We start from the raw sequence: 144,179 nt of genomic DNA, 5'->3' as shown, positions 1-144,179 counted from the left end.
TCCACTCCTACCAAGACAGTCCACCGTCATACAACCATCAAAACCCAGCAACACTCTCAATCTTTCAGCCCCCTCACTCCGTAGTCTTGTCTCCGACAGAAAGATAAAATCGGGACTATGATCACGAACGTGGGCGAGGAGGGCTGACCTCGTCCCGGGGTTGCCTAACCCCTGGACGTTCCAGATAACGCCTATCATCGCGTTCGGCGGCCCTCGCTCTCGAGGGGCGCCGCTCTCTCATCAGTAACAACTAAGGTCGAATCTAACGGACTAGAAACTTCCAAAGTGCGAGTAACAGAAAATAAGTCTCTCCTCCCTAGGTCATGTGTGGCAGAAAGTAAGTCTCTATGTCCTATATCAAACTGAAGCGCAAGAGAATGAGGGGAGATAGATGGACTTACCTGAGTGTCGAGCGTGGATCTCAACACTCTCCCTTGCCCACTCTCACCATCGGACCCGGGGCCCGTGTCAGCTACCATCTCCCACTGGATCACCCGACGAGTGGAAGAAGGGCTCGCCTTGTTCCCGTCGGTGTAGCCTCCCTCATTGGTCTCACCTCCGCCGGCTTCAAACATGCGTGCCATCTTCTTGACGTTCCCAATTCTGACCCTCTCGCTCGATTTCCTCTTCCCCGACCCACCTTCATTGTCACCGGCAGCCCCCGCTTTTGTCTCGGCTCCCACATCCCGTCCTAGACCCGGTTTGCACCCACGGGGCCTTTTCCTGGTGTCGCAGGGCGTTCTCTTGGCAGTGAAACTCCCAGGGGGGTCCTGGCCCTTTTGCTGAAGAGCCCCAAAGGGGTCCAGGCCCGGTTGAAAAAGGGGCCCAGACTGGCCTTTGGAGCGTTGCCGAAGAGGCCCAGCAAGTTTCCCAGCCAAGTCATGGGCAAGGCCTTCCAAGCCGTTGGGCTTAAAAATTCTGGTAGGCCCAACAAGGTCTTCCCCTCCATCTTTGACCAAATCCTCCTCTGCCCCAAGGACAGTGGGTCCCTGCTCACTCGAAATACCCACTAGGTCCTCAGCGGGATTGATAAATCCTTCACCAACTGCCCCAGAATTCATGCTCTCTGTAGCTTTCTCTTTACCAGAACTAGTAACCTGCTCCAAAGAGCCGTTGTCACTTCCTCTCCCCGAAACGGCCCCAAAACCCTCCTCCTTTTTTTTAGGGTAAGTTTTGCCTACCCCAGACTGGCAATGAGACCCGGTGGCCGAGGGATTGACTTCGCTCCTCGTTTGAGATCCACGCGCGTCAGCCCTAACCGTCGTCGGACCAGGGTTGTCGTGGTGGTTCTCCTCAGTCGGCATCTCGGTATCCATGGCTTCACTCGGCGGCCCTCCCGGATTGATCTCTTTATCCTTCGTCGGCTCATCTTCCCTTGTCGGTGGCTTGGTCAGAGTCGCGGTCGGGCCGGTCTCTGTCTCCATCGGCGGCGATTGTTTTTCCTTCCCACGCCTCTGTTTCTCGCCTCTCTCCCCCGACTCCTCTTGCAAAGCTTTTGATGAGTCCCGGTGAGTTTTCGCAAAACAGGACTCCGGCCCAGCCCAACCAGGTTCCCGGTTAGGTCCCACACCGTTAAACCTCCAAGTACCACCGTTAGATTTGTGAGGGGGCTGTCCTCTCAGCCCAGCTCCATACTTGGGGTTCCCCCCACACCCAGCTCCTCCTTCTCATGACAGTCAGAGCCACAGTGCCCGAGCCTTCCACACACGAAACAAAAGTCTCCGAGTTTTTCGTATCGGAAAGTCACCCAGGCCTTCCCCTCCTCCGTCCCAAGCTTTAGAAATGTTCCCTTCATCAGAGGTTTGCCTATGTCCACCGCGACACGGACCCGAATGAAATCCCCACTGATTCTACCCTCCTTATCCTTGTCAACTTTGGTAACCCGTCCTATTCGTCCTCCGACAAGCTCACCCATTCTTGCCGACCGAAACTTAAGAGGGATTCCGTGAATCTGAACCCAAAAATCCACATGTCGGAATTCATCATCTTTGTCCTTTTCAATCTCAGGGTCATTCAAAACTAGGAGGGATTTGTCAAACGTCCATGGCCCCAATTCCCAGACCCGCCTCTTATCGGCCCTGTTCCCGAACCGGAAGCAGAGGATTCCGTCCCGGTGATCGCTGATTTCGAGCTTTCCACTCGTCCTCCAAATCGTGGCCATGACCGACTTAAGCGCACCTCGGTTGAAGGCTTTTTGCCGGAGCAGCCTCCCGAGAAGGCAGTCAGAGAGATCGACCGCCGTGCTCGCAAGTTCCTCCTCTTCAATGACTAACACATCCCCGTCCTCTTCCTCTCCGATGCCCATCTCAGACCATTTGTCGCACAAATCCTCCATACTTCGAGAAGAAGGAGGAGGCTTGACGAAATCAACATCTGTAAATGTAACTTCAACACCAGACTGCTCAGTGATAGCTCCAACTTGTTGTCAATGGTGCCCACAAGAAGAGTTGTAGTCTTTATTTTGAACATTTGATGTAATGAAGTCTCATGAAGACTCTTGCTTGTAATTGCCTATTCATTCATTAATAAAGTTGAAACGTTCATTCAATCTCCCTTGTTTGAAGCTTTATGATAAAACCATAGTCTTTTAGTCCATAAACAAACTTAACAACTTACGAAGAGACAAATGTAGATTTGCATGAACAAACTCTTCGTAGTTTGCTTAAAACGATACATTCGCAATCTTAGGGTCAAAGGACTATTGACCTCAGTATGATTGTTAGAAGAATCTATGATGTCTGGTTATGAGGCATTGAGAGTTAGGAACTCTATAGTTCTTCTAGGTATCTTCCGAAGGTACTGAATTGACCAGTGCACTTCTAGAGACAAGATAAGAACAAACCATTTAACCTCTTATGTCTCGAAGTCACTATGTATGAATTGCATCATGCTTACCTTAATCCTGAAATGAGACATGCCATTTCACACCTTAGTATTCTCATTTGAGAAAGTCAAAGTTCGGACTCACTATGTGATTCCGAACAAGGCCTATTGGTGAAGTACTAAGTTGTGAGTCTGTCATGAGTAACTTTGTGAAGTTCTCATAGATATGGAATTCATGTACAAGATTGCTGAAATGCAATGTATGTCACCTCATGCTTTGTTCCTTGGAGTGTGAATAAATGAACTGGCCAGTGTCCAAATTGAGTCCTGACTCTTTTGGATGAAACAATGTGACTTGTTAGCTCCTCGTCAATACATTGTTTCTAACTTATTCACAAGCGACAAAGGAGTTGAGGAAATAACAGCTAGAAGGGTAAAATGGTAATTTAGTAAATCCCGACTAGCTGATGACATTCATGAAGGGTAAACATAGATAATATTCAGTGGATCCGCTCATGATAATTAGGTCGAATTCTTGAGTAGAAAATAAATTCATTTGAACCGAGAGATTTTCAGTGTCAGCTCTTTAGTGGAGTCAGTTGGCATTAAGCTAAACTTGGAAAAGGTTTGTGAACTTTTGAGTCCAAGTGTTTAGCTAAAGCTTTGTTCATTTGGGTCCATGAGGTCACTGTCACGAATCACATCGATAGGAATAGTTAAACTGGAAGCTAAGCCAAAACAAGAACGAAAATAGTTAAAAGGGGATTTTTTTTGTTTTGAGACAAAGGATGAAATGAATGTCAATAAATTTTTTTGACAAGGTCATTTTATGACATGTTTCACTCGGCCATGACTTGATCATTGGGCCTTGTGAATTAATTTCATTTCATAAGAATTTCATTGAAAATTCTTAATGGGCCTTTTTCATGTTCTCATGAATAAATGAAGAAGCTTCTAGAAGCTCCTTCTAGAGACATGTTGGGCGCCCAACATACATAAGGAAAGAGAGTTTATTTTGTGCATAAATGTATTTAGATACTTGCCAAAAGAAAAAGAGGAAACAAATTTCCCACACAAGCATGGGGAATTTCGGCCAAGAGAGCAATAGGCAAGCCAAGGAACAAAAAAGGAAACAAATCCTAGCCTTCTAGAAGGCTGCCTTGGGCGCCTAAGAGGAATGGGAAATAAGGGTTATTTTGCTCATGAATATGTGATATTCTATAGAAGAGGAAACTACCTTATTGAAGGTGAGACCTCTCCTATAAATAGGAGCCTCATTCTTCTCACAATTCATTCATCCAAGTTTAAGAGATTTGAGAGACTCTCTCTCTAGAACTTGGCCGAAGTCCTCTTCTCTCTCTCTCTAGTTTATTTTGGTTTTCTCTTGTCTTGGCACCTAGGTCCTCACTCGACCTAGTCTTTAGCTCTGCGACTTCGAGACTCGTTCTCAAGTCGTAGTGTTTAAAAGTGCCCACTCACTGATTCCTTCTTTTCGAGTGATTTAGTGATAGAAACTATCGTGGTTGCTCGAGTTCCCGAGGAAAGAAAAGAGAGACGTGCTGCGAGGGGAGACGAACGTTGCCAACCTTCCAAAGGCTCATCAACGTTCAAGCATCAAAAAGGTTAGTAACTTTTATAGCTCATATTAGTTTTTATTTACATGCATATGGTCTTGTCTAGGTTAGTAAAAACTAGTTTTACTTAAAAAGAAAATTTTTAAAATTCCGCCGCTTAACGAAGCGTTAAACTTTTTCTCAAACCCTAGATCGATTCCAACACAACTGACAGTAAGTTGAACTTGAATCCAGGAACATACAACACACTTCTCAAAACCAGATTATTGTTGAGTCTGACATCTCCAAACAAATGAACTGGTATGACAGTATGGTTGGGTAGTGTAACAGTAGCACCACTGATGGGCTTGAGGCTTATGAACTGAGAGCTATGAGCACATATGTGCTTGGAAGCTCCAGAATCTGAAAGCCATACTGTATGTGTGTTTGACAAGTAATCACAAGAGTTGGCATAGTAACAGGCACCTGTGACATAGGTAGTCTGATTGACATCTGAATTGGATGAGCTAGGCTTGGAGGTGTTCATGTGACTGGAGAGCATCGCCATCAACTGGTTGCACTGCTCATACAACTGAGTTGTTGTCAGCTGGTCTTGATCCTCATGCTTGACTGCCTGATCTTTGGCCTCAGCACAGTTGACCTGACTCTTCGGCTTCCTGCTCCCCGGGGGATAGCCATGGAGTTTGTAGCACTTGTCAGCAGTGTGGCCTGGGATCTTGCAATGAGCACACGTCGGTTTCTCCTTGTCCTTTTTGTATGGCTTCTTCTGCAAGTCATCTTTCACTGCCATCGCCACAGTACTGGTTTGTTCCATGTTGCAATGCTCGTTTCCAACACTTCGTTGTTTCTCCTCTTGTGTAATTAATGCAAACACCTTGTTGATTGCAGGAATAGGATCCATGAGTAGCACTTGACTCCTCACTGCTGAGAACGAGTCATTGAGTCCCATAAGGAAGCTCATCACATACTCATTTTGGAAGAACTCATTAAGTTTCTTCACACCTCCACATTTACACGTTCCACAAGTACAATTTGGTCAAAAATTGTTCAACTCCTCCCAAATTTCTTTCAACCTTGTGAAGTACATCCCAACCGATCGCTGATCTTGAGTTAGGTTTGTGAGTTCTCGTTTCAACTGGAAAATGCGCGGTCCATTGGATTGCTGAAACCTCTCGTTCAGATCATTCCAGATCTCCGCAGCTGATTCTCCGAACAAAATGTTCGATGAAATTTCCTTCGAAACAGAGTTCAACAACCAAGAGATCACGATATGGTTGTTGCGTCTCCATGAATTCAATAGGTGTGGATCAGATCCATCAGGTTTCACGATAGATCCATCAACAAACCCTAACTTGTTCTTCACGGACAGTGCAATCAACATCGATCGATTCCACGACGCATAATTATCTCCATTCAGCAATTGAGATACGAGAACTGTACCTGGATTGTCTGAATGATGCAGATAATATGCACTCAGTGGATCATCGATTACTGACCTTCGTGAAGCTCCGAACGCTAAATTCTCCATCGAAGTGTTGCTATGTTCCTCCATTCACTTGGTGCCAGAAACAGAGTATCGCCGATGACTCGAGTTCAGGTAAAGACGAAGCTCCAAAATGCTCTAACAATGGCGGAATTTAGAGTTCTGATACCATATTGAGATCAGACTGAGAGAGTGTTTGGGAGAGAATGGTCTCGACTCAATGTGAGATCGAGTATGCAAATTCTCATTAACCAGAAAATGTACAATGTGTGTGTTTATATACACGGAGCAACTAACATAACTAATTTAGCCTATCCGTGCTATACACGTGTCTATACACAAGATAAAATAAAAACAAAAGCAGAGACTGAAACGACTGCGTTTCATCTCTAATATAAATCACTTCACTTGATTTGTAAATGAGATTTGTAGATCTAGCTAGAAGACGAGATCACCGAGTTTAAAGATGTTAAAACTTGGAAAATTAAAATGCTATAGGAATAGTTAGTTCTTTTGAGTGTCCAATATTGTTAGTCACTTTAAGGATGAAAGGGCCATCGCGCGTCGGGAACTGTACTAAGGTATGCTTATGATCGACATTTGATAGAAACAACCCTGAAGAGGTCCACACCTGATCACAGCCAGCTCACCTGCCGTGCCAGCTGAGCGCCCATTGGTCAAGGCGCTGGTCAAGACGGTTAGGCGGTTAGGAAGATAGTTAGATAAATACAATGTATCTAGACAGTTATGGTTTATATAAATACGTGTAACTCAATTAATTCAGTTAAGCAATACAAATACACAAAAAGGCTCATAGAGAAGATTCTCTCTCTAGAGCATTGGATTCTCCTAGATCTGAGATTATCCAAAGCTTCACTTGGTATCAGAGATATATCAATGGCGTTCGACGGAATTTCCTCGTCGTCATCAGAGATCCCGAGATCATCAGTCTCTCCACACTTCGCTCCTACTCTCTCATCTGCAATCTCTGTCAAGCTCGACAAAGAAAACTACTCTGTTTGGAGAAGCCAAGTCTTACCAGCAGTAATTGGACACAACCTTGAAGGATTTGTCTTCGGAACGAAGATCTACCCCAAGGAATTCGTCAAACACACAGATCCGCAAGGAAATGTCACGAAATCAACAAATCCAGAGTATATCCAGTGGTTGAGAGAGGATCAGCTTCTCTTGAGTTGGCTCCTTTCGTCTCTATCAACCACGATTCTCAGGTCAGTCACAAGAATCCGTTCTTCTCATGGAATGTGGATTGCTCTGGAACAGAGGTTTGCTGTCAGATCGAAGGCTAGGTTAATTCCTCTGAAGACTCAGCTCCAAGCAACAAAGAAAGGAAGTCTTTCGATCTGTGACTACTTCGCCAAAATAGAAGCCATCGTAGACTCAATTTTCTTGGCTGGTGGTGACATCTCCGACGATGATCTGATCCTGGCACTACTCATGGGATTACCTGTTGAGTATGATGTTGTTGTTGCATTGGTAAACAACCGTCTGCAACAATGTGATGGTGAATCGTCTGGAATAACCGTCCAAGAGGTCTTAGCTATGGCTCTCTCACAAGAAACGCGCATTGACCAGCTCACCTCACAATCAACGATTGATGTTCAGTCAGTCTCAATAAACTACAATGGAGCAATGGCGAACTACACAGATACTCATGGTAGAGGTCGCTCTAGGGGCAGAGGTGGTCGAGGACGTTTCACTGGTGGTCGAGGTTCAAACTCAAGACCTACTTGTCAGATCTGTGGTAAACAAGGACACGTGGCTATTGCGTGTTGGCACAGACTCGATGAGTCCTTCCAAGGACCTATCTCAGCACCAGCAACAAGCAACAACAACAATCCACTCAACAAGGCAGCGTTCTATGCTGGTCCTGAAACTGTAGCTGATCCAGCGTGGTATGCTGATTCTGGTGCAACGAATCACGTGACTGCTGAGCTGGACAAGCTTCACATGAACACTGAGTACAATGGTAGTGACAAACTCATGGTCGGGAATGGTAAATGTCTCTCCATCACTCACACTGGACTATCTCATTTACATTCCAAATCAACAAAAAATAAATTAAGAAATGTCTTGCGCAAGAGCTTCCGGATATAGAGAGTAAGTCAATATGAAATCCAAATCTCTTTCACGCTTTTGCTGTTCTGATTTTGATTTCACACTTGTTTGATATAGCTGTCGCCACCACCCTTTTCCCCTCTTCCTCTCTCTCACCCGCTCCCTCTCCTTCGTCCTCTCTTCCTCTCTCCCGCGCGAGCGCCGACCCCGACTGCGAGCGCGCCTCTGCCGACTGCGCGACCAGCGACCGGGCGCCGCCATCTCTCCCTCTCGCCTGTTGTCTCTCTGTCCTCGCGCTCACTCGACGCGCGCTTCCGAGTCCTCTGCGCGAATTGACAGGACTCTTTCTCCTCCGCCGAGTCCGCCTCTGCCAAGCCGCTTCCGCCCCGTCGCTGACCTCTGCTCTGTCCTCGCTGGCAACGACGCTTCCGAAGAATCTCGGCCGCCCGATTCCTCTGTCTTCGTCATCAGCTTCCAGACGTTTAGGTTTGTAAATTAAGGGTTTTTTAATTGTTTTCTAAGGTTTGAAATTGTCATCTGATTTGGGGATTCCGAAATCGTGGTTGTTTGGATTGATTTAGTTGGTGATTCATGGTTTTTGGTTGATTGAGATTTTAGGCTGACTTATTGATTGAGTTTCAATTAGATTGATTGATCTCATTATAATTTCAAGAGTGTGGATTGTTAATGGTGAAGTCCTACATCTTGGCATTGTGTAGAGTTCTTGTTTTGCTTAATTTCGGCTCGGCAGATCAAGTGGCGATCCAGCTGATGCGAAGACTTTTAGTTCAAGTTTCCGGAGCAGCTCCCTTGGAGAAGGATCTTGTAAAGAAGTTTAAGCGCATGCCTGATCATCTCAAGGTATCTCTCCTATATTTTTTTTATACACATGTACCGTTGCAAGTCTTTTGTTTCACTGCTGAAATACAAGCTAATGATACGAAAGCAGGGAAACCCATCCATCCCAGAGAACAAGTTATTCAAATAAGTGCACTAAGAAACCAACGTAAAGAGATGGGGATATATGTGAATTTATAGGAGATACAAGATAACTTACGTATGCATAAATATGAATTAGCTTACAGTCACTAATATCCTCGGCAACTCGAGCAACCACGAAAGTTTCTATCACTAAATCACTCGAAAAGAAGGAATTAGTGAGTGGGCACTTTTAAACACTACGACTTAAGAACGAGTCTCAAAGTCGCAGAGCTAAAGACTAGGTCGAGTGAGGAACTAGGTGCCAAGACAAGAAAAATCGAAAATAGAAACTAGAAAGAGAGAGAAGAGGAGCGGCCAACAATGTCTAGAGAGAGAGTCTCTCAATCTCTAACTTATGTTGAATGAATAGAATGAGAGGAATGAGGGTCCTATTTATAGGAGAAGGGTTGGCCTTGGTTCGTATGTTACCATATTTCAGCTACTGCATCTTTTTTTCATGTTCAAGTTATCTTTCAACGTGAGATGTTAGCTTACAGTCATTTATATATATATCTCATTAAGCTCTATATCGGATTTACAAAGCTAATATGGGCTTTGTAGGATCATAACATACGTTTGATATTTTCCTCTGAATATTCCGAAAATAAAGAAAGATGAATTTGTATAATGATACGGAAAGAGTACACGAAGTGAAACCATACAATTTGAATAAGAAAGTGGTTTCACGTCAGCAGGAAGCGAAAGACAGCTGGCATGTTTTAGAAGTTATCTTGTAAAGGGTGTAAATAATGACTTTTGTAGAGTTCTTCTCTGGTATCCAGTTGTGTTTCAGCTTGTAGTTAAGTTGCAATGGAACAAACATATTTGTTCAAATCTGTAGCCTTTACTGGTTATATATGTTTGGGTTGTTGCTATTATCGGTGTAAATGTCAATATTTCTCTACCGATGTTCGCCAGGTTCATTACAGAAATGCAAAAAGCTTTACGTTGTTCACTTGTCGGAGAGAGAGTACTCGCAGTTCCGTTGTTTGAGCTCTACGACAACGTCCAGGTACAGAGGTTATGGGATTAGGTTGTGAAAGTTTAGTTCATACTTCATATTATGATTTTGTTTTCTGTATGTTTAATGCTTCATAGAGAAGAAAAGGGACTCACCCTTTATATTATAAGGGAAACATAGCATGTCACAAACAAGAGGCTCCTACTGAGATGGGAAATTCCGGGCATATATATATATTTCCTACTTATCATTTTGTTTATGGTGTTGTAGTTTCCTGAAATCATTGACCAAGGGTCCACAAACAGGAAGAAGTGAGGCTGTCACAGCATGACTGATGTAGAGCGTAATATAGGAAAGAGAGATAATCGCAAATTGCAATATTGACTTCTTTTTACTATTTCATAAAATCTACCAAATTACATCAATGGAGAATAATACTTATAGAGTTGAAAAGGGCGTAAAAAAGGAAATAAACCATAATCAATGCACCAAATTCTAAAATTGAAATGAAATAAAACTGATCACAATTGATGCTCATAATTCGTCCGGAGTGGAGAAAATTTGTCCTCGAATTTGTAAGGGTGTGTTTTTTTTCTTATGGACATTGAGAGGTTCACAAAGACTGATCTTCTCGGCCTTCACACGGGCGGTTTGTCGGGAGGCTTCTTGTTAGGAATCAACATGGAATCCACCTCGATTTTCTTTGTGTCCTCATCGATCCACGCTGAAATTTTAAGCCTGTTTCTAAGTTCTTATTTTCTTCATTAATTATCATTTTATTTCTTAATTATCTTTTACATTTTTCATTAATTTTTATTTGGTGAAAAAATTCTTCTATTTTTCTATTTTATTCTGTTCAAAATCAGCTCAGTTCTTATTTTCTTCTTTTCTTTTTAAATATTAACTATTTCGAAATAAACTATCGTTATTTTGAACAAAAGAAAGTGAAATAATTGTGAATGATGTTTTTCATTTTTCAAATATTATGTGAATGATTTTGAGGGCATTTTTGTTATTTCGAAAAACAGAGTTATGGAGTCTTCAATTTTAAAAGAGATAATTAAACAATAAACTTAGAATATTTATTATTTGATAGAAACCTCAGATACATGGATTAAAATTGCTCAGATAGATATGCTATTTTCCGGCAAAGAATGATTACGATTGTTTTTTTAATTTATTCCGAAAAAATGTGTTGAATTTGGAGCTTTTAATAAACACTTAAAAATCTCTGTTGTGTCAGTTTTAATCCGGTGATTAAAAGCTGATTAGTTGTTAGTCAATCGCTCCTAATTACACAGGAATGCATTAAATAGAAACCAATAATTTAGCTATTCCTCAAAAATTTGCATAGCAATAGCAAGTCTATATAATACATTCAAACCAAGCCATTAAAACTAGTGATCAAACAAGCTCAACCTTACAAAGACGTCAATGACATTCTCTGCTTCCGTTCCTCTTTTGTACTCGCATTATATTATTATTATTTATAACTAGTTTCAGTTGAGCCAATTTGATCACCCATTAAAGCCTCTCTTTTTTAACACACAGCTTATTTATGGCGTGACTCAGTAAAGCTAAAGATCGGGACACCATTTCCGGAAAGGAGATCTTGGTGGATCGATCGTCAATCCTTAAAAACGACCTCTTTCGAGATGGAATAGTGGAAAGTGAAGTTGTGGGGAATCCACTCGATGCCCTTGGAACCTTTCTTGTGGACGAATTTGCTTCGAGAATCGAGCATCAAATTATCGACCATATCGGCCAGATAAGCAGTTGTCAACCCGAGTCCTTTGCGAAAGACTCCACGATCTTCGGGAGAAGAATCTTTTGCTCTTTCTGCGCGAACAAGCTCGACCGGATGAACACATCTCTTGCTTTTTCCATCTCCTCGAACACCCTTTTCCGAGTAAATACACGAACCTGAAATAAAAGTCAATACTTACTAGACGTGGTGCCCAAAAAAAAAAATTGTCCAAACTCCACATCAGATTGGATCACCAGCTTTTATTTGAAAAGGCACGTCCGGTTTGGTTTCAAGTAATGGAAACCGCAGTCCAAACGAAATCGTATCAGAAATTTTTTATTATTTTCAATTTGCAAGGATTTAAAACTTGTTAATTAAAGATGAATCCATGCTTATTTTAAGACTTGGTAGCATGGATGAAATTTATACGCCGCTTCATTTACTTGGAGTTTCGAAATTTGAAAAAAAGAAAAATTTAAACGTATCCAAAACGATAGTCTGGTTAAGATATCTTAACAAGTAAAAATTTATTTTTATTTTTTCTCAGGCACAATTCAGTCTCAATTTCAAACGATCTGGTCTAGTCCGGTTAAGATAATTAGCAATTAAAGACCCCTACTATGAAGATTACTAGGCCAACAAGTAAAGAAGAAAAATCAGGTGTACCGCGGGATCGGATTTGCTTCCCAAGCAAATCGAGAAGTGTAGAAGAGGCTCGATTCTTTGGATGGCAAAAGGTCTCCGAGCATCTCCAATTTTGAACCTGCTCTTTAACGAAAAAAGCATCCTCAACCACTGCTGATAAACAACAACAAAAAAAGGTAAGGCAAAAAAGCAATGATCAAACAGTTTCAATGATATTAATAAAATGAGAATCGGTTTTAATTGTCCCGGTCGAGGTAATCGACACCCTAGGATGGAATTCTGAATCGTATCGACGCTTATGGTATGACTCCCAAAGTTAAACGCGACCTAATTTACACACATTCGAAAGATCATACCGAGGATAATTCAGAGGCTTAAATTAGATTAAAAAACACCAGGTTATACCAGAGGAACTTAGGTGATAATGTTGTATATCAAAGTGACGGCGACAGAAGAAAGAAAGTACGAATGAGTGAAATGCTATAGCTTCCATGCATTTCAAATCATCTGTGCTTTCTCTCTTCTGTCATCGTCTATAAACATATAGACCACCATGTTTCCTCTAATTAACAAAAACATAAATATAATAAATATGTATGTATATAAAAACATGCTGGCAGCTTCACTTTCTCAATTGTAAACATTAACAATCGGAACATATATGATATATACATATATTTATATATTACAAGTGCGGGACTCTTATGTGCGTGTGGGCATGAAATAATCGATTAGGTGGGCTTTATATTTATAGACGAAGATGACGCTGAGAAAGAGAAAGGAGAGAGAGGGGGATAAGAAATATTAATACAATATTTATGGCTATTAAAAATGCTTCGCACGTCGGTTAGTCGGTACAACGACAACTGTCCAAACATTGACGACAAGAGAGAGAGAGAGAGAGAGAGAGAGAGAGAGAGAGAGAGAGAGAGAGAGAGAGAGATGGGTTAGGAGTCTTGGGACTTGGAACTCTTTGCTTTGGGGTGGTGGTGTATTTATAGTGGAGGAAAAAAAAGAGGGTATATTAATTGAGCCGTTGATTAATTCAAAAAGCACATACTTTACGATGTATTTATATTATTATTGGAGAAGAAATATTAATACAATATTTATGGCTATTAAAAATGCTTTGCACGTCGGTACAACGACAACTGTCCAAACATTGACGACAAGAGAGAGAGAGAGAGAGAGAGAGAGAGAGAGAGAGCTGTACTATTCATAAATTAATAACACAATAAAAAAATAAAAATAGCAGCAGGGCTTCGTAGCACAAACAATAAATTTGTGCATTGTTTGAGTTGTTTACTCGAATTTCGAGGAAGAAGACGCTGAGAAAGAGAAAGGAGAGAGAGGAGGAGAGAGCAATAAATTTGGCCCACCTAACTTTCTTACCGATTAAATTGTATGAGTAAAAAAAAATGACTGATCGCTTTACATCTAATTAGAAAGGAATGGTACCAAAATAAAGGTAAAAGTCACCACGCACGTTTTAAACTTGTTGGGGGGTTCTAGTATGCTTTACGCCTTTACCTCTCTTTTGTCTCTTCTCATGTGGCTTGTCTGTCATTTATCTGATTTAATTAGATTTAATTATGATAGTAATAACCAACCAGATGCATTCCCCCTTTTAAAGAAAAAAGAAAAAACAAAAAATAGAGTTGCATAATGATAATGTTAATAATAAAAACCAATCTGAGCCGACAGTATAGACATCTGTAATATATATAATAGTTCTTTTTTTTCTTCGTTAAAACTGTAATATATTATTATTGGAGAAGAAATATTAATACAATATTTATGGCTATTAAAAATGCTTTGCACGTCGGTACAACGATAACTGTCCAAACATTGACGACGATCTAATGAACTTGAGCATATTTTTTATTTTATTTTGCTTATTAATAAACTAGGTGGACATTTTGCTTGCTTAGCTTTTCATTAACACCGCTTTGTTGTTGTTTTTTTTGTTTTTGTTTTTTTTTTTTTTATTTGTAGGGAATTACATTAAATTATATTAATGAGAAATGTTGATATAAAAAAGCTTGAAGTTCATACGAACTTGATAAATGGTAAATAAATAAAAAAACATATCATGAGGTAAAATCATCGTAACAAAATAACTCTTCGAATAGTTAATAAAAAAATTTCGATTGAAAAACATAGTTAGCTAAATTTATATAAAAATAAATCTCAATATGTCCGAATTTCTAAAAATAGATTTGATGATGGATAAAACTTTGGATTAGAATCCCAGAGAAGAGCATAATCAGAATATTAAATATTAACTATAAAGTAAACAAATATAATAAAATAAATAAAACTATCTGAACATAACTTTACGAGTAATAAATCATTTTTCAATGGAATAACAAAGCTAATAGGTATTTAGTTGCAATTAAATCTCAGTAACTATTGATCTAAAAATAATATTGATGATGAATAAAAAATCCATGTAATCATCCAAGAGTACGAATTCACAATTTAGAAGACAAAAATGAAATTTACAGAATTGGTATACAAAGTGATGAAAATGATTATTTAGGATGTCAATAATTAAAAATATTTAATTTAAATTTTGTAAATAATTTGACTAAAAGTTAAATACACATATTTTAAATATTTTTCTCTTTAAATAATTTAGTATTCATTTATAATAAAATAAATTTGATAAATTATAAAGATAAAATTAATAATTTTACATTATTAGTGAGATTGTATATAAGTCACGCTATCAGGCAAGGAAGGAAGGGTGCAATATGCACCCCTTTTAAGCACGCAATTGATGATAATTCTCATTAAGTTAACAATTAATTAAATAACTGTTAAGCCGTTTTTTGGTTTTAACATTTGAGTACACGTGGTGGGCCTGGAATAGTCACGTGCCTAGTATTGGATCGGCCCAAATTACTTTCCGAGAGTCCAAAGGGCTCAAGGAAGTTCGGGACAAAGCCCAAAGCGTCCAAGAGCTTCAGAGGATCTTAGAATCGCAAAGAGGGAAATAATGCTTTGCTTTCTTCTTCGTCGGGAATGCGTTCTTCGTCTTTGATTCCTGGCCTGGAGGTTGAGCCTACCTGGAGGTCGAACCTGCCTGGAGGTCGAGCTCTCCTGGAAGTCGAGCCTGGCCTGGAGGTCGACCCTGGCTGGAGGTCGAGCCTGCCTGGAGGTTGAGCTCGTCTGGGGGGTCGAGCTCGCCTGGAGTCAAGCCTGGCCTGGAGGTCGACCCTGGCTGGAGGTCGAGCTCGCCTGGAGGTCGAGCTCGCCTGGAGGTCGAGCTCGCCTGGAGGTCGAGACTGGCCTGGAGGTCGACCCTGGCTGGAGGTCGAGTCTGGCCTGGAGGTCGACCCTGGCTGGAGGTCGAGCTCGCCTGGAGGTCGAGCCTGGCCTGGGGGGTTGAGCTCGCCTGGGGCGTCGAGCTCGCCTGGAGGCCGAGCCTGGCCTGGAGGTCGACCCTGGCTGGAGGTCGAGCCTGCCTGGAGGTTGAGCTCGCCTGGGGGGTCGAGCTCGCCTGGAGGTCGAGCTCGCCTGGAGGTCGACCCTGGCTGGAGGTCGGGCCTGCCTGGAGGTTGAGCTCGCCTGGGGGGTCGAGCTCGCCTGCAGGTCGACCCTGGCTGGAGGTCGAGCCTGCCTGGGGGTTGAGCTCGCCTGGGGGGTCGAGCTCGCCTGGAGGTCGACCCTGGCTGGAGGTCGAGCCTGCCTGGGGGTTGAGCTCGCCTGGGGGGTCGAGCTCGCCTGGAGGTCGACCCTGGCTGGAGGTCGGGCCTGCCTGGAGGTTGAGCTCGCCTGGGGGGTCGAGCTCGCCTGGAGGTCGAACCTGGCTGGAGGTCGATCCTGGGGGGTGTGACCGTGCTCTTCGTGAGCTGCCTACGCACCCGCTTTGCGGGATCAGGTCATGACGTAGTTCAGGGCGAGTGTGTTTGCTATGTGAATGGATTCTTGGATTTTTGTTTTTTTTCCTCCCGCCGAGAGGTGGCTGTCGGTTTTTGTTTATGATCCGGGATAATTTTGAAGTTGGGAGAGTATTCGGCTGAGAGAATTCTGGGGTTGAGAGAATTTTGGGGTTGAGAGAATTTTGAGTTCAAAGGATTCTCTGTCCCTTTTGATTTGTGTGAGTGAGCTATTTATAGGGAAAACATGCCGCTTGTTGAAAATTTGCTTGTCACTTGTCGCTTGTTGAAAATTCGCTTGTCGCTTGTCGCTTGTTGAAAATTTGCTTGTCGCTTGTTGAAAATTCGCTTGTCGCTTGTTTTAGTCATGCGTATTTTTAGCATTTGACTAAATTGTCCTTCTATATTGTAACGTCGTTTTTGCTATTGAGGCGTCGTTTTTACCATAAGAAAAAGACGGCATAACATTAACCCCCCAGTTTCGCGTGCGACTTGTCGTGTGGGAAACTTTGCTTCTCATCCTCTTCTTTATTGATTTATTATTTATAATATTGTATGTGTATAATATCTTTATTATCTTTTTAGGAAAGGTGACTAATCCGGTTATAACTTTTGAAAAATACATGCACAAGTACCCACACATTTGCAAGTTGCGTAGGTTTCTTTTTAGGCATAGACTTATATATGTATTTTGATGTACTATAGGTAGCCAGTTTTTATATCATCATTACTCCGTGTATTGGTATATGCCCATTATCCTATTTATCATTTATTATTATTATTATTATTATTATTTCCTATACTCTGTGCATAGATTGGTTTACTCATTTGTTTTTTTTTTTTACTTTAACACCTACCCCATGCTCTCTTTCTTTAAAAATTGAGATGTATCCGGGGATTGAGCTGCCATCACAGGAGCGTAGCAGAGTTGAGATCAGCAAATCTCCTTGGATTTTCTGGCTTCCTTCTTGAGGTTGGTTTCTTCTTTGGTGATTATATATATTCTTTACTTCTCACTTTGCCATTTCTTTCTTTTTCACTCCGTCTCTCGACCCTCTTGTCCCCTTCCTTGAATCTTTCTGGCTTTTCTTCCAAAATACTGTGATGACTCTTAATAATCTGATCAATGGTGGGCCTAATTCGCCCCGTGGTCCCAACGACCTAGTGGTCCCACCCGATTGTTCTAGAGCTTTTGACACTTTCGATTTTGGTGAGTCGTGGGTGTTTGATGACTTTCCATGCGCTTTTGGCGAAGGTATGGGTTCCACAAATTCGCCTAATGGTTTCGGTGATGGCGACCTCGATGCCTTTCTTGATGTGGTCCTCGGACGGAGGCCGGTTCCGCGTGTGTCGGGTCTGTGTTTCGATGGTGTCACACCGGGTGTTCTCCGGAGTTTGGAAAGTGATACTCCCTTGACTTCGACGCCGCTTTTCTTCACAAACGGGTCCCCGTCGCTGCCGGCGGACTTCGGAGCATCAAGGGGTGGGTTTCTTCCGGCGTCGATGGGCGGCGAGGTCGGTCTGGACCGAGGCTCTGTCATCGGCGGGCCTTCGTTGACATCAGGGGAGGGCAACGTAGACGTTCTTCCGAATGCCTGCTCGTCGTTTGCCGCAGAGGGCGTAGAGGCTCCAGCAAGCGAGCATCGTTGTAGCTCCCCAAAAAACGGGAAGAAGATGTCGTTGTTGCTCGAGGCGTTTGGTCATTTGGTCGGAGGTGAGACTTCGGCACGTCACATCCCAGGACGCGACGACGAAGGCCTCGGTGCCAACTCCTCGGCGAGCGGCGAGGTGAGTTTTCCGTCTCTTGGGGTTGATATTGATGATGATGGTGATAAGGTTGTTATGGCAGAATGCTCTGAGGGAGAGGTCGAGTCTTATCGGTGCAACTCGTTTATAGTTGAGCCCCCAAAACGGCCGCGGTCTTGGTCGAGGCGGTCGAGATGCGGGGATTTTGCTGGCCTCGATGCCGTGAGCTTGACAACGGAAGATAGAGTTAGGTTCCTCCGTGAGAAGTACGAGATCCCGCCGGAAATCTCCATCATTGTTCCCTCCGTCGATGATTATTCCGACCAGCCACCCGAAGGATATACAACCGTCTACGTGGAGAGTCTTAAGCATGGGTTGAAGCTCCCTCCACACCCCTTCATATGCAATTTGCTCGAGAGGATCAAGCTGCCACCCGGTCAACTAAATCCAAGGAGCTATTGGGTCATCGTGGCTTGTTATATCATGTGGTTCCGGGAAAAGCACCGTGAAATGACGGTGTGTGAATTTCTAAGTTTGTGTGCTGTGATTCTGAATTACAGAACGAAAGGGTCGTTCTTTCTTCGTAACAATACGTCAACAAAAATACTCGACAAACTACCAGGCACGGGGCGTGAGTGGGTCGATGAGTTCTTTTACACGCACGTCGACTATTTTGGAAACATTCCCCTTGGTTTTCGTACATCGGCTGATTGCCCAAAACCCCCTGATCAGCGATCCGAGGTTGCTTCTTTTCTTGAAGGGATACCTCTTAGTGATCGCGAGGCTAACTTGTTTCTTGACGACAAGCTGTGGGAAGAGGTTGGGTGGTTCCCTTACCGTTCGGCCGACGAGGTTCCATTGCTGTTTTCGCGCTCTTTTCCGTCCTCGGCAGAGTCTGGTGGTATAGTAATAGGGTTTTTATTTTTATTTTTTATTATTGCTATCACAATTTGGTTCCCATATGTATACATATCTCCATATTTGACAAGAGAAAAAACTCTAATTCTCTCGACGATCCCTCGCAGGTATGGCGGCTTATGGGGCCCGAGGTGTTACAGGGCCGGGACTCTCTGCGGGGCGGTCGTTGCCGGTTCCTCTTCTTGGTTCGGAGGCGTCGCTCCCTTCGCAGCCCTCAAGGGTAGGCTTATCTCCTCGCGCTACTACAGCATCTATGTCAACCATAAAAGTAGCGATTACTAGTTCAAAAAGAGCGCGAGATGAGGCTCCGTTAGTGGCTTCCTCGCGTGCCAATTTTGGGAAGAAGTTTAAAGCTCCTCTTCGCTCGTCGTCCGACATAGTTGTCAGGTTCTCGGTCGCTGACTCCTTTGGCCCGTAAAGGCATTAGTGGTATCGAGTCCACTCATGCATCGGAGGTGACTAAGTTGGATCGGATGACCGCGATTGCCCTTGCTGAGTTGCTGACTCGCGAGGCCCGACAGGTTTTCCTCCACGTGCATGGCCCAATATTTTCTTTGTTCACCATCTTTTCACCTCTTTTATATACCTATTTTTTTTTTGTAGTGCTATCTGGCTTCTGTTGCAACTAAGCGAAATGTTCGCGAGTTGGTGAGGAAATTAGGACACGAGACCGAGGCCCGTCGTCTGGCACAGGTGGATGCCGATGGTCGCGCGGAGGCCCTCGAGGCTGAGATTGCAGGGCTCAGGAAAGGTGCTGTGGATGATGCTATGAAGATATGTGAGCAAAGAGCCGAGCTTCAGCGTTTGCGTATCGAACTGGGGACCATTCAGGCGGAGCGGGCTAGTTCGGCTATCGACTGGGCACACCGCGACTTGGTTGCATACTGGAGTGGATCGGGAAAGGAAAATCCTCCGGAGGGAGCGGAGAGACTCTCCGCCTTAGATGATAGTGACTCGTCTCTTTCCCCCTTTTTTGTGATGGACTAACGGCCTTATCGCCCCTTTTTGTATGTGAATTCGGGCAAACTTCCATTCGTCAGGATTTTTCTTTTTGATGGCGCGGTCGGTTGTGCGTCTCTCAAGACCCGTTGTGTTTTTTGCGGGCCCCGATTTCGGGTATGACTCTGACGAATGGGCATTTTCCCTTTTTTGCGTAGTTTCTGTGTTTGTATGCTTTTGGGAAAACTGTCATTTGTTGGTTTTTTCCTTTTGGTGGCGCAGCTTGTTTGAGCGTCCTTCTAGTCCGCTCGTCTAGTCGAGCTCGTCACCAGCTAGTCGAGCTCGTCACCTCGTCTAGTCGAGCTCGTCACGTTGTCCAGTCGAGCTCGTCTCTCGTCTAGTCGAGCTTGTCTCCTCGTCTAGTCGAGCTCGGCACCAGCTAGTCGAGCTCGTCACCTCGCCTAGTCGAGTTCGTCACGTTGTCTAGTCGAGCTTGTCTCCTCGTCTAGTCGAGCTCGTCACGTTGTCCAGTCGAGCTCGTCTCTCGTCTAGTCGAGCTTGTCTCCTCGTCTAGTCGAGCTTGTCTCCTCGTCTAGTCGAGCTCGTCACCAACTAGTCGAGCTCGTCACCTCGCCTAGTCGAGCTCGTCACGTTGTCTAGTCGAGCTCGTCTCTCGTCTAGTCGAGCTTGTCTCCTCGTCTAGTCGAGCTCGTCACGTTGTCTAGTCGAGCTCGTCTCTTGTCTAGTCGAGCTTGTCTCCTCGTCTAGTCGAGCTCGTCACGTTTTCTAGTCGAGCTTGTCTCCTCGTCTAGTCGAGCTCGTCACACAGTCCGTGACGAGCCGGAATGACTTCGACACTTCGTCCAAACGTCTTTTTCGTGTTTGTCGTATGGAAATGCTTTGAGCTTGTGCGGGGCTCCTGCTGCCTTTTCCCTTCTTGCGCCTTGAGCAGGCTTCGAGGTGGGTCGGGTTCTCGATGGCGTGAGTTCCCTTATCTTGGGCTTCACAAGATTCTTTGAGGTGTGTTCGGAGTTTCAATGTTGCGAAATCTCATTTCTCGGATCCCGTGGACACTTTGAGGTCGGTCGGGGACTTGATGGCGCAAGTCCCCTCATCTCGGGTCGTACGGGATTTTTTTTAGATGTGTTCGGAGTTTCAACGTTGTGAAACCCCATTTCTCGGATCCGTAGACGCTTTGAGGTTGGTCGGGGACTTGATGGCGCAAGTCCCCTCATCTTGGGTCGCACGGAGTTCTTTGCGATACGTTCGGGGTTTCAACGTTGCGAAACCCCATTTCTCGGACTCCGTGGACGCTTTGAGGTCGGTCGGGGACTTGATGGCGCAAGTCCCCTCATCTCGGGTCGCACGGAGTTCTTTGCGATACGTTCGGGGTTTTAACGTTGCGAAACCCCATTTCTCGGACTCCGTGGACGCTTTGAGGTCGGTCGGGGACTTGGTGGCGCAAGCCCCCTCATCTCGGGTCGTACGGGATTTTTTTTAGATGAGTTCGGAGTTTCGACGTTGCGAAACCCCATTTCTCGAATCCGTAGACGCTTTGAGGTTGGTCGGGGACTTGATGGCGTAAGTCCCTTCATCTCAGGTCGCACGGAGTTCTTTGCGATACGTTCGGGGTTTCAACGTTGCGAAACCCCATTTCTCGGACTCCGTGGACGCTTTGAGGTTGGTCGGGGACTTGATGGCGCAAGTCCCCTCATCTCGGGTCGCACGGAGTTCTTTGCGATACGTTCGGGGTTTCAACGTTGCGAAACCCCATTTCTCGGACTCCGTGGACGCTTTGAGGTCGGTCGGGGACTTGATGGTGCAAGTCCCCTCATCTCGGGTCACACGGAGTTCTTTGCGATATGCTCGGGGTTTCAACGTTGCGAAACCCCATATCTCGGACTCCGTGGACGCTTTGAGGTGCGTTTAGGGCTCGATGTCGCGGTTGCTATGTCTGTATTCCTGCATTTTCACATGTATGCATATATTTTTTTTTTGTTGCGTTTTCCGTGGTGCTTGGTGTTTGTCTTACTCTATTAACCCCCCAGTTTTTATGCAATTTTGTTTAAATTGTATGAAAAGTTAGGAGCTTAAGATTGCAAACTGAACGCGAATTTCGACTTCATTCATTAATTGGGCGAATGGCCTGCTTTTGAAAAATTCAAAGTTCATTGGGGCCGGTGGTTGCTTTTGGAAAACTAAAAATTTGAAAGGACTTGATTTGTTGTTCAGGTTTCGTCGCTTGCTAACCTTCAGGTGCCTTGGCGCCACGGCCTATTGGTAGTATTGGCGGAGATGCTCCGCGTTCCACGGGTGTCTAATTTCCTTGCCGTCCATCTCGTCGAGATGGTAAGTTCCGTCGTGTATCACCTTTCGAATTCGGTAAGGCCCTTCCCAGTTCGGCCCGAGTACCCCTGCTCCGTGAACCTGGGTGTTTTGGAACACCCTCCTCAGGACGAGGCTTCCTTCGGCGCAACGGCGGATTTTGACCCTTGTGTTGTAATGCTTCTCAACGATCCTCTTCTGCGCGGCCATGCGGGCGAACGCTTCAGCTCTCCTTTCTTCGATCATGTCGAGCTCCATTCGGAGGGCTTCGTTGTTGCTGTCTTCGTCGAAGGTCTCTGTTCGGAATGACGGCGCTCCGATCTCAACGGGGATGACGGCTTCAACCCCGTAAGTGAGGGAGAAAGGCGTTTCGCCTGTGGCGGTCCGCGTGGTTGTCCGGTAAGCCCAAAAGACAAGGGGGAGCTCGTCGGCCCATGCGCCTTTCTTTTCTTCCAGCTTCTTCTTCAAAGTCTCCTTGATCGTCTTGTTCACGGCCTCAACTTGGCCGTTTGCCTGTGGGTGGCGTGGTGAGGAGAAGGTCTTGCTGATCTTCAATTGCTCGCATATCCTTCGGACCATCGCGTTGTCGAACTGGCTGCCGTTGTCGGTGACGATCGAGGCGGGGATGCCGTGGCGGCATATGATCGATTTCCACATAAAGCTTGGTTTCCTCCAGGTACGCCGCCATGTTCTCCTCCTTCGCCTGGTATTCTCCCTTGACTTGGTTGACGATGAGGAGCGAGTCGTAGTGGATCTTAAGGTTTTCGGCCCCGAGCTTCCTGGCTATGTCGAGTCCGGCTAGGAGGGCTTTGTATTCGGCCTCGTTGTTCGAGGCTTTGAATTGGAAGTGGATGGAGTACTTGAGCTTTTCTCCGTCCGGGTTGACGAAGACGATTCATGCCCCTGACCCGCGGACATTGGATGCTCCGTCCACGTGCAGGTTCCAGACCGGCCCATCGGGAGCGGCCTTCCTTTTCTTTTTCGGATCCTTGTCCCCCGCGGTTTCTTCTTCTCGCTTGTCTTCCTCGTCTTTGCATAGATTCACATCGTAAGTGAATTCGGCGATGAAGTCGGCGACGGCCTGTCCCTTAATCGCGATCCTTGGCTGGAACTCCACCCCGTATTCTCCTAGCTCCTGGGACCAGACGGCCATTCTCGTTGAGGTGCCCTTCTGCAGAGCTTTCTTGACTGGGTACCCGGTCCTCACTATGACTTGGTGTGCTTGGAAATATGGTCGAAGCTTTCTTGCGGACATCGTCAGAGCAAGGGAGAGCTTCTTTATCTCCGGGTATCGTGTCTCAGCGTCCAGGAGCGCCTTGCTTACATAATACACGGGCCATTGTATCTTCTCTTCTTCTCGGACGAGGACAACGCTGACCGCCCTCGTCGACACAGAGAGGTACAGGTAGAGGGCATCGCCGTCCTTGGGCTTCGCTAGGAGCGGTGGCGTGGCGAAGTATGTCTTCAAGTCCTGGAATGCGGTTTCGCACTCGTTGGTCCACTTAAAGTCGGCTCCTCCTTTGATGGCTTGGAAGAAAGGCTGACATCGGTCGGTGGCCTTGGAGACGAACCGACTTAGCGTAGCCACGCGTCCAGTGAGGCTTTGGACTTCCTTCGCCTTGGTTGGGGACCTCATGTCCAGGAGTGCCTGTATTTTTTCGGGGTTGGCTTCGATGCCTCGCTGGTTGACGATAAATCCCAGGAATTTCCCTGACTCTACACCGAACGCGCACTTGTTCGGGTTCAACTTCATCTTGTACTTTCGGAGAAGGGCGAAGGTCTCCTCCAGGTCTTTGACGTGGTCAGGCGCCTCGAGGCTTTTGACGAGCATGTCGTCGACATAGACCTCCATCGTCTTCCAGATTTGCTTGGCGAACATTTGGTTTACCAAGCGCTGATAAGTGGCTCCGGCGTTCTTCAACCCGAACGGCATCACCTGGTAACAGAATAGGCCTCGATCGGTGGTGAAAGTGGTCTTCAACTCGTCCGGTCCGTACATTCTGATCTGATTGTATCCTGAGTAGGCGTCCATGAAACTCAAGAGTTCGTGCCCTGCGGTGGAATCGACCAGCTGATCGATCCTCGGCAGGGGGAAGCAATCCTGCGGGCAATCCTTGTTGAGGTCGGTGTAGTCGATACAGATTCGCCACTTCCCGTTCGACTTTTTCACCATGACCACATTAGAGACCCAACTAGGGAACTTGGCCTCGCGGACGAATCCAGCGGTGATTAGCTTCTCGACCTCCTTGTTGATCGCGAGATACCTTTCGAGGTTGAACGATCTTCTTTTTTGGATTTTTCCCTTCTCTCCAGGGAGTACGTTGAGCCTGTGGGTGATAATCTCCGGGTCGATCCCCGGCATGTCTGCGTGTGTCCACGCAAAGACGTCTTTGTGTTCTTGGAGGAACGCTCCGAGCCGATCTTTTAGTTCGGCTGGCAGGTGTGCTCCGATCATGACGACATGTTCGGGGTTGGCGCTGTCGAGTATCACAGGTACGAGGTCGCTCGACGCCTCTACTTTCTTGGAGTTGGCTTCTTCTCGCGGGTCCAGGTCCTCGAGTGTTTGCGCCTTGCCGATCTCGCCTGAGAGGTTGTCTCCGACCTCACATATGACACTCACCATGGCGTCGCCTTTCCTGATGCGGGATCCCTGGACGTGGCATGCCCTGGAGTCGGCTTGGCTTCATCGCATCACCCCTACTCCCTTCGGTGTCGGGAATTTCATGAGGAGGTGGTATGTTGAGGTGACCGCGCGCAGCCTGTTGAGCGTCGGTCGCCCTATAATGACATTGTGAGTGGAAGGTCGGTCCACAATTAGGAAGTCCACCAGGCGCGTGACCTGGGCTCCCCCCTCCTGTCCAAATGTGACTGGGAGGCTTATGGAACCTTCTGTGTAAACGCACTCTCCTGCAAACCCGAAGAGCGGGGTCTTGACTGGGGTTGGACGAACTTCTCCAAGGTCCATCCGGTCGAGGGCAGTTTTGAATAGGATGTCGGCTGAGCTCCCGTTGTCAATGAGAATCTTCTTCACCATATTGTTTGCTACTTGCGTCTTGACAACGATGGCGTCGTTGTGCGGGTGCATCACCTGGCGGGCCTCTGCCTCGGTGAAGTGGATTGTTTCGTATGGCGTAATCGGGCATGTGCTCTGGGTGAGGTTGATATGGTGGGAGGGACCCTCTCCGTTCGCCGCTCGCGCATATTTCCTTCGTTCGTGCGCGGTATCTCCCATTTATGGCCCCCCAAAGATAGTGGTTACCAAGTTGAGTGGGGCGTTGGCCACGTTACCTCGGGTGTTGTTGTTGTTGCTTCCACCCGCGACAACTTCTTTCCCACGTTTCTGCCGCCTGTCGTTTTGGGGAACCTGTCTCCTCGGTGCGGGGTTCGGATTGGCGACCATGGCCATCACGAACTCCTTCAGCTCGCCATTTTGGATGTGACTTTCGATCTGCCTCCTGAGCTCGAAGCATTCGACGGTGAGGTGACCGTGGTCTTTGTGGAAACGGCAGTACTTGTTCTTGTTGCGTTCTGATGGGTCCTTCGCCATGGGTCGGGGCTCGGTGAACATGTCCCCGTGCAACGCCAGAATTCGATCCGGCGTAGCTTTGAGTGGCGTGAAGTCGGCGTTCCTCTGGAACTTCTCGACTAGTAGGGGTCTCTGTCTTGACGAGGGTCGGACGTTCGAAGCCGCGGCGCTGGTGCCCCGGCTCTTCTTTCTTCGTTGTTCGTCGTCGACCTCGTCCTCGTCCCTGCGCCGGTTTCCCCTCTCGCGGATCCTCCGACTCTCGTAGTACTCCTCGACGGAGATGTGCTGGGTAGCTTGGGAGATGAGCTCCATCATCGTGGCGGGTCGCTGCTTCACCAGCGACGTCAGGAGGTCGCCAGCCCGTAGGCCGTCGATGAAGGCGTAGACAGCGTCGCCGTCCTCGTAATTGTCCACCTTGTTGGACTCCTCGATGAACCGGTTGAGGTAGTGTTGGAGCGTCTCGGAGCCGCCCTGTTTGATCGTCAGGAGGTATGATTTTTCCTTTCTCCGGACCCGTGAGGCGGAGAAGCGAGTGAGGAACCTCTCCTGGAGGTCTTCGAACGATTGCACGGACCCTCGCACGAGCCTTTGGAACCACTCGAACGAGGTACCGGTGAGGGTGAGACAAAATGCCTGGCACATCGTTGACGGGGATTGTCCCGCCATCCTCATGTTGGTCTGGTACTGGTGGATGTGGTAAAGAGGGTCTGTGCTTCCGTCATAGAGCGGCATGGTGGGCGGACGGAAGCTCCCCCCGGTGTCGTTAGCGAGCACGTGTGCCGCGAATGGCGAAGCCACGCCCTCGATCATGCTTCTCACCAAGGGGGTTCTTGTATGTGCTGCCTGCAACTCTCGGATTTCCTCTCTCAACACGTGGAACATGTTAGTTACTTCATTATTTCCGGCATGTATGGTGGTAGGCGCAAATCTGGTGGTACGTTTTCTTTCATTCGATGCTTGATCGATCAGAGTGATATGTGCTGCTGGCGGCGTTGCCGTAATTTGAGGGGCGACTTCTTGTGGTTCGCCTGTTTCGGGGATGGCTTGGCGCCCCGGGATCTCCCATCGAGCGTTGAGGTGACGTCGTAGATCCACGTTGGGCACTAAGCGTCCTGGCGACCCCGTACGTCGCGGCCCAATCTATCGAGAGCAGACCTTCGTGATTCGGCTCCGGTTCCTACGACGGAGCGGGCGGCCTGGGGGATACTGACGCGTTGTGGGTCGGTGCCTAAGTTCTGCGGTCCATGTTGATCTAGCCCCCGAGCGGTTCTTCGTTCTGCATGGTGGTGGCGGTCGATGTCTCGAATACTTGGGTCAGGGTCGTCGTCTTGTCTGCCTTCGATGTTCGCATTTAGTGTTTGCCCTTGTTCGCGCCTTTCACCCCCAGAGTTAGCGTTTTGCGGGCGTCCTTCTCTTGCATGGGCGTGTAAAGTCATGACCCTCTCCTCTCGATCTCTAGCAAACTCGCTTGCTAGTAGGAAAAGATTGTTCTCGAGGCGCTCCATGCGACTGTCTCGTTCGACGAAGACAGTGTCGAGGGCGGGATTTCTAGCGCCGGTGGTATTTGGGTGTGGCAGAGGCGCGGTGCCTGCTGCCGGGACGACGCTTGGTGGCGAGGTTTCTTGACCGTGCCTAGCCTGAGTTCGGGCCCATGTGTGAAGTGCTACGCTCTCCGCCTGTTGAGGGGCGTTGCTCCCAGAAGCGGCGACGCGGTTGGACATTTTGCAGGAGATTTTTGCCGGAGGAATCTTCCGGTTATGATGATTTGGCGGATTAGTCCTCCGGTCTTGAGACTTTCGGTGGAGGATTCTTCTGGTTTTGAAAAGAGAAGGTCTACCAGGGAGGCTTGTGATGGTCCCGTGAAGGGAGGTGGATTTGCCGGTGGAGAACTCGTGGTTGTTTTCGAGTCCCACTCCTTCTAGCGCCAAAATGTTAAGCCGTTTTTTGGTTTTAACATTTGAGGACACGTGGTGGGCCTGCAATAGTCACGTGCCTAGTATTGGATCGGCCCAAATTACTTTCCGAGAGTCCAAAGGGCTCAAGGAAGTTCGGGACAAAGCCCAAAGCGTCCAAGAGCTTCAGAGGATCTTAGAATCGCAAAGAGGGAAATAATGCTTTGCCTTCTTCTTCGTCGGGAATGCGTTCTTCGTCTTTGATTCCTGGCCTGGAGGTTGAGCCTGCCTGGAGGTCGAACCTGCCTGGAGGTCGAGCTCGCCTGGAAGTCGAGCTTGGCCTGGAGGTCGACCCTGGCTGGAGGTCGAGCCTGCCTGGAGGTTGAGCTCGCATGGGGGGTCGAGCTCGCCTGGAGGTCGAGCCTGGCCTGGAGGTCGACCCTGGCTGGAGGTCGAGCTCGCCTGGAGGTCGAGTCTGGCTTGGAGGTCGACCCTGGCTGGAGGTCGAGTCTGGCCTGGAGGTCGACCCTGGCTAGAGGTCGAGCTCGCCTGGAGGTCGAGCCTGGCCTGGGGGTTGAGCTCGTCTGGGGGGTTGAGCTCGCCTGGAGGCCGAGCCTGGCCTGGAGGTCGACCCTGGCTGGAGGTCGAGCCTGCCTGGAGGTTGAGCTCGCCTGGGGGGTCGAGCTCGAGTGGAGGTCGACCCTGGCTGGAGGTCGGGCCTGCCTGGAGGTTGAGCTCGCCTGGGGGGTCGAGCTCGCCTGGAGGTCGACCCTGGCTGGAGGTCGAGCCTGCCTGGGGGTTGAGCTCGCCTGGGGGGTCGAGCTCGCCTGGAGGTCGACCCTGGCTGGAGGTCGGGCCTGCCTGGAGGTTGAGCTCGCCTGGGGGGTCGAGCTCGCTTGGAGGTCGAACCTGGCTGGAGGTCGATCCTTGGGGGTGTGACCGTGCTCTTCGTGAGCTGCCTACGCACCCGCTTTGTGGGATCAGGTCATGACGTAGTTCAGGGCGAGTGTGTTTGCTATGTGAATGGATTCTTGGATTTTTGTTTTTTTTTCCTCCCGCCGAGAGGTGGCTCTCGGTTTTTGTTTATGATCCGGGATAATTTTGAAGTTGGGAGAGTATTTGGCTGAGAGAATTCTGGGGTTGAGAGAATTTTGAGTTCAAAGGATTCTCTATTCCTTTTGATTTGTGTGAGTGAGCTATTTATAGGGAAAACATGCCGCTTGTTGAAAATTCGCTTGTCGCTTGTCTCTTGTTGAAAATTCGCTTGTCGCTTGTTGAAAATTCGTTTGTCGCTTGTTGAAAATTCGCTTGTCGCTTGTTTTTAGTCATGCGTATTTTTAGCATTTGACTAAATTGTCCTTCTATATTGTAACGTCGTTTTTACCATAAGAAAAGGACGGCATAACAATAACTATACCATAAAAATTTGGAGATATGACAAAACTTAAATTTACATATGACTTTATATCTGAAGAGAGCCCTTAAATTAATTTATTAGTACATAGAAATTTTTACCGATTAAATTGTATGAGTGATAAAAAAAATGAAGGTAAAAGTCACCACGCACGTTTTAAACTTGGGGGTTCTAGCATGCTTTACCTCTCTTTTGTCTCTTCTCATGTGGCATGTCTGTCATTTATCTGATTTAATTAGATTTAATTATGATAGTAATAAGTTAATAACCAACCAGATGCATTCCCCCTTTTAAAAAAAAGAAAAAAAAGAGTTGCATAATGATAATGTTAATAATAAAAACCAATCTGAGCCGACAGTATAGACATCTGTAATATATATAATAGTTCTTTTTTTTTCTTCGTTAAAACTGTAAGAGTATATTATTATTGGAGAAGAAATATTAATACAATATTTATGGCTATTAAAAATGCTTTGCACGTCGGTAGTGTACAACGATAACTGTCCAAACAGACGACGATCTGTGGAGAGAGAGAGAGATAGATATGAGAGGTGCAGATAGATATAGGTAGAAAGGAAACAGCTATAGATGTAAAATAGGTAGCTGGGGATCAATAAATATGTATCATTAAGAGAGATCAGCTTAAAAGACAAATTAATACCACAATAAAAAAATAAAAATAGCAGCATTGTTTGAGTTGGTCTCATATGGACTAGCTAGCAATAGCATTAGCATAGTAGGACTGTGCTACGACAGTAATGTTGGAAACTGTTTCAATGAGTTGGAAATGATTGCAAACACAAACTGCAAATAGGATGGCAACGGGTACGAGTAAAGTCGGGTACACCGATTTCGTTACTCGTACCCGCTATAATTTATATACGTTCCTGTTTAATTTTATTTATTTATTTTAGGAAAACAAAATAATTTTGGATTGGGTCTTCATGACAAAGTCTTGAGAGGCATATTATGTCTCTAATCTCTCTATGCATGCATTACTCAAATATTATATATATTAAATTTTGGTTATGTAAATATCATAAAATTTATTATTATTATATTCATAAGCTAATATTTTTTTTAAATAGCATAACTCTATTTTTTTTTCACTTACCCGCAACTACGCGAGGGTTAAATAACTTTATATAAATCGAAAGCTGTTGTTTTTATTAATAGCGTTTCTTTAATAAGTGATTGAGATTGGCCCTCTAAACTCTCATTCTCTCTAACCTTCCAATACTGACACCATTGCAACTTGCCCAAGAAATTAATGGTGTGCGACAAATATTTCACTTTATCTCTATGCACTCACAAAAAAATCCAAAGCATCTCTGCACTCATTTCTTATCTACCATATCACTTTATCTGTCTAGTCTTGGTAGTTGCCCAAGAAATTAATGGTGTGCGTATTTCACTTTATCTCTATGCACTCACAAAAAAATCCAAAGCATCTATCTGTCTAGTCTTGGTAGTTGCCCAAGAAATTAATGGTGTGCGTATAAAAAGCCTAATTTATTTATTTTAATGATGAAACAATCACTTGAAATAAATTAATGGTGTGCGTATAAAAATAAATTAATGGTGTGCGTATAAATTAATATGCAAATTGATTCTTTCGGAAACAGTAAATAAAATATTTGTTAACATATGGAAAACTAGTTATTTGCTAGTAATCCTCTGAAATTACTAAACGGGTGTAAAATAGTTGTTCAACTATGAATGAAACAATTTGTTGACCAGCTGATCGTTTTTAAGCAGTTCTAATCTTTTATTCAAAGTGATAAACTAACACACAATCAAATAGAAATAAAAAATACAAGACAATTGGTAATTATGTCTGGTGTAAACCACCACTCAAAGAGACTGATCATGATGTGAAAACAGACTTTTGGCGTCACTTTATCTAAGAGCAACGCTGTAGTTTTAATTCTGTAATGAATTTATACATATAATGTCGCACGCACCTAACTGGACTCATTATCGCACACACATAATTACTCCTTACAACATTGTGAACCTTACAGATGCATAACTGGACTGATTATCTACAATTATTGATTAGCAGCGCTAACATTTTTTGTATGAAAGAAATTTATGTTTTTGTAGGTCCTCACCAATAATTCCACTGTTTCTTTTCGCTATGATTTATCATTTATGGACCTGTGGCTGTGGTTCCCACATTTGCATTGCATCTTTGCAATTTGCACGTTGTTTCAAAATGTGATTTTACGCAATCTGCTGTTTGAACGGAAATTAATAATTAATCAGCACCAAACAAATGTGGCTATTTGATATGTGTTATTTTATACCTATTTTATTAAGTGTTTCAATATTGTTTTTTTACAGAGTAAGAGAAGGCCGGGCATGTTTGGTTTAAAATAAAAAATGGAATGTTAATGGCAATGAGAATGATAATGGCAATGACAATGGAATGGTATTATATTTTTTTGTTTGGTTTGTAATATTAACTCCAAAAGAATGGAAAGTAAAATTTACCATATTACCATTTTCATAACTTTACCAACTTTCTCTTCTTTATCACTACCACTTCGTCTTCTTCTCAGCATGGACTGATACAGTAAAACAAGATAAACTAAAATGGACTTTAAACCATATTTCTCAATAAAACTTCAAATCCATTGTCTATTTAGGAGAATAATCTGAGGGCCCGATTTTTTTTCCCTTTCATTGGGTGTTGTGCAGGCAAAACCAGTTTCAATTTTTTTGGATCTTTACTGGTTAATCTCCCATGCCTAACAATTTCCATACACAAACTCGACAAAACAATCGATAAAAGAAAAAAATGAAAATATGTTGAAATCGCTTTGCGTTCATCTATGAACCTACTCTAGACTACTCGTCTCCGTCGTATTCATCGTCGGCGTCGCATCTTCTCCGGCAAGAGAACGGCGGCGAAGGCGGGTGGTGCCGAATGTCTCGTCAAAGACCTTCACAACCTCCCATATCAAAGTTACCATTTGCGGTGGCTCGGATGTCGACGGCGCCTTCGAGATCCCTCCGGCGTCAATCTTCACTGTCGCCGCCCTGGGAATGATCGTCTCCGTCGTGCTCTACGAGAAGGCGCTCGTTTTAGTTTTAGATTACAAATATAAATATATATTAAATGATATAAAAGGTCAGTTTGGGAAGAATATTTCATTACACGGTGGAATGGTTCATTCATCCCAATTTATAAAGAATCAAATTAATGCAATGATCATTCCGTATAATGATGATTACCTCATTTAAAAATGAATCAAATAAAAGAATAATAAATTTAAGGAATCCATTCCATTCCATTCCCTTAAAAAGTCACCAACCAAACATACCCTAAATTCTTTTGGTTATCAGCCATGGCACCTTTGACGTCTGTTATATTTTTTTTTTTTGAGGAAACGTGGTCGGAGCCACGAAAATTCATAAAAGCCCTCACGTATGGCGGAGGAAAACCGTGGTTACAAAGATAGAAGATAAACAGAAACCAACGGAAAAGGAAAAGGAAGCTCAAAACAAACAGGGCCCTAGGAGACCATGCGGGACCTCAACTCGCGATCATCGGCCCTAATGGCCTCTTCCGAACAAGGCAGGACTAAACCCAGCCAGGTCGAGGACGAGTGATGGTTAACCGCATAACGCGCTAGATTATGCGCAGCAACATTACAAAGACGAGAAATATGCATAATGCGAAAAACCTCAAGCTCCCTCGCCTCTCTGGAGATGCGGAGCAAGATCGTCCCAAGCTCTGTCGCAGGCGTCACGCCCTCATCAATCATCCTCACCACCCCCAAGCAGTCAGACTGGATCTCTGCTCTCCTGCCACCGACGCTGCGAACTAGCTCTATGCCCTGGAGGACAGCATACGCTTCCGCAAGCTGGGGGGAGAACCCCCTAGCCAGGAAAAGCGTCTGCGAGGCGATCACCTCTCCGGTGTGGTCTCGAACAATACAACCGACACCGAAGCCTCCACGGTCGCGAGCGAGTGCCGCGTCGACGTTAATCGAGAGGGTCCCGTCCGTAAGGGGGTCCATCTGGGGGTCGTAGTCACCCTCGTGTTCGTCGGAGACTCCCCAACCATAGCCGCTCTGTACTCCTCGAGGAAGCTCGCCGTCCACTGGACTAGCTGTGGCTGGCTCCAAGCTGATCTCCCGGCCAAGACATTGTTCCTTTGGTTCCAAAGTTCCCAAATAATGGTAATGAAAAGCTCATGGAAACGAACCTCAAGGGTCTCCATCGCCCTGAGGATATCGTCGAAAACATCGCTGTCTCTAAAAGGCGGAAGAATGTGGCCGAAGCCCACCTCTTTCCAGACTCTCCTGCTCCACCTGCAACCCAAAAACGCGTGGAAAACAGTCTCTCTCGCCTCCTGACAGACAGGGTAGCTGTCGTCAGAGGTGATCCTCTTTTTGGCTAAGACTGCTCTGGCCGGGATCTGGCCTAAACAGACTCGCATTATTATATGTTATGTCATGTTATGATGAGTTTATGTATGAGTTTAGTACAATTTTGGCATAACATGTTCTATTTATTAGCATGTTTCATTTATGTTTATGTCATATGTCATCTTTATATGTAACGCAAATAATCAAGTGATAAGATAAGTAAGAGAGTCGTACCGCCTCGAGCTACGGAGGTATTAAGAGAATTCTCTCGAGCCGACCTACGGGCTCATAAAGGGAGTTTTCTCATATGATATGTTTATTAGATGGTGCGAACTATGGGAGGTCACAGCCCCGTAGTTCGTTTCCAAAGTGTACACTGAAATTGGTACGACTACTCTAGGGGAACCCCGAATAAAATATGATAAGACTTATGATACGAAAGACCATGACACTATTAGAATTTAAAACACTAATAACCGAATCATGCATCGCATTACTCATCTTTTTTGTGAGTCATAGTTATTCTCGCTGAGCGTTAGCTCATATTATGTGTATTCGTCCGTATTGTAGGTAAGCAACAAATAAATAAGTGAGGAGGGTGGATCAGCGGCGTTCGATGGCTAAGGGGTTGGGTTGTGGTTCCGCTCACTTAATTAAAAGACTTCCGCTACGAAATTTCCTAAACACTCGGTTTGAAATTTTATGCTTAAGATACTTTCCAAGTTTAATTAGTTTTGCAAAACTGAAGTTGAATTTTTATGGTTTTATTTCCGTTGAATATTCCAACCATCTACTTTAGTTTGGAATTCCGAATTAAATATTTTCTCTTATATTCATCAAATTGTTTTGTAAGATTTCAAATGTTGGTTATTTGCAAGGATTGTTTTATTTTAAAGTCCAAACTTTATAAATTATCCACTTTTTTTTTCTAAGTAAGAGAATTAAGCTTAGTATGACGGTCCGAAAAGTCGGGTCGTCACAAAATTATTGGATTTATTGATAGAAGCGACTGCGCGCCGCAATTTACTGCCAGACAGAAGCGATAATTAAAGATTTTTTAGTGGTTTTTAACCATTCGATCAGTTTTAATGACTCGTATTGCTCCGAAATTAGTGGAAACCCAAGGGATCAGACCTAAATCTTAAAAAGCACACTTTAGCCTCGTTTTTGGGGTGAACTAGTTTTCGCGAGATTCGTGACCTTGTGCATGATTTATTATTTCAAATTGACGTTTGAGAAAGATTAGGTTGTTAGTGTGCTTAGTTTGAATTACTGTAATATATTCCTAGGTTAGACATAGCTAGGTTGTTATAGAATCGTGTGAACGCTCTTTAACTTAATGCTTGTCATGTTTTAGGAATTGAGATTGAGAGAAAATTTTCCGGATATATTGACATATATTGTTATATGTTCGAGAGAGATTTAGTGATAACACGTGAGCGTTATTAGCAAAGTTTGAATGATACTAATTGTGTGTTACGCCCATGAATCTAAACCGTTGAATAAACTCGTGAAGGCTTAGTCCTTTATCTCCCTTTATCGTAAAATCCCGATATTTCTTTACTTTGTGACATCTTTTTCAACGTTCTTTAAGTTCGTGTCTCATTGATTAAATCAATAATTCATTTTTTTCTTCGTAGGATCGATATCCATACTTCGTGTACACTTTACTACTTGGACGATATGTGCACTTGCGCGCGAAAATATCGAAACACATATTTTATCCTAATTATTTTGGAGATTATGTAACTATGTATTTACAAAAATGGGAGACACCAAGTCAAACAGAAAAGACAAGAGATGTCCTTAGTTACAGAAAATTCAATGCGTGGGACGGATTTAATGATATCTATCCATTTATCTCGTTGAATATAACACAAAACAAACAAACAAAAACATGGCTCTGATATTCAAGACTCATGAGAGAGCACTTCTTTTTCTAACATTTTATAAATAAATAAATAAAGAAAAAAGCAAATTGGTAATTGCTTGAGTGTGTGACGAATGTCTCATCATTCCTATCTTGTTAAGATGTCAAGTAAAAAGGAAAAAAGAGCAAGAACCTACATGCATGTTTGTCAATATTCATTTTGAACCACACTTAAAAACATCACCATAAAATGTATCTTGTTAGATTGACGGGGTAAAAAGAAACATCACCACAATATTATTGCCACTGGGGATAATGTTACCTGATTCCATATGTAACATTTATGAAATCAAATAAAAATGATAAATATTTTATCTCATTTATAATCAATTGTGTGAGGGAGATATATATATATATATATATATATATATATAGAGAGAGAGAGAGAGAGAGAGAGAGAGCATGGAAGAGGAGAGAAGAGAGAGGTTGGTGGAAAGAGAGAAGAAGATCGATGAGAGATGGTTTTTTAGGGCTAATGAGTGAAATGGTGGAAGAAGTGAAAGTTTTGAGCTGTATTAGTGGGCCCTCTTCACTACCAGAAATTTGGCCTTTAACTACTGCCGAACACCGTAGTCATTTTAAGTCGACTACAGTTTACCGACTGTCATCTATTGCACTGGAGTCTTATCTCTTTGATTATGACTCCAGTTTTTGGCCGTAGTGTATCTGTTTTATAAGACTGTAATTAAAATATATAACTACATTTTATAGATGTAGTCTTACTAGTCTCATCTATAAATACTACAGCGTTATGATGTAGTTATATATAACTCAATTACATAAGAAAAAAACACTAAAGTTTTAACAAGTAGTCTTAATTGATTTAATTAGACAGACTACGGCGTTTTTGTGTCATCTATTGCACTGGATCTATTTGCCTATGACTCCATTCTTTTCTGTTGAAGACTACATTTTTATAATGTAGTTGTTCAAGTTGAGAGTCAATAAACACTACATTTTTAAAGAGTAGTTATAATTAACAATAATTCTACGAGATAAGCCACTTCAAACGTGGTAATTGCAATCTAACCGACGTTTAAATAAACTTTCAAATATAGCCACAAGTGATGACGTGGCCTATATTAATCATGATGAAAATTACATCTTTGTCCATTTTAGAAAAATCGGCTAAAAAAAAGTTGCAGCCCACGTTTGGAATCATTTTTTTACAGCCAACGTTTATTATTTTTGAGACTTTAATACACGTCTCTACTATTTGAATTTCTTTCCTTTTTTATAGTACAATCGGTTTATATTTAAATCTATTTAAAATTAAAATTCTTTCAAATGATATCTAGCCAATTTGATTTGGTAGTTATCACACAACGTTTTTTAACAACAAATTCTACCATTAAAGGACTAGATATGATTCTCTCTCTCTCTCTCTCTCTCTCTCTCTCTCTCTCTCTTGAAAACAGTGCGGCAATTCCAGAAGATTACGAAGCCCATGCTCGCCGCCGTCGAACAAGATTTTAGTAGAATTTTCCGCTCTCAGCAAGTCCGATTCAGCCTCTGAATGAAGGTATTCGGACCCAAAAATGTCAAAGGTTGAGAGATTGATAATGGTGAAGCTTTCATGGCCGGATGCAGTTGATTTTGGATGAATATCAATTCTGTTGAATATTTCTGTTTATTTTTGTAAATTTGTGTGTATATTCCTCATCGTTGTTTAAGGCTCAGACCCACCAAACTCAATCTCTCTCTACAACTTCCCCATATTCAAGTTTATGTGTAAATTTTCTGTTTATTTTGGTTTAATTTATGTTAATTTTAGTAAATTTTTTAAATAGAAACGGAGCTGAATTGATCACAAGTCGAGCAACAAAAATGTCAAAGGTTGAGAGATTGATAATGTTGAAGCTTTCATGGCCGGATGCAGTGATTTTGGAGATGTCGGTGTTTTTGGTGGGTCTCTTTGAAAGTGAAATGAAAAGTATGGAGAGAGAAAGATCTTTGAATATTAAATGATATCCCTTTTTAGATGGTTGTGAGATTGTACCCGATTGTGTAATCAAATGACAGGATTAAAAAATTCCCTTATAAAACTATTGCCTTTAATTTAAACATATCTTTTGAATTTGGTATTCTACAAACGTTGGCTACTACTTTTAAAAAGAAAGCATTATAATTACTTAGGGGTATTTCAGTTATTTTGTACCCGTAAATTTCAAAAATTGGCTAGATTAAAAAATTAACCAAACGTTGGCTAGATCTCAAAAACCACGTTTCAATTTGGCTACGTTGCTAGTTTGCCCTATAATTAATTGAGTTAGATAGACTACTGTGTTTTTGTGGCATCTATTGCACTGGAGTCTTATCTCTTTGCCTATGACTCCAGTCTTTTCTCTTGAAGACTACATTTTTTAACTGTAGTTTATATCCATGAAATTCTATTTTAACAATATAGACTACATCTTATTTATGTAGAGCAATTTATTTAATAAAAATATATATTTAAATAAATATATATACTAAATTACATTTATAATAAATGAATATCCAAAAAATACCTAATAATAATATAAAAAAATCTCATATTTCATTAAATCAACAAAAAATTGGCTACGTAAGCCACCTAAACTATAGGAATTGTAAATTAGCAAACCTTTGGTAAATAATTTGTAAATAGCCAACTTGCATACGTGGCAGCCAATTAACTACCTAAAATATATGTTTGGTTGTGTTAAATAAGGCTTCTATTAATTTGTTAATAAGTTTACTTGGCTATTTACAAGAAATTAACCAAAGGTGGGCTATATCTCAATCCACTATATCCGTGTGGCTATATAACTTAATAACCCATAAATCATAAATATCATTTACATTTACATGCATAAATTTGGCATTACAAATATTTGGAAGAGATAAATTACTTACAATTTGTTTATGACACTACAAGTTTTTTTTTTTTTTTTTTTGAAGGAGACCCTACAAGCAAAGTTAATATAGTGAACCCATTGAACCTGCAGGCAAGGGAAAAACACACACCAAAATCACACAAAATCATAAACACCTGAGACATAAGAAAAAGCCACACCATGTACTAACACCCTGAGACATGGTTTAGCTTTGAACTTAACACTAATTAGAACTAACACTAATATTTCACACACACATGATCAAATCAGACTTACCTAACATAACACACAAAGAGACGTACCTAAACAAAAATACACACACACACACACACACACACACACACACACACACACACACACACACACATCTCATAATTTAATCGTTTTGAATCTGACCACAACCATCTGAATGGTTACTAGCGTTGTCAATATTAATATCTTGAAATCAATATTAATATCTTGTCATAATTGTTAAGCCGTTTTTTGGATTTAACATTTGAGGACACGTGGCGTGCCGGGAATAGTCACGTGCCTAGTATTGGATCGGCCCAAAGCGTCCGGGAGCTTCAGAGGATCTTAGAATCGTAAAGAGGGAAACAATGCTTTGCCTTCTTCTTCTTCGGGAATGCGTTCTTCGTCTTTGATTCCTGACCTGGAGGTCGAGCTCGCCTGGAGGGTCGAGCTCGTCTGGAGGCTGAGCTCGCCTAGGGGGTCGAGCGCTCCTGGAGATCGCCCCTGCCTGGAGGGTGAGCTCGCCTGGGGGTTCGAGCTTGCCTGGAGATCGCCCCTGCCTGGATGTCGAGCTTGTCTGGGGGATCGAGCTCGCCTGGAGATCGCCCTGCCTGGAGGTCGAGCTCGCCTGGAGGTCGCCCTGCCTGTAGGTCGAGCTCGCCTGGAGGTCGCACTGCCTGGAGGGAGCTCGCCTGGGGGGTCGAGCTCGCCTGGAGGTCGCCCCTACCTGGAGGTTGAGCTCGCCTGGAAGGTTGAGCTCGTCTGGAGGTTGAGCTCGCCTGGGGGGTCGAGCTCGGTTTGGAGGTCGACCCGGGCTGGAGGTCGAGCTCGCCTAGAGGATCGAGCTCGGTTTGGAGGTCGCCCCTGGCCGGAGGTCGAGCTCGCCTAGGGGGGTCGAGCTCGCCTGGGGTCGAGTTCGACTGGGGGGTCGAGCTCGGTTTGGAGGTCGACCCTGGCTGGAGGTCGAGCTCGCCTAAGGGGTCGAGCTCGCCTGGGGGTCGAGCTCGGTTTGGAGGTCGACCCTGGCTGGAGGTCGAGCTCGCCTAGGGGGTCGAGTTCGCCTGGAGGTTGAGCTCGCCTGGGGGTCGAGCTCGGCTTGGAGGTTGAGCTCGCCTGGGGGGGTCGAGCGCTCCTGGAGATTGCCCCTGCCTGGAGGGTGAGCTCGCCTGGAGATCGCCCTGCCTGGAGGTCGAGCTCGCCTGGGGGGGCGTGACCGTTCTCTTCGTGAGCTGCCTACGTACCCGCTTTGCGAGATCAGGTCATGACGTAGTTCAGGGCCAGATGTGTTTGCTATTTGAGTGGATTCTTGGATTTTTGTTTTTCTTCCTCCCGCCGAGAGATGGTTCTCGATCTTTGTCTATGATCCGGGATAATTTTGAAGTTGGGAGAGTATCTGGCTGAGAGAATTCTGGGGTTGAGAGTCTCTGGGGTTGAGAGAATTTTTTGTTCAGAGTCCGTTCTCTTTTTTCTCTTTTTTTGATTTGTGTGAGTGAGCTATTTATAGGGAAAACATGTCGCTTGGCTTGTTGAAAATTCGCTTGTCGCTTGGCTTGTTGAAAATTCGCTTGTCGCTTGGCTTGTTGAAAATTCGCTTGTTGAAAATTCGCTTGTCGCTTGGCTTGTTGAAAATTCGCTTGTTTTTAGTCATGCATATTTTTGGCATTTGACTAAATTGCCCTTTTATATTGTAACGTCGTTTTTGCAATTGAGGCGTCGTTTTTGCAATTGAGGCGTCGTTTTTACCATAAGAAAAAGACGGCATAACAATAATAACATCAATTGCCTTATTCTAAAAAATGGTACAAGATGGGGTGCCTTTACTTCTTTTGCTTAATTTGCTGATTCATTATAATCTGATAAAAAAATAAAACTAAGAATCCAAATGAATAACCGTTATTAGACTTAACACAACAAACTCGTTCACACTTGTATTCTGACTACTATCAAATATTCTAACTTTTTTTATTACAAGATAACTTGCTTCTATAGTCTAACAAGTAATGAGTGTTGATGAATGCATAGAAACAGATCTGATAACCACATGGATGAATATTAGCAAGAAATTATTTGCTTTACTTCAACAATATTACTAAGCTCAAATAATCAGATCAACACCCTATATTTTCCCTAAAAAGTATGCAAGTCTAACTTCTACAACTTACCCGCTATGCTATGCTTTGGTCTACCGTTTCCATCTCTTTCCTGACCTGTTCAAAGAAAGAAAGAAAAGAATCAAGAGCAGAAAAATAGTTCAAAACACTACCAAGCTTGACTAAGCTCATTTGGACTTGTGATTTAAAGGAATGGGTTAAATATTTATTTTTTGTAATGAAACTGAAACAATCAGACCTAATATGAAATAATATTGGCAGTGGATATATCATACAAAGATTCTGAAAAATTCAACGATCATCACAAATCAAGCATCAATTCAGCACCAATAATCAAGAACCCTTTACCCACAAAAACCCCAAATTCATGAAACCTAACTCAAGAGAATCACAATCAAACCAAACAAAGGCACGCGAGAAACAAGAACGATGTGAATCATAAACATCGCCATCAAATTTATCCTCAAACCATTCAATTTCCGAAATCAAGCGGAATCAAAAGGAAGCCCTAATTCACGAATAGAAGAGGAGAAAATTACCTCAGAAACTCGTGAATAACTGGCGAGAATCCACTTACAGCTCATTTGCCGTACATCTTCTTATGAGATAAACAAACTTCTATGACTCTCTTCTAATTGTGATCCTGTTCTTTCTCTTTCTCTCAGTCTCTCTCCCTCTTTTCTTTCTCAACGTGTTTCAATCTCATGCCCAATCTCTGTCTCGCTGATTCTCTCTCGATCACGCTCAGCTCTCTCTCGATTATGTAGTTTTTTTCTTTTCTTTTCTTTACTTGTGTTAAGGGTCGATCAAAAGAGATGGAATTGTCAAGGAATTTCCTAAAGAAATCCTTTCATTCTCCAGCCTCCTAATTTTCACAACAATTTTTATTTTTTTATTTTTTAGAGAATAAACACTTTTAATAAAGAGAAGATATTGATGTACATCTAGCCAGACAGAAAACTTCCATAAAGATTTAAAAAAAAAAAACTATCATCAATATGATCGCCTAAATAAATAACCCCTTTGTCCTTTGGTAAACACTGGAAACAATAATGAAAAAGAAAAGCCAACTTAAAAAAAAAAACAAAAACCTCAGAAAGGTGTACCAATTTCACTCCTGGTCTCGGTAGGGCTATACAAAGCAGACCTGTTTCTGGGCCTATTCTCCTCCAACTGCTTGACCACCTCGTCCATGGCCGGCCTCACCGCCGGCACCGGAGCACAACAACCCATCGCGAGCTTCAGCGCCTGAATCAGCCCTTCCTCCATCGGGCTCCGAATCCCTTTGATCACCTCCGCGTCGAAAACCTCCATCGTCGTCTCCTCCAGAACCGCCACCTTCACCATCGCCGGAAGATCGATAAACTCTCCTCCTCCGCCGCCGCTCTTCCCGGGCTCAAAATTTATTACTTTAAATAATGTAAACCCAAGGGACTCGGATATCACAGGGGGAGATTTAACAATCCTGTTATGAGGATTTAAAGGTTCATAAACGAGATGAGATCAGAATGCGAATCGATACCTTGGGAACGGCTCCTGGGTGAATCTTGTTGATGGTATTGCAGAGAATGATTCCATTTCTTAAGCAAGAAAGGAATTTTCTCTTCAAAGGCTCGTTCGACAATCCCAACGTACCCACTAAGCTCTTGAGCCATTGCACCGCTTGAAATCGCCTCCAAGCTTAACATATTTGGTTATTTTCGTATTACGATCAAGAAAACAAAAAATAGGAATCGAATAATGTAAAAAAAATTGTGAAAGAAGAAATAAAGTCGAAAAATACAAACCTTGCTTCTTCAACTTTTCTTGAAGCCATTGTGAAATCATTTAGACCCTACATCTCAACTCACAAAAAATCACAATCAGACCCACTAAATTAGACAAGATAAATTCAAATCAACTGAGATGAATCAAACCACGTTCAATCAATTTCAGAAACCCAAAATCAGAGTTCAAAATCGAAACTCTAAATCCATGAAATTACCTGCAATTAACGTTCGCCGAAACCCAAACATTAACATGCGATGGAGCAGAATCGTACGGCGACGGAGAGGGGCGGAAAATATTGAATGGCCACAGAGAGGGACGGTGAAGAATCGTCCAGGAACACGGCGAACCGGGTCTGCGAGTTAGAGACAGAGTTAGGAAGAGTGAGAAAGAGAGATTCTATCAACCCAAACATCTCAGATTAAACCCTAGGTACCCTAGAACCAATTTTCTGGTAGTGGAAGAAGCAAACCGAGCCAGGAAAAGAGGTTCAAACCCTATTATCCTTTGAGAAATTTGAAGAAGAAGAAGAGGGAAATACTGAGTAGAGAGATGACTGAGATTTGGAGAGAGGGATTTACCGGTGAGCATGATCGGGGTGAGATATTTGTGATAGTGGCGGTGTTTTTCGCAGCGGTGGTTATCGCGGTGTCTCTCTCTTCGGTTCTCTTTTTTCTTTTTCTTTTTTCTTATTTTTCGTTGAATCTGATATGTTTAACATGAGTGATATAATGTTTCTAATACTTAGTCAATTTGGCTAAATAAAATAGTGGAGGGAAATTTCCAAAAGATAGTGGAGGGAAATTTCCCACCTTGTAAAAATTTTGGTAATTTTTTATGTATTGAGTATTACAACTCCTTCTCTACCTTTGATTGTAGTGTAAATGTGTCAAAATTTTGTGGAAAATTTCCCTCCATTTAAAAATGGTGAAATTTTGATCATTTTTAATTTTTTGAGTATTACCACTACTTTTTTATATTAGCTGTAGAGAAAAATAGATCATTATCTACAGCTTTATATTCGACTGGAGTCTAATATAGACCTAAAAAAAGGTGACCGTAGTCTGTATTCAAAGACTCCATTAAAAGGCTAAACTGGAGTTAAAAAAAAAAACTGTAGTTGTATCCCATATTTCTGGTAGTCTTCTCTAATTATAATATTTTATATGTTTGATATAGTAGAAACTATAAAGAAATTAAAAGGAAGAAAAAATATACTAGTAGGTTTGAGATACCGTTAATGTGCCGGGACTCAGATTTTATTGAATAAAAATCTTATTGTATTCAAATTTTCTTGGACTTAAAAAATTTCTCTTTTTATTGTCATGATAACCAGTGGCGTGGAAAAACGCAGTTGTTGCACATTAACGTGATAAAATTCTACTAAACGGATTACAGTGTAGATGGATACAATATTGAATATTCCACTATTTTACTTCCAGTATAACGAATTTGAAAATAAAAATTGATACCTCTCATAAAGTCACTATTCCAAATTCATGATGTTGATGTTCTGACTCTAGAAAAAAAAAAGTAAATAAATAAATAAATTTTCAATTTGAAGCCTAGTCCTCAATAGTCGTGGCAAAAGAGTAGATCGGTACTAGAGAAGTCAGGAAGAATAAAAAAAGAAAATACCAAATTACAATAAAATAAGGTATTAAAGCTAAATTACAAAAAAAAAATAATAAATAGGGCTTTTTGGACTTTTTTGCCTTTGATATAATATATTAAAATACCAAAGAAATGAAAAAAATAAAAAAAATAAAAAAAGAGCACATAATGAATTTTTTTTTTTTAAGTTGGGGTGACATGGGCCACCCCCATGACCCCATGTGGGTCTGCCCTTGCTAATATGCGTATATAATGAAAAAACGGTATCAAATAGTTAAATTTTAATGTAGTTTAATAATTAATTTGTGCTATAGCGACGTATATATGCCATCAGTTTTAAAATCCGATAATCAATTTGAACATGTTCAATTAGTTATGAAACAGAATAACCCGTTTTTAAAACATATTAACTGATTTTTTTTTTTAATTCTAATTTGAAACAAAGTTATATGAAAATGACTTTGTTTTGAACTGACACCGGTTATGAAACCGGATAATCAATTTTTGAATAACCAGTTTTAGACCTTCATAACCTCTTTTTAAATCAATTTTCAAACTGGATATCGATAATTAAAATTCGGTTAACCAAAAATTTGTATAACTTTGATTTGGATCAAGGGTCAAGCGGCTATATAGCCAAATAGAACTTAAGCTTTTGCAAAATAACCATAGTTTGTCAACTATAAGCAAACTAGCCAAAGTAAGATTAATCTAGGCTGGATTAAATTTAATCCTAACGAACTATAAAGACAGAATGTAAGCTTTATGAAAGATGGATTAAAATTAATCGAGGCAGGATTAAAAGTCGTAGTACTCTCAATTGGCTATTTTGCTATACCTAATGAAACTATGGCTATTTTGCAAAAGTCATAGTTTGAATTGGCTATTTCATACCATTTTTCCTTGGATCAATTGGATCCAGTTATTGGTCCAAAAATTTGAAAGCCGAAAAATTCAATTTCGATTTCTAAAACGGGCCTAAACCAAATTGAACCAAACCGGTTTTAGCCCTAAACAAAATCCTTCATTTAAGTGAAAAAAAAAAACTAAATTTTTGAAGATTATTTGACTTGGCAAGTATGGAATGGCTGGCGCGTTGGAGACTCTCTCCGGCCAAGCCTACGGTGCTAAGCAATCCAAAAAGGTCGGAGCCCAAACAAACACAGCGATCGTAGCCCTTGCGTTTACGTGCCTCCCTCTCTCTCATTTGGATTTCTATGGGAAAGATATTAGTTTTGATGGGACAAAATCCGTTGATATCCAAAGAAGCCGGGAGATTCGCTCTCTTTCTTGTCCCCGCGCTCTTTGCCTATGCAGCCCTTCAGCCCCTCGCGCGATACTTCCAATCGCAGAGCCTTATCGCTCCTTTGTTGGCGAGCTCGCTCGCCTCTATGTTGTGCCACGTGGCACTCTGTTGGACCCTCGTGTTTCGGTTCGGGCTAGGGCATCTTGGGGCGGCTGTGTCCATCGGTGTCTCTTATTGGCTCAACGTGATTTTGTTGTCTCTTTACATGCGATTCTCACCCTCGTGCGAGGCCACGCGGGCCCCACTTTCTTCCAAGGTGTTCTGTGGTTTCCGAGAGTTCTTGCGCTTCGCTGTTCCTTCCGCGGTGATGGCGTGGTAACATACATTTTACCTTTTAAGTTAAATTAGCTCGTATTAAGTTCACTATGCATTTATTTTCTTTTCTGATTTATATTTTGCAAGCCTTGAGTGGTGGTCATTTGAGCTTCTCATTTTACTCTCCGGCTTTCTTCCTAATCCCGAGCTTGAGTCTTCAGTCATGTCGATATGGTATGCCATCGATCTATATATTTATACGTACTACTACAATTTTGGGTTTGGACAACGGTTACAAACACGTGCATAAATAATTCTTTTTCCCAAGGCTATTTCAATTTTGCATGTTAAAGACCTATATATGTATGTATTTTAGGATGGAATACTCTGAGCATTAATGTAATTATTATGTTTGCATGCTTATATGGTTTGAATACGTTTCTCTGAGAGTATGTACGCCGTTGAAATTCTGATTGTATTCTCCATCCTAATATTTATTCTCCGTACACTTTTATTGGTCATTTTGGGAGTCACGAGTTTAATATCCTGTCAATAAGTAAACTATTATTACAAAAGATATCTCAACATTTATTTCTTGATGAATAATTGATATCTTATATTCGTCTTTCAATTTTTTGAAAACAGTTTATCAACCATCACTACCCTTTACACAATACCCGAAGGGCTTAGCGCGGCTGCAAGGTAATAACGGTTAATTATTTGCGGCACACTCATCTTTATTCATTCTATCATGCAGCTCAATAAAAATTAAAAAAAAAAAAAAAAACTATAAGATATAAATTACCTTATATGTTTTGTTGGGTCTTTTATCTATTCGACGTGGGACGTCCTTAACAATTGTTGCTATAGCATGGAGAATTAAACACGTGACCTTGTAAAGTTTGTTGAGTTAATTGTTATTTCTGGTTCTAAGTGCAAGGTTTGGACACCAGTGATAGTAAATAAGGGTTAATTCTACATTATTTTTTTCTTCTTCAAATTAGACAGATCTAAGAGTGTTTAGTTACAAACATGTAACTAATAGTGACAAAATTGACACTTTTACTTGTTTGTTTGTAACTAAACACTCATAAATCTGTCTAATTTGAAGAAAAAAAGTAGTAATATAGAATAATCAACTTATTTACACTTATATGTGTATAATTTTAGGAGCGGTGATTATTAATATGATGCTGTCTCTTTGAGCTCACTTACTATGAGTCAAATTCAACAATTTACTTGTTTGTAACTAAACACTCATAAATCTGTCTAATTTGAAGAAAAAAAGTAGTAATATAGAATAATCAACTTATTTACACTTATATGTGTATAATTTTAGGAGCGGTGATTATTAATATGATGCTGTCTCTTTGAGCTCACTTACTATGAGTCAAATTCAACAATATATTAGACACCTCAAAAATCAATTGAAAATGAAAAGAGTAACTTGTGACCTTATAAATCTTGTTTGGCCTCTTCATATTTTTCTGACATGAGATTCTTAACATGTTGAAACACTAGAGATTTATTTTACATATTGTTTATTTTGTTTTAAGAATAGAACGAGAGTGGCAAATGAATTAGGAGGCGGTAATCCCCGAGCAGCTCGGCTCGTCGTGCAGTCAGTCATGTCACTTGCGGTCTCAGAGGCTCTCCTCATGAGCTCGACTCTCTTTGTCGGCTGTAGCGTTTTGGGTCACCTTTTTAGTAATAACGCGGAAGTCGTGAAATACGTGACCTCAATGGCCGCTCTAATTTGCATTGGGGTCGTATTCGATAGCTTACATTGTGTCCTCTCGGGGATCGCCAGAGGATGTGGATGGCAAGATTTGGGAGCCTTTGTCAACCTTGGAGCCTACTATTTCGCCGGAATTCCCATTTCGGTCACACTCGGATTTTGGTTCGACTTCAGAGGAACGGGACTTTGGGTTGGGATTGTGCTTGGTTCATTTCTACAATCACTTCTTCTTTCTCTAGTCATAATTTTCACAAATTGGGAAAATAAGGTTAGTCTTTCGTGGCGTTTAAGATATAATCTATATTTCTTAAATGATTTATATCGTATAGACCGGTTGATCGTAATTGGAACATTCATGGACATTGGGTTGAACTTAGTATTTTAACATTCCATTCCAAAGTTTTATTATTAATAACTGTGGACTTTGATACGTGTAAGATATTGTAATGTTGCAGGCAACGATGGCGAGGAGGAGAATATTTCAAGGAAGATCTTTAGATGAAGATAACAGAGTGACCGATCACGTGGCTTTACTAACTTAAATTGAACAAGTACGAAAATATAGACCGAACAATTTGACGTTGTACGTTGAAACAATTTTGTTTTAAGTTTATGTACTACTTTTTTTTTCCTTAATTATGCTCATCAAGTTAAAAAAGTTATTATCTAATTAAACAAATACCGTCTAAATCAATTTAATTCAAAGAATACTGCTTTCATATTGTTCAAACTTCGAAGATGGTTTATGGTTGGGAAACCATCGAGTGGTCTAATTTTACTAAAAACCGATAGTTTTTATATTTTCAGCGCTAGATGGTATACTTGGGTTTCTAAATTTAAAAACAATATTAGTCATTTTCCTATTTTAGTCGGTCATAATAAAATTAAAGATTAGAAAATAGAACAATTTAATGCCAGGGTTTATTATTTCCAATTGCATGCTTTAAAAGAGAAATTTCTATACACCGTTTTTATTTTATTTTTTTCCTGCACATAAATCACCCTAACCTAAGTTTCGATTGTAAAAATGAACCTCCTTATTTTGGTAGTCATTAAGTTCCAGAGTTTACTGCACGATTCATTAAAAACTACGGTAAACCTGTATCTCGCAAAGACAAAACAAAGAGTGGTGCTTTTATAATTTTAATAATAAGAATAAAGTGTATTGTTGCATCTCTATTACGAAGAATTCAGGAAAACTTTTCAACACAAATAAAGAAAATTTGGGAGCTAAATTGTTGGCCTACCTAGAAAAAGACAACATAGAGGTCAAACCTTTTTGTCAAAATGATCTGGTGTTATTCATGCCCTGCCTGGCTTTATTATTTAATTATTATTATCATCAATTTAATAACTTATGTATGATTTGGATTTTTCTTTCAAGTGGTCGATTTCTATTAGAAAAAGTTTATCCGTGAGTTGAATTTGAATGCATAACTTCACGAATATTCTATCAAGTTTTAGTTTTCGTTATGGAAGTACGACATTGCTTCTAAAGCTGTTTTTCTTTCACCGATATTATTAAGAATATTATTTTCACTGTATTACGAGTTTAATAAAGATCTAATAAGTTTGGTTTTTGCGAGATGACCTGATTGACGAGAAAACACGAGTGATGTCAGAGAAGAGATGTACCACCAGGTTTTGAGGAGAGTAGCAGAGGTTTTCCGGTGGTCCAAGGATGGGAGGTGAATGGACGTAGCTAGCTTATGTAGCCTATAGGGTTAAAGCATTAGGGTTAAAGCATTATAATAGTAGCAGAGCGTTGAGTGTGTCAGTGTGTATGCTCTTTATTTTGGAGAGTGTTACTCTCTCTCTATCTTTCGCTCCTCTTCTTAACTCGGTGAAAAAGAAAAAAGAAATCAATAATCTCTCTCTATCTTTCGCTCCTCTTCTTAACTCGGTGAAAAAGAAAAAAGAAATCAATAATCTCTCTCTCTCTCTCTCTCTGATGGCTAACAAACCCCCCGAGGAATCAGCTTCTCCGGAGCCTCTGAAATACCAGGTAATAATATAATAATAAACGTAATATATACGTCGCTTAATATATTCATATTGATCGTAGATCGTCACCCATATATTTGCAGGTACGATCGACTATCAGCAGAGGTGACATAGTCGTGATGGTAAGGGAGGTGACAGAAGAGAGTAAGCACACAAAGTGTTTTCAAGCATAATAGTCTATGCTCGAAGCTTTGCGTGTTACAACAATAAACTCAAAATAGCAAGTCAGTTTTAACCACTCGTTTGAAGAGGCAAATGGTTATGGATTATTGATGTATAACCTATCAAATTGAAGCCCCGGAAGTTTAGTTTGCAATGGAGAGAGAATCAGATTGTTTGGACGTGTTTATAATAAGTTATGGCTATTTTAATAACCAGTGGTCACCATTAAACGTTGCAGTTTTTTGGTTGTTAATTATGTACTATTTTTATAAGTTTGTTACCATGTAAAAGTCTATAAATTGTGTTGTATTTGCTGAGAATAAAGCAAGAAACAAGAATACAAAGGAAAATATTTGTTTAAGATTTTTCTAGAGAGTTTCTTTAAAGTTTCCCAATCATTTACCTCTAAAAACACTCTTCTTATTTTCAAATTGGTATAGAGCCAATATGAGTTCCGGCAGTACATCGTTAGGACAAATGCCATTGCCACGATTAAACAAATTGAACTACGACAACTGGAGTATTCAAATGCGGGCTTTGCTAGGTGCTCAAGACGCATGGGAGATAGTCAAAGATGGCTATGAAGACTCGGATCCAACAAACTTGACGGCAAATCAGTTGAAGACGCTAAAAGAGACGCGCATGAAAGATAAAACCGCTCTATATCTATTGTTTCAGGCAGTAGATGAGTCGGGTTTTGAGAAAATTGCCGGTGCGACGACTTCAAAGGAAGCGTGGGACAAGTTGGAGACAGTTTTCAAAGGCGCAGACCGGGTTAAGCAAGTACGGCTTCAAACTCTTCGAGGCGAGCTGGAAGCAATGAAAATGAAAGAGTCGGAAGGAGTATCCGACTACATCACGCGTGTTCAAACCGTGGTGAACCAGCTTAAACGCAACGGTGAAACCCTCACAGATGGAAGGGTTGTTGAAAAGATTCTACGGTCATTGACCGAGAACTTTGAAAATGTAGTTTGTGCTATTGAAGAATCGAAGAATTTGGAAGAGCTAACAATCGATGAGCTAGCTGGATCTCTTGAAGCACATGAACAACGTAAGAAGAAGAAGAAAGAAGAGCAAATTGATGAGGCATTGCAAGCGAAAGCAACTATCAGGGAGGACAAGGCGATGTACGCGCAACATCAACGAGGAAGAGGACGCGGCCGTGGAGGTCGTGGTTTCAGTCGTGGCGGAGGTCGCGGGCATGGAAACAACTTTGAAGAAAAGGGCCAGTCTTTCCAACAAAATTGGCGCGGCCGAGGACGTGGTCGTGGTAGAGGTGGCTGGTCAAACCGTTCAAATGTCAAGTGCTACAACTGCGGAAAGCATGGGCACTATGCTAAAGACTGCTATTCCGAGAAAGTAGTGGAAGAAAATGCTAATCTACTCGCAGAAGAGAAGACGAAAGATGATGGTGTTCTATTGATGGCGTACAAAGACACCACTTCCAATAACGAAACAATGTGGTATCTCGATACAGGCGCTAGCAATCACATGTGTGGGAACAAACAATTTTTTGTTCACATTCAAAATATAGAGGATGGCCACGTGAAATTTGGAGACGACTCAAAGGTTCTTGTAAAGGGTCGAGGAAAAATATGCTTTTCTCAAGATGACGGAAAAGAAGGTTCAATTGAAGACGTCTATTATGTACCTGACCTGAAGAGCAACATTATCAGTATGGGCCAGCTCTTGGAGAAGGGTTATTCAATATTCATGAAAGACCGAATGCTGAATTTGAAGGATGAGAAGGGAAGACAGCTTGCACAAGTAGAGATGGCCAAGAATCGAATGTTCAAACTCAATTTGAGAAATGTTCGAGAGCGCTGTTTGCAGATCAATATGGAGGATAAAGTTTCATTATGGCACTTGCGGTTCGGACACTTGCATTACGGCGGCCTACAAGAGCTAGCAAAGAAGGACATGGTACACGATCTACCAGAAATGGACTACACAAACAAATTTTGTGAAGGGTGCGTACTCGGCAAACAAGCAAGGAGCTCTTTTCCAAAGAAGGCGGAATATCGCGCAAAGAATTCTCTTGAGTTGATACACACCGACATATGCGGCCCAATCACACCAAAGTCATTTAGTGAGAAAAGGTACTTTATCACTTTCATTGATGACTTCACAAGGAAGACATGGGTTTATTTTTTGAAAGAAAAATCGGAGGCATTTGAGGTGTTCAAGAAATTTAAGGCGCTAGTCGAGAAGATGACAGGCCTTTATATCAAGGCCTTGCGGTCAGATAGAGGAGGAGAATACACTTCAACCGCATTCACAAGCTATTGCGAAGAAAGAGGGATCAAGAGATTCTTAACTGCTCCTTACTCTCCTCAACAAAACGGTGTAGCCGAAAGGAAAAATCGAACTATCCTCGACATGGTTCGATCGATGTTGAAGAGCAAAGAAATGCCAAAGGAGTTTTGGGCAGAAGCAGTACAATGTGCTGTTTATATTCAAAATCGATGTCCACATGCAAGATTGGACAATCAAACACCACAAGAGGCTTGGAGTGGACAAAGCCAACAATATCGCACTTAAGAGTATTTGGTAGTGTGGCCTACGCGCATATACCAAATCAGAGAAGAACTAAACTTGATGACAAGAGCAAGAAATACGTATTCATTGGGTATGACGAGAAGACGAAGGCTTTCAAGCTATTCGACCCAATTATGAAGAAGGTGATTGTAAGCCGAGATGTGCGGGTAAATGAAGAAAGTGCATGGGATTGGAGTGAGCAAAAGGAAGAGTCTCAAGATGAAGAAAAAGAAGATACATCTGCCGCTAAACCAATCTTTACTCCAACAACCACTACAGCATCTGATGATGAAGAAGAGCCGAGACAACCGAAGATGCGAAGTTTGCAAGATCTGTACGACTCGACGAGTGAAGCACACTTAGTGTGTCTTTTGGCGGATGCCGAGAATATAGTTTTCGAGGAGGCTGTGAGAGATAAAAAATGGAAGGCTGCTATGGATGAAGAGATAAGGGCAATAGAAAGAAATGAAACCTGGGAGTTAGCAGAGTTGCCAGAAGGATATCGACCCATAGGCGTAAAATGGGTGTACAAGAAAAAGATGAATGCCCAAGGCAAGATAGAAAAGTACAAAGCATGCTTAGTCGCTAAGGGGTATAGGCAAAAGGCGGGGATTGACTATGATGAAGTTTTTGCCCCGGTTGCAAGAATGGAGACAATTCGGCTTCTTATATCCCAAGCAGCCCAATTCAAGTGGCCGATATACCAAATGGATGTAAAATCAGCATTTTTAAATGGTGTTCTTGAAGAGGAAGTATATGTGGAGCAACCATCCGGATACATGAAAGTAGGGAATGAGAGCAAAGTGTTGAAGCTGAAAAAGGCGTTATATGGGCTGAAGCAAGCACCTCGAGCTTGGAATACACGGATCGACGCTTACTTCAAGAAGAATGGATTCAATCAATGTCCCTATGAGCACGCATTATATTCCAAGAAGGAAAATGGTAACTTATTGTTCGTAGCCCTCTATGTTGATGATCTTATTTTTATGGGGAACAATGACGAGTTGATAAGAGATTTCAAAGAAACTATGACTCGAGAATTTGAAATGACGGATTTGGGGCTGATGAAGTACTTTCTTGGTCTTGAGGTAAGACAAGGAAAGTCTGGAATTTTTGTTTCACAAGAAGCATATGCAAAAGCCATTCTGAAGAAGAATAAGATGGAGGAGTGCAATCCAGTAGCAACACCGATGGAACTCGGTGCAAAACTCTCTAAGTTTGAGGGAGGAGATCGTGTTGATGCAAGTGAATATCGAAGTACCGTTGGGAGTCTACGGTATCTCACATGCACAAGACCAGACATTGCATATAGTGTCGGTATTGTGAGCCGATTTATGGAGGAGCCAACATACTTGCATCTAAAGGCTATTAAGAGAATTCTCCGATATCTCCAAGGAACAACATCACTTGGGCTATTCTACTCAGAGACAAATGAATATAAGTTGGTGGGTTACTCTGATAGTGATTGGTGTGGAGATGTTGATGATCGGAAAAGCACATCAGGATATGTGTTTTATATGGGAGAAACAGCTTTCACATGGCTCTCGAAGAAACAGCCAATAGTGACCTTGTCAACTTGTGAGGCGGAGTATGTTGCAGCATCTTGGTGTGTATGCCATGCTATATGGCTGCGAAATCTATTGAGCAAGCTACAAGTCCAACAACAGGAAGCAACTGAAATAAGAGTCGACAACAAATCGGCAATTGAGTGGGCGAAGAATCCGGTTCACCATGAGAGGAGCAAGCATATCGATGTTCGTTTCCATTTTATTCGGGAACATGTGAAGGAAGGAAATGTGCAACTGAGACATGTTGCAAGTCGTGATCAAATTGCGGATATATTTACAAAGCCATTGCCAACAATGTTGTTCGAAAATTTGAAGACGATGCTTGGAATAAAGGATGGAAAAGATTTGAGTTTAAGGGAGGAATTTGTTACAACAATAAACTCAAAATAGCAAGTCAGTTTTAACCACTCGTTTGAAGAGGCAAATGGTTATGGATTATTGATGTATAACCTATCAAATTGAAGCCCCGGAAGTTTAGTTTGCAATGGAGAGAGAATCAGATTGTTTGGACGTGTTTATAATAAGTTATGGCTATTTTAATAACCAGTGGTCACCATTAAACGTTGCAGTTTTTTGGTTGTTAATTATGTACTATTTTTATAAGTTTGTTACCATGTAAAAGTCTATAAATTGTGTTGTATTTGCTGAGAATAAAGCAAGAAACAAGAATACAAAGGAAAATATTTGTTTAAGATTTTTCTAGAGAGTTTCTTTAAAGTTTCCCAATCATTTACCTCTAAAAACACTCTTCTTATTTTCATTGCGTGCTCACTCTCTATCTGTCACCCCTCCTCAGAAGCATCAGTTCCGTAGACTCATCGGAGGTATGCATTGGCTGCTCTTCCTGACCTTTTTAGTTCTACTTAGCATGGTACACTCGTTTGGTAAATTAGTACATTAGTTATTGAGTTTCATGCTATTTATTTATTTAATTATGTTTTAGTATAAATAAGTGTTCGGAGTGGGTAGGCTTATGAAAAGAGTTGTTTAATCTATTATTTTAGACTATTAGTTTTCTATTAGCTGGATAGTGGAGTCTAATCGGAGGGATTGGTTCACTTCTTGAATTGTGAACAGAGTTTATTTTCTAGTAGGTTTCGGTGTATTGGGCTCGGAATTGTGTATGGTTTTTCATATTGATTGATGATTCTATGAATTCATTCTTGAGTTTTGGGGTTTTTTTTTTTATTATTATTTTTTTTTATCACGTATGATTAATAATTGGTAATAACAGTTACTACAATTATCAATTATGTGTTTCTGATTTTTTCTTTCTAAATCTCGTATAGTTAATAATTAATATTTATTTTTTAATTGAGCTGTATTTCAGCCTGAATCCAGGAAAGAGAGCATTCAAGGACTTTTACGTTTCAATTTTTTGTTATGTAGTATCATAAATTGCACGTGTTTGATTATTCTTTGTATAATACATGCATGTATGATTTCAATTATTTATGGGTAAGCTTTCATTTCTGAATATTTTAAATAAAAAAGTGTGTTATAAACTACTATAGCGTAAAAAAAAACAAGTAATTCTAAAACCCATTTGTTAAACTACCATTAATCAATTTAAACAAACAAAAAACAAAACTATGATAAACTGTCATTAACACTTATCAACAATTATATGGAGAAAGAAAATTAATTAAATATTAATTAAGTTAAAAAACTGCCATGTAAATAATTTATTATTTTATTTATTTTTTAATTTAAAACCGGTCAAAAGGTATTTTTGACCCTTTCGATTAGTTCATAAGTTGAGTAACGAATTTTCAATTATCAATCGAACGTTGGCTGTTAAAATAAAATTTCAACGATTGAAGAAGGCTATTTAACTGCAGTGCTCAATAAAATTATTACAAAATTATACAATACAGATTGCAATTATGTTGGTAGTCCTAATTCATGATTTCATCATCATAATTTGAGTTTTTACCTACGTGCGTCAAAATTGGCCAAGCGCAAACGCACCTGCAAAATGAACGCTCTTATTAATTTTATCATCAAAATTAACATTTTTGAAGTAGTATTTGTGTCGTTCGCTCATTTTAAGTTTCCTCATTCAATTATTTTGTATACTCTTATCATTGTTATCACTTTAATTTTTTTTATACAGTACCATGTAATTGTATAATAAAATATGTAGACTGAAATTGTATAATTGTGTGATATATATACTAAAGAGTGTATATTGAATGTATTAACATCCTAAATATTTCAAAAAAAAAAGAAAAACATTATAATGTTTTGAAAGAAGCCTATAAGCGTTAGTATTGTAATTTTTCCAACTTTTACACATTCTTGTTGAAAATGGGCCTTGTTGCTGGGTATTTTGGGCCGACTGCGTGTAACCTTATGCGGCCCATTGTGTTCGAGGAACTTTCCGTCATTTTCCCTTTTTTTTAATCGGACTCTCCGCGATGAGTCTATAAACATCGATTCTATAGCTTGCGAATAAAGATAGATATAGAGAGAGGGAGAGAGAGGAGACATAATGGATCTCAGTTCAGGAAACAACGCAGGTATTGGTTCTAATTTCGTATTTGATTTCCATGTTCTTCGTATGTAATTCGTGATGTTTGCTTACGAACAATCTTTGTATGTTGAAACTTGGATTGAAGGCAATAAAAGTTTGCGAATTGATTTATTGACTAAACGCGAACGATCAGCTACACGAAAGTTATTTTGTTTCGAACTATCTACTTTGTTCATATTTTCTTAGTATGTTAATGCATTGTCAATCACGATCCTTGACGGTTTTTTTTTTTTTTTTTTTTTTTTTTTTTTTTTTTGCAGCAGTTTTAAGAACCAAAAGAAGTATCCCATCAAGTCACTATTCGCTGCGGATTAAGTCGTACAGCCTTGTATCAAAGATGGAGAAATATGTCAGCAATATCTTTGAAGCTTCTGGCTATAAATGGTAGGTTTTTATTTTCAAACTTGGATGCACTTTGAAAAAAAAAAAAAAAGGTTTTATCGTAGCATGTTATTATTTATTACTATTATTTTCTTCTTCAATTTGCCTGCTGGAATTTCTTATTTCATGGTTCGTCTTAGTTGTAGATTTCGATATATAACTAATTAGCAAAAGAAAAAAGAAAGTCCTAAACATAGTAACTTGGAAGTCAAGCAATAAAAAACTGAAATTAATATGTGATCTTCTCTCAAGTTGGTTCCTTGTAAAGGCTACATTTCACAGTTAGGCGAGTGCGTATTCGGGGTTGAAATCTTTGTTATCGAGTACAGAGGCAAAGTAGAGAGCGTTTCGATGCTCACGGGCAGAGAAATTGTTGGTTCCAAATATAAGATCGTTACCAAAGTAATGATAAAGAGTTAAAATGGGAATAAGGAGAACACTATATTGGGAGAAAAGTTCTTTCTCTTTGCTTAGAAGATAATATGTCAAATACAAGTTTTTTTTTTTAGTTTTAAATGAAATGCATACAACTATGGCTATTTATAGGAAATGAAATACTACATCAAAATCCTTGCTCATCAAGTATCCTTGCTCATCAAGTTTACTTGCTCATCAAGTTTGCTTGCTCTCCAAGTTTGTAAAGGCTTGCTCACCAAGTTGAGCTTATTAATCTCACATTCTCCCCCTTAAGCTTGACTTGGTTCGAGGTTCTTCACCCCGAGCAGCTCTCTCATCTCCGCAAACTTGACTCTCGCCAGAGCCTTAGTGAGTATGTCCGCACGTTGCTCTCTGGTGCTGACAAATTCCACGATGATCTCTCGCTTCTCCACACACTCGCGAATAAAGTGAAAGCGGGTGTCGATGTGCTTACTGCGTCCATGAAACACCGGGTTTTTCATTAGTGCGATTGCGGACTTGTTATCCACGTAGAGAGTCAATGGTTTTTGCTCGGCTCCAGTCACTTCACTCAATAAACTTCTCAGCCACAACGCTTGACACGCTGCTGCGGTCGCTTCCATGAACTCAGCCTCACACGAAGATAGAGCCACAGTTCGCCGCTTCTGAGATTGCCACGTGATCAGATTCCCGTTGAGATAGTATGCCATCCCTCCGGTACTTTTTCTGCCATCGACATCACCGGCTAGATCACTGTCGGTAAAACCGACCAGTTCTTCAGCTTCACTTCCTCTTCCATATTGGATCCCGTAGCTCGTCGTTCCCTTCACGTAACGAAGGATGTGCTTCACTGCCTGCTGGTGTAGACTAGTAGGTTTCTCCATGTGACGACTCATCATGCCCACTGCATATGAGATGTCAGGTCGGGTGTGGGTTAGGTACCTGAGGCACCCGATGACACGCCTATACTCTGTGGGATCCACTGGTGTTCCTTTTTCATCCTTCCCGAGCTGTAACTTTGCTTCCATCGGGTACTTGCTCGGGTTGCAATCCGCCATCTCGAACTGCTTCAAGATCTTCTTCGCATAGGCCGTCTGTCTCAACGTGATGCATTCCTTCTTTTGATCTACTTCGATGCCAAGGTAGTATGAAAGTAGTCCGAGGTCGATCATCTCGAACTCTTTCATCATTTGCTCCTTGAATCCGTTTATGCCTTCTGCACTGGATCCAGTCACGATCAGGTCGTCGACGTACACACCGATGATGAGGGCCTCCTCTCCGTTATTCCTCGTGTAGACTGCTTGCTCCTGAGAGCACTTCTTGAACCCAAGACTCTTCATACTCCTGTCGAGTCGAGTATTCCATGCACGTGGTGCTTGTTTCAATCCATACAGGGATTTTGACAACTTGTACACCTTGTGCTCTGCAGTCTGATCTACAAAGCCTTCTGGCTGATCAACGTAGACTTCTTCTTCCAATTCACCATTTAGAAATGCCGATTTGACGTCCAGGTGATGGATTTTCCAGCCTCGATGAGCTGCGAGGGCTAGGATCAGCCTGATTGTGTCAAGTCTGGCTACTGGAGCAAAAACTTCCTCGAAGTCAACTCCCTTCTTCTGCACGTATCCTTTTGCGACCAATCTGGCTTTGTGCTTGAGGACCTTGCCTTCTGAATCCTTCTTGAGCTTGTAGACCCACTTCAGACCAATGGACTTGTGACCTTTTGGAAGGTCGACTAGCTCTCATGTCTGATTCTTCTCAATGGACTCTAGCTCTCTCTCCATTGCTTCCTGCCATTCCTTCTCAGTGGCTGCTTCGCGATAGCTAGCTGGTTCCTCTTCACTAAGCAACGAGAGCTCATCAGGGCTCAACTCAAGCTCTCTTGCATCTCCATAGACATCGGATAGGGGACGGAACCCTCTTGGTCCATCCTTGATTGACGAGTCTCCCGAGATGGTTCTTCCTGAGCTAGAACTCTCTGGTATCGGGGTGCTCATCCTTGATCCTGGGTTGGGCGAGCCTGGTGGTGAGCTGGTTCCAAGGGAACTAGTTTCCGTTGAGCTGGACATTGTTGGTCCTTGGCTGGGACTTTCCCCCTCTTCCTGCTCGACCGCTTCTGCCTCTTCGAGGATGAACTCCACTGAGTTTTGTTTGGGCTCTCCCTTCTCGTCATGCCAGTCCCATTTCTTCTCCTCTTCGAACACGGCGTCTCTGCTCACATGCGCTTTGCCGCGTCGGGGGTCGTAAAACCTGTGTGCCTTGCTCCCTTCTTCGGCGCCAAGGTACACCATCGGAAGACTCCGATCATCGAGCTTCTTGAGGTGTGGTCCCACAGTCTTCACATGTGCGGTGCACCCAAACACCTTCAAATGCTCCAGATGAGGTTTCTTCCCTTTCCATGCTTGGTAAGGGGTACGCTCGCCTAGTGCCTTCGTCGGCAAGCGGTTGAGCAGATAGACCGCGTGTCTAACTGCTTCTCCCCAGAACCTTGCAGGGACTTTCATGCTTTTCAGCAAACTCCTTGCTGTGTCCATCACAATGCGGTTTCTTCTCTCCACCACACCGTTCTGCTGAGGCGTGTACGATGCAGTAAGGTGGCGTTCGACTCCCTCTTCATTACAGAATTCTCCGAACTGCTGGGACGTAAACTCTCCACCTCGATCGGTTCTCAAGGTCTTCAACCTGTGTCCTAACCTATTCTCCTCGAGTCTCTTGAACTTTTTAAAGACTTCAAAGGCTCCACTCTTCTCCTTGAGCGCATATACCCACATCCAACGGCTGTAATCATCAACAAGCAAAAAGAAGTACTTGTTGCCGGCTAGGGTGGCCGGGGTAATTAGACCACACAGGTCAGCGTGCACCAGTTGGAGGGGTTGCTCTGCTCGGAACTTGGCCTTGATCGAAAATGGCACTCTTGCCTGCTTCGCGACTATGCAGCATTCACACAGCTGGTTGGGGTGTTCGATCTTCGGTACCCCAAAGGCCATCTCCTTTTCTCCCATCATCTTGAGCGCGTAGAAGTTTACGTGTCCAAGTCGTGCGTGCCACAACCAAGCCGGGTCTGCTAGGGACGCCATTAAGCAGACAGGTTGGCCTGTCTCCAGGAGTATCTTGTACAACCTGTTTGGCGTTCTCTTCACCTTCATCAACAGGGCACCACTACTGTTCCACATCTTTAAGTACGAGCCGGCTAGCACCACTGTGTTTCCGGCCGACCTCCGTCATCTGACCAAGGCTGATGATGTTACTCTTCAGCTTCGGGATGTAGTACACCTGGGTCAGTAGGCGTTGGTCCCCGTTTTTTCCCTGAAACAAGATGGATCCTCTGCCTCTGATTTCGACGATTGATTCATCGCCAAACTTCACGTTCCCTGTGATCTTCTCATCGAGCTCTTTAAACTTAGCTCAGTCTCCCGTCATGTGGTTGCTCGCACCATTGTCTAAATACCAAACGTCGGTATAGACTTTCTCTTCTCCGTCTCTGAGGAGGTTCGCAATAACCTTGTCCTCGACAAGCATCACCGTCTCGGTGGCCGTCTTCTCTAGGCTGGGCCTCTTCTCGGCCATCATCAGCTCGGGTTCCAGGCTCGACTCTGCATCGGCTGGCTCTTCCAGGTCGGTCTTTTCTCTGACCGGTTCTCGCCCGAGCTTGGCGTCTCTCTTGCCTACGATGCTCGTCTCCTGTTCGTCCCTGCGCACTTCCAAGTTCACTATCTGCTCGGTGAACATGAGTGCGGGTTGCTCGTCTTCATGGAATCTCATCAGATTCGCTTCCTCGCCGTGGTTCCTGTTACGGCACTCTGATGCGTAGTGCCCGAGCTTCTGACAATTGTAGCACTTCATCGTGCTCTTGTCTCTTCGAGTCGTGGTGCCTTCCTGACGGGGTACGTACGCTGCTTCCGCGACCTCGCATGTCTCAACCTCGCCCTCGTCCTCGGCCTCTGCCACGTGGTCTGCCATCTCCGCTGTACCCGCCACGCCTCGACGAGCTGGAAGAAGACTCGACTCTATGGTTCTTCTTCTGCTTGGCCATCCATTCTTCATGCGTGAGCAGGAGGTGCTTTTCCTCTTCCTTGTCGCCATAGCCCCGAAGCCTCTCCTCGTGGACTTTTAGACGACCGACAACCTCCTCGACTGACATAGTCTTGAGGTCACCGAACTGCACGATCGACGTCACAATCTGCATGTACCTGTGAGGTGCCGCTCTCAGGAACTTCTTGACCACGCTGGTCTCGTCCACCTGCTCACCTAGCGAGCGAATACCTGTTACAATGGATGTAAGCTTCATGGCAAACTCGTCCACAGATTCACCGTCTCTCATACGGAGAACCTCGAACTCGCTCTTCAAGGTTTGAACCTTGGCTTCTTTGACGCGGTCTGCACCCATGTGCATCGTCCGCAACGTCTCCCACGCCTTTTTTGCGGAATCCTTCTCGGCGATCATGAGAAGGACATCTTCCGGAACTCCCTGATAGATGGCGGCGAGAGCCATTCTATCCTGGCGTACTTCGACAACTCCATCTTCTAAGGCCTCCCAAACGCCTTGCGCCTGTAGATTCACCCGCATCTTCAACGCCCACACTGAGTAGTTGCTCTTCGTGAGCATCGGATAGTTGAGCGTCACGTTTCCTTCCTTCCCGATATTCGTCGCCGTTGTGTCTCCTCCGGTGGATTTGCTAGGTGACTCCATGTACTTCGGCATCGGCTCTGATACCAAATGTTGGTTCCAAATATAAGATCGTTACCAAAGTAATGATAAAGAGTTAAAATGGGAAAAAGGAGAACACTATATTGGGAGAAAAGTTCTTTCTCTTTGCTTAGAAGATAATATGTCAAATACAAGTTTTTTTTTTAGTTTTAAATGAAATGCATACAACTATGGCTATTTATAGGAAATGAAACATCAAGTATCCTTGCTCATCAAGTTTACTTGCTCATCAAGTTTACTTGCTCATCAAGTTTGCTTGCTCATCAAGTTTGCTTGCTCTCCAAGTTTGTAAAGGCTTGCTCACCAAGTTGAGCTTATTAATCTCACAGAAATAACCAACCGAATCTTCACTTGGGTGATCAAGGACTTCTCCAAGCTGGGGAACGAATCGCACAAGTCCGAAGTTTTCACTTCGGACAAAACGAATAAGTGGTGCGTGATTTGTCTTGTTTTTCTCTGGTGTTTGCGTTTTTTTTTTTTTGTTGGTATAATTATTAGTGTTGTTGTGCCGGGTTTCTGTAGGGTGTTTACGATTCTTCCGACAGTCGTTCCGGAAGGAAGTATGAGAGTTATAAGATCAATGGTATTGGAGCTATCTCCGGTGACATTTGGTGAAATTCGCGGGTCGGTTTACGCAGAGTATAAGCTGAGAGTGCTCGATCAAATCAATGGCAAACACTTTGAGCGCACAGGTATGTCCACCCTTTTTTTTTGTTGCAATTGTTACCAAATTTGCCTACTAAGAGCATGTCCAATGTAGTGTTAAAAAAATCGAGCTAAATGTATAATTTGATGCACAATACCAAACAATCCAATTGAGTGCTATAATTTGTGTCTAAAATTGTAAAACAAAAGAAATGCATTTTACTATTGATCCCAAGGATTTAGACTAGCGGGCTTAGTTGGGTAAAATCAGATACTCACAGTTAAAAAAAAATAAGGAAAATTTCACACATATATCGTTTAAAGATGATAAGTCACTGAATACCTCAATTATTGAATATTCTATAAAAACCTCATTTTTTTTTAGTTTTCAGATGATTTAATAGTTATATGAAATTAGACGGTAAACAACCAAGAAAAAGTTAAAGGAAACGGTGAACAATAAAAAAAAGGTCAAATATAACAGGAAAAGCTTTAAAAAATATCCTTGGAATAATAATGAGACATGAGATATTCTCGAAAAAAAAAAATTAACCCGGTAGTCGAGTAATTTCCTTAAAAAATAATAAGCATTTTTTTATATTTAAGGTGTTAGACCATTGCTAATCTCACCACTCTAATTATGTAGTAGAGGTCCCAATTTTATAAGGAAGTAGCATTTACAATAGAATTCTACATCGGAGCATACGCATAACTACATATTGTAAGAGATTGGGCGTTTAGCAATGTGAAACGTTTAAATTGGTTAATTAGCATTACATATTCTAATGGATCCTTTTTATATGCTGCAGAGAGCTCATGTTTTGAACCCCCGAACGAAAGTCCGTTCAGCCACTTCACTGAGCTTATGCCGTTGGAGGATCTTCACGACGAGTCAAATGGATTTATCGTGAACAATACCCTGATTTTCCAAGCGGAATTCCTTGCTGTCTCTAAAACCAAGATGTCTGGCCAAAAAAGAGAGAAAAGTGGAGGCGACAAACGAGAGCGAGTGAACGCCAGCTCTTAAAAAAAAAAAAATTATGTTCATGGGGTTTTTGTATATGGTGTCCATAATTGATGTGAATTCGTCGGAGTTCAAATTTGAGCGGACCGTCTATCGGAAGGTTGTGATATAGACGAAGCTTTCGTGCTCGAAACTTTCAAATTAGGATGGATCGAATGATGCCACGATGGGTTGCGGAATTCCCATCGATAAATCGGACGAACGCCACAAGAATTTTGAGCACAAATTCTTGATAAGTTCTAGACTAAGAGAATCCTCACTAAACACACAAACACACTTTTTTCATATATCTTCCAAGATGCCCATACTAGAGCTTACACACACATATATAGTCTAGATAATAACCTCTAGACACAAACCATACATATTCTAATTCAATGGTTATAAAACCAAATGAATGAAAAAAAAACATAACCACCAAGTAATGAAAATTAAAAGCTAGAGGTTACAAACAAGTAAATCCAAATTTGTTGATGAGTCCATTGGTCTTTCTTCACATTGATGCTTGAGATGTCCTCATCATTCCCTCCGGGTTGAGAAGGATTTGCCCTAAAATCAAATTGTCTTTTCCTTTAATTTTTTTTTAATTTTTTTTTTATTATTACCTCACTTTCTTGGCACATTTGTTGTTGGTCTTTGAAAATTTCTTTTGGAGAAAGTGGTGACAAAGTGATGTCGCGGTTGTTGTGGTGGAAAGTGTACTTGTTGGTGAAGCCGTTGTGAGATACCTTCCGGTCGAATTGCCATGGCCGTCCGAGTAGTAAATGTCCGGCCTTCATTGGAACCACGTCGCAAAGAATCTTGTCTTCATATATTCCGATTTTAAATGGAACGACAACTTGTTGAACAACTTTAACACCTCCATTAATGTTGAGCCAATGGAGCTTGTATGGTCGTGGGTGGTTGGTCATCGATAAATCAAGCTTGTCGACCAAGGTAGTACTAGCCACGTTGGTACAACTACCACCATCAATGATCAAACTACATACCTTGTCCTTGATGAAGCACCGTGTTTGGAAGATTGTTTTTCGTTGAGCGTCGTCATCTTCCTTAGCGAGCACACTTAAGGACCGACGATTCACAAGTGTGAGACTTTTTGGGATGTCATTGGCCGGATCTTCTTCGTTCTCTTCTTTTTCTTCCGTCGACTCTTCATCGGTGGCGTACTCTCCATTTTCCGTCAAGATCATGGTGCGCTTGTTTGGACATTGGCTAGCGATGTGTCCTCGACCTTGGCATTTGAAGCACCTTATGTCACTATTTCTTGACATGTTGATGCCGGTATTGTCTTGAACATCATGAGTGAGTGGCGTGGGCGATGGTGGATCCACTATTTTGGAGGAGCTTGATCCTTTATCTTCTCGTTGTTGGTAGGGCGTCTTCCAAGGAGTCTTTTCGGCGGTCTTGAAGGATCGATTGCTTCCTCCTCTTAATTGTTTCTCTATGATATTTGCCATGTGGACCATTTCTTCAAGCTCTACGTAGTGGTGGAGCTCTACTTCGTTGGCGATGTCGATATTGAGCCCGGCTAGAAATCGAGCCATTGTTTGTTCTCGGTCCTCCTCTATATGTCGGCGCGGCTCATCAACATTTCCATCTCTTGGTAGTATTCTTCCACACTTCGGCTTCCTTGATTGAGTCGTTGAAGTTTGGTATAAATTCCTCGGTGGTAATGGCTTGGCACAAATCTTTTCCTCAAGATTGACTTCATTTGCTCCCATGTGTCGATGGTGGGTTCGCGATTTTGATGGTTGTATTAAACTGGTTTTCAATCATTTTTTTGAAGTAAACGAAAGTGTCAAAGACTTCAGATTTAGTTTTTAGTAGGTAAATCCATGTGTATTTTGAGTGAGCATCAATGAAGTTTACATAGTATCTGAAACCGCTCCGAGAAATGCCGGAGAGGGCCCCCACAAATCAGAATGAATCAAGGCAAAAGGCTCATTGTAAACAGTAGTAGATGAAGAAAAAGGTTGTTTGTGACTCTTTCCCAAGTGACAAGCTTGACAAAAATGGAAGGTACTTTTCATTTCTTTGAGCAAATTACAACTTTGAAGAATTTGTTGCACAACTTTACTTGCTGGGTGTCCAAGGCGTCGGTGCCAAATGTCCATTGAAGATTGGGCATTGGCTTCGAAGTCGAACGCCTCTTTTGGAAGAGATGGACTAGAGACACTAGATAAACATAGACCAGTGTTTTTGATTGAAGGTAAAGGCTGGTTGAGACTAGTTCTAAGTGATTTGGTGTGTGGCGAAGCTTGAGGATCATGATGAGTGTTGAGATGGAAACGGTAGAGACCCCGATCAAGACTCCATCGCAGTAGCACCTCCCCCGTGGCCTGGTCCTTTACAAGACAAAAATTTGGGTGAAATTCAAAATAAACGTGATTGTCAAGAGCAAATTGTGAAACACTTAGGAGGTTTTTTGTGATATGAGGTACATGGAGCAGATTTGAGAGTAAAAAGGTGGGAGAATTTTTTGAGGAAACTATAAATGAGCCAACATGAGAGATACGCAAACCTGCACCATTTCCGACAAGAAGTTTGCTGCCACCATTGTACTCCGAGCCAAGGTTGAGGTTGCTGAGGTCATTCGTCACGTGGTTGGTGGCTCCAGAGTCTGGGAACCAGCTTGAGTTGTGGGTGGAGTCGTTTGAAGTAGAGATGTTGGTCGAGAAGGTAGAGGAGTTGTTGTTGTTGTTGTATCCACCATCGGGGCCTGCCTGACGTGATGACGCTGGTGACGAGCCGGAAAAGGATGAGTCAAACCTGTAGAAGCACCGTTGGACGGTGTGGCCCATTTTTCCACATAGTTGGCACTGGACACGGCTATTGTTGTTCCAGCCTCTGCCTCCACGCCCTCGTCCACGGTGATTGCCTCTGCCTGACGGTTGAGGGTTTCTTGGTGGTCCTTGCTGGAAGGAGGTCTTTCTTGGAGGCTGGTGAGGTGACTGGGAAGCGAACTGAGCAGATGGAGCCACTATATCTCCGGCAGGGTCGAGCCTCGTTTCAAAGCTCAGAAGGAGTGCTGCAACATCCTTCACAAGAAAGGGCTCCATCTTCGAGGTGATAGGAACAACCACTGGATCGTACTCATGTCCAAGCCCGGAGAGGATGTGGAGGATCTGGTCGTCTTTGCTGAGCTTGTGACCTGCGGAGGCAAGAACATCGGTGTACGCCTTCATCTTGGTGAGATATTCCCTCATGGTTAGACTCCCTTTCTTGAGAGTTTGGAGTTGGAGCTTGTACTGCATGATTCTGGCACGAGATTGGGAGGCAAACGATTTTTCTAGTGAATCCCAAATTTCACTGGCCGTTTCAAAGCCCACCATGTTGACAAGCACCGATTCTTACATGGAAGCCAACAGCCAAGAGGCAAGAAGTTGGTCCTGTCTGACCCAGGTGGTGTATTCACCATTGGGTTGGCCTTGAATGGCACGCCCCGTGACTGGATCTGATGCTTCAAAGAACTCCGTCGGTTTTGGTATTTTTCCAAACAGAAAGCCTTCAAGGCCATAGCCCCTGACATTGGAGAGAACTTGTTGCCTCCACACCAAATAGTTTGTGTCTGAGAGTCTAATGGTGGGGGATTGGTTGGAGGGATTTATGAAGTAGGATTGAGGTGTTTGTGGGATGAAGGTTTGACCTTCGGTCTGAGAGCTTTGCTCTAGGGGAGTGGGTAGGTCTGTCATTCCTGGTATTGCTCTGATACCATAAAGGAAAACTAGACATAGTATTTTTGAATAAAAGAAGCAACAAATATTATTGTATTCATTGATGATATTAAAGGTGATAGGTGCGTTAATCACGCGTAAAACTCCTATTTCCCGAACCAAAAACCGACGAGTCCTCAAGTATTTTAATGGTTTTAGTAGGTTTTTGAGTAGTTTCAGATTCAAAAGAGCAATAGAGCGTCTACAATCAATTTCGTGGAAAAAGGACGGGATTTGGAGACAAAACGGTCGAAATAGAGTCAAAAAGCACAAGCAAGGAAATTGGCGACAACCGCACGCCGCGCACCCTCCCTCGCGCGCCGCGTGATGACAGACTTAGAGACCGCGTGACGCGCCTCGGCAATAGCGCGCCGCGCATCCTGGGAACGCAATCATGAAATCACACAGAGTCTTACGCGCGCAGCGCGCATAACCCGGATTTGGAGCCGCGCGCCGCGCAAGGACGACCGCGCGGCGCGCGCTCTTCGGGTTTTGACGGAGTTACTTTCCGTTTTTTATGTTTTTGAGCGAATTAAATCATTCCAAAGGCCCAATATGCTCCGAAAATCACCCTTTGACCTATATATTAGACACTAAGATCTGAAAACAAAATCTTCCTTTTTGTTTTAGTTTCTCTTTTATTGTTTTGGTTGTTCTTGAGAGCTTTTGAAAGAGGAAAACGGCGTTCTTCAACGGAATTGACAACCCGACGAGTTCTCCTTCTCCGAATTCAATCGTTCTTCTTTCTTCCCTTTCTTTTATTTATTTTATTGCTCTAAATTATTGTTGAACATCAATTTTATTTAATATGAATTCTGTGTTGGTTTCAATCTTTATTTTAGTGCTTTTAATTATTCTGTAATGTTTAGCGTTGATTATGAATTCCATTAGAGGCTAAGTTTCTTTTGGGGTTGCGATGTAGCCGGGATTGATAATGGTTGGGGGGCTCGTTAGGGTTAGATAATCATTGTTTGCTTCATTATTATGGATTGCTTGATATGAATTGTTCGTTATGCTTTCTAGTGCTTGATCACCATTAGAACTGTTATCTAGGATTGTTTAGCTACTCGAGAGAGAGAGTAAATAATCGTGCTTTTGTTCATGTCATCATAGTTGATCCTAGGTTAGAAAATCTAGGCAATTTATGTAATCGTTTGAACTCTTGTTTCATTGCGTGTGATTGTTTTAATAGGATTAGATGCCGAGAGGATAATAATCCGTCAATTTCATAGGTTTGCTAGAACACTCGAGAGAGGCTAGTGAATAAGTTTGATAGAGTGAGATTAGCATCCATAGGAGTAGATTTTGTTGTTCGAGCCCGAAACCCCCGTCCTAGTTAGTTCCGGTGAAATCGTGACCCCTACCATCTCTTCTTGCAAAACTCGTATTTAACTCTCTACTTTAGTTTTATTATTGCTTTTGTTACAACCATCTTCTTAATCTTACTTGGAATTAATTAGCATCAAGTTTCAGAAAATCACTAGAGTAACTAGTCTCTGTGGGATCGATATCCGTTACTTACGTAACACTATTACTTGTTCGATACGTCCGCTTGCGTGCTAGTTATCAAAATATCGCAACAAGTTTTTGGCGCCGTTGCCGGGGACTAGTCTACAATAGCGATCGGATTTGCTTGCTCTTGCTATTTAATTTCTTAATTTTTGTTTTCTAACTTTTTGTGTCATTTTCTTGCTTTTGAAGGTGTATGCGAAAAAGACAGGTCATCAGCTCTCGTTCCAATCAACCCTGAGATCGAGATCGGCGTGATCCATATGGTGCAACAATCCCAATTTTCGGGATCACCGGCCGAAGACCCGCAAGACCATCTCACCAACTTCGTCGAGATCAGCAACACGTTCAAGCTCCACAACGTGTCCGACGAAGCCATCCGCCTCCGCCTCTTCCCATTTTCACTACGGGACCGAGCCAAGATGTGGCTCAACTCCCTCCCGCCGGGTTCCATCACCTCGTGGGCCGACCTGCGCGTCAAATTCATCTCAAAGTTCTTCCCGTTCGAGAAGATGCACAAGAGACGCAACGAGATCCATTCGTTCTCCCAGTTCGAGGGTGAGTCTTTATTTGAAGCTTGGGGACGCTTCAAGGAGCTGCAGCGGAAGTGTCCTAACCATGGCATCCAAGGGTGGATGATGGTGCAAATCTTCTACGGCGGCCTTTCTCCTTCATCGCGCACCCTCGTCAACACCGCCGCAGGGGGATCCTTCTTCCAAAAGACCGAGGAAGAAGCTCATGCCATCCTCGAGGAGCTCGCGTACAACAACGACCACTGTCCTTCCGAGCGAAGAATTCAGAAGCGCGAGCCGGTCACGCCCGAGATGGAATTGATAAAAGCTCTCGCAGCACAGGTGGCCGACCTCACCAAAACGCTCCATGAGCAGAAAGCTACAGTTCATGCTATCCAAACCCCCGCCCCCGAGTCGTGCTTCTGGTGTGCTGGCCCTCATTCTAGCGATGAGTGCGCGCAAGGGAACAAGGGCCAACAAGCAAGCTTCATCAACAATCGGCCGCCCTACAATCAAGGCCCAATGAGCACTTATCAGAATGGCGGATGGCGCGGTCCCCAGAATAACATGCCGATGCAACCCGTACCGCAAGCTCGGCCTCGACCGCATCAGAATCAGCCCCGACCACCGCCATATCAAGCCCCACCATTGCGAGCTTACAAGAACGAGACCAATCTGGAGGAGCTCGTAGCTAATTTGGCCACGTCGACGACTGCCTTCGTGAATACCACCACCGATTTCATGAACGAAACGAAGACGGCACTCTCGAACCAATCGGCTCAGATCCGAAATCTCGAGACGCGGGTGGGGCAACTCGCAACCGCCATCCACACACGACCCCAAGGCACACTTCCAAGCACCTCCGAAGTGAATCCAAGGGAGCACTGCAATGCCATTTCTCATCAACACGTTGCAGCCACCGAGAGCCCAAAGAAAGAAGAAGAAGAGGCTGCCCCGATCACCAGAGCTCCTAAGCCGCACCCGCCGGTCCATACATATGAGCCGCCACTTCCGTTCCCGCAAAGGCTCACGGTGGCACTTTCCGCCGAGTGTAGTGCGCTTCTAAAACAAGAGCTCCCGCCAAAATTAGAAGATCCGGGCAAGTTTACATTTCCGTGCACCATTGGAGACATCTTCATCGAGAACGCGTTGTGCGATCTTGGTTCGGGCATCAACCTCATGCCGTCGGCCGTCTTCAACAAACTTGGGGTGGGTGAACTAAAGCCCACGCGCACCACTCTCCAACTGGCAGATCGGACCGTAAGGTACCCGCGCGGCTTCGTGGAAGACCTCCTCGTTAAAGTCGGAAAATTCACTTTTCCGGCCGATTTCTACGTCATCGACATGGACGAGGATCGCGATATCCCCATTCTCTTCGGAAGGGCTTTCTTGGCCACTTGCGGTGTTTGCATAGACGTGCAAAAAGGTGAGCTAAAGACGCGCGTGAAGAACGAGGAGGAGACGTTCGGGATCTGTAAAACCCGAAAGCGCAAGAAGGAAAAAGAAGAGATCTACGTCATCGAGACGTACGAAGTCGCCACTCCACCATCCACACCTCCGCCACGGGCTCCTAAAGAAGAATCAACAAAAACTGCGAGCAAGGGTGCAAAGCCGAAGTCTCCATTCAAGCCATGGCGAGGACGTTGGCCGAGGCCATTCAAAGAGGTATGGATGAAGAAAGAGCGCGTAGAAGAAGATCCACCGCCTCCCGAGCGCGGCGGCGACGAGTAGGGGAGTTCTACCACCCCCGCGAGGTAAGTTCTCTGTCTCCCGTGTTTTTATGGATCTACATTGAGGGCAATGTAGAGATTAAGTTTGGGAGGGTGAACTACTTTGTGGGGGATTTCTGTTAGATTAGGTTGTTTTTTTATTTAATTTTGATTTTCTTAATTTTGTTTGGTGATTGCTTATAAGTGATAGTATTAAAGTGTTTTCTCTCGTTACTTGCCAATGATACCATGTATTTTCAAAGAAATCCGAGTTCGAGTCAATTTTAAAAAATTTTGTGCTTCATTGTGATTGACTAGTGGTTTGAGTAACGCAATTTCGGTTGATTTTTCCCACTTATGCACACACGTCGTCCCGGGGTTTGAGTAGTCCTTAGAGGTTCGATCACATCTTTAAATGTCTTTTAGCTCACGAACACTAAGAACCGCTCTAGCCCTCATCGAGGCGAAATGACATGTCACGAACCTAGGAAAAATGACATAGGCCTTCATTTGGACCGATCAGAGCCAAAAAGCCAACCCGTAATACTTCCTTGAGCACCCTTGCAGAAAAAGCCGAACGATTAATCATTTCTCGTTACTTAGTCAGAAAAAGCCAAGCCCATATTTGTTGAAATCCCACAAAGAACCCCGTTAACTTAGCGACTCTTGAGTGAATTCTTTCGATTTTGTGACATGTTTTTCGACTAGTCTCTACGTGTTTTATAGTTCATTAGACCCACGCCGGTGATTGTTCGTGTTTATTTTTATTGTTTTGTATCAAAAAGAAAAAAAAAGGAAAAAAAATGAGAAAAAAAAAGAGAAAAAGAAAATACTACAAAAAAAAGAGTGTTTAATTTATGCATTTTATTATTATTTGTATTAGTTCCTGGCGTGGTAATCTCTGACATTAGTTTTAGAGACTAGACGTTGCATAGTCAAAGTTTGGGGGGGAAAACATTGGGAAGTAAAGGCTTAGGAAAGAAAACGTTCGCGAAAGGTGAAATATTATACCATGAACGTGGGAATGGGGGAGTGAGTAATATCATGTGAAAGTTGGTGAGTTTGGTGAGATTGAGTCGCTAGGTTGACGTTTTAGCCATATTTTGACCATATCCTACCGTTGACCCTAGCCTAACACTACAAGCCGACAAAGCCCTATTGATTTCTTTGGTAAGTGTCTTGCATTAGTGGAGAGTGAGCGGCGAAAAGCATTATGGTGTTCGATTCACATTCATCTCATTATTATTTGAGCACTTGACATTAGAAGACGTGAACGAACATATTGAGTTGATCTCTCACTCTTTCGGGACATATTTCACACACGGGAGATTTTGATCGAGAATGTGTTGAAAAAGGCCATTTAGTCAATCTAATTACTTTTGGGTTTCATGTGATGATTGACTTGGATTCGGAAATTTTTGTAGGTTGAGGCATGTAACTAACACTTGATATTGTTGCTAACTTTGTAATCACCATTCGTTTTTTAGTGTAACTTCTTTGGTGTGTTTATTTTATTGTTTAGTCTTTTGTGTTGCTTGAGGACAAGCAACGGTTTAAGTTTGGGGGGATTTGATAGGTGCGTTAATCACGCGTAAAACTCCTATTTCCCGAACCAAAAACCGACGAGTCCTCAAGTATTTTAATGGTTTTAGTAGGTTTTTGAGTAGTTTCAGGTTCATAAGAGCAATAGAGCGTCTACAATCAATTTCGTGGAAAAAGGACGGGATTTGGAGACAAAACGGTCGAAATAGAGTCAAAAAGCACAAGCAAGGAAATTGGCGACAACCGCGCGCCGCGCACCCTCCCTCGTGCGCCGCGCGATGACAGACTTAGAGACCGCGTGCCGCGCCTCGGCAATAGCGCGCCGCGCATCCTGAGAACGCAATCATGAAATCACACAGAGTCTTACGCGCGCAGCGCGCATAACCCGGATTTGGAGCCGCGCGCCGCGCGCTCTTCGGGTTTTGACGGAGTTACTTTCCGTTTTTGATGTTTTTGAGCAATTAAATCATTCCAAAGGCCCAATATGCTCTGAAAATCACCCTTTGACCTATATATTAGACTCTAAGCTCTGAAAACAAAATCTTCGTTTTTGTTTTAGTTTCTCTTTTATTGTTTTGGTTGTTCTTGAGAGCTTTTGAAAGAGGAAAACGGCGTTCTTCAACGGAATTGACAACCCGACGAGTTCTCCTTCTCCGAATTCAATCGTGTTGGAATCGATCTAGGGTTTAAGAAAATAATTAACGCTTCGGGAAGCGGCGGAATTTTAAAAAATTTCTTTTACAAGTAAAAACGGTTTTTACTAACCTAGACAAGTGCAAGTACATGTAATTAAAAACTAATATGAGCTAAGAAGTTTACTAACCTTTCTTGAAGCTTGATCTTTGAGAAGCTCTTAGAAAGTTGCAACGCTCGTCTCCCCTCGCAGCACATCTCTCTTCCTTTCCTCGGCACCTCGAGCAACCACGAAAGTTTCTATCACTAAATCACTCGAAATAAAGGAATTAGTGAGTGGGCACTTTTAAACACTACGACTTAAGAACGAGTCTTGAAGTCGCAGAGCTAAACACTAGGTCGAGTGAGGACCTAGGTGCCAAAACAAGAAAAATCGAAAATAAACTAGAGAGAGAGAGAGAAGAGGGGCGGCAACCACAAGTTCTAGAGAGAGAAGCTCTCAATCTCTAACTTAGATGGAATGAATGAAAAGTGTGGAATGAGGCTCCTATTTATAGGAGAGGTCTCACCTTCAATAAGGTAGTTTCCTCTTCTATAGAATATCACATATTCATGAGCCAATTTCCCTTTTCCTTCATAGAGGTGCACGTCCAAGACAAAACAAGTAGTCATTGGATTTGTTTCCTCTTTTGTTTGCTTCTCTCTTGACCATATTTGGGCGCCCACATGCTTCCTCTTAGGGGAAATTTGTTTCCTCTTTTTCTTTTGGCAAGTATCATGATACATTTATGCACAAAATATTCTCTCTTCCTATGGGTATAATGGGCGCCTACTTTTCATCTAGAAGGAGCTTCTAGAAGCTTCTTCATTTGTTCATGACAACATGAGAAAGGCCCATTAAGAATTTTCAATAAAATTCTTATGAAATGAAATTAATCCACAAGGCCCAATGATCAAGTCATGGCCGAGTGATGCATGTCATCAAATGACCTTGTCAAAAAATTTATTGACATTCATTTCATCATATGTCTCAAAAGACAAAACTACCCTTTTGACAATTTTCGTTCTTGTTTTGACTTAGCTTCCAGTTTAACTATTCCTATCGATGTGATTCGTGACAGTGACCTCATGGACCCAAATGAACAAAGCTTGAACTAAACACTTGGACTCAAAAGTTCACAAACCTTTTCCAAGTTTAGCTTAATGCCAACTGACTCCACTAAAGAGTTGACACTGAAAATCTCTCGGTTCAAATGAATTTATTTTCTACTCAAGAATTCACGTAATTATAATGAGCGGATCCACTGAATATTATCTATGTTTACCCTTCATGAATGTCATCAGCTAGTCGGGATTTACTAAATTACCATTTTACCCTTCTAGCTGTTATTTCCTCAACTCCTTTGTCGCTTGTGAATAAGTTAGAAACAATGTATATGACGAGGAGCTAACAAGTCACATTGTTTCATCCAAAAGAGTCAGGACTCAATTTGGACACTGGCCTGTTCATTTATTCACACTCCAAGGAACAAAGCATGATGTGACATACATTGCATTTCAGCAATCTTGTACATGAATTCCATATCTATGAGAACTTCACAAAGTTACTCATGACATACTCACAACTTAGTACTTCACCAATAGGCCCTGTTCGGAATCACATAGTGAGTCCGAACTCTGACTTTCTCAAATGAGAATACTAAGGTGTGAAATGGCATGTCTCATTTCAGGATTAAGGTAAGCATGATGCAATTCGTACATAGTGACTTCGAGACATAAGAGGTTAAATGGTTTGTTCGTATCTTGTCTCTAGAAGTGCACTGGTCAATTCAGTACCTTCGGAAGATACCTAGAAGAACTATAGAGTCCCCAACGCTCAATGCCTCATAACCAGACATCATAGATTCTTCTAACAATCATACTGAGGTCAATAGTCCTTTGACCCTAAGATTGCGAATATATCGTTTTAAGCAAACTACGAAGAGTTTGTTCATGCAAATCTACATTTGTCTCTTCGTAAGTTGTTAAGTTTGTTTATGGACTAAAAGACTAAGGTTTTATCATAAAGCTTCAAACAAAGAAAGAATGAATGAACGTTTCAACTTTATTAATGAATGAATAGGCAATTACAAGCAAGAGTCGTCATGAGACTTTATTACATCAAATGTACAAAATAAAGATTACAACTCTTCTTGTGGGCACCATTGACAACAAATCGTTCTTCTTTCTTCCCTTTCTTTTATTTATTTTATTGCTCTAAATTATTGTTGAACATCAATTTTATTTAATATGAATTCTGTGTTGGTTTCAATATTTATTTTAGTGCTTTTAATTATTCTGTAATGTTTAGCGTTGATTATGAATTCCATTAGAGGCTAAGTTTCTTTTGGGGTTGCGATGTAGCCGGGATTGATAATGGTTGGGGGGCTCGTTAGGGTTAGATAATCATTGTTTGCTTCATTATTATGGATTGCTTGATATGAATTGTTCGTTATGCTTTCTAGTGCTTGATCACCATTAGAACTGTTATCTAGGATTGTTTAGCTACTCGAGAGAGAGTAAATAATCGTGGTTTTGTTCATGTCATCATAGTTGATCCTAGGTTAGAAAATCTAGGCAATTTATGTAATCGTTTGAACTCTTGTTTCATTGCGTGTGATTGTTTTAATAGGATTAGATGCCGAGAGGATAATAATCCGTCAATTGCATAGGTTTGCTAGAACACTCGAGAGAGGCTAGTGAATAAGTTTGATAGAGTGAGATTAGCATCCATAGGAGTAGATTTTGTTGTTCGAGCCCGAAACCCCCGTCCTAGTTAGTTCCGGTGAAATCGTGACCCCTACCTTCTCTTCTTGCAAAACTCGTATTTAACTCTCTACTTTAGTTTTATTATTGCTTTTGTTACAACCATCTTCTTAATCTTACTTGGAATTAATTAGCATAAAGTTTCAGAAAATCGCTAGAGTAACTAGTCTCTGTGGGATCGATATCCGTTACTTACGTAACACTATTACTTGTTCGATACATCCGCTTGCGTGCTAGTTATCAAAATATCGCAACAAAAGGCACGCAGGCCTACAAGCTTTATACAGAGAGTGATGTATGAAGGGATAAGAATGCAAGCTGTCAAGACAGCCTGGCAGGGATATTTCCGTTGTGATACCAATCCTTGTCAAGTCTCAGTCACCAATAGGAGAGCTACTGTTTGTACGAGAAGAGGAGAGGCTGACACGTGTGGAGTGGTCCAAGCCAAGCTGAGCGGGAAAAGCTTACTTTGGAGAAAGAGGAGCGGGAGAATGGATAAGGATTAAAACGACAGTGTCAAGTTTGATCTTTTGGTTTCACTGTCGTTTTATATCACTTAATACAAGGTTAGACTGATCTAGAGATTTTTTTCAATTAATTGAGTAACTAAGCCACTAAAATTTGGAGATTTACTATATAGCCAATTTTTATTTTTTTTTTTGTAAATTTTAAGTATATAGTCATTATGGTGATGTGTAATTAATTGGACGTTTATAGCATTTCATTTATGTCATTGGAGTCTGATAGTTATTTACAATTATTAATGAATATTTACAACTATTAATGTTTTTTGGATTTGTTAATTAAATTTTGTGGCTATTAACTTAAAAATTACCAAATGTTACCTACATGGAAAAACATGAGTTTTCATATAGCTATATATCTTGAGAGCCATTTTTTGGGGTAATTGGCACAATAGTCCAATAGTCCACTCTCCATTTAAAAAGTAGTCAAAATTTCATTTTAGTAACAAAATAGTCCACCTAATCCGTAGTAAATTAATAACTAAAGAGTAAATTAAATTAACTAAAAAGAGTAAACTTTACTCTTTAGTTAATTAATTATATATTGCGGGTCTGATGAGTTATATTCTTAATAAAATGAAATTTTGGCTAGAATTAAAAAAAAAAAAAAAAAAACTAGAGAATTGACTAATTGCAACAAATTCATAATTTTTTTTTTATCACTTATACTTAAGTATGCTTGATGCATAAAATGAAGAAAAAATTAAAGTTAATTAAATTTTAAATCATATTTGAGTAGTTAAGAGTCGTAACAAAATTTTAAATTTTGGAGCATTAAGATTCAAAATCATGCTGTAATTTGAAAATACTTATATAGAATGCTTTAATATTTTCTTTAAAATTATCTAATTAAAGTTTGGGATTTTAAAAATTAACACTGCATTTTAGCTAATGTAGCTGTTCAAAGAAATTTATCATTTTCATACAATGTAGAACATCTAAATTTACATCAGTTTTCTTTTAATTATTTTCCCAATTTTTTAGTGGAGGCGCGTGTCCCACTAACGCCCAAGTAAATCCGTCCCTTCTTGCCGCAAAATTATCAATAAACTTTTCTTGCTTTTCTTGGTATGCCTTATAAACGTGAAGTTATTTGTATAAACCCTAAATTGATTTGAGGGTACTAAGAAGGTTAATTTATTTGCTCTAGTTAAATGTGTATCATGATTGATGTTATATTATATGTGTTTTGTTCCAAGCATATACTGGGATTTATCAAGTTCTGAACCTAATTAATTTTAGCAAATCAGTGGGTGAATATAATTCTGAATGAACTACTAGATTATAAATAAAATAGAAAACCATTGAGCTAAGAAAAAAATGGGAAAAGATAGTTCAATTGTTGGAAATTAATTAGGATGGGATGCTCTATAAGTTCTCTATCTAAGTAAATCTTCCATGGATTTACTTTGCCAAAAGTATAAGCATATTTTTTTTCTGCGCCTAAAAGAAATTGATCATTTTAAAATAATAAAATCGTCTTTTTTTGCGGTCCTAAATAATTTAACTATCGATTTCCAAAGATGTATATTATTGGCTATCGTAGGGTCCTAAATAGTACGAGTTGCATATTATAAAGGGTAAACTAGCAACGTAGCCATTTTGAAACATGGTTTTTGAAATCTAGCCAACGTTTGGTAAATTTTGCAATCTAGCCATTTACTGAAATTTACGGATATAAAATACCTAATTTACCATTTTTCTTATACTTACTTGATCAAAACACTAGCCCACGTTTGACCGGTTTGAATTGTATACAGCCAATTAATTTCATATTTTTTCGCAATTTAATTGAATATTTAGCTAATTTAATAGGAGATTCGGTGATATAATTAAAAGAGAAAATTTAATGCAATAAATGCACAAAAAATTTACCATAAGTAACAGAAATTAACAAATCAGCGGAGATTAACAAAAATTTACAAACATTTACACTGTATTTGCTTACACGGCTATAATTTCAGCAATTTAATTTCAGTTTTTTGAATTCATAATATGAGATTCGGTGATGTAATTAAAAGGGAAAGAAAATATTTATTTGATTGAATAAGTCAAACAAGATAATGAATACACGTAATTATGATAAAATCTCGTTCAAAATTAGAAAATAAATTTGGAAAACAAAAATACCGTATTAAATGCGTATTAAAGGAAAGGAAAGAAATCGGCTCCACCTGCACATATGTAAATTTACCATAATTAACAGAAATTAACAAAGCAACGGAGATTAACAAAAATTTACGAACATTTACACTGTATTTTCTTACACGACTATAATGTTAATTAAAGAAAAAAACGCTCAATAACAAACTTTGCTAAGTATAGAATTTTTTTTAAAATTCGAAATATAAACCGAATATAACAAATTTGGCTACAAAACCAAGTTTCAAAACGTGGGCTAGTATTTTTGAAACCAAATCAAGGCTAATATAGTAAATACCATCTTACATAAATATGACACGTCATCAAATTTGGCTAGATTCGAAAATTAAATGAAACGTTGGCTAGATTACAATTGTAATGTTTTATGTGGCTTAGATCGACTAATTTTTCTATTATAAAATTCTGACATATGATTTCTCTGATCCTCTAATTGAAATTTTTTTTTAAAGGATAAAACGATCCATCTGTTCCTGAATAGCTTCTTTCAAAAGGACTTATGCTTCCTCAGTAAATGTCTTGGTAGAGGATATGATTTCTTGGAATTTAGGTTTATTCATTTTTAAGTAAATACGTAAATCAACGATAAATTTTCTTACATGTGCAACTTCTAATGAATCAAGATAACCATTCGTTCCGGTATAAATTGTATATATATACAAGTCCTAATTTTATTTTCAATTAGAGGATCAGAGAAATCATATGTCAGAATTTTATAATATGCAACTCGTACTATTTAGGACCCTACGATAGCCAATAATATACATCTTTGGCAATCGATAGTTAAATTATTTAGGACCGCAAAAAAAGACGATTTTATTATTTTAAAATGATCAATTTCTTTTAGGCGCAGAAAAAAAAATATGCTTATACTTTTGGCAAAGTAAATCCATGGAAGATTTACTTAGATAGAGAACTTATAGAGCATCCCATCCTAATTAATTTCCAACAATTGAACTATCTTATAGGCAAAGTAATTCTGACATATGATTTCTCTGATCCTCTAATTGAAAATAAAATTAGGACTTGTACTTGTACAGTTGTACTTAAATATATATATATATATATATATATATATATATATATATATATATATATATTAGAAATATTGGTTTAGGATATTGTCTAAGTGCATGAATTAAAAAACACTAAGTTTGATGTTACCTCACATTTGAAAATCAAATTTAATGTGGAACACTTTAAGAAAATCAAACTTTTTGGTGAGTAAAACATGTAAAATACCCTTGTTAAAAACCTTCGAAACAACTAAAAAGATAAAGACAAAAATTTTGAAATCACTAAAAAAAATATAGACAAAATTTTTTAAGATATAAAAATGAAGGCAAAAATTTGCAAATATTATTTTAATATTAGTGATTTTTCTAAGTGTTTTTTTTTTTTTTTGGTCTTGATCTTCTTCATCGTTTTGAAGTTTTTGTTTTCATTTTTTTAGTGATTTCAAACATTTTACCTTTTATTTTTCTAGTGATTTTGAAAATTTTAAAATGTTATTTTTAGTGTTTTTTTTAAGTGTTCAACTTGAAGCTTGATTATTAAATGTGAGGTAATAGAGTTTAGTTTCTCAAGTTTTCTAAATGAAATTTTTAGCAAAGCTAAATGATTTTTTTTTAAGATGGGTTGGTGTAAAGTTATTGGATGTAAAATAATAATAAAAATATTTTAAAATTGACATTTGAGGTAATATACGCCACTAAATTGATATGTTCTTCATTTTGTATGCCCAATTAAGGTTGTGCATAAACCCTAAAATTGATTTATATGCTCTAGTTAATTAAGTACACTATGAATCCATGATTAATGTTCATTTAGAATATGTGATCTGTCCCAAACATGTTATAAGTAAATCTTCGGGGATATATTTTGACAAAAGTAAAGGCAATTTTCTGCCTAAAAGAAATTAGTCCTTTCAAAATAATAATCTTCGTCTTTTTTTTTTTTTTTTTTGCTGGAAACATTCGTCTTTATTTGGCTGCCATCTTTCCACTAACTGGTACCAATATATTGCAGTCCTGAATTTGGATTGTCGGAAAAATTACTAAAATACCGATTACCAATGGTTGGAGATGGTTATATTTTTCCAAAAAATTAAAGAATTCTAAAAATTTTCAAATGAAAAATATTTGTCGATAAGAATTGACATAATTTATAATCTATTATTAACTTAATAAAATTTAACAACCTATGAAGCTGATTACCAAATTACACAAAATCGTAATTCATTGGTTTTTTTTTTAGAAATCTCTTTTAACGGAAATCAGAAAAGTATAAAGTCTTAATTAATTATATAATATTGACAATCATAATGAAAATTATATTTACAAACAATACATTGTAATAAATACAGTACCAAACTTCATAATTTAAGATAAAATTCAAACCACAAATCAAATTTGTCCGAACAGCAAAATTTCCATTGGCTGCCAAATTATTCTAAAATAAATGAAAGGTTTACAAAATCCCCTCCTGTGATTGAAAATATAATTATAACCTCTATTTTTTTTTATTCATACGTTTACATATATTGTATATTTAATTATATGAAATATTTAATCTCAAATTACAAATAAATTATTTAAACTTTAAAAACAATGAATGTTATTTTAAGTGATTGAACTCATATCTACATACAAAAAATTGGAAAATTGACAACAATAATATCAATTGTTTGTCACTTGCCAAAAATCAATTAAAACTCAAATATTGACATATTTAATATTAAATATGTCACGAAATCAACCATGTTGATGATAAAATGTGTCACAGAATCAATCAATTCGTGATAAATATATCAATATTTGAGTTTTAGTTGATTTTTGATAAATAACAAACAATTTGTATTATTGATGTCGATTTTCCTAAAAAATAGTGTCGTCCAAATTATTTTTGGGGATAACTTCTACCTTTTTTTTTCAATGGGACGACTTCTACTTAAAAATATGTGAATAGTCTGACGTGAGCTTTAAATTATTTGTACGTGCATATTTTATTATTAATTTCCTAACCAAACTCAATTATATGAGAGAGAAATGAGATGTCCTTTACCTTAATATATATACATGTCCTATATACATGTCCTTTATCTTATAAAATACGAAAAGATCCCAAATAATCTAGAACTTTTTTGCATAAGGATAAAAATAATTTAAATACTAAATAGTTTGAATTTGATAGAACTATTTAGCCTAAAATTAATATAGGTGAAATTTGTTGTAACTAGTCAAGTTTGTCATTTTTATTTGGGGAATAGCCCAAGTTTCATTTTATTAAGTAAATAGCCCATATTTTCGGCTTAGATCATAACATCCTTGGTAAATTCGTGAATATGTTAATTTAATTAACCTACTGGAGCGAGTTAGGTTAATTAATTAACTTATTGGTTGAATATTAGTTTAGGTTCTGATTTTTTTGTAAGTAAAGTTAATTTACTAAATGATTGAATTTCGGAATTAGGTTAATTAATTGAATGCTTTGAATATCAATTGACTTAAGTTATGATTTTTGTAATTTTTTTTTAATTTCAAATCCTTCACAGATCAGTTAATTAATTAACCTAACTCACTCCAGTAGGTTAATTAAATTAACCAATTCGCGAATTTACAAAGTGCCTCTCCTCAATCCCCTCCATCGCCGCCGATTTCCTCTCCGCCGCCGATTCCTCTCCCCCCGCCGATTTCCGAGTCAATCTGAACTGTCGATTCTCCGCGAGTTAGGGATCAGCAATTAACTGTTTCTTCTTCTTCTCCACCTCCGATCTCTCACCACTCTCTCTCCTCACCAGTCCGGCCAATCCTCGCCGTACCTTCCCTGCGCCGCCAAGCAGCAGATCGCCTTCCCTTCTTCGTCTTGTTCCTCGGCACAGTGGTCGAGCTGGTTCGTTCCAGTGAGGTCGAGCATCGCCGCCGTCGGAGCTCGATGAAATCGACGCCATCTATGGCGGATCTTGACGGCGTCTATGACGGATCTCGCCGGCGACGTTAGAGATCAACAACGAAGATGGACGATGATTGGCGACGACGCGGCGGCGTGAAATGGATCGGCGGCGATCGGCGGCATGAAGTGGATCGGTGACATGAAATGGACGAAGACGAGAACGAGTTTAAGTTTAGGTTTTGGGAAAATTGAGTTTTGCTCTTATATATGAGGGTAATTTAGGTAGTGAAAGCTATTCACTTAATTTATTCAAACTTGGGTTATTCTCCTAATATTGGTAGGTTGATTGACGATTGAGCTAGTATTCTCACTCTCCCTTAATATAATGTGGCTAGTTGTTTATAATTAACAGGTAGTTATTATCAACTCGGCTGGTCCCCACGAGAGGGTGTTGGTTTTAATTTATATTTTTACAATAGTGATTTTTTTTCTAGACAATGCCAAATATAATAGCAAGAGAAAAAAAAATTAAAGTGTGAATTGGAGTGAGCATTATTCAGGGGTGGAAGAAGGAAAGGCTGATCATTATTCGAAAGAAAATGGGAATCAAACTAGGTTGGAAACTCGTTCTTCATCTCTGCTAATTCTGGTAAAGCTCAACCAAATACTCATTTAATACTTTTTCCATTTACTTATTCTCTTTCAAAGTCTCTGAGAGGTAGGTATATAGTTTGATAAATAAATTTTAGCAATATACTTTAAGACGTATATAAGAGATATGGTTTATGATGTTTTAGTTAGTTTCACAAGTGTTGTTTAATATCTAGTGATCTGGATTTTGCTTATTCAATCACAAAAGTTTTCACCTTTGTTCTTGTACTGTGATTTTTTTCTCAATTTTTTTTTTCTACTGATGTTTGTTCTTTTACATGGTAATAATGATATTGTATTTTTTTTTTCAGTTTATTTCTCAACATGTTCAATCCGGAAATAGTCTTGAAGACCACAAAAACATAATATATAGAGATCATCATTCCAAACCACAAAACCATTCCACAAACCCCATGGGTCACATGGAGTCCAACATAATGGTCTTCTTCACCTTAAAAGACCTGAAACTAGGGCAAACCATCCCGGTCTACTTCCCCAAGAAAGACCTCAAAAACGGAAATAATTTTTTCATAATATAAGATAAAGATTTATCTACTGATAAATAATAATTTTTCAGAAACTACGAATTGAGACGTAACAATACGTCTAGGTGGCGATATTATTATTATAATTTGATTAACTAATTAATATATTAGGGGTTTTCCCGAAAAAAAGAAAGTGCCCATTTTTAAATACAAGAGCCTGCGTACACGCTAACTTTTGATTAACAAATGTAACTGAACTTCCCTTGTCTTATTAAATGGCTAGTTAGCCTTTTTTACCCCCTTAACTATACCCTTTTATAAAGGAATATACCAGTGTTTTTACCCCGTTTTGAAAAATACAAATAATACAATTTAGTATAAAAAAAAATTACTACATGATTTCAATATGTTTGCATGCACATCTTATAATATCAAATTTACTTCTCAATAATGGCTGTTGAAATGTGGCGTTAATGAAATTGTAATCTCTTTGTTTGATTGAGGAGATGGATATCAAACCATTGACTCGTCCTTCACACAATTGTTTGTATTAATCATATGCATATAATTTATAATATTTCTGACGAGTGGTATTTATTAACCTTTGAAAGTTCTAAATATATTCCAAATTCAACAATTAGAACTCTTCCCTATGATTTTTATTAAAAATATTATTCATTCCTTACTATATGGGATCATCATCGGATTTTACAGCACAATATAATATATGTATTTAATATTTCGGTCTGTCTTTACACTTAATAAGTTTGTTGGCTATATTTAACTAATCAGGAAAATTAATCAATGAGTTGTGTAGAATATTTCTGTAATCTGGATCTCTTGTTTTACTTTGTATCCCTTTTAATTTACTCATAGTAATATTTGAAGCTATTTAACCTTTGTTTGCTTGTTTATTTGTTTTTTATATGTTTAAAATTTTCCGGTTTTCTACGCAATTTAATGATAACCATTTTGTTCAAAAAAAAAAAAACGCTAACCGTTTAAATTATACCTAACATTCACTTATTATTTCAAAAGGTATTCATTTCAGTAACTGTTGAGAAACGGAATTTTGAACAGAGAGAGAGAGAGAGAAATGAATTGAATAGAACTTCGTAGCTTATTCTCATTCACCTTTGATGGTACATTGACTGATATAAACTAACAACTTTTGTAACCAAGTTAATACAAACCCCATGGGTCACATGGAGGCCAACATATGATGGAAAATGCAAGGGAAAGTGTATAACTAAAATGAGAATTTCATTTTCTTTCGAAAATCAAATGGAAAATGAGAATCTCTCCACATTTGTCTATGAGGGGATCACATTTATCTAGGGTAAAAATGTAAAACTTTTTAAAAATGGGCAAAAAATGTAAATAAAAAAATTTAAGGGGGGCTAATTAAAAAAATCATGGTAAAAATGAAAATTTTCTAAAAAATGGGTCAAAAGTGTAAATTTTATAGGATAAAAATGTAAAAAAATTTAAAAATGGGCAAAAAATGTAAATAAAAAAATTTAGGGGGGCTGTAATTAAAAAAAAATTCATGGTAAAAATGAAATTTTTTTAAAAAAATGGGTCAAAAGTGTAAATATTTTAGGGTAAAAAATATAAAAAAAAATTTAAAATGGGCAAAAAATATAAATAAAAAAAATTTGAGGGGGAGGGGGCTAGAGCCCACCCTGGACTTGAGTTAGCTCCGTCCCTAGTCTCATCGTTACTTTCCCGTCAATTTTCTCTCATATTTTCTATGACTTTCAAACACAATTAGAATTTTGACTTTTTCTATTATTTTCTCTTACATTTTCATTTTCTCTATTATTTTCACTTTCTCTCTTATTTTCCGGGTTCCAAACGGAGCCTAAAAGACCTGAAACTAGGGCAAACCATCCCGGTCTACTGATAAACCCTTGCCCTAGCTGCCTCAACGGGACGAAACTCACTGCCTCTATAAACAATATAAGTTTCGTGATGCCTCAAACCGGGCTTCTTCAGGTATAAAATAGACGAAAGAATTTTTTTTCCTATTATTATTGAACTATAGATCGAGAGAAATTGCGTATAACAAAATACAAAATCGTTGAATTTATTTTATGGAATCTAGATCGTCTGTCCCTTTTCGTATATCCAATAAAAATAAGTCACATCCCAATTTCTTTTAATTATTATTCTAAATCTAATAACAATAATAAAAAGGTGACGGCGTTATAATTTTTTATTTAAGAGTCATGTAGCGAGACATGAAAAAAAAGATAGATGATTCGGATTCATTCTTATGTAGATGAAAATACGAAGAAGTACTTTTTTATCGTCTCCCAAAATTTGATTGATTTATTTAATAAAAAAATTGGCTACGTAAGCCACCTAAACTATAGGAATTGTAAATTAGCCAACCTTTGGTAAATAATTTGTAAATAGCCAACTTGCATACGTGGCAGCGTATTAACTACCTAAAATATATGTTTGGTGGTGTTAAATAAGGCTTTTATTAATTTGTTAATAAGTTTACTTGGCTACTTACAAGAAATTAACCAAAGGTGGGCTATATCTCAATCCACTATATCCGTGTGGCTATATAACTTAATAACGGCCCTTATTTAATTGTATATAACTTTCAACTATCTTATTATACGATATATTGTTAAATTGTTCAGGCTCGCTACTTTGGAATCAAAGGGGTTTTCGCGACCGATTTCCCCGATCGCCCACCAGCCGCTTTCAACTACACGGGCGCCCCATTGACCGCGAATCTCGCAACCAAAGCCGGGACGAAGGTCAACAAACTTGCTTTCAATTCGAGCATCGAGTTGGTTTTACAAGACACTAATCTTCTAACTGTGGAATCACACCCTTTCCATCTCCATGGATATAACTTTTTTGTGGTTGGAAGCGGAGTCGGTAACTTTAACTCTAGTAAAGACCCGCTTAAGTTCAACTTAGTTGATCCTCCTGAAAGAAACACCGTTGGAGTTCCCACCGGTGGACGTTGGACCGCCATCAGATTTAGGGCTGACAACCCAGGTAACATTTATTTTTCATTGTCATTAATTAAACCACGATTAATCATGCAAACAAACAATTTTTTTTCACTTATTGATTTCACATTCCAAATACAACGTACTCTTATACATGCCAAATAATATTTTAAGAATAAAAAAGTCAATTATCTTTGAACTTTGCTGATTAGAATTAGATAACCTAAATTAATATATTTATTAATATATAAACAATATAGTATATTTTAATCTGTTGATGAATGATTAGCCAAAGTTGACTTTAGCTAACAATAATAGCAGCCGCAAAAATACTTTTCTCCTTTCACTCACTCACCTATGGAACCCTTTATTTTTATTTTTATTTTTATTTTTGTCAAAACGGAGAGGAGAAAAATATTTATATATCTGTGGCAATAATTTATGGTAATTATTTGCAGGAGTGTGGTTTATGCACTGTCATTTGGAGGTTCACACGGGTTGGGGTTTGAAAACAGCATTTGTAGTGGAAAATGCACTACTACAAAACTAGGATTCTACAACGCTTAAAAACAGTTGTAGAATGTTTCTACAACGCTTATTAAGCGTTGTAGAATCCTGCGTTGTAGAAGCTTCTACAACGCTTAAAAATCCGTTGTAAAATCCAACAGCTTTCTACAACGCTTAATGATCCGTTGTAGAAACTAAGCTTCTACAACGGATATTTAAGCGTTGTAGAAGCTTCTACAACGGTTTGAATCCATTGTGTAATTTTTAAATGTTTTCAAACATCTCGCCGCGGCGAAGTATATTTTTCGCCGCGGCGAGAAATTCTACAACGGATATTCAATCCGTTGTAGAATCATGTCGCCGCGGCGGAAATAATACGTCGCCGCGGCGACTTGTGTGCCGCGGCGAAGTACGTTCCACGCCGCGGTGACATGATTCTACAACGGATTGAAAATCCATTGTAGAATGTTTTCGCCGCGGCTATAATTATACTTCGCCGCGGCGAGGTTCACGCCGCGGCGACTTAGGTTCTGCGCCGCGGCGAGAGTATTCTACAACGGATTTTTATCCGTTGTAGAAGTTTTCTGAATATTTTTTTAAAAACCCGCCGCGGCGACGTTTTAGTTTCGCCGCGGCGAGGTGTATATCGCCGCGGCGAAACTAAAACATCGCTGCGGCGAGTTTTTGATGCATGAATAATGTGCTCTCGGTATCTTTTTTGCCGCGGCGACTCTTATTTTTCGCCGCGGCGAACGTTATACGCCGCGGCGAAGACTTTATTTTGAACCTGAAATCATTTTTTACACGTACTAAACCCGGTTTAAAAAATATGGCACCTGAAAATAACCTTCAATCCAAAAAATAATATATACATCTCCAAAACATTCAAAAGAAATATTTACATCTAAAACCAATCCAAAATTGAATATAAAAACTAACTAATCATCACAATTAATAAATGTTTGTACATAAGTTACCCATTCTTCCCTAACTCTCTCTAAATCCTCTTTTGTATAGTTTTTCTTACTTTCTAATTTTTCTACACCTCCTAGGACTATATCGCTCGCGCATATACGAAATAACAAAATACCCGCATTCCGTGTTTCCGGTTTGTCTCGGAGCGTTCCAAGCCTTGATGTACGTTGACTGTCCGTTATTATTGGTTTTTTGGTGCTCGAGCTTGAAATCCACAAAAACCCTATAACACGAAAATCATAAGAGAAAAAACCTCTACAATGATTTATAATAAAAATAGTTTAAAAAATCAAAATATTACTTTTTTATCAATCGAGTTAAATCGATTGGAATTTTATTTCTTAACGGGTCGAAGAACATAGCACTATCTCTCCAAGGGTCGAGGACAACGAGCATCCAATGCGCACCTTTATTGTACGGCATCATAGCTAGTTCACCAAATTTGCATTTTCGTACTATGTTTCCAACGTCCTTGACTCGTTTTGACAAATAAGCGTCCTCGTCGTTGTTTTCGATGTACGAACTTAAGCCCGGATTTATAAAACAATAGTCTCGACTCTTCTTCGCCTTTTCTAGCCTCGAGCGTAGATAGCTATGACAAACAAGTATTTGATTGATCAAAACACTAAATATTGAATATTTATATTAAAAACGCATATAAAGAAAACACTAACTCCATATAGACCGTTATGCTCCCCGTGTCAATTTCCAAGTATTGTAAAAAGTCGGAAACATCTTCAAATGACACCGGAATCGGGATAGCCGCGAGACTTGGACTAACATTGACCATAATCACATCCCCTTCCGGTAACATTACTTTGTTGGCATGTTGAGCGAGCAATCGAAACTTTGGATTAATCACCTTGTACGGAATCTTCTTAGTATCATCGATGCTAGGTTCACTCTTTAAACCGAGCTTTGAGAGTTGTTTGACAACCGGACCGCGACTCTCTATTCCCGTGTCCACTTCGATCAATCTCTTCGGCCACGAGACAAATCCTCCTATTGCATCTTCAATGGTTTGAGCTTCTTCGGTGGGAACCTTCCAATCTTGCAAATCCTTTTTACGATTCTCCACCCCTGAGATTAGTCTGTTTGTGAGATATACAGCATCCAAATCGCTGAACGGAGAATTCGGAAGGTAGCCTAGATCTTGTTTTTTATATAAGTTTTGAATGGCTGTGTCGCGTTCTTTCTTCAATAATATATGACATCTATTCTCCACGCTAAGGGCTGCAACATACTTATTCCGGTGATCCTTGTCTAGGGTTTCTCTTATAACAGTCTTAATCAATATCTGCTCTTCTACTTGTTTCAGTGATTTCAGTGTCGCCCGAGTCTCAAAAATTTTAGAGTTGACGTCCTGGACACTTGTTTGCCAATCCTCAATCTGAATTTTCATAGATTTCATTTTCTCTTGATCACGAGAAATGATTTCACGAAGCTGTATGTGAAAGGAAAGAAGACACTGAATTAGGCGAGAGAGAGAAGAAATCACGTCAAGCATGTTAGAACCTACGGACAAAATATCTGAATATCAGAGTAAAGGAAGAAAAAAAAAACCTGAAATTCTGTATCTTTCAATGTTTGAAGATTCTCCAATTTAAGGCGACAGACCTACATCTCTTGATTTAAATCCTTGATACGTTTCCTCATTTCGTCCAACGCCTTTGCAAATCTAAATAATAAGCAAAGGTCACATATTTGAAATGTATGAAAACCAATGTGATCCGAATCCAGTTAGCTAAATGCATAAAACAAACAGAAATGCTCTAGAATTACATACTTAAGAAATGACAAATATATCGGCAGAGTAAAATCATATACCTTGTGATGGAGAAGATATCATCGAATTTTTTTTTTACAATACGTGGGTCTTCAAAAGGCCAATTGGCTTCGTCTTGACGCACGAATATCACATTATCGAGAATTGCTTTGGAGACGCCCATCAGAGCAACAGTCTCTGTATCCATATCGGCCCAACAAGAAAAAGTATGGTCAAGTCTCTGCGGAGGCAATAAAACACTCATCATCAAGAGTACTGAGAAACAAAACTTTTGACTAGGCATAAAGTCCTACAAGTCCAGTTTGGAGATCCATGGTTTTAAGAATTCTCTGCTGGTTGTTCCTCGAAGCTTTTGGAATCAATATAAGAGACCTTATAGAGATTGCCTCCATTGTTGGGGTTCTGATTCGTAGCTTAATTGTCCCATTTACAGATGAGCAGTAGCCCTGACACACACACAAACAAACATTTAGTGTACACACAATCAAGTGAAGAGATCCAACTTATATAAACATGTTTATTCACACACACAATTAATGTGAGACTATCCCACTTTAATATTTCCCTTCAGGCACAGCGTGATCAGGCCGAGTAACAATCTCACTCACGCTTCGCGTTGGCCGGGCCAAATTCAAATTGTGTGAATGGGCAAGACTTTAATATCATGTTGAATTTCATCTTAAAACCAATTGATGCAGAAGTCAAATCGATATATAAACATATGTTTATTGACACACACAATCAATATGAAACTATCCCACTTTAATATTGACAACTAAGATCTCAAATTCAACAAATTATCATGTGTCCAAATTAACCAAAATAAACAAATTACAAGTTACGAAAATAGAAATCTCTTATTCAACAATAATATATGTCAAGTTGACTAAAATAAACAAATGACGGGCTACGAAAAAGGAAATATTATATTCAACAAAATTATGTGTCAAATTAAGCAAAATAAACAAATGACAAGTTACGAAAAAAAAAAAAGAGATTCCGGATTCAACAATAATAGATATCAAATTGACCAAAATAAATAAATGACAAATTATGGAAAAAAAATTCAAGGACAACGAACAAATATTCGAAGACCAAATTTTAGAAATCGAAATAATTAAGGATTAAAAAATCGAAATCCATACTAAGAAAACAAACCCAAATGTGTTATAGCACAAACTTATAAATTTATTATAATTATTAACGATCATTACCTAAAATAACACCCAGAGATTTATTAAAAATTGACAAAAACAATTTATCCCAATCTTTCTTATTGCTGATTGTAAGGTCCATGAACATAAAATGTTATCTTCAGCCTTTGTAGATCGTGAGAGATGATATGGGAAGAGTTGTGGGTAACGATTGCGAGTGAAGAAATTTGTGGTCGTTTTTATGGATAATTGCACCAGAATATGGAACACCATTTTTTCAATACTCAACTTTGAGCCAGTAGGATAAATAATTTCTTCATGATATTGTGCAAGGAATTTGCTAGATGGTAACAACATGTACTCAGAGTTGAGAGAGAGAGAGAGAGAGAGAGAGAGAGACCTTATGGATGAAACTATTAGCTGACCTCGCAGGAAGCACTCCTGCACAGGAAAACTTCATGCATTCCATTATCGCCTGAAGATCGACGCCAACACAAACACATAACCGCCAACAAAAAAATCGATGAGGTTCGAGATAGAATAATAGTGAAAACATGCAATATATAGGTATATAAGAGAGAGAGAGAGGGAGAGAGAGAGAAAAAGTACAGTTTTTCCGGTGCCAATGTCACCGACGATGAGAGTGAGGGGCTTGAAGAAAGTGATAACAATCCCTTTCTCGGGATTGATGCTTCGAATCCCTTCGATGAACATCGAATCGACAGTAGTCATTTTGCTGGCTCTCTCTTGGGTGACAGACGTGGGAAGAAGAAGAGTTTGGGTTCTCAGAAGATTTCTCAAGTTTTCTATTTTGTTTTCTTATTACACAAAAAAAGAAAGGAAACGAGCGTGTCTCATACGGCACAAATTATTTACATTGAAGTTAAAATAAAAAATAAAAACAATATCACTAAATAGATTAATATTTAGTATTTACTAGCCCATTCTATACAACTTATTGGGCATCTAGTCTAAGTTTTATTTTATTAAGAAAATAGCCCGGCAAGTAAGTTAATTAAATTAACTTAACTATTTAATTAATTTACTTTACCCTGGAAATACCCTTTTTTCAAGAACGGTAACTTAAGGTATTCATCTTTGCACATCGGCTACCGATCGACGCGTTTAGTAAGATCAGCCAAACGAGAGTTAATATACTTGAATTCTTGCTCAGTAACGTAAACATTATGGTGAAGTTCAAGAAAGATCTGTCAGGAAAAATCACCTGAAAAGTGCGGAATATGATTTTCCCTAACCTTCTCAATATATTGACATGAATGTTAATAACAATTTAATGACCGACGAGCCGACCAGCTCAAGACCGACGAGCTCGAGACCAACAAGCTCAAGGATGACGACGACGAGCTCGAGGTTGGTTCTTCCTCTTATTTAAATTTAGTGAATGTTTAATTTATTATATACTATTATTGACTGCCTATTTTGAATCAATATACTTTTTTATATGTAATTTTTTCTATAATAGCGATTATTTTAACTTAATTCGTCTTAATTTATTATATACCATTATTGTTTGAAATTTAAATATAGTTCACCAGTTTAAATACTTTCTATTAATGATACATTTATATATATAAATGATTATATTTGTATTTATATTTCAATTTTATAATTTGGTGTGTTTGAAAAAGAATTCTGCCCAAGCTCTCCGTGGTAGGACTTCTCCGAGGACTTATCCGAGGATTATACATTTATATTTTGATTTACATTGCAATCTAAATTGTTGAAATGCCATTATTGACACGAATGTCAATTTATTATATTGACACGAATGTCAATTTATTATATTGACACGAATGTCAATTTATTATATTGACATGAATGACAATTTAATGACATATTTGTCAATATATTATATTGACATGAATGTCAATAACAATTTAATGACATATTTGTCAATAAATTGACATTCATATCAATTTATTGACATGAATGTCAATTTATTGACATATGAAGGCAATGAAGCATACCAGCGTGTTCGTAAGTGGACAAGAAAAGTAGACCTTTTCAGAAAGGATTACATATTCATTCCAGTAAATTACAGGTAAGACTGGTTTCAGTGTTGTATTGCCTGAATTTTTTTACTATGCGATTAACCGATGCAACATGGTTACAGTTTTCACTGGAGTTTGCTTGTCATTTGCCATCCCGGTGAAGTGCCAAATTCAGTAGGTAAGAATAAATATTGATACACTGTTATCTTTTTTCTTGAATAATAGTTATCTCTCGGTCATTTTATGTTTCATTATCATAGATGAAGAATCTGAAAGTGTATGTGGTCCCCGGTGGAAACCTTGCCAAGGTCCAACGTGCTGTCTGTATGATCTCCAACTCAACCAGTGTTGCAGAGGTCTTCTCTTCCATTGACCACTAGTTTGACTTCATGTACGCCAAGCGAGCCTTTGTGCACTAGCAGGTTGGTGAGGGATTATTTTAACTTTAAAATATAAACTGACAGTTGAGATCTATTGAGAATTTATTGACAATAAAATATATCCTTTTAAACTATCAATAAAATACATCCTTGTAAATATATAGACAATATATTGAGAATTTATAATATTTGAGATTTTATTGACAAATATGTCAATAAATTGACATTCATGTCATTAAATTGTTATTCATGTCAATATATTGACATTCATTCATGTTCATGTCAAGAGATTGACATGAATGTCAAGAGAATGACATGAATGTCAATCTCTTGACATGAATGTCAATCTCTTGACATGAATGTCAATAAATTGACATGAATGTCAATAAACAGAATGGTCCTCTTCGTCTTGATGGTTGTCATAGCAGCGTTCACATCCTTGGGGACCATGTCACCTCTGTACATCAGACAGCAAGCCATGTACATCAGCGTTCACATCCTTGGGGACCATGTCGCACTTTGCCATCATGGTAGGCCTGTTGATTCTATACCTTTCGTAAAATAGTGAAACCTTGACCTGTGTGAGTAATAGACATGGCTGAGTTGGTTGGCGGAGCGTTGCTTTCTTCTTTTCTTCAAGTCTTGTTTGAGAGGTTGGCTCCAAAAGACATCCCCAAGCTGTTCTATTACTCACACAGGTCAAGGTTTCACTATTTTACGAAAGGTATAGAATCAAAGTAAGACAATACTTCCGTAAAAAAAAAAGGTAAGATCGTAATTATAGACTGATTAATTTTAGTCCAAAGTTGTCTTTAATTAGCAAACTACCATAACAATAAAAATAAAATAAATAAATAAAAAAATTATAGAACTATATAAAATATAAAGAACAAAAAGAAACAGATCGACGTTGATAATAGATCAAGGTTTCTATATACAAAGTTGTCTTTAATTAGCAAACTACCAACCAACTCAGCCATGTCTAACTGATAATAGATCAAGGTTTCTCTATTGTCAAAGTAAGACAGTATTTATAGAGTAACTAGTTCCAGAGTTGCCTTTTTAACAAACTAGCATAGCAATAAATATAGAATCAACAAGACAGTATTCTATTTAAAAAAAAAAAAAAAGTAAGACAGTATTCATTGAGTAAGTTTTTATTTATTACGAAGCTGCCTTCTTTAACAAATTAACGTAGCAATAAAAAAAATTATGTAACTACATTCAATATTTACCAAAAAAAAAAAAAAAAACTCACCAGAGAGACGAAGTTGCTACGCAGAAGACGAATAGTTGAAAATCTCCACAAAACTATGGCAATTGAAATTTGAATGAGTGTTGGTAATTCGCGCCAGTATATGAGCTCGAAGAAGGTCCTAGTTCAGATAAATTCGATGAAACCAAGCCCGATTTTCCAAAGCACAAATCACCTCTGGGCTCAGACAACTATTCTCTGACTTCATGACTGTTTATCCGTTCAAGAACTACTACTTCAGTTTCTTGATCACATGTCTCGCTGGGTGCCGGAGAAGGATCTCGATCAATGCTATCAGCTTTTGGCATATTTCGAGAGCGATTTTCAACGATCTTGTATATTAACTTCTTGATTTTTTGTCTTTTGAGAGAAGCCTCCTTAGGCAGGAACCAGTTTCTGCTTAACTGGAAATACGTGAACTGGTAAGTTATTCTACGAATGTCATTCGCATAGAGAGTATGTTATAATTGAAAAGCAGTAATGTAAAAACCAAAAAAAAAAAAAATTAATATTATTCAGTTATAGTGTGAATGGTAAAAGTTTATAAACAACGTTCTACAAAGTATGATTAAAAGAGAAGTACTGCAGGGTACTGATTCCCACTCTTAAAATCCTAACCGGGGAACTACTGAAAAATAAATAACTATATGAAAATGTAAATTGGAATATATGAAAACTTACAAAATTGGATGACTTTGTGACATTGAAGGGGCAGAAGTTAAGAGGGGCTTCTTCCAGAAAGCGCTCCACATAATGGAGCAAGAATACACCACAGTCAAAGAAATTCTCCTTGCTGTGGTAACTAATGAAGATGAAAAACAATGAAACTGTAAATAAGAAATGCCTTCTTCATAAACAGTGAGTAATGATGGTTGGAAAAGATGATAACTTCTAAACACTCCTCTTGGTAATTAGTTAAAAACATTCTGAAAACACTATGAGATGCTTTGAGAATGTCGTAGAATATTAAAAAAGGCAATGACTTGGAAAAGTTATTAAACATTATTTTGGTGTGATTAAGCCAATCTCCTTGGTGGTACTTAGAGGTATATATACCTCGAGCGAGATAAATTTCATGAGAAGGAACTTTAATGAAGCATCATTTGCAGCATCATTATGCCTTTCTTTCCATTCTTCACATAGATAACTACATTACAGACACAATGAGAAAAATTGGTCACAATTAGCATCTAATGCTATAATAACAGCTTCTAACTTGAGAACTAAATAGTTAGTTTAAGCAAAAATATAAAACATAGTATCCTTTAGCTTAGTTATCAGGCAAATGTCAAAAGCTACCTCTGGATGAGATTCTTAAGGCCATTGTGACTTCCTCGGATAGAATCCATGTGCAATATGCACGGTACCTTGGATACACTTTCAGATTCTTCATCTATGATAATGAAACATAAAATGACCGAGAGATAACTATTATTCAAGAAAAAAGATAACAGTGTATCACTATTTATTCTTACCTACTGAATTTGGCACTTCACCGGGATGGCAAATGACAAGCAAACTCCAGTGAAAACTGTAACCATGTTGCATCGGTTAATCGCATAGTAAAAAAATTCAGGCAATACAACACTGAAACCAGTCTTACCTGTAATTTACTGGAATGAATATGTAATCCTTTCTGAAAAGGTCTACTTTTCTTGTCCACTTACGAACACGCTGATATGCTTCATTGCCTTCATAAGCTTCAGATCGATCTTGGTCTAAATCCGCAAGCTTCCGAAAGAAAAAACTATTGAAGAAATGAAACTTGTGCTTTTCGTCTGACTGAAAGTTTCTGGCCAAAAATCTACAAGAAGAGCTCGTAATCAGGCTTCCTAGGAAATTTCCCAAAAATTTATAATTTCTTCCAACCATTCCAGATTAGGTATAATTTTATAAGTTCAGCTTATTACAGAAATGCCAATAATTTGATAAATTTTATAAGTATCCATGAGTTCAGCTTATTTAGTCTATGCCCATAATTTCAAGTCCCACACGTTTATAATATTATTAAAGAAATGCTCTAAGCTACAAAATTAGCAACTCTAGTTTCCTTCTGTGAATTAATAACTAGAACTGGATACTTGAAATAACTAAGAGCAGTCATATTATAAACAAATTTAAACTTACTTGATATAAAAATCAATTATGGTATCGTTGATAAATCTTTCAGGTTCCAGGAGTTCCATGTCTTCTTTGTGGATGATAACAGCATCAGGATCTCCTTCTGGATAGATAACGTCTTGAAAGGGCTTATCTTTTGCGACTTCTTTTTTATCTTCTTCTGTTTTCTTCTTTTCTTCTTCTGTTTTCTTCTGCCCACTTACAGAAACAAAATTCATGCCGACATCTTCTCGAAGACCTGTTTGAAATTCAAAATCATTGAATGTGGACAGTACGAACTCTCGAAGGGAAACAAAGTCATTTCGGATTTTGATATTGCAAGTTTCGACTGCCTTCACCCGATCCTGAAAGTATTTACGTGCAAATAAAATTAACTCATAACTCCTGAGATAGTTGTTACGAAATACAGTATTTTTGTGTGATGATTCACCTTTATTTTTTGCAATTCCGATGTCTTGATGTTCTTGACTACTCTCGACGGCTTTGCGACTTCAGATCCGATTGGATTGAAAACCAACTGCAGATTTACAACTGCATCAACCTCATTTTCTTATATGTCCAGAACATCATCAAAATTTAATATAAGCGAAAGTTGAAGTTACGTTGGTGCTGTTGAAGGGTATTTTGTTGACTGTGACCACAGAGATTTTAGAATTAGCTTCCCACCGAAGCATCGACGGGGTTGCTGTGTTTGAAATTTTTGTGCATAATTTCAACTCGCTGAATATGGGCATACACTCATATGCCCAAATCTGAAGCGCCACAATGAAGGCACCAATGTTAATCTTCGTGGGTTTCATCCTATTGTAAGACTTCCGCTTCATCACATAGCAATGGATCCGTTCCTTTAGGAAATCCCAAACAACATTACCCCACGGATGGTTGTTAAACTCGTCGGGGTTATCGACCATTTTAATGAACGCCATGTTCGTGATTGATTTTTTTGGGCTATCAGCGAGAAGGACGTCGTACAAGAAATGGAGGAGTAAACACTTCACCCTCTTCTCCACTGGCCACTTCTTTCTTTTCAAGACCAAAGAGGTTATATGTCCCCTGTTTTTCTCTTTCACAGGCAGGATATATTTCTTGTAAAGCCCATCCTTCTCTTCAGGGCCGTCATAGTTGAACTCTTTGTAGTTTTCTGCAATGCGCAAACCCACGATGTCAGCCAAGTGTTGTCTTGTAAAGGGTCGTGGTTGGCCTCCAAGCTCAAAAAAAAGTATGTCGGAAGAGTCTTTGCCATAGCGACCACACCTAACCATGATACTATGGATGATATTCGAGGACCGGGTGACTTTCGGCATTCGTAGAAAATGTCCGAAGCATGTAGCTTCGAAAAGCTTTTTTTCTTCGGGGGTCATATCCGTTGATTTCTCGAACTTGTCGAGATTCCCAAAGAAGCTGAACAAATCACTGATCATCTCATCTGATAGATCTCGAGACCAAGCCTACATAAAAATAAAACCAGCAATTCAAATATTCAAAACTGTCATTAACTGTAAACATGTCAATAATATTTGAAGATTTTATAAAATGGATCTCATGAAATGCCAAACAGGTCAATATACTTTTATTAAAAAGAATCTATCGTCATGTTTCTCTAAACAACATTCACAAAACAACCAGAGACTACCTTTCTAAAACAGTTCATACAAAACATAATTCAGCACGTTTCAACCAGAATACCACAAATAATCTATCAAGCAAAAAGCGACGCAAATTACATGATTATCGGAGCTTGACGATGGTTCTTCTTCACGTTTAGCTCGTTTTCTTTCCCTCTTTGGAGCCGACGACTTCGTCTTCTCCATTATCGGCTTTTCCTGGAGTTAGGATTTCTTGACCACCGGCGGTGTTCTCTTGTTTTTCCTAATCGGCATTTTCGTACCCAGGATTTCACAAAAAGGGGACCGGAAATTATTATTAACCAACACAAGTACATCGACAGTCAATCCTCTGTCCACGTTTTTTTTTTTTTTTGGGGTGATTTGGGCGAATTGCGCGGGAGATATGTCCATTGAGAGAGAGAGAGAGAGGTACGCTGAAGGCTGAGTTTGGGCTAAATTTATTTTAGAATTTGGGCTTGGAGGAGAAAATAACAAAACCTATTTTCCAATTTAAAATCATTTGTTAATTGTGATTTTTCTTATTTTAGGACTAAAAAAATGATTTTTTCCTACTTTGTGTTTTTTTTTTTAAGTCTAAAATAGGACCTCGTCAGCAGAGATAAATTTATTTTTTCATCTTTTTACCCTCACTTTCAGCAGAGATAAAATAAATCGCTCTATTCCGGAAGTCTTGTTTTGGTCAATTCCTGCACTTGTCTGTAATCACCAAGTCTTCCATGATTGCAAGTCATTTGGTCTTAAGATCAAGGTATTTTGAAAGTGCTAATATGTCAAATGACTCACTGGTAATTGAGATCGGAGGACGACCAAGGAGGCACTCGGACATGACGGCGTATTCATGTCAATAAATTGACAAAGATGTCAATATATTGACAAATATGTAACAAAATGGAGCAACCTATATTTCACATTCAAACTGGTGACACTCACTTAAAGCCCTTGGTCTGCATTGTTTGAAGGTACACGGATAAACATCTTCACGATTTCGTGGGCTGCAATTTTTTAAGGTAGTTTCGAGAAATCAACATCCACAAGAACTCCAACAGCTCTGAGATTTATTTTATTGACATCCTTTTAAATATATTGACATGTTAATGCCACCAGTTTGAATGTGAAATATGGTTTGCTCCATTTTATTGACATATTTGTCAATATATTGACATGAATGTCAATATATTGACATGAATGTCAATATATTGACTTGAATGTCACTATATTGACATGAATGTCAATAAATTCTCAAATCTCGTCAAGTATTGGGCTCGATCTCGTAATATGAATGTCAATCCACCCATATTGACCACCCATATTTGGCCGAGTAAAGATGACCGGGTGATCTTGGCCGAGTGAAGATGGCCGGATGGTCTTCTTTTTTGGCCGGTCGGGTGGTCATTTTATTTGGCCGACCAGGTGGTCATTTTTGTGGTTTTGTCTTGAAGATTTGTCAAGAAGTCTAGCTTGAAAACATTCTTTGAGAGTCTTTTGAAAGACATTTCATGAGAGTTGACTCGGAGCTTGGCGCGTGAATTTGCTTGTAGGCTTGGGCCTTGTGTATGGGCTTGATGTTTCGTTTTTTTGCTCTCGGTGTGTTATTTACACCATGTGAAAATAACGACATAACAACAACCTAGCATAGCAATGAATACTAAATTATAGAACTATAAAAAAAAATATATAAAAACAAAAACTTACGGGAAGACAATGGGTTCTGTATAGAATAGATAGATATATATACACAGTGGTTGAAAATATTGGCAAGTCAAAGTCAAAGTGAGTATTAAACAATGCGAGGACGTTAATACGAATACTTAAAAAACATAAAATAAATGTTAGAAATAATACGGAAATAATATTTATTTTACGGAAAATAAGACAAGTTTAGTAGAAGAAATAAATAAATAAAATACTACGAATGCTAGAAATTAAAATAAATATGAACAACAACAAAAATACGTACGTAAAGAAAGGTAAAAACAAACAAAAAATGTCGAACACAATGCAATGGTCACAACCTCCCTCACTCTCTCAAACTGCTCTCTAAAACCATATCTCTCTCTACATTCTCTGTAATCCAAACACCACCGAACACAATGTCTCGTCGCGGCGGCGGTCGAGGATTCGTCCCTCGCCAGGACGAAGGAGGACGACAACAGAGAGAACGAGAATGTTACGATTCTCGATCGCCGCACTTTCTCGGTGAAGGATTTCCTTCTAGGTTTCGCATTTCTTGACACACTCTATCTCTCTCTAAAAACTTACTCTCACCTCCGACTCTCTCTTTGTCTAAAAATACGTACGAAAGAAAAGGTGTTGAGCAATTTGGAATGCAAGTCCATAATGCAATTGTCACAACCTCCCTCACTCTCTCAAACTGCTCTCTAAAACCATCTCTCTCTCCATTCTCTGTAATCCAAACACCACCGAACACAAACACAAAATCGCGGTGACTATCCGACGGCCCCTCGCGGCGGCTCCACCGGCGAGGCCGACGTCTGAGCCAGAGCGGCTCTCGCTGCTGGTGGCGCAGCTGCCGCTTCAGATCTTGCGGCCGGTGCCGGAGCAGGAGAGGCTCGAGCGGCCGGAGCAGGCGCGGGACTTGATCCCTGAGCCGGAGCGCCGCGACCGCGACTGCGACCACGCACGGCGCCGGAGCCGCGGCGAGGGGCCGTCGGAGCCGGCTGGTCCTGGCGAGGGACGAATCCTCGACCGCCGCCACGACGAGACATTGTGTTCGGTGGTGGTGATGAGATCGACACCGCTTCCGTTGTCGACTAGGATTCGAGAGACTTCGCATCCGGAGATATCTAAGGTTATCACGAGGCCATCGTCTGGTCAATCCAGTTCGTCTGTATCTCTCTTACTGAATGAGATGATGTCTTCTGGGTAGTTTGTCTGGGTCGCTCGTTTAGCCGAGTCGTTTCCTCTGGTGTGTCTTGATCGAGTTCACCGATTCTTGATGGAGCCTTGATCTGCCCATGATTACCTCGACTTGGGTGGATGAGGGGTATGACCGCGCCCTTTGTGAACTGCCTCCGTAACCGCGTTGCGAGATCAGGTCATGACGTAATTCAGGGCGAACGTGTTCGCTACGTGAGGCACGGAGCCTGAGGGTGTGTTGGATAAAGAAAACAAAGTGGATATTTCTGGGAGACGTACCAGATTCAGTTGAAGTATGCTAGTTGGCTGCCCTCCAAGCTGGAAGCTCAACAAAGCCAGCCTCTATTCCGATAGAGATCTGTACAATTGCTAAGGGGCAGCGTTACACAAAAAGATTGAACGAGATGCAAGTTCGTAATATGCTCAAAGCAACTTGCCAACGCCCCCATGAGAGGGAAAATAGCATAACCAACATAGCCAATGCTAGTCGCAAGATCGAAAGAAAAGGTGTTGAGAAATATGGAATGCAAGTCCATAATGCAATGGCCACAACCTCCCTCACTCTCTCAAATTGCTCTCTAAAACCATCTCTCTCTCTACATTCTCTGTAATCCAAACACCACCGAACACAATGTCTCGTCGCGGCGGCGGTCGAGGATTCGTCCCTCGCCAGGACGAAGGAGGACGACAACAGAGAGAACGAGAATGTTACGATTCTCGATCGCCGCGCTTTCTCGGTGAAGGATTTCCTTCTAGGTTTCGCATTTCTTGACACACTCTATCTCTCTCTAAAAACTTACTCTCACCTCCGACTCTCTCTTTGTCTTATTTTTATTTTTATTTTTGGCGCTATAAACACAAAATCGCGGTGACTATCCGACGGCCCCTCGCGGCAGCTCTACCGGCGAGGCCGACGTCTGAGCCTGAGCGGCTCTCGCTGCTGGTGGTGCAGTTGTCGCATCAGATCTTGCGGCCGGTGCCGGAGCAGGAGAGGCTCGAGCGGCCGGAGCAGGCGCGGGACTTGATCCCTGAGCCGGAGCGCCGCGACCGCGACCGCAACCACGCATGGCGCCGGAGCCGCCGCGAGGGGCCATCGGAGCCGGCTGGTCCTGGCGAGGGACGATAAGTGAAATTTGTGTTGAATCAATAATTGAGAAAATTCTTTCGTAGTGTTGAAAGATTGAAATTTTTCAATAATGATTTATGGACCAACGAAAGGGGAAAATAATAATTTTGTGACATTCATTGAGGAATGTACAAAATAGTTTATTTCCTTATAAGCAATTGCCAATATTTTCCGGTGTTTGTCAAGCATGTCATGGCTTTTCAAACAGTTTGAAGTTTTAAGAAAAAACACAAATAAATTCCAACTACAAGACACATACAAAGAACTTAATATGAACCTTAGTCAACTATTCTCAATCCTAAGAAGAAGAAGAATTTGAGACTACAGATTCACTACATGGACAACACATCACTAAATGTTCTTATGATCAAACTAGTATAAGTTCGAATTAAAAAAATGGAACATAAGTAAATTCAACAATTCAGTTTCACTTCTTATCAAGGTATTCAGCTCTGCAAAAAAGCCGCAGATCGACGCGTTTAGTAAGATCAGCCAAACGAGAGTTAATATGCTTGAATACATGCTCAGTAACGTAAACATTACGGTGAAGTTCAAGAAAGATCTTCTTCATCTCATCTTGGACATGGTCTAATTTGGCTATGAATTCTTGCATAATTGCATCCACCAAAGCTGATTTGGAAGCTGAAGCTGATTTGGAAACCGAAGCTGATCGGGAAGCTGAAGGTGATTTGGAAGCTGAGCGCTTCCTAGAACTAGACTCTAAACACTGTACAGTTTCAGAATCACTCTTTGAAGAGATTGCAGGAGGAAACTCAGGAAATATTTTTAGCAACTTAGCATATTTAGACGGAGAAATCTCCAGGACCCTGACGTCTGCTTTATTAGCCTGCGAGAAAAAAATATTGTTAATTTTGCTAATTCTAAAATATTGTTCCAAGAGTAGCAAATGCTTACTTTGATCCAATCAGATAAGTTAGACAGCTCATGCTTCTTCTTCTCCGGGGTCCAATTAAGAGTCGCTCGCATTTGAATAAATTTAATTAACTCTCTCCTCAAGCGTGTTTTCTGACTCTGGAAAAAATCCTCGTCATATTTTTCGTTTGGGTAAACTTGGGAAAAAATAGCTTGCAAAGCCTCATAGTTCGGCGTCGGATTTATTGCTTTGTCCATCACCAAAAAATCCATAAGTATCTCTTCGTGTTCATCGGTCCATGATTTGGGCAAAGACCCCATCTATGACAAAAGAGATGAAATAATAGTTGAAATTTTTAAAAAAATTACGAGAAATGTGAGTCGGTCGGTCGACAGAAAACTTACGAATCCGGGGTAAGAGTCGGCCACATATTGTATTTCTTCCGATTTGAACCGGTTGTCCTCTAAAGGATGCCTCTTATCAATCTTACAATAAAACAAACAAATCAAATAAATAAAATGAACCAAATATACAATTCAGTAGTTTGACATTTTGACGATTTCATCCTAAACATTTTATTTGGCTATTTCATCCCTGAATTTTTATTAGTTAGAAGTTTCGTCCTTCCGTTAGTTACTATCAATGTACATCCTTCCGTCAGTTACTATATACAAAATTGAGTATGCTTCTCTAGCAAAAAGCAGTGAGGAAAAAAAATAAATGGAATCAAAAGCGACGATGGAGGTAACCTAACAAACTGAAGATACTTATTTAATGTTGTGCTTCAGGAAAAAAAAAAAAAAAAAAAAGAAACTCTTAATTTGATATTGTACTTCCATGACGAGATTGCCAGGAAAATACTTAAAAGCAGACCACTTGCAAGAGACAAGTCTATGTGGGCAGTCACTACTACAGAAATCTGATACGAGAAACCAAACGAAAGGGAATTTAAACAGTTAGAACACGATTCAAAAACAGAAAGAAAAAGCAAAAAAAAAAAAAAAAAAGTCTGAAACAGGAATTTCGTCGAACACGTGATGTAGAATCACAAATTTAAGCATGAAAAACAATTCATAAATACGAGACAATTAATAAACACAATTCCACAGAAGCAGCAAATGGGCAAGTAGTTCTCAATCTTCGGATTTTTGTAATTTGAGGGACGGAGCAATTTCGAGGTGGATGTCGAGTCTAATGCAAGTTGTTTGATTCTCCCTCCTCTACCGGAACTTCCTCGCGGAATGACCGGAGAGGCTTAAGGGAGACCAATTTTTTTTTTTAAACATTCCTATCTACTACACATACCTGTCGCCGCCGCTGGAGGGCTCGGAAAATTGCGATTGTTCTAGTAGATGGAAGGAGAATTTTGTTCCTTTTATCATGAGGTTTTGGTTTTCTCATATTAAATTTTATTCGAGAGGGTCGGTTTCTGCCCGAAAGCAAATAAGTATTAAGTTTGGGATTTCTCATATTTAATTTGATTGACATTAATTTGATTTGAGTTGAAATATAACTATACGCAACAAAAAACAGTGCCACGTGGAGGTTTTTTATACTTTTTTTATTGGTAGATTAAACTCAATTTATTGGCTAATTATTTAAAACAGTATATTTATATCTATATTATTATATATATATATAAAGGAGAATCCGTTTTTCACTGTTCACGCTGACTCATGTTACTATTATCTCTACAGTAAGAGAAAAATGCGCTTTAAAAGTTTAATAATTACATATTTTTAATCTTTAAATTACAAGCATTGTCCATACAGAGTTACATCCGCAAAAAAATCTAGACATCTCTAGATTACTGGCGTCAGCTCAGTGGAAAGGTTATCCAGAGAGTTCTGGATAGGGACGTCAGCATCAGAGAGCATGTTATTGGGAAATTTCTAGAATGAGTAGTTCCTTCTCCATTCCTCAGTCTCTATATAGCTAGACCCCCACAATAAATCTGTAATGAAACCAAGCAAAAATCAGCATTATATTGATTCACGCCCTATGTAAATCTTCAAATCAAACAGTTCATTGCCCACAAAATCAGCAAAAAAAAAAAAAATCGAGGATTGTAGAAGAGCTTGGCTATGGAGGCTTCACCAAAATCCTTGGCTACGGGGGATTCACCAAAATCAATCATAGTGCATATTCATGAATAGAAAAATTTCAAAAATTCATCCACCACCTACATGGTTGATATCCAGTAGTCATAATAAAAAAACTAATCAAGTAAACTGCTCAAATTGAATTAAATCTCGACGAACATGCCGAAAAAGTTATGGACAGACTATTCTGATCCATGCTGGGAGACAATTTCCGAAGCCTATGAAAGCATAACAATTACACTGAGAAGGAACAAAGCAGAACCTGGAGACGCCCATTTTCCCAAATTTGGACCAAACCTATATTAGTTCTTCTATCTTTCTGGTAACTAATTTTTTTTAAATAGTAAACCCATCTCTTAACTATATTTTGATACTCTAATATAGTTCAATCACAATAAAAAAAAAAAAAAATAAGGATTCACTTCTGTATGCCTCTATTTCACAAATCTCTCTAATACTTTGTACCACACTAATCCACATCAATATCACACAGACACAAATATATATTATAAATATATATATATACAAGCAAAATGGTCGCGCGTTGCTGCGACTCGATGAATAATGACGTATTCAAAATATTAGGTAAAATAACATAATAATTTTAGTTTTAGCTACAATTACATAATAACAAAATAACATATCATATCTACACAATTTTAATTTACGACGAATAAAATGATTAAGTTGTACAACTCAAAAATGCACTTTTTAATCGTACAAATTTTATGTTTTATTTTACTTTTTATGAAGAATTTTATATATACATATATAGTACTCACCATATTACCAATTCTATTTCTAAAGTTCAATTAGAGAATAAATAAAGAAAGTTGTAAAAATTTATTCATATTATTAGAATTTAATTATTTCAAGTTGAAATAAATCACAAATAATATTTTTGTAAAATTCATCCTATTTCTAACTATATATATATATATATATATATATATATATATATATATATATATATATATATATATATATAACTTCTATTATCTTCTTCATTGTTTCCATGTAATTCATTTTTTATGAACATATCGTTGAACTATGAGGTTAATTTAAATTCTGCCATGAAATATGTATTCATATACATCAAACATAATTGCAAAGATACGTCGTTGGTACAAAACATATATGAAATAATTGATTATAATTCAATAACGCCATTGTAAATATAAGAGAAATTACATTAAAGACAATGCAAAAAAAAAATCAACATTAAATACTTCGACCATATAAAATTATATAAGCTAATTTTTTTTTTATTACAATTAGTCTTTTATAAAATTTTATTTGATTTTATGATTTAAAAATAAATAAATAATTTTCAATAATTAAAATTAATAGAATAAATATCTTCCGTAAGTGTCAGAGGACCAATTCTATTGGCCCAACCCTTCCCACACATTAAGAGTATAGTAAATTTAATTTTAAACGTAGATCGTCGTTCTAAAATATCGGACGGTCAAAATCTAACCGACTATAAACAAAACAAATTTCCTCTGTCTTCTTCATTTTTCTTTTGTCATCCTCTCTCTCTCTCTCTCTCTCTCTCTCTCATCTGGTTTTTTAGGGTTACGAAAATAAAACATCTTAATTTCAGATATCCCTATCCCCTCTGTCTTTCTCTCTTTCTCTTCTCGTCAATCCGTATTCGTCTGTTTCTCTATCGTTAGTCATGCATTAATTTTTATTTTTTATTTTTTTTGTATTTGTTCTGTCTGTGACAAATTCTTAAGGCGATGAGTGATGTTAATCGAGACGGTAGGGCTACGAAGGTGAAGGCGGACGCAATTTCGGGGATCGATGCAGCACGGGGCTGATGCCGCCCCGGGATGGGGTTTCCGAGCTCATCGTATAGGTTTAAAGAGTTCCCTTAAAATGTCTGTAGCTTTGAGGATGTGAAGCAAAGATTGCAGGTTCATTTGAGCTGAGAGTTTGTAAAGAGGCATTTGATGTCATGACTCAAATGGCTAAGGTTAGTGTTTTTATTTATTTATTATTATCTTAATCAATCCGTTTTAGAAAACTCATTGCCCTAATTTAGCTTCCTGGGTCGGTTTTTATTTATTTATTTAATTTAAATTAATATTTGTAGCTTGCATTATTCAACGGAATCTTTGTCATACTCCTAATATAGCCTTTGTTTGTCCTCTGTGTGTATTTTTCTAATATCTTCTCATGAAATTCGTCTATATTGATTGTTAATAACGCTGCTATATTGTGGCTGTGAAATCGTGGTTTGTGGCGGTGTTTTTTTGCTTGTGAGAAAGTTCAAATGGATGAAGAGTGAATGTCTCGGGAAACATGTGCTTCACTTTTTGGTTCCTTCCTATTTTGCTTCTCGTGTTACTCGTCTTAATTTAATCATGAATGTGATCTTGGTGTGTTGTTGTAATACTGGTATAGTTCTAATTTCTGGACTGGAAGAAAATATCGTGAGTACTTAAATAAGTCAGTACATATTTGGCTAAGTAATCATTTAAGTAAACTAATTAAGTTGTTTTTAGATGCTAACATTTGAATTAGTGAATATATACCTGAATTAGAGTAGTTGTGATTTAGAGTACCTAAATTTTATTTTTTCCTTAACTTTTCTGTAAGTGTTGTTTTTGGAATTGGAACTCATGGCTCTTTGTATTTTAAGCCAGAAAAAAGGTAACTATGGTCCGGCTATTACCTTATGATGAAGATGATGCAAGTTTGGAAGAGCAGAAGATTTTGAAGAGCAGAGTGGTAGGCGTCATGTCTTAATTTAATTGAGTGTGTGTGTATATATAATAATATTAAAAAGCTTCTTGAAAATTCGGGCAGCTCCACCGATCAGTTCAGCAGAAGACTTCTGGAAGAGTCCAGAGAATCATCCAATTGCAGCACATCACAGCACAGTGCAACCGTTTTAATTTTTATTATTTTATAACCGTCACATATCTTCATTTTTTTTCTAATGTTAAAAAGACACTTCTGCAACTTTCCAGAAAAGAAAGGCCGTCGTCGAACAATCTAGATTTCCCTTATACTATTAAAGGGTATTTTCGTCATTTAGAGAATTGTCAGGGCATTTTTGTAATTTCAAAAAACTGTGTAACAGTTTTTTGAGTCTAGGTGAACAGGAAAACGTGGTTCTCCTTTATATATATATAATGGCACCGTTTGGCACAGCTTTGTTTTTTAAAAAAGTGCTTTTAGTTTCTGTTTTTAAAAAAAACTGTTTTTTTTAAAAACTGACAGGTGTTTGGTAAACTATTTATAAAACAGTTGTTGCTGGTAACAAAAGCTGATTTAGCGTTTGGTAAAATAAATATATTATGGGCAAAAGACTAAAATAGACATGGTCTTATAAATTAAATAATAATTATTTATATACTTATTTATATGCATATATATGAATTATAATTACAAACTAGAAAAATATGGACGAAACAAATTTATTTTATTTTTAATATAAAGTTTTATAATTATTGACAAAAATGTAAACTACAAATTTATCGTTTCTACTAAACTTGCAGCAATCTCATCTCTTAACTTGTCCATACTACTCGAAGAAGTCTGACAATCTTCATCTTGATCTTCAGTTGTGTCGTTTTCATCCCCCTCGCCATCGCCCTCTGTCTCGTCGAATATTTCAAAATCCATCTCTTGTCTTGCATGCATTCGAATATAGTTATGCAGTGCCATAGTTGCGATAACTATTTTTACTTGATTTTTGAATGGATAACTCGGCATGACATTCAGGATTCTCCATCTTTTTTTCCACACTCCAAAGCTCCGCTCGATGACGCTTCTCAGAGAAGAATGTGCACGATTGAAGATTTCTTTGCTTGTAGTAGGTTGAGTTCTTCTTGCACGAAAATGCTCCAGATGGTATGTTTGACCTTTATACGGACCAAGATATCCAGGCAAATTAGGATAACCAGCGTCAACCAGATAATACTTTCCTGTGACATATCAAGTTGAATATAATGATTTAGTTTAAACTGTATACAAGACAAAGCTATAAAAAATTAAAAAAAAATAAAAAAAGTCATACCTTCTGAAGGTTTTGGAAAGTTAATCTCAGTATCACGAAGAGCGGCAGAGAATACCCTTGAATCATGAGCGCTACCTTCCCAACCAGCATACACAAAAGTGAATTTCATATTGAAATCACATACAGCCATAACATTTTGAGTAGGAATCTTCTTTCTACCGATAAACGGTATTTGATCTGCTTGAGGTAAAGAAGCTGGAACATGAACACCATCTATAGCACCAATGCAATCCTAAAAAAAAACAAATATCTCAATTAATTTATACAGAGTATCGATGAAAATAAATAACAAAAATATGAGTATAATACCTTAAAATGTGGCATATATCTTGGATCGTTTGCTATTTCTTTGGGAGTACTCTTAAATTCTGGATCAGCAGGTTTTATGACATCGGCTCCCATGAGACATAATATATCCAACGTCTTCGAAAAATATCGACTTATCGTCTCACCAGAATGTTGAAACATCTCTTGCACTAACCGGTTTCCTAGACCATGTCCTAGAATCATTAGAGTCATTCCTAAAATCTCCAATGCAGTCATATGTCTTGAACCTTTGAAACCGTAACTTGTTTCCAAGTTATTGCACAAACTTGTGAAAACCTCTTTTTCCATTCTGAATAGTCGTTGGCACCGAATTCTGTTTCCCCTCAATATCTCTTGAAGAAAAATATGCCCCGTTTTTTTTGAATCCATACAAGGAACTTTATGTACGTATGTATCATAATAAATTTGCATCAAATGAGCAATTTTCCGTATAAGAACATTGTGTTCGTTATGTTCCTTTTTGGCAACAATGTCGAACTCATCATCTGATGTGGTATCCATTTGTTCCTGAAAACGAATATGTGATATCATAAGATTAAATAACATTCAATGTAAACATTATTTATGCTAAAAAAAATAAGTAACCAAGGAATATAAACGAGACTAACATTCTCGTATTGTTTGATTATTATAGTAAAACAAAATAAACAACAAATGCAAAACAATGAATGTTGTTCTCGTATAAGAACACTTATTCAATACAATTGATTAAAAATTCAAACGCGCGAAATATTTGGAGCTGCTCCTGGATTAGAGCCATAAAGTAGACCATACTCGTAAGTGAGCCAACAACTTTGAATATGTGGATCTTTCATCGTTGCAAACATCTCTCTCTTCTCGCGACTCTGAAATAGTTTGGTCGCAAAAAGCCACGTTGGATCTCCGATTACAATACCAGGCAGTGACACAACAACTTCCATTACTTCAGCGATACTAGTACCAGGCATCTCTTTGCGTACTACATATACGGTGTCGCTACGCTCTTCTGTTGCCTTCACAAGACGCTCGATTTGAGAAGCTAATTTAGCCGCTCCACTAACTTTGCTCCGTCCACCAGCCTTTTTAAACTTTGGAAAATTATTGATGTCTAGGGGATTTTTGTTGTTATTATTCAAACTCTTTTGAGGATTCGGCTGACATACAGGATCCTCCGATTCATCACTTCTTTCTTCTAAGTTGTCAGCACTAGGAAATGCCTCACTACCACCGTAATGACGAGGGTTAGTTGTAGAAGAAAATGCATACGCTCCAGTTGCAACTATATCTTTGAACATCGTATCCAGTTTATCTTCGAAATCGGGAGAAATGCCTTCTTTGCGAAATTTTCCGAATTTTTTATTCTCCTACAAAAAAGTGGTATCTTAGTTATAATATAAATTTTAAGTTTGTAAGTTGATTTGATTTTCGATACAAACCTTTATTTTACTACGCCACCACTCTTCGCTTGCGTCAACAGTATTATTGTTATCATTCCATCCAAGGCCAGTTTCTTTTCCGATCAATTGCTTCCAGAGCTTCCATTCACCTTTCAGTAACTCCAGCTTATTTTTCAATTGAGCTTTATCGTATCCCCTTTGTGTTTTCTCGGAAATATTTTTCACCATATTCTCCCATCCTACTTTTGTGAAGCTTGTTCCCGGTCGATTTCCAGCTTCAATCTCCGCAATACATACGTCGCATAAGATTTCAACGGCATCATTATCCCATACTGCCTTTGTTCGGGATCGTGTATCTTGATTTTCAGTCATCTACAAGTATACATTTAATTCAAATAAATTTTTACTATAATAATTAAATAAAATTTAAAAAATAAATTATTTCTATTATATAACATATGAAATAGTAAATAGTAAAACTTAACAAATGTATTATTTCTTTCAATTGCTGAATTCTTTTACTTCTTTTAAAAAATGTATTATTTTAATTCTTTCAATAGTAAAAATGTAAAATATACACACTAGTTTACTCTTTACTTAACTCACTCTGTTTAAAAAAAAAAAAAAAAAATACTTAACCCACCGCTTAACTCACTCGGTGGTGAGACAAAAAAAAATACTTAACTCACTCGGTGGTGAGACTAACTTTGGTTAAGTGTTTTCTTCCTCAACATTCTAACTCGCGACATCTTTTTTTAGAGAGAGAGAGAGCGGCAGAACGCAGGGGAAACGAGGCTGTGAGCGAGCGATCACGCAGAACGGCGGGGAAACGAGGCTATGAGCTGATTTTTTCTTCAAATCCTTTGTGCTCGAGGTCAATTTTCAAATCGTTGAGCTGATTTATAAGTGGGGGGTTTTTGATTTCTAGGTTTTCTGGTTTAGGGGTTTTCTACGTTTTTGATTTTAGGGGTTTGGGGGTTTTGATATTTTCTGGTTTGATTTCAAATCCGGGATTATTTTGTTTGGGTTTTGATCTGGTTTTTTGTTTGTTTCGCCATTAGGAGCTTGTCTTCGTCTCCGAGCAGCTTGTTCCCAGCTTGGTCTGGACTTTGGTGTAGTTCTCGGGGTCGTTGGCCAGAGCTCGTTGATCTTCTGCTCCAAGATGAACCGCTCCTTCAGAGACGCCGCGACTTGACTCTTGTAGTCCGTTGCGAAGGAACACATCCAACCGGTGGTGCAACCGTGACCGCTATTCTTCAGGTTCCCATTGAATACAATACAAACATTTGTATGTGCTATAATTTTTTTACCTTAAAAATTATTCATATATTTAGTTTACCTTCAAAATTGACATGATTTATGCATCCATACCGAAATTTATTCTTTTAGTATCTTAAACATTCCAGAGAAATAGTCAAGGTATCTAATATTAGTGAAATAGTCAGAATGTAACTCTGTACTCGAGAATGTGTCTTCTCCAACTAGGTTTGTTTTTTTTATTTCTTCATTGTTTTGCACTTTAGGTTTACTGTCTACTTAGATCATTTGGGAACAGAAACGAAAAAAAGAAGACTAACCTGGAATATGTTCTTTTCAGTTTCTTCCCCAGCGTACTGTTCAGAGGTTGATTGAGAGATCCGCTTCAAATGCGTCGGTGCTTGCAGGTTTTCATTTTTTAATACGGAATTGTACGTGTAATTTCTGATTGCTTTTGATAATCGGCTCATTTATTTATTCACTTAAGCTGTATATGATTCATGATAATCTGTTGAGAAATTTTAGGAGATATTTTTGGTTTGAACGCGAGTCTGAAGAAGAAGTTAGAGGGTTATTAGGAAATAATTTCGGAATTTCAAAAATAAATGAGGACATTATTGTAATTGTAGTTCAGGATATATAATCGCTTTTACCAAAAGCTAAGAGTTGTAGCTTTCATAACTTACGTTCAAAATGCAAAATCGTTTTTGGAGTTTTTAGGAAAAACTGTTTTACCAAACATCACTTTGGCAGTTTGGTTTTTTGTAAAAACAAAAACAGGCTTTAAAAAACTGAACCAAACGGGCCCAATATATATATATATATATATATATATATATATGTGTGTGTGTCAGATGACAATTCAGTGTATACAGATTAAAAAAAAAATTAGAGTACAAAGTTTATATTTGTTTCTTTGATGTTTGTTATCATTTTCTCCTCATTCTCATTTCACATATGAGTCTTGGTTATTTTATTCTCTCATTCTCGGTAGTTTATCAATCAGCAAAGAAAACCAACAATTATCAGAAACTCCAGAATCTGGTACGTCGGCTTTCCGGCGTCGGAGGACGAGTGCGTTAGGGCTTCCTCCAGAAGACGCCGGTTTCGGAACCCGTACTGGATTCTCATCTCCACCGCCGATACCGACTCTTCCATCTCCGGCGACGGACCGCCGAACTACACCGCCAGAAGTCGAGTTCCCACTTTGTTTTCTTTATCCAACACACCCTCAGGCTCCGTGCCTCACGTAGCGAACACGTTCGCCCTGAATTACGTCAACTACAACAATCGCTCCGTGCTTCGGCGGTCCGTCGCCGGAGATGGAAGAGTCGGTATCGGCGGTGGAGATGAGAATCCAGTACGGGTTCCGAAACCGGCGTCTTCTGGAGGAAGCCCTAACGCACTCGTCCTCCGACGCCGGAAAGCCGACGTACCAGATTCTGGAGTTTCTGGGCGACACGGTGCTTCAAGTCGGCGTGAGCACTCAGCTGATCGTGGACTATCCCGGAGTGGAGCCAGGACAGCTGTCCACTCTCAGGGCCGCCATTATCAGCACCGAGAGTCTCGCCAGAGTCGCCGTCAGGCACGACCTTTATCGATTCCTCCGCCGTACCGCTCCGGCGCTCGATTCCTCCGCTATGAGACATTTCATCCAATTTTTAACTCAAGTTATTAACATATTTTTTTACCCTAGCTGATTCGTTCGGCTCATCCTTGATCATTGGACAATTGGACGTCGAAGGCAAAGGAAACTGAAGAATGGGCTCGTCATATATATACTTAGCCCCAACCATCTCAGAAGTCATCTGAAAGACCTCGTTATGTTTGTGTTTTTTCTGTGAGAAAAAATATAAAAACACAAACATAGCGAGGTCTTCCGGATGACTTCTGAAAAACATAGCACAGCTCTGGTGGCAGCTCCACAGTCACATTAGTCGACTCTGCAAAGACAATCCAAAATCACATTTACAGATAAATGCATACGGAAAGGCAAGACTCTATCCAGTATTTTTAAATATTTGACTTTTCATGTCCATGCAGAATAGCACGTACAAGTGCCTCCATAAAAACGATGTTTACAATTTTGTTCAATTGCAAGATAACATCAACAAAAGCAATGAGGAGTATCGGTCCAGGTATTTCAACGAGAGAAGAGGAAGACAAACCTTTCTCCTGAACGTCTCTGCAGCGGAGATAATTCTTCACTTGGAAAAGTTTCCGCGCACTAAATAGTGGTTCATTGTTAAACTGCAGCTTGATTCCGTGCCTGGGGATTACAAATGAGGTGAACACTATTAGACTTGGTTCGTATATATATATATAACAAGATCGTGCCTGTATAGACAAGGAAAATATCAAAAGACTACGTACTCCTCTTCAAAGTAGTTCTTGTAGGTACGGACTTTGCCATTCCTAGTTTTTAAAGGCGAATTTGCACTCAAACCATTCAACATGCCAGTAGTGCAATAGCAATATCCATTATGCGGGGTATAGACCACTGAATTCCTCAGCATGCAAGAACATACCATACCATTTTTGGTATGTATCCAACAAGAGCTACCCGCTGCAAAATGACAATTGATGTGACCGTTCAGAAATTCTCCACTTGAAAATAGTGCAGATTTGACAGAGTCCCAGTCAATAATCATCGGTCTTCTATCAGTGGTGGTAGCTGGAAGAATAAGATAATCCAACTCAACATTTTCTGGTAGATTAAGCTGGTTGAGAACTTCTGTCAAATTATTCTTGACCATTAGGAGGATGACTTGGAACCTTCTTGACCATAAAACCTGTCACCACCAATTACATAAAAGTAAACCAATTAATTTCCCATGCACAACAAATAAAGCTCAAGCAACACCGTATAAGAGATCTTACTTGTTTTCGGTTAAGACTCATTGACCCAATGTATCTTATAGACACTTGGATACTGCCTCTCCCAGCGCTCAAATCAAATTTGCTACTTGTTATGTCACTTTCAAACTGAGTTCTTGTGGCCAGTACAAGATCGTGTACTGAAGCCCCGTAAGTGAAATCTTGCTTCAGCTCAATCAAATAACAATGATACAACATGTCAGCATCAGTGGGACGATAAGAGCCAACGATTTCTGTAGGGACATAACGAGGCTGCTCATCTTCGTATGGCTGGCTCGCTGCACAGTCATGAACGAGTAATGCGTAATTAATAAAAAATTAATGTGTAATGCAAAGAAGAAAAAAAAAAGTTAAGCTAAAATCGGTGATGGGATTGGAAGATTACAAAGCTCTTTTGCCTTCTCTTCTTCCTCGAGCACCATATCAGGGACGAGCTTGTCGGTCAAAGCACCAATCTGATGAAGTTGCTTGCATCCTTCAAGGCATGCAATCTGCTTGAGAATTTTTGCTTTTCCAGTGGCGGACACAGATTGGATAGGACAGCTCATCGGCATGTATAAAGTGCCAGTGGTCTTGTCCCACTTTGGAGTAGGTTTGAAATACCTATTCAACACAAATAATGCAAATTACACTAAGAGTCGTACAAGGATGGAATACTGAATAAAATAAAATAAAACTTACCCATCAGAAGGGAGCCTTGAACAGTAAAAGTAAACCAAGACCACTTTAGGGACCAAAAAAACGGCTATGAACGGCGATGGCTTGCGGAGCTGATGAGCGTAGCTCCGAAGAAGCATTATCGCAATTAGAGTCTTTCCAGAACCAGTCTCCAAGTACACTATCGTGTTCTTCTTCAATCCTTGTTCCAGTGCTTCCAATTGGTAACTACACACACAACAGTCCAAAACTGAGGCATTAGAAACTTGAATCAAGCGTCACAGAGAGTTAAAATCTCTTTTCTTTCTCATCAACTTTCTAGGCAACCAAATAATTTAAGGAAAAAATTCAAAATAGATCAATGTACAAAATATAATTCTTTTGTTTCCTCTAAAACTCACTTTCGTGCCATTGGAAGAGGATCCGGACATACTTCCACGTTAGTATCGATTTCCATGTTCACTGACCCCATGGGAATTCTCTCTGAAATCGAAAATCGTAACCAGTATTCTCTCTGAAATCAAATGCACCAAACAGAGAAGCACACACCCACACGGTCACACCCACACGGTCACACCCACTCCCTCATTCACTCTAGAAGAAAAAACCCTAATTTTTCTCAGAGGCAAAGAGACTGTAAGAGACCAAGGGATCTATTAATTTAGCTTACTGCCCTTAAAAAAGTGAGTTTTTACTCCGTACAAGTTTCATATTTAACTGAGTACCCTCTATACCTCTCTCAATATACCCTTTTCTTTTTTTATTTTTATTTTTTTTATTATTATTTTTAAACAAAACAGCAAATGAACGCATATTGAAAAGAAAAAAAAAACAGCGTACGTGCTTGGTACAGGGTTCTGGCTTGAAATCATTGAGTCAAGCTTCATTCGGGCGGTAGACATTCCGGTGGCGAAGTCGAGTTCCGACGATGACGACGATATTGACGGTGCAAAAACTCAACCCCTAAACAAATTAGGGCTTTGTGTTTAGGTAGTTTCATGAATGAAATTTTTATATTTCGAGTTTGATACTTCTTTTTGTTGTGTTAGACTGAAAACTTTGTTAGTTTTGAACCAGAAAAATATGTATCCAACTCAATGAAACTTTGATTGGAAAATATTTTCGAATGTTGAAGATGATCGTCGAACTCTACTGATACTGGTAATTTCCAGTAGATCAGTAGAGCAGTAGAGTTCCGGAGGTAGAGGTATCCAACTCAATGAAACTTTGATTGGAAAATATTTTCGAATGTTGAAGATGATCGTCGAACTCTACTGATACTGGTAATTTCCAGTAGATCAGTAGAGCAGTAGAGTTCCGGAGGTAGAGCAGTAGATCAGTAGAGCAGTAGAGTTCCAGAGGTAGAGCAGTAGATCAGTAGAGCAGTAGAGTTCCAGAGGTAGATCAGTAGAGCAGTAGAGTTTGATTTAAGCATGAGTCTGTACACTGCAGGAGAACTTCCATTCCAGTCCAATGATTTCGTTGACAAATTAGATAACGTAGGCGAGACCGGGAATTCAAGGTAGTCGTCAAGTTTGCGTCGAAGCCCGACCTCCATCACCTGCGCCAGTTTCTTCAAGGAAGACAGCACGATATGCCGCAAGAAACCATACAAGTGTTGGATGTTGTCCTCCGGCAAGCTCCAGCAATGAAGTAAGGGTGAATGTCTGTTTAGAGTGTTTAAATACTATCAGTGATTGTTGTAGTTATATATGTTTTTGTTTTCTTATACATATGTTTTTTTGACGCAGGTATACTGTTGTTGGGAGGTCTTTTTTCAACCCGACCCTTGAATAAATTACATATAAAAAAGTATATTTATTCAAAATAGGCAGTCAATAATATTATATAATAAATTAAACGTTGACTAAATTTAAATAAGAGGAAGAACCTCGAGCTCGTCGTCGTCATCCTTGAGCTTGTTGGCCTCGAGCTCGTCGGTCTTGAGCTGGTCAGCTTGGCGTTTTGAAGTAGATCTGTCAGTTAAGTAATTATACATGAATGTCAATAAATGCCAATAAAATAAATCTCAGAGTTGTTGGAGTTCTTGATTATGTTGATTTCTCGAAACTACTTTAAAATAGAAACTGACAGTTGAGATCTATTGAGAATTTATTGACAATAAAATATATCCTTTTAAACTATCAATAAAATACATCCTTGTAAATATATAGACAATATATTGAGAATTTATAATATTTGAGATTTTATTGACAAATATGTCAATAAATTGACATTCATGTCAATATATTGATAAATATGTCATTAAATTGTCATTCATGTCAATAAATTGACATATATGTCAATAAATTGACATTCATGTCAAAATATTGACAAATATGTCATTAAATTGTTATTGACATTCATGTTAATATATTGACATTCATGTCAATATATTGACATTCATGTCAATATATTGACAAATATGTCATTAAATTGTCATTCATGTCAATATATTGATAAATATGTCATTAAATTGCCATTCATGTCAATAAATTGACATCCATGTCAATAAATTGACATCCATGTCAATAAATTGACATTCATGTCTATATATTGACAAATATGTCATTAAATTGTTATTGACATTCATGTCAGTATATTGACATTCATGTTAATATATTGACATTCATGTCAATATATTGACATTCATGTTAATATATTGACATGAATGTCAATATAATAAATTGACATTCATGCCAATATAATATATTGACAATCATGTCAATATATTGACAAATATGTCATTAAATTGTCATTCATATCAATATATTGATAAATATGTCATTAAATTGACATCCATGTCAATAAATTGACATTCATGTCAATATATTGACATTCATATTAATATATTGACAAATATGTCATTAAATTGACATGTATGTCAATATATTGACATGCATGTCAATATATTGACATTCATGTCAATATAATAAATTGACATTCATGTCAATAATTCAACAATTTAGATTGCTTGGGCAGATTTTTATGCAAACACCACCAATTATAAAATTGAAATGTAAATCAAAATATAAATGTATAATCCTCGGAGAAGTCCTACCACAAGCAGCTCTCGGTGGCGGAGATCACCAACATTTTGATTTTTCCTTCAAAAAGTTTGAGAGCTTGGGCAGAATTCTTTTTCAAACACACCAAATTATAAAATCAAATTGTTGGTGATCTCCGCCACCGAGAGCTACTCGTGGTAGGCCTTCTCCGAGGATATGACCGGAGCATAGGATTATACATTTAAATTTTGATTTATATTTCAATTTTATAATTGGTGGTGTTTGCATAAAAATCTGCCAAAGCAATCTAACTTGTTTGAAATTTAAATATAGTTAACCAGTTTAAATACTTTCTATTAATGATACATTTATATATAAATGATTATATTTGTATTTATATTTCAATTTTATAATTTGGTGTGTTTGAAAAAGAATTCTGCCCAAGCTCTCAAACTTTTTGAAGGAAAAATCAAAATGTTGGTGACCTCCGCCACCGAGAGCTGCTCGTGGTAGGACTTCTCCGAGGATTATACGTTTATATTTAAATGTCCATGATCACGCACGCAGGTTTAAGCCTTGCTGCTTCATTGCATATCACTTTCCCAGCTTCCCCTTCAACTATCCTCACCACTGTCTTTACCTATTATTTATTTATTTTTATATAAGACATCACTTATTAATTATTTTAAAATTCGCACAAACAACCACAAAATAGTAATAATACTAATATTTTTTTTTAAATTAACAGACTAAACCAGAAAACAAACCATGGCTATTTCGAAGGCGTCAACAGCAAGCTTCTCCATCAGTTGCTGAGTCGCCTCGTAGACGAGATCGTTCCTCACACCTAAAAAAAATAATTATAATAACATAAAATTAATAATCACATTTGGCAGCACGATCTCGTCGCCTCCGGAGCTTCTTCGTCGCCTCCGGAGCTCTTTCACGGGTCCTTGGTTAGTTGGGGGCGACATGAACGACGTCGCCTCCAACTCTGAGATTAGAGGAGGCAGGGACAGAGGTCCCGGCCAGTTATCTGCTTTCAGAGAGATGATTTCGGATTGCGACATCCATGACTTAGGTTTCGAGGGAGACCCCTTCACCTGGCGCAGAGGAGGTATAGAGGAGCGCCTGGATAGATGCCTTGCGAGTCGCGAGTGGAGCGATCTCTTCCCTTCGGCCGCAGTTCGTCACTTGAGATTCCGGAGATCGGATCATAGACCTCTTCTTCTGCTTACAGCGGGTTTCGGAGATCGCCGGCGGCGCAGGAGGCCGAGGCGTTTCTTCTTTGAGGAGTCTTGGATAGGTGAGCCTGAGTGTGACGAGCGGATCCGTAGAGCTTGGGAGACGGGCTAGAGTGGTGATCAAAGTCCGAGCTTAGCTGACGCGATCTGTCAATGCAGACAGAGCCTCTCTCGCTGGGGCGGAGAGAGGAACAGAGAGACCAGAGACAGGATTGAGAAGCAGAAGAAGATCGTTGAGCTTGCAGGACTATCGGGTCCGGATTTCTGTATGGAGTCCTTCAGACGGGAGGAGAGACAACTTGACGCCTTAGTCCAGAAGGAGGAGCAGTACTGGAGACAGAGGAGCAGAGTGTCCTGGATGCGGTGCGGGGATAAGAACACGAAGCTTTTTCACCGCAAGGCTTCTGCTAGGAGGAAGAGGAACGCTATCAGAGGATTGGAGGACGACCACGGGGATTGGCACAGTGGAGACACTGAGATAGAGAGGATCGTCTCCGGTTACTTCGGTGACATTTTCTCTTCAGCGAGGCCTTCTTCGCAGAGAATCGAGTTAGTTTCTGCGGGCGTACAGCCTAGGATCTCAGAGGCTTTGAACACCGAGTTGGAGCGCCCTTTTGAGCCAGGGGAGGTGAAAAATGCGCTTTTCTCGATGGATGCGATCAAGGCACCGGGAAGTGACGGCTTTCCCGCGATTTTTTACCAGAGATATTGGGACGTAGTAGGCAAATCGGTCTTGAAGACCTGCCTTGGGATCCTTAACGACGGGGACGAGGTGGCCACCATTAATGATACTGTGGTCACCCTTATCCCCAAAGTTGAGGACCCGAAACAGGTCAGCGATTTCAGACCGATTAGCCTGTGCAATGTGATCTATAAGATAGTGGCCAAGTGCTTGGTCAACCGTCTTAAGACTACTATGCACGACGCTATTTCTGAGTCCCAGAGCGCTTTCGTTGGTGGTAGACTGATCTTCGACAATGTCATGGTTGGTTTCGAGGCTCTCCACACGATGAAGCGGAAACGCTTCGGTAATGGTAAGTGTGCGTCTCTCAAGCTTGACATGGCGAAGGCTTTCGACAGAGTTGAGTGGGCCTACCTGGAGTCGATGATGCTGAGACTGGGATACAGCACGCGGTGGGTGCACCTTATCATGAGATGCGTTACCTCAGTCAGATTTGCTTTCAACATCAACGGCTCAATCCGAGGCAGTGTGACTCCTTTCAGAGGCCTCCGCCAGGGGGACCCTCACTCTTCTTTCCTTTTCCTCTTCTGCTCTGAGGGTCTCTCGAGCCTCTTTCGAGCGAGTGAGGAATCTGGAGCGATCTCATCAGGAGTCCGGTTCCGGGACCTTCATGTGTCACACCTTCTCTTTGCGGATGATAGCTTGGTTTTTTGCCGAGCGACACCTGACGAGTGCGAGAGGGTTACTGACATTTTACGGACTTATTCTGAGGCCTCGGGCCAGATGGTGAACTTTCTAAAGTCCGATGTCTGTTTCGGTACGGAGGTTAGCGATGAGGAGGGGGAGGTTCTGGCTCAGATCCTAGGTGTCAGGAAGACGGACTGCCATAAGCGATACCTGGGTCTTCCCGCTTTCACTGGTCGGAGGAAGGCGGAGCTTTTTGGATTTGTGAGAGACCGCGTTTGGGCTAAGATTAAGAGTTGGAATGGCCTCTCCCTCTCGCAGGCTGGCAGAGAAGTCCTCATTAAATCTGTCCTTCAGGCGATCCCCAGTTACGTGGCCTCGTGCCACAAGATCCCGCTGCGTTTGATCAGAGACATCCACTCGGCGATCGCCAGATTCTGGTGGGGGGGGGGGGGGTGGAACGGCGACGAAGAAGATCCACTGGTGCAAGTGGGAGGACCTCACGCGACACAAGTCAGTGGGCGGGATGGGCTTCAGAGATCTGGAGAAGTCCAACCAGGCCCTTTTGGCTAAGAGTGTCTGGAGGCTTATCAGGAGACCGGATAGTCTGGTAGGACGAGTCTATAGACAGAGCTACTTCCCCGACGGTGATATTATGACGGCTCTCCCTGGCTCGTGTAGCTCTTCCATATGGCGCAGTCTTCTTTGGGGACGTGAGATCATTCAGTCCGGTTCGAGATGGCGGATCGGGGATGGGGAGTCTATGTTGGTCATGGGCGACAGTTGGGTTCCGAGGGACAGACCGGCCACCTGGATTGACCCCCCTTGGATTCCCTCCGATATGCGGGTAGCTGAGCTTATGAGACCCGACGGTAGCTGGGACGTTGATCTTATCACAGCGATGTTCGGTGAGGAGGATGCTGCGGCGATCCTGAGCATTCCGTGTGGGGGTGAGGATACTCCTGATGTGCGTCGCTGGCATTTCACTGAGAACGGAGAGTACTCCGTCAAGAGTGGCTACCGCGTCGCGATGGAGAGTGCCAGTACTCCGGTCGCCAGCTCTTCAGATCCGACGGTGATGGAGAAGTGGTGGACGAAGTTCTGGCAGCTGAGAGTTCCTCCTAAGGTGAAACTCTTCTGTTGGCGAGTCTGTTTAGGCCAAATCCCGGCCAGAGCAGTCCTAGCCAAGAAGATGATCACCTCTGATGATAGCTGCCCTGTCTGTCAGGAGGCGAGATAGACTGTTTTCCACGCGTTTTGGGGTTGCAGGTGGAGCAGGAGAGTCTGGAAAGAGGTGGGCTTCGGCCACATTCTTCCGCCTTTCAGAGACGGCGATGCTTTCGACGCTATCCTCAGAGCGACGGAGACCCTCGAGGTTCATTTCCATGCGCTTTTCATTACCATTATTTGGGAACTTTGGAACCACAGGAACAATGTCTTGGCCGGGAGATCAGCTTGGAGCCAGCCACAGCTAGTCCAGTGGACGGTGAGCTTCCTCGAGGAGTACAGAGCGGCTACGGTTGGGGAGACTCCATCGAGCACTAGGATGACTACGACCCCCAGATGGACCCCCCCAGGGACGGGACCCTCTCGATTAACGTCGACGCGGCACTCGCTCGCGACCGTGGAGGCTTCGGTGTCGATTGTATAGTTCGAGACCACACCGGAGAGGTGATCGCCTCGCAGACGCTATTCCTGGCTAGGGGGTTCTCCCCCCAGCTTGCGGAAGCGTATGCTGTCCTCCAGGGCATAGAACTAGTTCGCAGCGTCGGTGGCAGGAGAGCGGAGATCCAGTCTGACTGCTTGGGGGTGGTGAGGATGATCGATGAGGGCGTGACGCTTGTGACAGAGCTTGGGACGATCTTGCACCGCATCTTCAGAGAGGTGAGGGAGCTTGAGGTTTTTCGCATTATGCATATTTCTCGTCTTTGTAATGTTGCTGCGCATAATCTAGCGCGATATGCGATTAACCATCACTCGTCCTCGACCTGGCTGGGTTTAGTCCCGCCTTGTTCGGAAGAGGCCATTCGGGCCGATGATCGCGAGTTGAGGTCCCGCACGGCCTCCTAGGGCCCTGTTTGTTCGAGTTTATTTTGTTTCTTTACCGTTGGTTTCGGTTTCATTCTTATCCTTGTAACCACGGTTTTCCTCCGCCATACGTGAGGGTTTTTATGATATTTCGTGGCACCGATCACGTTTCCTCAAAAAAAAAAAAAAAAAAAAATTAAACGACTCACAATGATAGAATTTTGTTTTTTTGTGTGTTTAAGTTAAGACGTGTCATATTTATTTATTTTTTTTTAAAAGACTCCCTTTTCTTGATACATGGCTACTTTTGCTGTCGGCAAACTTTAGCTGAAGATTACATTCTCTCACACCACGTCTTAGAAAAGATAAATAATATTTATTAAATATTGCTCCATTTGATTTTAATTGTTGCATGGATTTCAATTTTTAATTGTTGCATGTAAAAGTGTATGGAAAATTTGACTTTCTATACGTTTTTTTGGTTATACTACCAAATTACAAAAGAGAAATTTTATGTCAACCTAAAAAGTCTAGAAATATTTTTATTAGACCTCGTATATTCAAAATATATCAAATTAGATTTTTGACTATTTTTTTTACAGTTTGAAATGATTCAAGAAAGTGTAAGACGGTTTAAGATGAAATTTAACAAAATATTGCGATGAAATTCAATTACTTTTTAAGATGGGTTTAGGATGCTTTAAGACAGTTTAAAATGGTTAAAAGTACAACACTAAAAGTACTATCCTTCATTACTATATTATTAAAATCAATAAAATAGTAAAATAAAGTTGATTTGGTAGTGAAATTGATAATCAACTAAAGCTAAAGTAATATAAAATTCTTTATTTTTTCCGTGTAACATAATAACACACCAAATTTGGCCAGATATGTACACACACTAAAATATAGTGTTGTATTTGCAGTGTGATTGTAGAAGATTTTGCACTATATTTGATGATATACCGTTTGGTAGGAGTTCGCTTGAATCAATTCCGTGTCAACATATGACTAAAATATAGTGCTCCATTAAAATCTTTAAGTTTAAACATACTTAATTAGTTACAAATCTCTCTTTGTCTTTCATGTTTAGGCATCGCCGCATATTTTACATTCTTCAACGACAATGTTGCTGAAGAGATATTCATTAAATTGGTCTAGAGGCGACGTTTTCGTCAAAGATAGTTAAATAATCAAAATAAATGACACAAGTATTTGACTTATTTATTCGTAAATATCTGTGACAACACTGTCATCGAGATTCAATTAATTTAAAAAAATATTTCGGCTAAATTTTAAGCTGTTAATTTTTCTTTCTCTTACCATTTCGGAAAAATGAATCTCAGCCAAATAAGAGATACCCGTTCATATTTTAAAGGTAAAGCATGTCCATTTTTTGTAGTTGTTGCAACCGACTATACATATTAAGCAAGCAAAGAATGGAGTCTAAAAACTAGAAAGTGAAGTTACATGTCAACTGATCAATCTTTGACCAAGTTTTGAACACAGCTAGTAAAGCAGACCAAAATAATAAGAAATTAAAAAATTTTCAATTACATATATGGTGTTGGGTCATATTTTCTCCAGCCCACAAAAACAAATGGGCCTCATGGGCCATAAAAAAGACTATAAAACAAAAACAAAAACCCTAACTGAAGGAGAGGCAGACGGCCGCCACAAAAAAGAAAAGAGAGAAGAGGAAGAGATGGAGAGAGGGGCTTCTCTCCTCCACTCCCAGATCTTACGACGAGGACGGCTGAACCACCGCCGGACAACGTCGTCGAGCACCGCGAACCTCCGGTGAGCCCCACGAAGCCCTCGTGCCCACGAGCCACGGCGAAACCTCGGACCGGCGAGCACCGTGAAGCCTCGGATCGACAAGCCATGCGAAGTCTTGCGCCGGCGAACCACCATAAAGCCCCGTGCCGGTGAACCGCCATGAAGACCAACGCCACCTCTCAGGCCCCATGACCACTCCTCAGGTCTCAAGACCAACCTTTAGGTCCCGTGACTCTTGGGTGCGTTTCATGACCATCCTCCAGGTCCCATGGCCAACCGTTGGATCCTGTGACTCCCGTCAAACAAGTCACAAGGCCAAGGGGGTTGAAGGGCGTGCTATCGCCGCGTCATTAGGTCCCATGACCCTCCATCAGGTCCCGTGACCCATGGGTACTTCTCAATAATATCTGGAAAATCATCCCCAGACGAGGTCGACCCCCTAGGCGAGCTCGACCTCCAAGCAATCTCGGCCTCCAGGCAGGCTTGGCCTCCAGACGAGCTCGACCCCCCAGGCGAGCTCGACCTCCAAGCGATCTCGGCCTCCAGGCAGGCTTGGCCTCTAGACGAGCTCGACCCCAGGCGAGCTCGACCCCCAAGGCGAGCTCGACCACCAAGCGATCTCGGCCTCCAGGCAGGCTTGGCCTCCAGGCGAGGTCGACCCCCCAGGCGAGCTCGACCACCATGTGAAACCCCAAAACCTCGCCACCAAAGAATTAGAATTTTGAATTAGTATTTATTTATTTTTCTTGTGTTATGTATGTGTATATATATGTATGTATGTATATATATATATATATGTATATATATAGGTGACGAAATGTTCAGCTAATATACTGCCTTATATCCTTTGATTATGTCAGTACTAAAATTGGTGTGTGTTGATTTAGGAAGTAAATATATAGATAGGATAGGAAGCTGGCAAACACGTATGTATATACATATATAAGGTAGCTATGAAAAAATAGCTATTGTAATTATACAGTATAATTATATATGTATATATTAAGTAAATGTACCAAATATAGCTATTAACTTTAATTTGAATTTTTCAATCTGTAGTAGTCTCGTGCAAGGCTTTTTTTTTTGTTTTATTATACATTTGGAGTCAATCACAATCTTTTTCTTACTCAACAAAGAAAACAAATCTAACAACCCAATAATGCACCATTAATGAAATTAAAGTGCATTTTTTCCTCTTTTTGCCTGTTACGGAATGAAGTGTTGAAGCTAAAACAATTCTTACTTTTCAGCCTTTCTTTACCCACTTCCCTTTTCTCTTATGCTCTCTAAATCATTTTCTTTTTCCTCTCCATTTCTTATTCCTTAAGAAAAATTTTACACAAAAAAATATAATAGTTGAACCTTTTGTTCGCGGACCTCTAAGGAGCCCTCAAGGTATTTTCGATGTTTTCTTTTTGTTCATCTCTCTTATGGTGTTCATATTGTTGTTAGGTAAGATATATTTATGAAGAAAAAATATATATATAGTCTTAAACATGTTGTATTTGTCATATTTTAGGCAGTAAGAAAACGTGTGAATCATTATTAGCTACGCATATTATTTTAGTCTGATTTTTTTATACCGAAATAATCAAGATGTTTATAATATGTATATTAAATTTCATAATTTTTGGACAAACCGTTTTGTTTCTAAAATTCAATTATGATCAGCGCGCATAATTTTGTTTTCTGTTTCAAACAGCAAGGTTTTGATTCAAAATCAAATAGCTAACAAAGGAATGGTGATTTGTATTTTTTAATGAAATTTTTATACAAGATACTTTTATATGTTTATAATATATGATAAAATTTTGATGAGTTTTTAATTAGCAGAACTATTTCTAAACTGAAATTTTGGACCAGTGCGCAGATAGGTTCCAGAAGTTTTTTTAAAGCGTCTTATGCTTTTAATTTAGTTCTGTTATTTGGGATCCGATTTTGGTAACACCTCTGAAGATGAAAACGTTCAGTTATTTATTCTCTAGCTTCTGTAAAATTTTCAGAATTTTTTTTCCAGAAAACGTTTTTCCCCGATACTTTAGGATTAAGGGTATTTTGGTCTTTTCATGTCCAATTTTCATTTCTGGAATTCTTTTTCCAGCAGCCTTGTATTTTTTTAAGAGTACCAGAGATAGTTAGTGATAAGCTTTATTTATTCTTTCTTTCGTTTAGGTCCCGAGCCAAATACGTTTTTCCGATCGTTCGATAGTTTAAAGTCGCACGTTCCCGAAACAAGGTGAGAATAATCTCACTACAATACGGATTAGTTTAAAATTAATTTACGATGAGTGTGTGATCTGAATTGGTTAATATGTGTTATATGATTGATTGTGTGATATCTCTTATGTGCATGTATATGTTATTGAGTGATTTGTGATTATTATGTTGTGACTCGTTATGATGAGTTTATGTATGAGTTTAGTACAATTTTGGCATAACATGTCCTATTTATTAGCATGTGATTATTATGTTGTGACTCGTTATGATGAGTTCATAAAGGGAGTTTTCTCATATGATATGTTATTAGATGGTGCGAACTATGGGAGGTCGCAGCCCCGTAGTTCGTTTCCAAAGTGTACACTGAAATTGGTAAGACTACTCTAGGGACACCCCGAATAAAATATGATAAGACTTATGATACGAAAGACCATGACACTATTAGAATTTAAAACACTAATAACTGGATCATGCATTGCATTACTCATCTCTTTTTGTGAGTCATAGTTATTCTCGCTGAGCGTTAGCTCATATTATGTGTATTCGTCCGTATTGTAGGTAAGCAACAAATGAACAAGTGAGAAGGTGGATCAGCGGCGTTCGATGGCTAAGGGGTTGGGTTGTGGTTCCGCTCACTCATTTAAAAGACTTCCGCTACGAAATTTTCTAAATACTCGGTTTGAGATTTTTATGCTTAAGATACTTTCGAAGTTTAATTATTTTTGCAAAACTGAAGTTGAATTCTTATGGTTTTATTTCCGTTGAATATCCCAACCATCTACTTTAGTTTGAAATTCCGAATTAATTATTTCTCTTATATTCATCAAATATTTTGTTAAGATTTCAAATGTTGGTTATTGTCAAAGATTGTTTTATTTTAAAGTCCAAACTTTATAAATATATGAAACGATGTTTAAAAAAAAATTATCCACTATTTTTTTTTCTAAGTAAAAGAATTAAGATAAGTATGACGGTCCGAAAAGTCGGGTCGTCACAGTTGGTATCAGAGCAATGAACCTACGACCACCCTCGCTATTCGATCGCACGGCTGCATCCCCTACTCCAGTAAGTTAGTTTGTTTTATTTTGTTCATTTCTTAGTCTTTTTTTTTTCTTTTCACTTAGATGCCTATGTCGAAGAATTTGAGGACAACCACCCGAGAGGTTCAAGCCGACCGTAAGGCCTTTGAGGCTTTCATGAACTCGAATCCCCCAACACTTTTCGGAGACGGAAGAGCAGATGATTGTGCACTTGCTTGGTGTACAAACATGGAGGAACGTGTCCACTTGTTGAAGATACGTGGTCCTCTGCAGCTCAGTATGGCAGCATGTCAACTTAAGGTGCCAGCACTCTCCTATTGGAAGGAGAAGCTCAGGAAACACCCAGATGCGGAGTGGAACATAATGAAGGAAGGTATCCTGCGCAACTTCACCCCAAAAGGATTTGAGGAAAAGATCACGAGACAGATCTATCGTCGAAACTCTGAGACATGGAGGATGATGCTCGAAGAAACGTTCGAGGATTACTACCACCGGTTTAATAACACTTTTAGCCGCCGACCAGAATCAATTACCGACGAAGAGCTGATTCAGCTATTTTGGGATAAGCTATCCGATTTCGAGAAAACTGAGGGGAAGGCTAAATTTTAGAAACCCCATTCGAAACCTTCTGGATCTACGCTTGAAGAATTCCTTTCAGACATGGAATTCCTCATATACCCCGCGGCATGGCTTAGAAGAAATTTTCCTTCTGGGAGTGACGAAGAAGATGAAGATGGAGACTCACTGGATGATTGGAGGATGGGATCACCCGGAGAAGAATCGGAGGAAGACCCTTCTGAAGATGATCTAGACGAGGATTAAATTCCTCTTGCTATTCTAGACTTATGGTTTATTTGTCTTTCCTTAAAGTTTGAGATACCTTTTATACTTTTGTTATGGTTTTGGTTTTGCTTTAGTTTGAGTGATATGCTCGAATTGGATTGCGTATTTTAGTTATATTTATTTTATGGGAAATGCACTCTTCTTTAAAGAGTTTTATAAAGTTTTATGTATGGAGTATGTATGTGTTTTTCTTTCTTTTCATAATCGATCCCTTCTAGTAGCCAAAAGTAAAACCCTAATCACGGCTATGTCTTCGAGTTTTTAGATGGAAAACGTCCCTGCTGCTCGTGGACGGGGTAGAGGAAGGGCACGAGGCCGAGGAAGAGGAAGGGGCAGAGTTGCCACTAAGGTTCCTAATCAAGATGCCCATCAGGCTGCCTATTTTCCCGAACAACAAGAAGCCGAACATCCTCAAGGCCCTGCCCCTGCTGCTCAGCCAGCTGGCCAACCTGATCTGGCAGTTCTAGTTACTACCTTACTACATCGCGTCGAAGCTCAAGAAGCTGAGATACACGATTTAAGGAACCAGCTTCATCAGGAAAATGAAGAGGTCGAAGAAGGGGAACAACCGCCACCGCCACCCTATGTTCCCATGCATGCGGCAGCTCAAGCCATTCCTCAGGGTGTACCGCAAATGGGTCAAGTCAATGTTGCTGTTGACCTATTCGAGAGGTTCAGGAGGATGAGGGCTCCGGAATTCGAAGGATCGACCGATCCATTAGTAGCTGACGAATGGATATCGGAGATCAAGACGATCTTCAACTTCATGAACATAACCGAGCAGGAGAAGGTCATATGTGCCTCATTTGTCATGAAGAAAGATGCACGTTACTGGTGGGAAACAGTGGCAACAAGGAGGGATGTGCGAACCATGACTTGGGATGACTTTTTGGAAGAGTTCACCAAGAAGTATTTCAACATGAGGGCAATGAATGTGCAACAGAAGGAGTTTGCGGAGCTGAAACAAGGCTCGATGACCGTGACTGAAGCGGTTAGTAAGTTCAACCAATTGGCGAGACTGTGCCCACACTTGGTTCCGACAGAGGCCGAAAGGGTCAAGACGTATGATGAGCATGTTTCGACCAGAGTTGGCTTTAGCCATTGATAGTGGAAGTTAGCCACCTACCACGGTTGCCGATTGTCTTGAACGTGCCATGCGAGCTGAGTATCATTTGATCCAAGTGAATGAGGAACGGGCCCAATTTTATAAGGCTCGAAAAGAAGATAGGGCTCAAAACAAGGGTCTCGACACCAATAAGAAGCCAAACCAACCAAGTAACCATCACCTCAACCGTAACAATCAAGGCTTCAGGGCGCAATCCCATGGAAATGGGAATGGGAAAAAAAGGACTCATCCCGGTAATGGAGGTAATGCCAATAACAAGGTCAAGGTAGAGGGGACAAATTTTCCAATATGCAAGACTTGTGGAAAGATGCATCCTGGAGAATGCCGGAGAGGGACCGTGACCTGCTACAAGTGTGGTCAGCCGGGTCACTTCCTCAAGGACTGCCCGAAGCCGAATTTTGTTCAGAGTGGACAGTACCAGCCTCAGAATCAGAACGGCCGACTCAACTACATGCCGACCGCACTAGAAGGGCCACCAATCTCTTTGGGTCGTTTGGAAGCACCTGCATCCACCCAAATGCCACCACCAGCTCAAGCTCGTATCTACGCCTACACCAACGCCGATGCCTTAGCCAGCTCTTCGAATGTAGTAGCAGGTCAGCTTCCTATAGCTCATCTTGATGCCTTAGTATTGTTTGACTCTGGTGCTACGCATTGCTTTATTTTGTTAGAACTGGCTAGGAGATTAGGCGACAGTGTAGTGAAAACTAAGAAGGTTTTCAGGACGGCATTACCGTCTGGCGATATGTTATTATCGGAATATTGTCTGAAAGAGGTTTCGATAATTATAAGTGGACAAGAGCTAAAGAGTGACTTCATTGTCTTAGAAATGAAAGACTTTGATGCCATCTTGGGTATGGACTTCTTGGTGGAGAATAATGCAGTGATCGATTGTCGGCGAAAAAGAGTAACCTTCAAACCGGTGACGGGGAAGAGGTTTACCTTTGTAGGAAGACCACTCAAGAAACCAAAGATGATGGTGTCAGCATTGCAAGCTAAGAGATTGATGAGTAAAGGGTGTCATGGATACCTAGCGTCTGTGGTGGACAAGACGAAGGAGGTCGAAACAAAACCACAAGATGTGCTAGTGGTGAGGGAATATGTTGACGTTTTTCCTGAAGATCTACCTGGTTTAGCGCCCGAACGCGAGATTTCTTTCGCAATCGAGTTGCTACCTGGAACAGGTCCAATTTCCAAAGCACCCTATCGTATGGCCCCTGCCGAGCTCAAATAATTACAATCTCAACTTCAAGAATTGTTAGATAAGGGATTTATTCGCCCTAGTCATTCGCCTTGGGGAGCACCCGTTCTATTTGTCAAAAAGAAGGATGGGTCTTTTCGTATGTGTATTGACTACCGAGAGCTAAATAAAGTGACGGTCAAGAACAAGTATCCTCTTCCAAGGATTGATGACTTGTTTGACCAACTCAAGGGAGCGAAGGTATTCTCGAAGATAGACTTGCGATCCGGCTATCATCAATTACGGGTCAAGGATGACGATATCCCGAAGACAGCTTTTCGCACCCGCAGGGACTAACGTTCCAGCAGCATTCATGGACATGATGAATAGGATCTTTAGCGACGTCTTGGATAAGTTTGTTATCGTCTTCATCGATGACATACTGATTTACTCTAAGAGCGCCGAAGACCACGAGGGACACTTACGAGTTGCACTCCAGACACTGAGACAACATCAACTGTATGCCAAATTCTCGAAGTGTGAATTTTGGTTGGATAAAGTGCATTTTCTTGGACACGTGGTTTCTAAAGACGGAATCTCCGTCGATCCTTCCAAGATAGAATCCGTGAATGATTGGAAGCGACCTCGAAGTGTGACAGAGATAAGGAGTTTTCTCGGTCTAGCAGGTTACTATAGAAGATTTGTGGAAGGATTTTCTACATTAGCCGCTCCACTCACCGCCCTCACAAAGAAAGATAAGAAGTATGAGTGGACCGAGAAGTGTGAACAGAGTTTTCGCGAGTTGAAGAGAAGACTCACCACCGCTCCAATCCTTATAGTCCCTGAAAGTGGAGAACCTTTGTCTATCTACAGCGATGCATCAAAGACAGGTCTCGGTGCTGTGTTAATGCAAAGCGGCAAAGTCGTGGCTTATGCGTCACGACAACTCAAAAACCACGAGAGGAATTATCCTACTCATGATTTGGAGTTAGCCGCAGTGGTGTTTGCCCTCAAGATTTGGAGACACTACTTGTATGGTGTTCGGTGTGAGATATTTACTGATCATAAGAGCTTAAAGTACATTTTCACTCAGAAAGAGTTGAACATGAGACAAAGAAGGTGGCTAGAATTGGTTAAGGATTACGATTGTGGTATCCATTACCATCCCGGAAAGGCGAACGTGGTAGCTGATGCGTTAAGTAGGAAAGATGAGGCTCGACTATCAATGATGCATGCATTATCTCCTCAACTTGTTGGCGAAATCAATAACATGGAAGTTGAAATTGTCACCTGGGGATTAGCCAACATGACCTTAAAATCGGATTTGTTCGAGAGAATCAAAGAAGCGCAAGGACGTGATCCTGAGATGTCAAGGCTGAAGGACAGTGCACTGGATGGTCAGGAGTCAAAATTTTCTCTTGCGGAGAATGATGTACTCTTTTTCAATGGAAGAATCTGTGTACCCAACGAAAATGAGTTACGAAGACAGATTTTGACCGAAGCACATGAGACTCCCTATTCAGTCCACCCAGGGTCCACGAAGATGTATCAAGGCCTTCGAGAACACTTCTGGTGGAATGGAATGAAGGGCGACGTTGCAAAGTTTGTCAGTAAATGCCTTACATGCCAGAAAGTGAAGGCCGAACATCAACGACCAGCTGGAGAATTACAACCAATCGAAGTTCCAAAATGGAAGTGGGAACAAATCACAATGGACTTTGTGGTTGGGTTACCTAAGATAAATGAGGGTTATGATGCTATATGGGTAGTGGTGGACCGTTTGACCAAATCTGCTAGATTCATACCGATGAAAGTCACGTACTCCGTGGAGAAGTTGGCTGAACTATACGTTAATAACGTAGTGAGATTGCATGGCGTTCCTTTGTCCATCATCTCAGATCGTGACAGTCGTTTCACTTCTAACTTCTGGAGGTGTGTGCAAAAGTCTATGGGATCACAATTGAAGTTCAGTACTGCCTTTCACCCCCAAACGGATGGCCAATCCGAAAGGACTATTCAGACCTTAGAGGATATGCTACGAGCATGTGTCATGGATTTTGGTGGGAGTTGGAATAAAAGGCTACCACTTATTGAATTTTCATACAACAATAGCTACCAAGCTTCAATCGGCGTCGCCCCATATGAAGCTCTTTATGGTAGAAAGTGTCGATCTCCGATTCACTGGTTCGAATCCGGAGAAAATAGCCTCGAGAAGACAGATTTTATTCGTGACACCACTGAAGCCATCAAGAAGATACGAGATCGAATGGGAACTCCTCAAAGCCGACAGAAGAGCTACGCTGACAAAAGAAGACGACCACTGGAATTTCAAGTAGGAGACTTCGTATTCTTGAAGGTAGCACCTCTCAAGGGTGTGATGAGATTCGGCAAGAAGAGAAAATTGAGCCCGAGGTACCACTACTACAAATTAACATATTGGGTGCGGAAGGGTATTAGGTGCGACATGTCGCACCTAAATGTCGCACCTAAGAACATATTAGGTGCGACATGTCGCACCTGATAGTCTTCCATGCGCCTAAAAATTTCGCTGATGATTATGGCTATCCGGTGCGACTTTGTCGCACCTGATATGAAATTGTCGCACCGGATACTATTAGGTGCGACATCTGTCGCACCTACTGGTATTGGGTGCGACTGGTGTCGCACCTAATGGGTTTAAAAATTTAAAACGGTCAGAAATTCCCCCCGAATGTTTTGGGTTCTGGAATTTCACATTGGGTGCGACACTAAAAGTCATATTAGGTGCGACACGTATGACTATTAGGTGCGACAATGTCGCACCTAATAGTTTTAGGGTATTTATATACCCGAGCGTCTTCTTCTTCGCCCAACCTCACTCTCTCACTCTCTAACTCTCTCTTCTCTCTCTCTCTCTCCGACGCTCGTCCCCGGCGCCACCAGCTGCCCGACGCTCGTCCCCGGCGCCACCAGCCCCGCCTCCAGCGCCCGACGCTCGTTCCGGCGCCACCAGCCCCGCCTCCAGCCCGACGCTCGTCTCCGGCGGACCAGCCCCGCCTCCATTCCCGGCGCCGTCCTCCAGGTAAGCCTCACACTCTCTCTCTCTCTCACTCTCTCTCCGTCAATCCCACGCTGTCTCTCTCCGACCCCTCCCGACCCACCCGAACATCCTCCGGCGACCAGCCCCGACGCTCGTCCCCCAGCCCGACGACCGTCGACCGTCCTCCAGCCCGACGCTCGTCCCCGGCGCCACCAGCCCCGCCTCCAGCGCCCGACGCTCGTCCCCGGCGCCACCAGCCCCGCCTCCAGCCCGACGCTCGTCTCCGGCGGACCAGCCCCGCCTCCATTCCCGGCGCCGTCCTCCAGGTAAGCCTCACACTCTCTCTCTCTCTCTCCGTCTCACTCTCTCTCCGTCAATCTCACTCTGTCTCTCTCCGACCCCTCCCGACCCACCCGAACATCCTCCGGCGACCAGGCCCGACCCACCCTCTCACCGCTCCGGCCTTGCTCCCCGGTACTTCACCACCTCGCTCCCTCCTCGAACACCACTGAGAACGAAAACCGAGAGGCCCGACTCCGTTGCACACCCGTTCGTTCCATTCTCTCTCTCGCTCGCCTTTTGGATTCAGACAAGAATATCCCGGTATGACGAATCCAAATTCCGTGGCTTTTTTTTTGCAATGTGGGTCTGTGTGTGATTAGATCCCGGTATTTTACTCGCAGCCCCGTCGTCTCAGTGAACGGCCTCAACCCTCGCTCACGCACAACAGCCCTCGGCCCAGCTCCCGGCCCACCCTCGGCCCAGCCATCGCCGCAGCTTGGTCACTCGTAGCCCCGTCGTCTCAGTGCCTCGTCGTCGCCTCGGAAAAACGTTAGGTATTTGTAATTATTAATATTTATAGATTATTTAATATTTTTAGATTATTTCGTATAGATTAATTAGTAATATATATGAAAATAGTAACATGTTAGATTAAATGATAATAGAACTTTGATGAAAATAGTAGCATATAGTAATAGTCAATTTTTTTTTAATAATGTGTAATATGATAGATTAGATTAATTAAGTTAAAAGTAATATATTAAATTAATCAGTAACGTGTTTAGTGTAATTTAATGTAATTGTAACATGATTTGTTTAAGTATTTAGTATGTTAATAAGATAGTCTTGGTTCAATTTAGTATTTAGTATGTTAATAAGATAGTCTTGGTTGGTTATATATGTGTTTCTGCGAGAGCTCGTGTTGGGACCCCTGGAGCGAACACAGTTCGCTACGATCAGAATGCGCAGGCGTTCTACCAAGACGTCAGGGAGCAAAATCCGTTGATCGGGACGTTCCAAAACCGATTAGGAAACCTGATCAAGAGTACCATTCCAGTCGACCTCCCAGACTGGAATCATGTGCCTGCGCAGAGTGTGGCGGCTCTTATGAACTCGATTCATAACGAGTATAACTTCGTTTATGCACATCCCGAGAGTGGCGAGCTTGTGCCTGCAGATCCTATTCGCAACGAGATTGATATGGCTATCATTCGCGATGCGAAGAGGATGCGTCGTGGCCAGAAGTCGAGGTTGTCGCAGCTCTTCTTCAAGACATTTTGCGAGAGTAAGGACCTCGCTAAAAGTGAAACTCCCGATGGCTACAACCAGGAAGCCTGGTTGAAAGCAATAGAGGTGTTCGACTCGCCAGAGCATAAGGTATGAGTTGAACTTCCGATGATTATTCGAATTTCTTAAAATTAAACTTCACGTATTTATGTCTTGCAGGCGAAATCTCTCCGCAACCGGGAAAATTCGAAGATGAAGAAGACGAAGGCGAGGCAAGGCTCGCTTAGTTTTTTTGGTCATCGCTCGAGGAACGTAAGTCTCTTAAAATTAATATGTAATATATATGTGATTCATATTTTAATGTTGAAAAATTACAGCGAAGAGAAGATGGGAGTATAGGCTCGGCTTTAGCGATATGGTTAGAAAAACACCAGGACGCTAAGGGATCGTGGACGACGGACTTCGCGAAGACGCAATACGTAAGTTAATTTTTTTTATTTACTATATTTAATTACTTTATTTCTTCTTATCTTATAAGTTTTTTGTGGTTTTATTTTGAAGGATCAAGTCACCGCCCAGACGATAGATATTTTGCGGCAAGCGGAGGAGCAAAACATCGTGATCTCCCAAGAAGATGCGGAGATGTACGCGATGCGCGATGTTTTGGGAGTGCGCAGAGACTGGGAAGTCGGTTTAGGGCCTTCGATCCCAAGGTCATCGTTGGGTGTTGCCCAAACGCTAGATGGAGGCTCGTCAAGTTCGTCATCTCAGACCGATCCATTGGTTGCCGAGATGCGAGCTCAGATGGATGCCCAACAAGCTGAGCTGCAACTGATGCGGCAACAGATCGCCTTCCTCAGCCAGCAGCACAACCAGCCTCCCACGACTCCTCAACCTCCGCCTGCATCGCAACCAGGTGGGACGGATCAGCAGACGCCAGGTTCCACGCCAGGTTCTATGGATTACTTGCGAGATCGTCCTTACGGAAGCGGCGGAACGAGCGGCAGCGCGTCAGGCAGCGGTGGACGAGGACGAGGAAGCGGTTCTCGAAGTTCTGGCAACTTATTCGGCAGAGGAAATTCTACTATCGATAAGTTTTATAAGAAAAAAAAATAGGAATTCATTTTTTTCGTTTTTTGTAAAGAATTTGTATTTTTAATTAAGAATTCTATTTTTAGAATATTATTTCTAATTCATTTAGAATTTTGTTTAATTAATATTATTTTGTTAATTTACTTTTTTTAATTTTGTATTTTTTTTAATTAAACAAACGTATTGGGTGCGACATTGTCGCACCGAATACCATGGCGCAAAAACTTTCAGGTGCGACATGTCGCACCCGATATGCCATTATCCGCCAATTCTATAAAATTTGGCAGGAAAATAACTTGGGCATTAGGTGCGATTAGTCGCACCTGAAAATGTCGCACCTAATGGGGTACCTATTAGGTGCGACATGTCGCACCCAATACCTTCTGCGACGGGTTATCAGGTGCGACAGTGTCGCACCTATTGTCGCACCTAATAAACCATTAGGTGCGACATTGGAGGCATTAGGTGCGACATTGGAGGCATTGGTCCTTTTGAGATCACAGACAGAATCGGAAAAGTAGCCTACCACCTAGTTCTGAATCCCGAGTTAGCATCGGTGCACAATGTGTTTCACGTCTCAATGCTCAAAAAGTACCTGCCCGATCCAAATCATGAGCTAATACAAGAGCCTATCGAAGTACATGAAGACTTGACGTATGAAGAAAAGCCAGTACAAATTCTTGATCATCAAGAAAAGATCCTAAGAAACAAGGTGATTCCGTTAGTCAAGGTACTTTGGCGGAATCATAAAATCGAAGAAGCAACTTGGGAACGCGAGGATGATATGAGATCACGATATCCCGACCTTTTCCTACAAGTTTAGTGTTGACAAGTAAGAATTCTTATGTTCTGTCTCAACCTTTATTTTAATTTTCGGGACGAAAATTCCAATGAGTAGGGGAGACTGTGAAACCCCAAAACCTCGCCACCAAAGAATTAGAATTTTGAATTAGTATTTATTTATTTTTATTGTGTTATGTATGTGTATATATATTTATGTATGTGGGTATATATATGTATGTATATATATATATATGTATATATATAGGTGACGAAATGTTCAGCTAATATATTGCCTTATATCCTTTGATTATGTCAGTACTAAAATTGGTGTGTTGATTTAGGAAGTAAATATATAGATAGGATAGGAAGCTGGCAAACACGTATGTATATACATATATAAGGTAGCTATGAAAAAATAGCTATTGTAATTATACAGTATAATTATATATGTATATATTAAGTAAATGTACCAAATATAGCTATTAACTTTAACTTGAATTTTTCAATCTGTAGTAGTCTCGTGCAAGGCTTTTTTTTTGTTTTATTATACATTTGGAGTCAATCACAATCTTTTTCTTACTCAACAAAGAAAACAAATCTAACAACCCAATAATGCACCATTAATGAAATTAAAGTGCATTTTTTCCTCTTTTTGCCTGTTACGGAATGAAGTGTTGAAGCTAAAACAATTCTTACTTTTCAGCCTTTCTTTACCCACTTCCCTTTTCTCTTATGCTCTCTAAATCATTTTCTTTTTCCTCTCCATTTCTTATTCCTTAAGAAAATTTTTACACAAAAAAATATAATAGTTGAACCTTTTGTTCGCGGACCTCTAAGGAGCCCTCAACGTATTTTCGATGTTTTCTTTTTGTTCATCTCTCTTATGGTGTTCATATTGTTGTTAGGTAAGATATATTTATGAAGAAAAAATATATATATAGTCTTAAACATGTTGTATTTGTCATATTTTAGGCAGTAAGAAAACGTGTGAATCATTATTAGCTACGCATATTATTTTAGTCTGATTTTTTTATACCGAAATAATCAAGATGTTTATAATATGTATATTAAATTTCATAATTTTTGGACAAACCGTTTTGTTTCTAAAATTCAATTATGATCAGCGCGCATAATTTTGTTTTCTGTTTCAAACAGCAAGGTTTTGATTCAAAATCAAATAGCTAACAAAGGAATGGTGATTTGATATTTTGATACCTGAATAGTATAGATGTCTTCGGTATGTATTTAAAATTTTATGATTTTTAGTTGAATGGTTTATTTTATAAGAAAACATTTACCATCGGTGCGCATATAGTTTTACATTGATTCAATCAGCAAGGTCTTGTTTTTTTTTAAAATACCTAGAAGATGTATTTTTGAATGAAATTTTTATACAAGATACTTTATATGTTTATAATATATGATAAAATTTTGATGAGTTTTTAATTAGCAGAACTATTTCTAAACTGAAATTTTGGACCAGTGCGCAGATAGGTTCCAGAAGTTTTTTTAAAGCGTCTTATGCTTTTAATTTAGTTCTGTTATTTGGGATCCGATTTTGGTAACACCTCTGAAGATGAAAACGTTCAGTTATTTATTCTCTAGCTTCTGTAAATTTTTCAGAATTTTTTTTCCAGAAAACGTTTTTCCCCGATACTTTAGGATTAAGGGTATTTTGGTCTTTTCATGTCCAATTTTCATTTCTGGAATTCTTTTTCCAGCAGCCTTGTATTTTTTTTAAGAGTACCAGAGATAGTTAGTGATAAGCTTTATTTATTCTTTCTTTCGTTTAGGTCCCGAGCCAAATACGTTTTCCGATCGTTCGATAGTTTAAAGTCGCACGTTCCCGAAACAAGGTGAGAATAATCTCACTACAATACGGATTAGTTTAAAATTAATTTACGATGAGTGTGTGATCTGAATTGGTTAATATGTGTTATATGATTGATTGTGTGATATCTCTTATGTGCATGTATATGTTATTGAGTGATTTGTGATTATTATGTTGTGACTCGTTATGATGAGTTTATGTATGAGTTTAGTACAATTTTGGCATAACATGTCCTATTTATTAGCATGTTTCATTTATGTTTATGTCATATGTCATCTTTGTATGTAACGCAAATAATCAAGTGATAAGATAAGTAAGAGAGTCGTACCGCCTCGAGCTACTGAGGTATTAAGAGAATTCTCTCGAGCCGACCTACGGGCTCATAAAGGGAGTTTTCTCATATGATATGTTTATTAGATGGTGCGAACTATGGGAGGTCACAGCCCCGTAGTTCGTTTCCAAAGTGTACACTGAAATTGGTACGACTACTCTAGGGGCACCCCGAATAAAATATGATAAGACTTATGATACGAAAGACCATGACACTATTAGAATTTAAAACACTAATAACCGGATCATGCATTGCATTACTCATCTCTTTTTGTGAGTCATAGTTATTCTCGCTGAGCGTTAGCTCATATTATGTGTATTCGTCCGTATTGTAGGTAAGCAACAAATGAACAAGTGAGAAGGTGGATCAGCGGCGTTCGATGGCTAAGGGGTTGGGTTGTGGTTCCGCTCACTCATTTAAAAGACTTCCGCTACGAAATTTTCTAAATACTCGGTTTGAGATTTTTATGCTTAAGATACTTTCCAAGTTTAATTATTTTTGCAAAACTGAAGTTGAATTCTTATGGTTTTATTTCCGTTGAATATCCCAACCATCTACTTTAGTTTGGAATTCCGAATAATTATTTCTCTTATATTCATCAAATATTTTTGTAAGATTTCAAATGTTGGTTATTGTCAAAGATTGTTTTATTTTAAAGTCCAAACTTTATAGATATATGAAACGATGTTTAAAAAAAAAAAAATTATCCACTATTTTTTTTTCTAAGTAAAAGAATTAAGATAAGTATGACGGTCCGAAAAGTTGGGTCGTCACACACCAAGCGAGCTCGACCCCCCAGGCGAGCTCGACCTCCGAACGATCTCGGCCTCCAGGCGAGCTCGAACCCCAGGCGAGCTCGATCTCAAAGACGAGCTAGACCCCCCAGGCGAGCTCGACCTCCAGATGAGCTCGACCCCAGGCGAGCTCGACCCCCCAGGCGAGCTCGACCCCCCCAAGCGAGACTACTACAGATTGGATACATATAACGTTCGATTGGATACATCCACCGTAAAAACACGGGCCCTCCTAATTTCACTTCACGTACCAAGTGGACGGTTAAGTGGATCATGATGTCGAAAAACGAAGGTGGAAAGATCTTTTCGAGCAAGCACAGAGTTTTCACCAATTCTGACTGCATTAAATCCAATCGAGTTGGATCGATGACCTTCGAGCAAATCGAGTTAAAGAATACACATATCTTTGATATTGCAAACCTCACATCTTTTGGCACAATTCCTCGTAAAGCAAGAGGCAACATTTGTTGTAGCAGCACATGACAGTCGTGCGTCTTCATTCCAGTAAGTCTCAAATCTTTCAAAGACACGAACCTCTTATAGTTTGACGAATGACCTTCGGGGACTTTAATAGAAGCAAACCAGTTACACAATTTCTTTTTCTCCTTTCGATCTAGAGTGTACTTTGCCGGTGGTAATTTTGTTTTTTTCCCACCCCCCTCCTCGGGATGCAAAATGCTTCTTATATTCATCTCTTTGAGATCCAATCGAGATTGTATTCCGTCTTTCGATTTATTTGGATCATCAAGAAGTGTACCAATAAGCGATTCGCAAACATTTTTCTCGATGTGCATAACATCCAGACAATGCCGGACGTAGTGTGTCTTCCAATAAGGAAGGTCGTAGAAAATCGATTTCTTCTTCCAAGGATTCTCTTTGAACGATTCTTTAGTACTAGCACTCCGCTTTCTTTTCCCAAGCACTTCATTGACGTTTTTAACCATCTCATAGACATCTTCACCAGACAAAATTCTAGGAGGGGGTCGTTCTTCTGAATTTCCATCAAACGCTTGTTTCAATCTTCTATACGAGTGATCTCTTGGTAAGAATCTTCTATGACCCAGAAAAACAGTTTTCTTACCATGCTTCAAACGGATGGAAGATGTGTCTTTCATGCAAATCGGACAACCAATCGAGCATTTCACAGAGTATCCTGACAAGTTTCCATAGGCCGGAAAATCGTTAATAGTCCACATTAACATTGCCCTTAAGTTGAACGAATCTCCACGGTAAGCGTCTTTGACTTCCATCCCTTTCTCTCATAACATCTTCAAATCATCGACCAACGGTGCCAAATAGACATCAATATCATTTCCTGGTTGATTCGGTCCTGAAATCAAAAGCGTTAACATCAAGAACTTTCTCTTCATACATAGCTTTGGAGGGAGATTGTAGTTCACAAGTATAACCGGCCAAACACTGTATTTACTGCTCATCATGCTGAACGGGTTCATTCCATCAGAAGCTAGACCAAGGCGCAAATTTCGAGTATCAACACTGAAATCCTTATACTCTAAATCGAATGATTTCCACTGTGCAGCATCAGCAGGATGTCTCAACATACCATCATCGATACGCTTTTCGGAGTGCCAAACCATGTTCTTCGCGTGTTTGACACTATTAAACATTCGACGAAAGCGCGGCATTGGAGGAATGTACCATAACGACTGAAATATATTTAACGAAAATCAGTAATAAATAATGAATATGAGCTACATGTATTTCCTAATCAAGTGATGAAAATGTACGTACCTTAACTGGAACTCCTTTAACCCCGTTACATGGAATTTTACCGTTCTTCCACCGTGACTCTTTGCACGTCGGACATTCATCTAGATCTTCATACTCGTGTCTATATAAAACACAATCATTTGGGCACGCATGGAATTTCTCGTACTTCATGCCTAATGTACCCAAAGTCTTCCTTGCTTCATACATACTTAAAGGTACTTTATTGTCTTTCGGAAATGCTTCTTTCAGTGTTTCCAACAATAGAGTAAAACTAGTGTTAGTCCAACCCCCCGACGCCTTCAAATGAAATAATGTAACTAAAAATGACAACTTCGAATAGCTTGTACACCCTTCATATAATGGTGTCTCCGCATCATTCATCATGGACTCAAACAATTCCGGTCGCTCAACAAAATCGTCCTCCAAATCATTCATCATGCCGCACATATCATCAATATCATCTTCAACATCATCCTCATTTGCCGTAGAACGAAAAACCTCACCATGGTAGAACCATCTTTGATACGAGGTCATTATTCCATATGCAAACAAATGGGTCCGAACGACATCAATCGAAAAATGTCTATGATTTCCACATTTAATACAAGGACAACGAATAGATTTCAAATCTACCATGTTCTCTCTAGCAAAATCACAAAACTCATCTACACCTTTCCGATATATCTCATTCAATCTATTCTCCCACATCCACTTCCTCATATTCATAGAAAAACCCTAATTATACAAAAAATTACCAATTCTAATTAGTATAAACTATCAAGAGAACAACAATTAGAAGAAGTTAAAGAAGAACTTACAAGATTTGAATGTGTAGATGAGACTAGTAAACGAGGACGCTCTAGAATGAGTAGAAAAGGTACTGGAAATATTTTTTCGAGTGAGGTTATGAGAGAGTTCAAAGTGAAAAAGACCAGAAATGAGAATTTATATCATCTCGTGTCACTCGCCGCGGCGAACTTTCTACTTCGCCGCGGCGAGACATTCTACAACGCTTACCATAAGCGTTGTAGAATGTCCTCGCCGCGGCAAAAATATGCGTTCGCCGCGGCGACATATCACGCCGCGGCGAGGTACAAATCCCGCCGCGGCAGGAGTCCTGCGCCGCGGCGGGAACAAGTCGTCGCCGCGGCGAAAAACTTACCGAGAGCACCATGTTCCAGACATATACTCTCGCCGCGGCATCATACAATTCCCGCCGCGGCGAATGTATTCCTCGCCGCGGCGGGAATTAGCCTTCGCCGCGGCGAGGCTTCTACAACGCTTATTTAAGCGTTGTAGAAAGGTCTCGCCGCGGCGGAAATTGTATACTGCCGCGGCGAGGACATCTAGGGTTACCTCGCCGCGGCGATGACACATTTTCGCCGCGGCGAGACGTTTCTGGGTAACTCTCGACGCAGCGAGAATTTGGTTTCGCCGCGGCGAGGATCCTACAACGCTTATTCTAAGCGTTGTAGAATCATCTCGCCGCGGCGAGAAATACACTTCGCCGCGGCGAGATCCTACAACGCTTAGAATAAGCGTTGTAGGAGCGTTAAAAAATCTGAAAGTTTCAAATTTTTTTAACTACCCGCGCCCATTCATATCTATACTTAGCGTTTTTTTCCCTCTCATTTCTCATTCTCATTTCTTCTCATCTCCATTACTCACATCTCTCTCGTCCCTCTCTCTCTCCGCCACTCTCTTGCCGCCCCGCCCCTCTCTCCGGCCACCACTCTC

The 144,179-nt window shown here is 40.3% G+C and overlaps 8 protein-coding genes, 2 long non-coding RNA genes and 1 pseudogene across 10 annotated transcripts; 4 read left to right on the top strand and 7 right to left on the bottom strand.

The window, feature by feature from the left end:
- The first annotated feature begins 44,908 nt into the window (after positions 1-44,908).
- Positions 44,909-47,665, top strand: LOC149388628 (protein DETOXIFICATION 14-like; annotated as a pseudogene).
- A 21,064-nt stretch (positions 47,666-68,729) lies between these two features.
- LOC149388627 (uncharacterized) lies at positions 68,730-70,550 on the top strand. The gene has a single exon (XM_089622483.1). It carries the CDS (start codon positions 68,730-68,732, stop codon positions 70,548-70,550), a length of 1,821 nt encoding a protein of 606 aa, XP_089478609.1.
- Positions 70,551-82,206: 11,656 nt separating this feature from the next.
- LOC149388626 (laccase-11-like) lies at positions 82,207-86,747 on the top strand. The gene is made up of 5 exons (XM_089622482.1): positions 82,207-82,277; positions 82,618-82,732; positions 85,083-85,217; positions 85,877-86,243; positions 86,656-86,747. Exons 1-5 carry the CDS (start codon positions 82,207-82,209, stop codon positions 86,745-86,747), a joined length of 780 nt encoding a protein of 259 aa, XP_089478608.1.
- A 2,672-nt stretch (positions 86,748-89,419) lies between these two features.
- LOC149388625 (DNA repair protein RAD50-like) lies at positions 89,420-91,351 on the bottom strand. The gene is made up of 5 exons (XM_089622481.1): positions 91,229-91,351; positions 91,020-91,094; positions 89,759-89,911; positions 89,507-89,685; positions 89,420-89,423 (listed from the first exon to the last, which is right to left on the bottom strand). The coding sequence occupies exons 1-5, from the start codon at positions 91,349-91,351 to the stop codon at positions 89,420-89,422; spliced, it is 534 nt and encodes a 177-aa protein (XP_089478607.1).
- A 2,109-nt stretch (positions 91,352-93,460) lies between these two features.
- Positions 93,461-95,049, bottom strand: LOC149388624 (uncharacterized). The gene is made up of 3 exons (XR_016301031.1): positions 94,948-95,049; positions 94,270-94,670; positions 93,461-93,694 (listed from the first exon to the last, which is right to left on the bottom strand). It is a non-coding gene; the product is annotated as an uncharacterized LOC149388624 (long non-coding RNA).
- Positions 95,050-95,117: 68 nt separating this feature from the next.
- Positions 95,118-97,061, bottom strand: LOC149388623 (putative ubiquitin-like-specific protease 2B). The gene is made up of 7 exons (XM_089622480.1): positions 96,990-97,061; positions 96,818-96,904; positions 96,394-96,731; positions 95,870-96,070; positions 95,742-95,797; positions 95,566-95,659; positions 95,118-95,413 (listed from the first exon to the last, which is right to left on the bottom strand). The coding sequence occupies exons 1-7, from the start codon at positions 97,059-97,061 to the stop codon at positions 95,269-95,271; spliced, it is 993 nt and encodes a 330-aa protein (XP_089478606.1). The 3' UTR covers positions 95,118-95,268.
- A 5,049-nt stretch (positions 97,062-102,110) lies between these two features.
- Positions 102,111-104,365, bottom strand: LOC149388622 (uncharacterized). The gene is made up of 4 exons (XM_089623955.1): positions 104,198-104,365; positions 103,297-103,377; positions 102,934-103,212; positions 102,111-102,865 (listed from the first exon to the last, which is right to left on the bottom strand). The coding sequence occupies exons 1-4, from the start codon at positions 104,360-104,362 to the stop codon at positions 102,446-102,448; spliced, it is 945 nt and encodes a 314-aa protein (XP_089480081.1). The 5' UTR covers positions 104,363-104,365; the 3' UTR covers positions 102,111-102,445.
- Positions 104,366-106,539: 2,174 nt separating this feature from the next.
- LOC149388621 (uncharacterized) lies at positions 106,540-108,115 on the top strand. The gene is made up of 2 exons (XR_016300579.1): positions 106,540-106,975; positions 107,645-108,115. It is a non-coding gene; the product is annotated as an uncharacterized LOC149388621 (long non-coding RNA).
- Positions 108,116-108,474: 359 nt separating this feature from the next.
- LOC149388620 (uncharacterized) lies at positions 108,475-110,628 on the bottom strand. The gene is made up of 5 exons (XM_089622479.1): positions 110,077-110,628; positions 109,793-109,861; positions 109,337-109,450; positions 109,028-109,259; positions 108,475-108,935 (listed from the first exon to the last, which is right to left on the bottom strand). The coding sequence occupies exons 1-5, from the start codon at positions 110,626-110,628 to the stop codon at positions 108,475-108,477; spliced, it is 1,428 nt and encodes a 475-aa protein (XP_089478605.1).
- Positions 110,629-113,454: 2,826 nt separating this feature from the next.
- Positions 113,455-114,668, bottom strand: LOC149388619 (endoribonuclease Dicer homolog 2-like). The gene is made up of 4 exons (XM_089624069.1): positions 114,361-114,668; positions 114,156-114,256; positions 113,887-113,930; positions 113,455-113,804 (listed from the first exon to the last, which is right to left on the bottom strand). The coding sequence occupies exons 1-4, from the start codon at positions 114,636-114,638 to the stop codon at positions 113,649-113,651; spliced, it is 579 nt and encodes a 192-aa protein (XP_089480195.1). The 5' UTR covers positions 114,639-114,668; the 3' UTR covers positions 113,455-113,648.
- Positions 114,649-116,142, bottom strand: LOC149388618 (endoribonuclease Dicer homolog 2-like). Its single transcript, XM_089622478.1, has 6 exons — positions 115,923-116,142; positions 115,546-115,749; positions 115,250-115,467; positions 114,868-115,142; positions 114,763-114,779; positions 114,649-114,661 (listed from the first exon to the last, which is right to left on the bottom strand). Exons 1-6 carry the CDS (start codon positions 115,991-115,993, stop codon positions 114,649-114,651), a joined length of 798 nt encoding a protein of 265 aa, XP_089478604.1. The 5' UTR covers positions 115,994-116,142.
- Positions 116,143-144,179: the final 28,037 nt, after the last annotated feature.

The sequence above is a fragment of the Urtica dioica genome, chromosome 8 (genome assembly GCF_054948205.1).
Source record: "Urtica dioica subsp. dioica isolate 48M chromosome 8, U.dioica_male_clone48M_v1_H2, whole genome shotgun sequence".
NCBI classification, from domain to species: domain Eukaryota; kingdom Viridiplantae; phylum Streptophyta; class Magnoliopsida; order Rosales; family Urticaceae; genus Urtica; species Urtica dioica.
This window is presented reverse-complemented; position numbering and strand designations above follow the sequence as displayed.

Coding starts and splice junctions, on each gene's coding strand:
- LOC149388627 (XM_089622483.1), top strand. CDS start 68,730: ATGTGGCTCAACTCCCTCCCGCCGGGTTCCATCACCTCGTGGGCCGAC.
- LOC149388626 (XM_089622482.1), top strand. CDS start 82,207: ATGGACGATGATTGGCGACGACGCGGCGGCGTGAAATGGATCGGCGGC. Junction 82,733..85,082: donor CTTCATCTCTGCTAATTCTG/GTAAAGCTCAAC, acceptor TTCCAAACGGAG/CCTAAAAGACCTGAAACTAG. Junction 85,218..85,876: donor CTCAAACCGGGCTTCTTCAG/GTATAAAATAGA, acceptor TAAATTGTTCAG/GCTCGCTACTTTGGAATCAA.
- LOC149388625 (XM_089622481.1), bottom strand. CDS start 91,351: ATGACTACTGTCGATTCGATGTTCATCGAAGGGATTCGAAGCATCAAT. Junction 91,095..91,228: donor ACATTGGCACCGGAAAAACT/GTACTTTTTCTC, acceptor GTCGATCTTCAG/GCGATAATGGAATGCATGAA. Junction 89,686..89,758: donor TGGATCTCCAAACTGGACTT/GTAGGACTTTAT, acceptor TTGCCTCCGCAG/AGACTTGACCATACTTTTTC.
- LOC149388623 (XM_089622480.1), bottom strand. CDS start 97,061: ATGCTTCGGTGGGAAGCTAATTCTAAAATCTCTGTGGTCACAGTCAAC. Junction 96,905..96,989: donor TACCCTTCAACAGCACCAAC/GTAACTTCAACT, acceptor GTAAATCTGCAG/TTGGTTTTCAATCCAATCGG. Junction 95,798..95,869: donor TTCATTCCAGTAAATTACAG/GTAAGACTGGTT, acceptor ACATGGTTACAG/TTTTCACTGGAGTTTGCTTG.
- LOC149388622 (XM_089623955.1), bottom strand. CDS start 104,362: ATGAGAAATCCCAAACTTAATACTTATTTGCTTTCGGGCAGAAACCGA. Junction 103,378..104,197: donor CCCTCCAGCGGCGGCGACAG/GTATGTGTAGTA, acceptor TTTTATTGTAAG/ATTGATAAGAGGCATCCTTT. Junction 103,213..103,296: donor CCGACTCTTACCCCGGATTC/GTAAGTTTTCTG, acceptor CTTTTGTCATAG/ATGGGGTCTTTGCCCAAATC.
- LOC149388620 (XM_089622479.1), bottom strand. CDS start 110,628: ATGTTCAAAGATATAGTTGCAACTGGAGCGTATGCATTTTCTTCTACA. Junction 109,862..110,076: donor CAGCTCCAAATATTTCGCGC/GTTTGAATTTTT, acceptor ATTCGTTTTCAG/GAACAAATGGATACCACATC. Junction 109,451..109,792: donor AGGAACATAACGAACACAAT/GTTCTTATACGG, acceptor TATTTTTCGAAG/ACGTTGGATATATTATGTCT.
- LOC149388619 (XM_089624069.1), bottom strand. CDS start 114,638: ATGATTATTGACTGGGACTCTGTCAAATCTGCACTATTTTCAAGTGGA. Junction 114,257..114,360: donor AAGAACTACTTTGAAGAGGA/GTACGTAGTCTT, acceptor TGTAATCCCCAG/GCACGGAATCAAGCTGCAGT. Junction 113,931..114,155: donor CAGAGACGTTCAGGAGAAAG/GTTTGTCTTCCT, acceptor TTGTCTTTGCAG/AGTCGACTAATGTGACTGTG.
- LOC149388618 (XM_089622478.1), bottom strand. CDS start 115,993: ATGGGGTCAGTGAACATGGAAATCGATACTAACGTGGAAGTATGTCCG. Junction 115,468..115,545: donor TCAAGGCTCCCTTCTGATGG/GTAAGTTTTATT, acceptor TGTGTTGAATAG/GTATTTCAAACCTACTCCAA. Junction 115,143..115,249: donor AGAGAAGGCAAAAGAGCTTT/GTAATCTTCCAA, acceptor ATGACTGTGCAG/CGAGCCAGCCATACGAAGAT.